The sequence below is a fragment of the Rhizophagus irregularis genome, chromosome 21, assembly GCF_026210795.1.
Source record: "Rhizophagus irregularis chromosome 21, complete sequence".
Taxonomy (NCBI): Eukaryota; Fungi; Glomeromycota; class Glomeromycetes; order Glomerales; family Glomeraceae; genus Rhizophagus; species Rhizophagus irregularis.
Window position 1 is genome coordinate 2,004,217 of NC_089449.1, and position 144,179 is coordinate 2,148,395.

At 28.4% G+C, this 144,179-nt stretch overlaps 25 protein-coding genes across 27 annotated transcripts; 9 read left to right on the forward strand and 16 right to left on the reverse strand.

Annotated features, from left to right (window-relative positions):
* Positions 1 to 8,886: 8,886 nt before the first annotated feature.
* OCT59_013882 (uncharacterized protein) lies at positions 8,887 to 9,385 on the reverse strand (the record flags this gene model as incomplete). Its single annotated transcript, XM_066141809.1, has 2 exons — positions 8,887 to 9,257; positions 9,310 to 9,385. 2 exons carry the CDS (start codon positions 9,383 to 9,385, stop codon positions 8,887 to 8,889), a joined length of 447 nt encoding a protein of 148 aa, XP_066001904.1.
* Positions 9,386 to 16,258: 6,873 nt separating this feature from the next.
* On the reverse strand, positions 16,259 to 17,070 carry OCT59_013883 (uncharacterized protein; the record flags this gene model as incomplete). The annotated part of the gene is made up of 3 exons (XM_066141811.1): positions 16,259 to 16,560; positions 16,722 to 16,830; positions 16,993 to 17,070. The coding sequence occupies 3 exons, from the start codon at positions 17,068 to 17,070 to the stop codon at positions 16,259 to 16,261; spliced, it is 489 nt and encodes a 162-aa protein (XP_066001905.1).
* A 311-nt stretch (positions 17,071 to 17,381) lies between these two features.
* On the forward strand, positions 17,382 to 18,765 carry OCT59_013884 (uncharacterized protein; the record flags this gene model as incomplete). Its single annotated transcript, XM_066141812.1, has 4 exons — positions 17,382 to 17,583; positions 17,675 to 17,845; positions 18,060 to 18,524; positions 18,590 to 18,765. The coding sequence occupies 4 exons, from the start codon at positions 17,382 to 17,384 to the stop codon at positions 18,763 to 18,765; spliced, it is 1,014 nt and encodes a 337-aa protein (XP_066001906.1).
* A 420-nt stretch (positions 18,766 to 19,185) lies between these two features.
* OCT59_013885 (uncharacterized protein) lies at positions 19,186 to 19,701 on the forward strand (the record flags this gene model as incomplete). Its single annotated transcript, XM_066141813.1, has 1 exon — positions 19,186 to 19,701. The coding sequence occupies one exon, from the start codon at positions 19,186 to 19,188 to the stop codon at positions 19,699 to 19,701; it is 516 nt and encodes a 171-aa protein (XP_066001907.1).
* An 83-nt stretch (positions 19,702 to 19,784) lies between these two features.
* Positions 19,785 to 22,567, forward strand: OCT59_013886 (uncharacterized protein; the record flags this gene model as incomplete). Its single annotated transcript, XM_066141814.1, has 2 exons — positions 19,785 to 22,165; positions 22,243 to 22,567. The coding sequence occupies 2 exons, from the start codon at positions 19,785 to 19,787 to the stop codon at positions 22,565 to 22,567; spliced, it is 2,706 nt and encodes a 901-aa protein (XP_066001908.1).
* A 9,485-nt stretch (positions 22,568 to 32,052) lies between these two features.
* OCT59_013887 (uncharacterized protein) lies at positions 32,053 to 32,658 on the reverse strand (the record flags this gene model as incomplete). The annotated part of the gene is made up of 1 exon (XM_025312069.2): positions 32,053 to 32,658. The coding sequence occupies one exon, from the start codon at positions 32,656 to 32,658 to the stop codon at positions 32,053 to 32,055; it is 606 nt and encodes a 201-aa protein (XP_025165514.2).
* Positions 32,659 to 44,713: 12,055 nt separating this feature from the next.
* OCT59_013888 (uncharacterized protein) lies at positions 44,714 to 46,505 on the forward strand. Its single transcript, XM_066146193.1, has 3 exons — positions 44,714 to 44,753; positions 44,836 to 45,918; positions 45,988 to 46,505. The coding sequence occupies exons 2-3, from the start codon at positions 45,204 to 45,206 to the stop codon at positions 46,308 to 46,310; spliced, it is 1,038 nt and encodes a 345-aa protein (XP_066001909.1). The 5' UTR covers positions 44,714 to 44,753; positions 44,836 to 45,203; the 3' UTR covers positions 46,311 to 46,505.
* A 3,843-nt stretch (positions 46,506 to 50,348) lies between these two features.
* On the reverse strand, positions 50,349 to 50,573 carry OCT59_013889 (uncharacterized protein; the record flags this gene model as incomplete). Its single annotated transcript, XM_066141815.1, has 1 exon — positions 50,349 to 50,573. The coding sequence occupies one exon, from the start codon at positions 50,571 to 50,573 to the stop codon at positions 50,349 to 50,351; it is 225 nt and encodes a 74-aa protein (XP_066001910.1).
* A 1,161-nt stretch (positions 50,574 to 51,734) lies between these two features.
* Positions 51,735 to 54,261, reverse strand: OCT59_013890 (uncharacterized protein; the record flags this gene model as incomplete). Of its 3 annotated transcripts, XM_066141818.1 has the most annotated exons (4): positions 51,870 to 53,100; positions 53,162 to 53,616; positions 53,680 to 53,759; positions 53,862 to 54,261. In XM_066141818.1, 4 exons carry the CDS (start codon positions 54,259 to 54,261, stop codon positions 51,870 to 51,872), a joined length of 2,166 nt encoding a protein of 721 aa, XP_066001913.1. The 3 variants fall into 3 exon arrangements, with proteins under 3 accessions (XP_066001912.1, XP_066001913.1, XP_066001911.1); XM_066141817.1 differs by lacking the exons at positions 53,162 to 53,616; positions 53,680 to 53,759; positions 53,862 to 54,261 and adding an exon at positions 51,735 to 51,805 and having other exon boundaries at positions 51,884 to 52,028; XM_066141816.1 differs by lacking the exons at positions 53,162 to 53,616; positions 53,680 to 53,759; positions 53,862 to 54,261 and having other exon boundaries at positions 51,870 to 52,115.
* Positions 54,262 to 57,333: 3,072 nt separating this feature from the next.
* Positions 57,334 to 59,175, reverse strand: OCT59_013891 (uncharacterized protein; the record flags this gene model as incomplete). The annotated part of the gene is made up of 6 exons (XM_066141819.1): positions 57,334 to 57,909; positions 57,992 to 58,168; positions 58,251 to 58,465; positions 58,542 to 58,626; positions 58,698 to 58,880; positions 58,957 to 59,175. The coding sequence occupies 6 exons, from the start codon at positions 59,173 to 59,175 to the stop codon at positions 57,334 to 57,336; spliced, it is 1,455 nt and encodes a 484-aa protein (XP_066001914.1).
* Positions 59,176 to 63,549: 4,374 nt separating this feature from the next.
* On the reverse strand, positions 63,550 to 65,647 carry OCT59_013892 (uncharacterized protein; the record flags this gene model as incomplete). Its single annotated transcript, XM_066141821.1, has 6 exons — positions 63,550 to 63,875; positions 63,956 to 64,197; positions 64,261 to 64,430; positions 64,504 to 64,784; positions 64,869 to 65,574; positions 65,645 to 65,647. The coding sequence occupies 6 exons, from the start codon at positions 65,645 to 65,647 to the stop codon at positions 63,550 to 63,552; spliced, it is 1,728 nt and encodes a 575-aa protein (XP_066001915.1).
* Positions 65,648 to 74,414: 8,767 nt separating this feature from the next.
* Positions 74,415 to 74,926, reverse strand: OCT59_013893 (uncharacterized protein; the record flags this gene model as incomplete). Its single annotated transcript, XM_066141822.1, has 3 exons — positions 74,415 to 74,602; positions 74,667 to 74,744; positions 74,797 to 74,926. 3 exons carry the CDS (start codon positions 74,924 to 74,926, stop codon positions 74,415 to 74,417), a joined length of 396 nt encoding a protein of 131 aa, XP_066001916.1.
* Positions 74,927 to 74,950: 24 nt separating this feature from the next.
* Positions 74,951 to 75,637, reverse strand: OCT59_013894 (uncharacterized protein; the record flags this gene model as incomplete). Its single annotated transcript, XM_066141823.1, has 2 exons — positions 74,951 to 75,108; positions 75,187 to 75,637. The coding sequence occupies 2 exons, from the start codon at positions 75,635 to 75,637 to the stop codon at positions 74,951 to 74,953; spliced, it is 609 nt and encodes a 202-aa protein (XP_066001917.1).
* A 47-nt stretch (positions 75,638 to 75,684) lies between these two features.
* On the reverse strand, positions 75,685 to 75,993 carry OCT59_013895 (uncharacterized protein; the record flags this gene model as incomplete). The annotated part of the gene is made up of 1 exon (XM_066141824.1): positions 75,685 to 75,993. The coding sequence occupies one exon, from the start codon at positions 75,991 to 75,993 to the stop codon at positions 75,685 to 75,687; it is 309 nt and encodes a 102-aa protein (XP_066001918.1).
* Positions 75,994 to 87,207: 11,214 nt separating this feature from the next.
* Positions 87,208 to 88,794, reverse strand: OCT59_013896 (uncharacterized protein; the record flags this gene model as incomplete). Its single annotated transcript, XM_066141825.1, has 5 exons — positions 87,208 to 87,580; positions 87,665 to 87,906; positions 87,972 to 88,288; positions 88,384 to 88,479; positions 88,566 to 88,794. 5 exons carry the CDS (start codon positions 88,792 to 88,794, stop codon positions 87,208 to 87,210), a joined length of 1,257 nt encoding a protein of 418 aa, XP_066001919.1.
* Positions 88,795 to 88,844: 50 nt separating this feature from the next.
* Positions 88,845 to 89,075, reverse strand: OCT59_013897 (uncharacterized protein; the record flags this gene model as incomplete). The annotated part of the gene is made up of 1 exon (XM_066141826.1): positions 88,845 to 89,075. One exon carries the CDS (start codon positions 89,073 to 89,075, stop codon positions 88,845 to 88,847), a length of 231 nt encoding a protein of 76 aa, XP_066001920.1.
* Positions 89,076 to 89,271: 196 nt separating this feature from the next.
* On the forward strand, positions 89,272 to 89,706 carry OCT59_013898 (uncharacterized protein; the record flags this gene model as incomplete). The annotated part of the gene is made up of 1 exon (XM_066141827.1): positions 89,272 to 89,706. One exon carries the CDS (start codon positions 89,272 to 89,274, stop codon positions 89,704 to 89,706), a length of 435 nt encoding a protein of 144 aa, XP_066001921.1.
* A 10,424-nt stretch (positions 89,707 to 100,130) lies between these two features.
* On the reverse strand, positions 100,131 to 100,574 carry OCT59_013899 (uncharacterized protein; the record flags this gene model as incomplete). Its single annotated transcript, XM_025329077.2, has 1 exon — positions 100,131 to 100,574. One exon carries the CDS (start codon positions 100,572 to 100,574, stop codon positions 100,131 to 100,133), a length of 444 nt encoding a protein of 147 aa, XP_025164165.2.
* A 2,361-nt stretch (positions 100,575 to 102,935) lies between these two features.
* On the reverse strand, positions 102,936 to 106,029 carry OCT59_013900 (uncharacterized protein; the record flags this gene model as incomplete). The annotated part of the gene is made up of 6 exons (XM_066141828.1): positions 102,936 to 103,559; positions 103,638 to 104,050; positions 104,108 to 104,470; positions 104,771 to 104,931; positions 105,319 to 105,409; positions 105,486 to 106,029. The coding sequence occupies 6 exons, from the start codon at positions 106,027 to 106,029 to the stop codon at positions 102,936 to 102,938; spliced, it is 2,196 nt and encodes a 731-aa protein (XP_066001922.1).
* Positions 106,030 to 106,225: 196 nt separating this feature from the next.
* Positions 106,226 to 108,053, forward strand: OCT59_013901 (uncharacterized protein; the record flags this gene model as incomplete). The annotated part of the gene is made up of 7 exons (XM_066141829.1): positions 106,226 to 106,496; positions 106,646 to 106,696; positions 106,783 to 106,878; positions 106,953 to 107,290; positions 107,356 to 107,597; positions 107,682 to 107,788; positions 107,857 to 108,053. 7 exons carry the CDS (start codon positions 106,226 to 106,228, stop codon positions 108,051 to 108,053), a joined length of 1,302 nt encoding a protein of 433 aa, XP_066001923.1.
* A 3,411-nt stretch (positions 108,054 to 111,464) lies between these two features.
* OCT59_013902 (uncharacterized protein) lies at positions 111,465 to 113,744 on the forward strand (the record flags this gene model as incomplete). Its single annotated transcript, XM_066141830.1, has 13 exons — positions 111,465 to 111,480; positions 111,605 to 111,622; positions 111,713 to 111,813; positions 111,886 to 112,034; positions 112,107 to 112,167; positions 112,240 to 112,347; positions 112,422 to 112,547; positions 112,617 to 112,698; positions 112,770 to 112,797; positions 112,869 to 113,007; positions 113,078 to 113,128; positions 113,200 to 113,413; positions 113,482 to 113,744. 13 exons carry the CDS (start codon positions 111,465 to 111,467, stop codon positions 113,631 to 113,633), a joined length of 1,245 nt encoding a protein of 414 aa, XP_066001924.1. The 3' UTR covers positions 113,634 to 113,744.
* OCT59_013903 (uncharacterized protein) lies at positions 113,628 to 114,587 on the reverse strand. Its single transcript, XM_025329008.2, has 3 exons — positions 114,458 to 114,587; positions 114,024 to 114,387; positions 113,628 to 113,960 (listed from the first exon to the last, which is right to left on the reverse strand). The coding sequence occupies exons 1-3, from the start codon at positions 114,486 to 114,488 to the stop codon at positions 113,774 to 113,776; spliced, it is 582 nt and encodes a 193-aa protein (XP_025164371.1). The 5' UTR covers positions 114,489 to 114,587; the 3' UTR covers positions 113,628 to 113,773.
* Positions 114,588 to 131,925: 17,338 nt separating this feature from the next.
* OCT59_013904 (uncharacterized protein) lies at positions 131,926 to 132,331 on the reverse strand (the record flags this gene model as incomplete). The annotated part of the gene is made up of 2 exons (XM_025328276.1): positions 131,926 to 132,173; positions 132,268 to 132,331. 2 exons carry the CDS (start codon positions 132,329 to 132,331, stop codon positions 131,926 to 131,928), a joined length of 312 nt encoding a protein of 103 aa, XP_025167345.1.
* Positions 132,332 to 137,684: 5,353 nt separating this feature from the next.
* On the forward strand, positions 137,685 to 138,377 carry OCT59_013905 (uncharacterized protein; the record flags this gene model as incomplete). Its single annotated transcript, XM_066141831.1, has 2 exons — positions 137,685 to 138,032; positions 138,111 to 138,377. 2 exons carry the CDS (start codon positions 137,685 to 137,687, stop codon positions 138,375 to 138,377), a joined length of 615 nt encoding a protein of 204 aa, XP_066001925.1.
* Positions 138,378 to 139,356: 979 nt separating this feature from the next.
* OCT59_013906 (uncharacterized protein) lies at positions 139,357 to 139,737 on the forward strand (the record flags this gene model as incomplete). The annotated part of the gene is made up of 1 exon (XM_066141832.1): positions 139,357 to 139,737. One exon carries the CDS (start codon positions 139,357 to 139,359, stop codon positions 139,735 to 139,737), a length of 381 nt encoding a protein of 126 aa, XP_066001926.1.
* Between the last annotated feature and the right edge of the window lie 4,442 nt (positions 139,738 to 144,179).

A 144,179-nucleotide genomic window follows, 5' to 3' on the forward strand; every position in this document is an offset into this window, starting at 1 on the left:
AAGTTTCTTAACTTACCTTTTTTATTTTTTCAGAAACGTTTAACGTTTCTTTTCTTTTTTTCTTGTAGACTTTAAGACTATTTGGGTGTAAAGTGTAAACTTCACTTGTTTGTTTAGATTAGTATATATTTAGTATAGATTTAAAAATGTATCATTTGTTATTGAATAACTGAATGCGATAAATAAAATAATCTAATTTAATTATGTAATCATGAATAAATACAATGATATTTAACTATAGATAATATAACAATTTAACCTGTAATGATAATTATTGATTTTTAACTATAGAGATAAATATGGATTTTTAATAGTATTGATGATTATTGTCAATTTAATCTGATTTATCCATATCGAAACTACTCGACGAGTGCGATTATTATCGATATATGTCATGTGATATTTTCATCGATATATATCCTCTGAAAAAATTTCCTGATGAACCTAACAAGTAGGTCTAAGAGTTAGGGAATAAAATATACCCTAAACCCACGCAGTTGGTATGGAAATAAAAGTTTACAAACAGAAGTTTCAGACTGTGCCTGACGACAAAATGGGTGAGATGCAATCAGGACTTTTTCCTCTAATCCAGCCCAGAATTATAGAGGCAACATTGTTATCGTACAAAGCATATCGACGAAAACGTCTCTCAAAGAAATTAATCAATAAAGAGTATACTTGGGCAATAGCCGATCTTCATCGTCACCCTATAAACTCCAAAAGGACAGGGATCAGCGCAGGCATTTTGACTTACATATTTCTTTAAAGATTAATTAAATTGAAAAATAAGATCCAAATTCAATATGACTGAATCGATCACCTCCGGTTATCAAACTTCCATTAGAAGTGATCGCTAGAATCAAAGATACCAATAATCACCTTTATCAGTAACGATCGAACTAAAGATGTTGGAGAAATAAAATCTGTCATTTATATAGAATTATTAGTTTGTATTACAATTTTATTACGATTTGGGTAAAATAAATATCTCCTTAAAATTTATTTTTTTTCAGGTATCCTGGTTATATGGAAAGATTCCTAATATGATAATAGTACAATACACCTTATACGCCATTTTGCAAATTCAGTGTAATAGTTTACAAAGAAAAAAGGGGGAACGTATTTATTTTTTTGCCATGATAAATTTAATTACAATAAGTGGATTTCAGAAAATCGCGGTAATTTGAATAATTTGTATATGTTTTTGATAATGGGTTTGAAGTTTAGGTATTTTCTGGCCGCACTCTTGTATTACTATGATCACTGAGAGTTGGCTTGCTTATATAATAATCTTATCATTCAATATTTCCTAAAAAAGTAAATAAACATCATCTATTTATAAGTATTCATGATTTGGAAAAACTTTGTATCAAGCACTCCATAGCAATTATCTTTTTTCGTACACTGTATTACATTTTTACAAAGTACAAAGCGTACAAAGCCAATACCAAATAGGTAGAAATCAGTAGCTGTTTTCTATACTACGATAATATTAAATAAACACACAAATTTTTTTAAAGATCATACAAATATCGGTGACCGATATATATTAGATAACGGATCGGTGACTAATAGTTTGGATATCGGACACTTGGTAATTTACATTTTTTTAACCATATTTGAAATTTGCGCATTATGTGACAAATCGGATACCCGATATGTTGTTAATATGTAAAAATGCCCGATATGTACCTAATTGGTCACCGATATATAGGTACCCGATATGTGTGAGATAGATCGTTTTTTGACCTGTGGAGGTTTGGTTTCAATTACATTCCACCAACTAATTGGTTCTTCAAACCATATCCAAATTTCAAATCAAATGGAGATTCCGTTTTTTTATATTGGTTTAACTGTGAACATAGTGCGCAAGATTCTTCAAGATCAAAGCCTAAATTTTTTCCAATAGATAAGGCTGCCTTTGCTAATCTTGTGTAAATACCACTTTTTAAAGGGATATCTAATAAAATATTTATAACATTAGATAATAATTAAGTTAAATTAATTATTAATTATAAAAAATTTTATTTACCTTGGAATTGTGGATGCAGATAAAAACAAAGAAGGTATTTATCATCGTCAAACTCCTCAAATCACTTATTCATCACAGTAAAGCAATGATTTCGAAAATCACGATGAAAGATTTTTTAAAGCTACTTCCAGTCGTGTAAGGCAGGTAACAATCTGATTCCAATGTTGCTACAAGATTCTAAAAAGAGAACAGCTTTTCGTAATGGATTTAACACAAAGGCTAAAATTTTAAGATCTGAAAAAAAATTACGCTTTTAAATAATTGATTTTATTCGATTATTTGTTAAAAGATCAGCATATTCATTTGCCATCTAAAAACAAATTAAATAATTAAAAATACGTTTTAGTTTTACAAACAAAATTAAAAGTCTTTATATTACCTTTTCAAGAACCAGTTTTAAAGTTAATACAGAATTTACTGATTCTCTTGAAGTAGTCCACCTGGTTATACAATACATTTTAAGACCACCACCTTTAATATCCAATTCTTCTATTAATTTTCGGAATTTGCTACCTATGTACGTATTATATAAAAAATTTATTTCATCAATAATGTCAGTAATTAATAATCATATAATAAAAATTATATATTTATCCGCCATATGACAATTGCGAAAAAAAGATTTTAGTATGTTTACTTTACAAAGTAACCAATCTGCGAATGTATGACAAACAATATCACATGCAATTAAATTAATGCAGTGTGATATGCATCGAACGTTTTCAATCCTTGGATATTTTTCGCTAATAATTGCCCTTGCTTTTTTGACATTAACTGCATTATCGGATACTATTGCAGAAATTCGATTAGGTCCTATTTTTTCAATAACATCTTTGATTTTTGCAGCCAAAAATTCTGCGGTATGTAAATTTGATGACAAATCCGAAAGTTGATACAAGTATTCTTTACGAGATGGTGTAAAAATAACAAAATTCCAGATAGATTGGTAACGTCCAGATGTCCAACCATCCAACGCTATATTTAAAAAATAATTGTAATAATAATTTCATTAAATAATACCAAATTGTGAAAAAGACAAAAGAGTGAAACAAAAAGTACTTACCAAGAGTCAAATTTTGCTGATTCATAATGTCTTCTTCTATTTTATTATTAATGACACATAATTCAGTTTCAAGCAAACGTTTAGATAAATATTCACGCGTTGGAGGATCATAACCGGCATTAAGTTCTTTTAAAAGGTCAAGGAAAAAGGGGTGCTCCACAATTTTATATGAAATTTCACAACAAACAAAAATTTTACAAGAGCATAATTAATTCGATTAGTTCTTGCTTCTGGAAGATTACTTGAATCATGAAAAGCTGTTATAGTGGTTTGACCAGTTGTAGACTTGTCAAGTTTTCTCTTTTTGTTAGAAATATTTTTACATGCCCCAACCTTTTGCATATATTTACGCAATACAAGTCTTGGTACATTTGAACAATGACTTGCAAGATATTCTTCTAATATAGGAACTTCTTCACATTTCCAAGTTTTTGAACAATATTTACATTCAGCCTCAAATTTTCCAGGCGAAACTTTACTTTTTCTAGAAAAATGTTGCCATATGACTCCTAAAGGTCGTCCACCTAAACATTTTTCTTTTTCAGACTGTTGAGCTTGTTGATTAACTGGAGTATTAACAGGTTCTATTGCTTCTATAGGACTAATAGGAGTTAAAGTGTCCATTTTGAACGTAGTTTAGTTTTATAAAAATTAAAATAAATGACGCGTAAAAATTTTTCTTTGCAAGAGTAGAGAACGAATTTATACATACTCCTCCTATTTTATACAAAACCAAAAATACACGAGGAGTTGTAATTGACAAATGACAGTAAAGGTATATGTTCATTATATAATAATTAAGTTTCAGTTTGAAATTAAAGAACTTCGCAATACCGAATATATGAAAAATTTTTTACTGCAAAATGATGATCTAAATCATCTGATCATATTTTATTGGTTGAAATGATTTTCTGCAGTTTTGACATTTTAACATTAGTTTTAACATTTCGCAAATACCAAAATATTTTCCAATAGTTTTAATGTTACTAATTAAAGTTTTGATGTTTTCCAAAATCACAAATGGGTTTTACCCAGTATAAGGTTGCTTGCCGAAATCAAGTAGTTTAGGCCAAGGCCGAAACTTTTTTAAAACCGAAAGTTTAGGCAATTAAAAGTAAATTTGCCGATATTATACAATGCCGAAACTTTTACCGAAAGGCCGAAATTTGGCCGAAATTATTGGCCAACATTAATACTATAATTCTGGCCGGAATAATGATCGACACGGAAATTTCCTTTTATGGATATTTGTGTAACCTTTGTGAAACCGATTTCTCCGATTTTACTGGGAAACAAAATTTCCTTTTTTTGGAAATTTGTGTAACGTCATGTGACACAATTTCATAATTTCGGCCGAATTTTAATTTTGGCCAAAATTAAGACCGAGTTTCGGCCTAATTTCAGCATTTTCGGCATTTGATTTGATTGGCCAAAACCTTTCAGAATTTCCTTTTTAGTTTCGGCAGGCAACCTTAACCCAGTATCCTTACTTCAGGTATTTGCCGCTCCTTTCTTTTTTGATCACGTGCTAAACGAGTCTCATTAGTCTCTTCAGCCACCTTATGCCGCTTTTTTTCCCGGTCACATTCTAGACGCGCCTTTCGTTTTTCATTGGACTCTTTAGCCACCTTACGCCGCTTTCTTTTCCAGTCACGTTCTAGATGCGCCTCACGTTCCTCATTGGATTCTTCAGTTACCTTACACCTTTTTCTTATGCGCGCGGTCACATGCCAAACATATCTCTTTCGTTTCAATTAGCACAAATCTTTAGTTCTCTTTATTATTCTTTTGAAATGATTTGAAAAATGTATTTTTCGTCTTAGCAAAAGAACAATGGCAGCCACTGGTCAGAATAGTCCATTTCGGCAAAATTTTAAATTGCCGAATGTTGGACGAAATTTAGTCTGACCTTAGCCAATCAGTACCAAAAAAATCGGCAACTAATTTTATAGGCGATTTGCACCGTAACGCCTGCCACTTGCAATTAGAAATTGGCAAAGTTTCGGAATTAGTTAAAAAAATCGGCTGTACATATCAATAAAATTCGAACCTGCCATGCAAATAAAATTCGTCATAAACAATCGACTATTCGTCTAAAAATCGATATTGATTTAAATTGCCGATTTGCAAAAATAAATAAAATCGACCATAATAATTTTGACGAAATTTAGCAAATTTAAGTTTTAAAACAGCGATTTTATTTCGATTGATTTACCAATTATTTTAATTAAATCGCAAAAATTTCCTACAAAAATAGTAAAAATTTCCTACGAAAATAATACGAAAATAATACTAAAATAATAAAAATTTCCTATGAAAATAATATGAAAATAATATTAAAATAATAAAATTTCTTACGAAAATAATACGAAAATAATACTAAAATAATAAAAATTTTCTACGAAAATAATATGAAAATAATACTAAAATAATAAAAATTTCCTACAAAAATAATATGAAAATAATACGAAAATAATAAAAATTTCCTACGAAAATAATATGAAAATAATACTAAAATAATAAAATTTCCTACGAAAATAATACGAAAATAATACTAAAATAATAAAAATTTCCTACGAAAATAATATGAAAATAATACTAAAATAATAAAAATTTCCTACGAAAATAATATGAAAATAATACGAAAATAATAAAAATTTCCTACGAAAATAATACGAAAATAATACTAAAATAATAAAATTTCCTACGAAAATAATACGAAAATGATAAAAAAATCCAATCCACAATTCCACAAAAAAACCCATAATTTTCAAAAAAAAAATCCAAAAAAAAACTGACAAATCAATTTAAAATTTGAAAAAAAGTTAGTATAACAAAAACTCAAAACAAAAATTAAAGTACAAATTTATACCATTTTTCTGTTTCATCTTCCGTTTCCGGCAATTTTTCCACTCCAATTGGTTCTGATTCTTCCATTCCCGTTGGTTCCGAATCTTCTATTACCTCTATTTCATCCATCTCCGCCGACACTTCCGCATCTTCCGCCATTATTAGATTATCCATCGTTTGAATCGGCGTCTCTGGCTCAGAAAAGTCGGTATCGGCCGGCGTATTCTGCTCCACATAGGTCCAATTTGGAGCACTTCGTGAATGATGAGAGATGATATTATATATCTCATCGTCATAATTTCGCGTTCGTATCAGTTGTGCAGATTGAAGAGAGAAAGCGTGTTGGTCCAAGATATTTCGTAATAAATCTATTAACTATTATTAGAAAAAAAATCAATCCTATTACAAAAAAAATAAAACAAATAAAAAATAAAAAATAAAAATACGACAAATAAGTTATCGAACCTCTTCAGATCTCCAAGACGGATTATAAACATTGATATGTCTTTTACCGTCTGGTTGCTCCTCATCCGATTCAGAATACTCTGGAGAGTGATATCGGTTGTCGCTTAAAACATTCAAAAGTTTTTTTCGATCATAATTCTCCAGTTTTTCGTCATTTTTGTCGAAAAGCGATTTTGCGCCTTTAACTCGTCGTGCTTTTTTCTATATTTAAAGTTTTGACGAATAATGAGATTTTTTTTTTTTGAAATAATAAAGAAATTATTTACTTCATTTAACCGATTGTTTCAATGTAGACAACGATTATCTTTGTCTAAAGTGCCGCGTTGTTTATATAACAAACGCACTCTGCGATGTTTATGTAAAGCGGCAAGCCAAGACTTGACTTGCCTGTATCGTGGAGTATACCTTGGCTTCATCGCTTCAATTAATCGAGGTATAATCTGTCAAAGAATTTTATCATTCGACTCATTGCTAAACTTTTCATCGTATATTAATTCTAGTTCAATCAGAAAAGTTTTTAGAATCGTCTTCATCTCGGCCTAAATTGAACAAAATATCGGTTTAGCGAGCGTTAAAAGCATACATTAAAAGAGGAATTTTGGACGAACCCTAGCCTCTTCTTCATCTACTTCCATTTCATCTTCAGAATCGCGCACAAGATTTTTTCCTTTCCTACGCTTTGTTGGTCATTGATCCTCTTCAAATTCGATATCTTGAAGGTCAGATGAATGTTGGTGACGCAAGCCATCATTTTCCTGACTAAGTATATTGTTATACGATTGTAATTGGCCAACATCTAGCCGTAGGTCACGCAACTCGCCATTTGCATTATCGAGTTGCCGATTTAATTCGTCGATTCTTCCCTGTAAGTAGGCATTTTCTTCTCATAGATCATACGTTTCTAAAAAAATGTTAAAGTCGACCAGAACTCTAAAATGAATACAAAAGTCAATTGTAGCTCACCATTTACATCTCTAGTCCAATTACTACTATAAGGTTCACGTATAATTGGCGTCGATTCTCTCCTATATGGTTCAGCGATGCGTACATTGCTCCTATACGGTTCGGCAGGACCCCGAACAATACATATAACACTGGGATCCAGTTTTGTATAAACTTATTATATAATTTTCCAATAAGTCATATGTTTGATTTTGTATAGCCTGTTAGTAATTTTTCGGTAAGTCAGATATGTATTTGTATAACAGTGATAATCTTTAAATCAAGTGAGATCTTTATTTTGTATAACGATACTTGTGTAAATAAATTATATATACGTATATAAAAAATTTTTCTTTAAAAAAATTTTAAAACTTTGTAAATTTACAAATTAGCACATATTAAATACTTTTGTCTCAGTTTTTATTACCTGTATTTTATGAAGATATAGGTATTTTATATAATTCATAATATATTTATTCCTAAATTTTTTCTTTTTACTTTCGTCAAACTTTGGAGTGTAATTTTACCACTTTAGCCAAATGAAATCGACTTTCTTTATTAAGAGAAAGTTGTTTAGCGATGCCAAAACTACTAGAATATAAATTTTCATAGTAATTGGAGTAATACTTATGGAGTACGCGCATATTTTCATAATTATATTAATTTTAAATTTGCTTTTTTCGTTTATTAATTTTGGAGCGTAATTACGGCATTTTAGTCAAATGAAATCGACTTCCATTATTAAGAGAAAATTGTTCGCGAAGGTCAGAACTACCTATACCTAAATTTTTATAGTAATCGGAGTAATTCTTATGGAATACGAGCAATTTTCGCACTCTCAATTTTTTTTCGATCACCCGATCAGTAACTTCAGAGCGTAATTTCGGCACCTTTATCAAATGAAATCGACTATCTTTATTAATTGAAAGTTGTTCAGCAGGGTCGAAACTACCTAGATTTAAATTTTCGTAATTATTAGTATAATACTTGTGGAAACATTTGTATTTTTCACAACAGTACTAATTTTTGAATAATGACAAGTAAGTTTTTTTAAAATTTTTCTTAAATTATGAATTTTTGAATTGATAAATCATTAGTGAAATAATAGTTACATAAAATTAATAAATAAAATAATTTTTGTTTTATATAAACTCAGATTTGAAATTGTATAATTTGTAGTAAAATTTGAACTTATATGATGATTTTGTATAAAGCTTTTAATAAAATTAAGTGTATAAAGTTATATTAAAATTTTTGACTTTAGATCTGAGTTATATATATAATGTTCGAGTCCTGGTTCGGCGGTGCGTACATTGCTCCTATACAGTTCGGTGGTGTGTGTAATGGGCGTTAATTCCCTATGTATATTGCTCCTATATGGTTCGGCTGTGCGTGTAATGGGCGTTAATTCCCTATGTACGGTTACATTACGAATCGGTAGTACCATCCTGCTTTGTTGCGAGTACAAGCTGGATGGTACCACTAAGCGAAATGGCCCATTATCTTCCGAAGCTTCTGGTATCGACGTTTGTTTTTAAGTTTTGGTAGAACTGGAACCAGAAGTTGCGGATTCTTGTATCGACGTTTGTTTTTGAGTTTTGGTAGTACCGGAACTGGAAGCTGCGGATTGTTGTTTCGACGCTTGTTTTTGAGTTTTGGTAGTACCGGAACCGGAAGCTGCGGATTCCTGTTTCGATGCTTGTTTTTGAGTTTTGGTAGAACTGGAACCGGAAGCTGCGGATTTCTGTATCAACGTTTGTTTTTGAGTTTTGGTAGAAACGGAACCGGAAGCTGCGGATTCCTGTATCGACGTTTGTTTTTGAGTTTTGGTAGTACCGGAACCGGAAGCTGCGGATTGTTGTTTCGACGCTTGTTTTTGAGTTTTGGTAGAATCGGAACTGGAAGCTGCGGATTGTTGTTTCGATATCGACGTTTGTTTGGGAGAATCAGAACTTACAAATTCCTGTGAAGAAGTTTGTTTGTGAGACTCTTGACGACTTTTTTCGACACTTTTTTTTTCCAGATCGTTTCATTCTTTATAGAGATTTTAATAAACAGAAGAATAGTAAAATTAGTAAATAAAGTAGAACTTTCTTTCAAAATGACGAAAAATATTGTTCGATTTATATAAAAGTTGATCAATATAAAAATGTATTGCAGATTTTATAAAAATTACGAGAATTGTTTATCGAAAAAATAAAATTATTTTTGCGAAAAAAATTTGATTGATGGAGCTTTATAAATTCAAAATAAGCTTTCCTGAAAAAAAGTTTATTTGATAAAAATAAAAACTGAAATTTGATTTATAAGTTAATTAATCGTTAAAAAAAGTCTAATCGAAATTAAACTTTTATTAAATCAATTACTAAAGGATCAATTTAACCGAAATATTCAAATTAATTAAAAAAATTTCTCATGATTGAAAATTTAATTAAATCGACTAAATCAAAATCTCGAAATTAAACTTTTATTAAATCAATTGCTAACGGATCAATTTAACCGAAATTTTCAAATTAAAAAAATTTCTTATGATTGAAAATTTAATTAAATCGACTAAATCAAAATCTCGAAATTAAACTTTTATTAAATCAATTGCTAACGGATCAATTTTAACCGAAATTTTCAAATTAAAAAAAAATTTCATAAAATTTTAATTTTCAAGAGAAAAATTGACTTCATTTGTCAAAATTTCGTTAAATTTTAAAGTACATATTAATTATAACCGATTCTTTATCAAATTTTATAAAACATGACGAGAAGAAGATCGATTAATCAAATTATGGGTTCGGAAAAAATAGCAAACTGACTATCTTCTAGAAGGTTTAGCAAAAAAAGAACCAAAGTCCCTTGTTATTGTGACAAATGTAATGGAAAACTGGTTGTAACCCGAACTAAAATGCTTCACGAAGCGGCGGAAAACACAACTGACTCGAATCTTAATAGTGGTTTGGCTTCATTGTTACTAATTAATCAAGAAGAGGATTCGACAATAACTTCGTTAGAAGAAAATCCGATAAATGAAGATATTTTGATATCTCCATTAAATGAAGAAATTTCGGTAATAACTCCTTTTGAAGAAGATTCGACAACAATTTCATTAAATGAAAAAGATAATTCGACAACTCCAGAATACAACGAAAACGAATATATTTTTTTACCTCGAAGCCGTACAAGAAGCTACGCAAATCGCCTACAAATTATGCTCGAACATTCAAAAACAGAAGATTTGAGCAATTCTGATTATGAACAACATACTGATACTTCTTCTTCTGATGGCAATGAGTCAGATGATGGAACTTTTGCCGATACTTTTGAAAATTATTCACCGCCAGATTTTAAGTCATATCAAGAGGAAGAAAAAACGACAATAGATGATAAATTTTCATGGATTTTATTGTGGATAATGACCTTTCGAAAAAAGTTCAATCTCCCTGAAACAGCGACCGAATCTCAACTAAAATTCATGAAAATAGTGTTAAAAGAAATCGGTGGAGATATTTACGATAGCTTTCCTGACTCTCTATATCTGGCAAGAATTCAACTTGGCCTGAAAGATCGTTTCCATAGTTTCGTGCTATGTCCGAAATGTCATAAATTATATAATAAGACAGACATGGACGAAATTCAAAAAAATGACAGTATCAGTATCATAAGATGCAGTCACGTCGAATTTCCAAATTCTGCGTCTCGAAGGACGAAATCGTGTCAAACGGTCTTGGCTGAGAGAGGTTAAAAAGCCAGAATTAATCCATCCATTTGTACCGATTCATCAACAATTGGAAGCTCTATATCGTCGGCCTCACTTTGAACTAAGCATTTCGACACGGTCAAATCGTCGACAATTCGATAACATACCGACCGATATATATGACGGTCAAATCTGGAAAACATTCAGAGAAACTGACGATGAAAATTCAGCCAAATTTTTCCGACCAGAAGTAGCCGATTCACATTTAGGACTAATGATAAACCTTGATTGGTTCCAGCCCTACGATGGTACATTTTATAGTATCGGGGTAATTTACGCGGCTATCTGTAATTTACCCCGTGACATTCGGTTCAAGCGCGAAAATTTGCTGGTTCTCGGTCTACTACCAGGACTGAATGAAGTAAGCTTGCACAAGATTAATCATTATATCGCTTTATTGTCAATGAATTGTAGTTACTATGGAAAGTAATAACTTTAAATCGAACATTTAAGTTGCCAAAACGGGAAAAATATTCGTGCAGCTTTAGTACTAATTTCGTGCGATATCCCTGCTGCTCAGAAAATATGCGGGCATATTTCAGCTTTGGTTTCTTGCCATCGGTGTATGAAACGAGCAAATTATGAAGACCACCAACATAATTTTGCAGGTATGGAGGATATGGAGAATTGGTTCATTACTCGCGATTCGACCGAACATCGTCGGAATGCTCTTGCATGGCGAAGTTGCAATTCCACCAATTCAAGAAAGAATTTCGTTAGTGAAAAAGGGGTTAGGTGGTCGGAGTTACTTCGATTGCCGTACTTTGACCCAATTCGTTTTATTATTGTAGATCCAACACTGGTCGAAATCATTTCTTTCAGCATTAATACCTTTCGTCAAAAGTTCGTCATCGTCATCACGTAATTCGTCACACATTCGGCTAATTACAAAATTCGGAAAAATTTCGGCATAAATCAACTGGTCGATTTTTGGTCGATTTTTGGTTGAGCTGTAACATAAAAAAAAACCATAAATCGACCAATACTTCTTTTTTATCGATTTTTATTAATAACAACGATCGACTTAAAACTTTTTTGACGATTTTTAACCGATTTTTTAATTAATTTTGATTAATATCAATAAATAATAATGACATATAAGTAAAATAAGAAAACACTGAAGTTAAAGATTCGTCAAATTTTATTGTAAATCAATTTATTCGTATTATTTATTATTAAATAACCAATTCCATAAAATTCGTTAAACAATTATTGTAAAGAAAAATTCTGTAGCTTTTAGTAAATTACCGAATGTGAAACTTGCGATTTAATGGATTTATCACTAAATATTCAGTTGCATTGCGGTTAGAAGAAATTTTATATTTAGCGGGCACAAATCGGCAAAGAATGTTGTGTACTGGAATAATACAATCCCTACTTTCAGGAAAAAAATCTGTTTTCCATAATTCAACATTGCATGTTTCCGTTTCTTCGGTATCATCAATACTAAAATGATACCGAATATTTGCTGTGTTTGCTGGTCGGTACCACCTAATAAAAGCCAAATAATGCTCAGTAGGTCCATTTGGCAAGTCAATTTCATGCTTGAAATAATACTGGACTTGTCCAGGATAACGATCGACTTCTCCATCAGTCGTTATGAATTTGGCTAATACATATGAACTTTTTATGTGTCGAAATGACAACGCGGAGCCAAACACCTCAGATCCAATACGACATCTCCCAAATTTATCCATTTTTACACGAATAGTTATCGCATCTTGCTCTATAGCATCAGATGGTTTTCGGAAATTATACATTTCATATGTAGCAATATAATAATCGATCATTAAATCGAGCATCAATTGTGATAATACTACATTTTCGGAAGTAGGTCTTAACATTTCACCAGGAAACGCTTCGCATCCAGTAACAGTAGATTCCTGGATATTTTTTGAATTTAGCCAAAACCTTTCCATTTCATCTGAAGCGAATTGGTCATTTTCTGATAGTGATCCAACGGTAGGATGATTTTCGAGTAATTCAAGACCTTTCATCTGAACGCTAGAAGTAATGATATCTCTGATTCGGTTATCATTCATTAATCGACGCATTAGTTCTGGTTCAATTTTTCTGTTACTGTTCGGTAATGATCCTAAGGGTTGTATTTAAAAGAAAATTTAAAACCAATAATAATAATAATAATAATAATAATAATAATAATAATAATAATAATAATAATAATAATAATAATAAAGGCCAGTGTATCTTACCGAGTATTCCATTCATGCGTTCGAATGAAAAACACCAGAACGCATACAATGGGCTGAAATCATGACAACATTCGGACAAATAAAGCGAGAGATGTAGATTCAGCGTAATTTTATTCCTGCCGTATTGTACCTCAATGAGCTTTATTATTTTAACAAGTCGTCTATGGGCTTCCTGCAACATGTCGGATTCTATAATCTGACTTACCAATATCGAACAAATTCTGACAAAATGAGTCAGAATTTTTCTATCTTTAGCTGAGAGATGGTCCCAAAGCGATACTGTGGCATAAATTGTGAAAAAATTTCACCACTGGTCAGCAGTGAAGTTAGAAAATCCTTCCCTGCAGTCGATTTTGCCAGGAATTCGACCCAAATCGACCGGAACTTGAAATCGATTCATTTGTTTTTGAACTTCATTGAGCATACTTGAAGTTAAGATTCCCTGATCGACCCAAATTCGCTTCACAATCCATTTTGCAATGCCTAAAAATAGATAGTGCATTGGATCAACGATAGTGAAACGAATTGGGTCGAAATAAGGCAAGCGAAGTAGTTCTGACCATCTTACTCCAGTCTGTTTAACGAATCTCTTTCTTGATGCGTCCGAATTACACCGTCGCCAGCCAAGTGCGTTTTGGAGATGTTCGTTTGAATCCCTGGCAACAAACCAATCCTCCATATCTCCCATTCCAGCAAAATTATGCTGATGATTTTCATAATTTGCCTTTTTCTGGCATCGGTGGCAAGAAACCAATGCAGAAACGTGCCCACAAATTTTTCTCGCAGCGGGTATATCGCACGATACCATTATCAACGCAGCACAAATTTTTTTTCCTAACTGATGCTCGTATGTTCGATTTAGAATAATCCCTTCCCAGAGTGATGTCAGCTCATTAACGATTGGTGCAGGTAATGATTAATTTTATGTAGACTCACTTCGTTCGGACCTGGTAGCATTCCAAGGAGCAGCAAGTTTTCTCGCTTAAATCGTATGTTATGCGGCAAATTACAGATAACTGCATAAATGGCTCCGGTACTATGATTAGTTCCATCGAATGGCTGAAACCAGTCAACATTCAACATGAGGCCAAGATGCAAGTCGGCAACCTTATTTCAGAAAAAATTTAACGAATCATCGTTGTTTGTATCTTTGAATTCTTTCCATATTCGTCCATCATAAATATCGGATAAAATATTATCCGAATTTGATCGATTTGCCCAATGTCAGAGGGATTTCTCAAATTCAGGTCAACAAAACATATCAGAAAGTTGTTGTCGAAATCCAGCAAATGGGTATATTGATTCGGCTTGAACTCTTGAAACATCGATTTGTCGTAATAAAGGTGTGTCGCAAGTGCGTGTACCTCGGTGAGACGAGTTTGGGAACTCGATATAGTGGCATTTCATAACCGATAAACTCTCGTTTTGACAAAAGTTTTCTACATCCTGTTTATTATAGAGTTTGTGGCATTTTGTACATGGAACAAATCTCTGAAATCAGTCTTTTAGGCCAAGTACTTTTTTCGCTAGGTAAAGAGAATCTGGAAAAGTTCTAAAATTTTCACCACCGATTTCGTTTAGAACTATTTTCATGAACTTTATTAAAGATTCGGTTGCCGTTTCTGGGATATTGTATGTTATACGGTAGTTCATTATCCACAATAAAATCCATGAAAATTTATCGTCGATCGGATTTTCTTCGGCATCCATGTTGGCTTGATACGGAGGAGGTGAATAATCTTCAAAAATTTCGTTGTAAGATTCATTATTTGATTCGCTACCCAAAGACATTTCAGTGTTTTGTTCGCTAGTATTATATACGTCCGATTCGATATTCAAACTTGTTGATTGAGGCATAGGATGGCTTGTATATCTTACACGCCTCCGAGGTAAAAAAGAATAATTAACATCTATGTCCCCGGGTATTTGTAACTAGAGCTCCGCACGGGTAAGGGTCAATTCGAGTGACCCGTCGGGTTGACTGAAATATTCAGGTCAGGTTGTCAAATTCGTGACCCGGTATCAGGTCGGGTTACAGGTTTGACCCGACCCGATTGACCTGTTAACCCGAATACTTTAGCTCAAAAAAAATGTTTCTACTCTGAAACGGCGTTTTTTCATGTTACCTTATGAAAAAAATGCCGTTTCGGCATTGTTTTTTATAAACAAATACGCCGAAATGGCGTTTTTCATTTTATTTTATGGAAAAATGCCGTTTCGGCATTTTTTTCACTTCTTTTATGAAAAAAATTGCCAAAATGGCGTTTTTTCATTTTATTTTATGGAAAAATGCCGTTTCGGCATTTTTTTTCACTTCTTTTATGAAAAAAAATCGCCAAAACGGCGTTTTTTCATATTATTTTATGGAAAAATGCCGTTTTGGCATTTTTTTTCACTTTTATAAAAAAATCGCCAAAGCGGCTTTTTTCATATTATTTTATGGAAAAATGCCGAAACGGCATTTTTTCCCACTTCTTTTATAAAAAAAATCGCCAAAACGGCATTTTTTCGCTATTATTTAATGGAAAAATCTTAAAAAAAGCCAAACGCATTTTTTCGGCTTTCTTATGAAAAAATCGCAAAGCGGCATTTTTTTCACTTCTTTTATGAAAACATCGCCAAAGCGGCATTTTTTCATTTATCTTATGGAAAAATGCCGTTTTGGCATTTTTTTTCACTTCTTTTATGAAAAAAATCGCCAAAACGGCGTTTTTTCATATTATTTTATAGAAAAATGACCTGAATACTTTCAGGTCAGACGGGTCAGGTCGGGTCAGAGCAGGTTACCCGACCCAACCCGACCTGATAAAAATTTTTCAGTTCGGGTCAGACAAATTACCCAACCCGACCCGACCCGTGTGGAGCTCTATTTGTAACCTTTGACTTTCGGTGTATCCCCCGAAATCCGACCCTGATGTCGAAGTCTGATGAACGTCAACATTTACTTAAGGTAATTCAATATTTTCGGTAATGTCTTGTTCACTAGTTTCTTGAATTATTGAAAGAGCTTCGTCCTCACTTGATTCGTCTTCATTCGAATCATTCGTTTCACCTCCTGTCTCGTGTAAAAGCTTTGTTCGTTCCAATACCAATTTTCCATTACAATTATTGCAATAACAAGGAACTTTCTTCCTTTTGCGAGGTTTTTGGAACGAACGTCTACGTTCATTTTTTTTTTGATTGCCAAGAATGCTTGAAACCGATCTCCTTCTTGTTATTTTCAATTGACGAGTTTTGAAGTTAATCGCTTCAATAAATCAAATAATCGTTTAAAACTTTACTACAATTTGTAAAAATTTAACGTCAATTCGATTAATTAATTAATTTAACTGCGGTCGTACTAAATCGAATATTTTGATATCAATTCGATAAATTAAATTGGTTAAAATTTGCAAAAATATATTGTACTTGATAAATCATTTTTAATTAATTGATTTAACTGCGATCGTACTAAATCGAATATTTTGATATCAATTCGATAAATTAAATCGACTAAAATTTGCAAAAGTATATTGTACTTGATAAATCATTTTTAATTAATTAATTAATTTAACTGCGGTCGTACTAAATTGAATATTTTGATATCAATTCGATAAATTAAATCGGTTAAAATTTGCAAAAGTATATTGTACTCGATAAATCATTTTTAATTAATTAATTGATTTAACTGCGGTCGTACTAAATCAAATATTTTGATATCAATTCGATAAATTAAATCGACTAAAATTTGCAAAGTATATTGTACTTGATAAATCATTTTTGTTGAAAAATTAAAATTGATGATCATTTCGGTTCGGAAGACACGATAAATAAACTTTTATTTATCAAATCAGCTTGTGAAAGTTTGTCAAAAGCTTAATAATAAACTTATAAATTCTATAAAAACTCGTCTGATCATTAACTCGTACGTTCTCTTTCTCTTTTCTTCTCATCTCATTGAAATTTAAGATAATTTTATTTCATTTTCATAATAACTGGTAATTTGTAACTTTCGACCATATGATATATAATTACTTTTGATTTGCAATTTCCTATTTTAACCGTAAGAAAATTTATTGATATATAGAAATGAGCCGAAACAAGAAAAAATCGTCAAATAAAAGAAAACTTCACAAAGCATCTAAGAAAGTGAACTGGGACCGAACTTCAACTACTCCTAATACCGGACAAACTTCAACTACTCCTAGTACCGGACAAACTTCAACTACTCCTAATACCGGACAAACTTCAACTACTCCTAATACCGGACAAACTTCTACCCCAAAAAAAAGTTGATATATTGATTGTTTTACGTTATTCCGTTCCGTTATTCAAAGGTGTATCATTTATACTTACTATACCAAAAAAATTAATTAATACAGAAACGAATCAATACGAAAAATCCGCAGCAAAAAATAAAACACCTGATGAAGAAATCGTCGAAGTGGATCGTGGAATGACTTCAACTACTCCTAATACCGGACAAACTTCTACCCCCAAAAAAAGTCGATATATTGATTGTTTTGCGTTATTCTGTTCCGTTATTCAAAGGTGTATCATATATACTTACTATATCAAAAAAAATTTATTAATACAGAAACGAATCAATACGAAAAATCCGCAGCAAAAAATAAACCATCCGATAAAGAAATCGTCGAAGTGGATCGTGGACAAACTTCAACTACTCCTAATACCGGACAAACTTCTACCCCCCAAAAAAAGTCGATATATTGATTGTTTTGCGTTATTCCGTTCCGTTATTCAAAGGTGTACTTACTATATCAAAAAAATTTATTAATACAGAAACGAATCAATACGAAAAATCCGCAGCAAATAGAGACGAACTGTCCGATGAAGTAGAAATCGTCGAAGTGGCTCGTGAAAAAACGTCAACTACTCCTGCTACTGGCCAAGTTTACCAAAAAAATTATCGAGATCCATTTGTCCTTGATATAAGTCAAGTTCTAATGGAATCTTGTCAAAAGTCAAAAACAAGTCAAGATCTGGAAGAATCCCATACCGATAAAGAAATGGCCAGTGCGCATTTTCCAAAAAGTTCTTTTGAACATACCAGAACTATTAAACCACGAAAATTGTCTTTATCTCAAATGCCGCACAGGGATTCCTTATCACGAGAGTTTTTACCATATGATTTTTCTTCGAGTTCCGTTGAACCATCAGAATCATTGGCGTATAGATACAATAATAGTGATTATGAAAAGTTGAAGAGAGGTAATGAACTGTGACACATTTTAATGTACTTAACGAATTTTTATCAAATATTTTACGTTATTTAGAACATAGTCGGCTCCATGACGAGCATGTTTATTTACAAGGCAGAATGTGCGAGGTCTATAGAGAGATAATCATGTATTTTTCAGAAAGATTTTCCGAATTTTTCGGAAAACTACATGATTTTTTGTTGGTTGATTTTCCCAGTGAGAATAGTGGCTTGAAGGTGGCTTATACATAGATGTTCATATGGAATATTATTTACTGCGTACAAAAATGTGACAATATTAACTAATGCATTAATATATATGCTTTCGTTTATGCCATAAACTTAAGGAACACGAATGTTTAATTACTGTAAAAGGATTTATCACTAAACTTTAAATGTTCTATTACTGTAAAAGGATTTATTACTAAATTTTAAATGTTCTATTACCATAAAAATATAACTCTTACTTCTTTTTATATAGATAGACACTTTATTTCTTCGCTTTTTCACCAATAAAAAAAAAACTTTTTTACTCGTTTTACCTAATAAAACAAAGAAACATCTTTTATCTTGTCTTTTTGTCACAGCAAAATATAAAAACATCTTTTTACATAATTTTTTCCACGTTTTCAACATACTTTTTACGTGTTTACAAAATTTTTATAAACAAAAATGAACTCAACTACAGCAAAAAACGTTTTGTACGATATTTTTGATTTTTTTTGTGGAAATAATATTACGCTTAATGATATCATTACATATGGTAATCAATTTGATCTTAATAACATTTTATTACCGACTAATTTTAGAACAATTTATGAAGAGTGGGATTACAATAGAAGAGATGATGAGGCAATGAAACTAATTCCTGAAAAATATGCAGATTATGTTTGTATTAGATCTACCGCAGATGGAAATTGCTTTTTTAATAGCGCCTCATTGATTGTCTATGGGCATGAAGAAAATCATATACAATTACGTTTAGCTGTAATGATTGAATTAATGGCTAATGCAGATTATTATTTGCAACAAAAAATTTTTGAACAAGATGTACTTTATCGAGATGAAGCGTTAAATACAAATATGGAAAAAGTTGATATGTTTAAAAAAACTCAGGAATACATTGCTGAATTAAAATTAATGTGCAAGCCACATTCTTGGTGTTCAATGGTTGCGTTTTTGGTTTAGCATCAGTATTGCATAGACCAGTAGAATCTCTTTTTCCAAATACTGGAAGTGAATTTATGAATCGGATTTATAATTGTGTTATAATGCCAAGACAAAATCCACATTACTATCCGCCATGTATTATTATGTGGAGTTCTCTTTCTGCAACAAGTTTTCAAAATAGCGGTAAATCTAATCATTTTGTACCGGTATTTAAGAAAAAATCATCATATTACGATTCAAATTTACCACAATTTTTGGAAAAAACTATTCCTAAAGATCTACTATCATCATCTTTTCAGGACAATTATATTAATTTAGCAGTTGATGAAGTAGAATCTAATAATAATAATAATATAATTACAGATGAAGTAGAATTTAATAATAATAATAATATAATTACAGATGAATTAGAATCTAATAATAATATAATTACAGAAAATGAAAATTATGACGAAGTTCAAAATAATATAATTGGATTATTTATGGGCGTTGACAATAAATATATTCCCAATATTGATAAATTAGATGGTTATTTAATTTATCCGGAGGCTAAGGATTTTCAATTTACAATATCACAAGAAAAAGCGTCATCTTTATTTATATATAATATTGAAAACTGTAATTATCATTGGAGGCCTTGGCAAATTAGTAATTATTATTTAGTTGAATTACTTAAAGGACAGTCTGAGTTTCCACCACAAATTTCAATTTCTGTTCTAAAAACATCTGAAACAAATAAAAATTTGATTAAATACTGCTATTGTGGAGGATGTGATAAAAAAAATCAAACATTATTCAGAATAATCATTAATAATATTGATTTAATTCAATCAAAAGAGTTTGTTAAAATTAATGTAATATATTCAACAAATAAAAGGCAATGTAGACATTTAGATGGAAAAATTTTTGGTCAATGTCGAGGATATGCTAGACAAGTATTATCGAGATCAGTAGAATTTAAATCCCCCCGACAGATGAGAAAAAAAATACTATCAAACGTTAAAAATGAAGTTCGTTATACTGGCAATCGTCAAGGTATACCATCAGCTCATTCAGCTCGAACAATTTATTCTGAAAAAGAAAAAAATGAATCGGGTTACAATTTATGTGAACGGTTACATGCAGCCATAGGAGATATAAATGGCAAAGAAAAGGATGATTATATTAAGATTAATGGAGCTGATTTAGTTAACAAACGTCGATTATGGGGTTTTATTCAAGAACCAATTCAAACACAACCTTTATCAGTCATGATATTTAATGAAGCAGGAATCACATATTATCATTATAATGTAAATAATAATCCTGGAATTTTTTTGGATTATACAGGTCAATTAGTAAAACCTGTACCTCAATATCTTACACCATTAAATAATTCGAACAACAAAAGAATTTTAAATGCTTTTTTCACGATGCCATCAAATGAAAATTCTTCAGATGCACCGCCAGTAGATGTATTTGAGTTAGTAACAAATGATTTATCTTCAAAGAACCTTCAAAGATATCTACACATATATAGACAAAAGGAATTAGAATTGTTTAATTCCAATTCAGTACCTTTTTTAATTAATACAGATTGTGCACGAAACTTACTAGTGGCTATATTAGAAGTGTATAATAATGAAAGTGTAGATCAATATATTACTAGAATCATGAATACTATAATAAATAAAGAAGAATTTGATAATTCGAAGGTGCTAATTGGTTGGTGCTTTGGTCATGCTATTAGAGCTATACGCCATCATGTTAGATCTAAAAAATTCATGATTGAATCAGGCTATGACCGAGAAATTATATCAAAATTTGCTATGCGAATTTGGAATGCCGTTAGAGTAAAAGAAAATATTCTGGATGCCGAAAAAGAAATTGAAAAATGGGAATGGGTTATGAATCAAAAATATTTGAAATTAATAAACAAAGATATAAAATTAGCTGGAAGAAAAATATTAACTGAAAATTTTGATGTAACTGTTATACCAGATTTATTAATACACATGGATTCAGATTGCTTTGATTTAAGTAGTAGTATAGGAGAGAATATTTATAATAATCCAATGTGTATTTCCAACCTATTAAATCAAGAACAAGAGAATTTGTGGACCTATAGATTGGATAATAATATTTTGTTAAAAATTTTATGCGATGAAAACAAAAATTTTAGGCTTTTAGTTCCGCAATTGGGCATCACGGTTGATGCACAGTTATCTCCATTTGATAGTATTAAAAATCCATTTTATAGTTTAAATTTAATAAACTATTTGGATAAAGTATGGTGGAAAACTATAGTTTTATGGAGTAATTTGGTGCCTGCAATAAAAAATAGAACAAGGAGAACTACCGCAACAGTAGAGGTTGAAAATCATATTGTTAAAAATTTAGATATAGGTAAAAAAAATTTACCAATTGATCAATATCTTTATGTGAGAACTCAAACACTAAAATCAACTCAAAATCTCATTGCGGAGACATTGATGCGAAATAGGTAATCACTTTATTTGGATTTGTTTATACCACGATAATTACAATCATACAATAATTAATATGTATTTTTTAATTTAGCAAAATTCATAAAACAAGTAATGATTTATACGAACAATGGCAGCCAAAAAAGAAAAAAGTATTTTCAAAAGAAGAAATCAATATTATTAATGATTTTAAAACTGTAATGGAATACCGAAAAGGTCTTGATGCTCCAAGCCAATCCAGAATAGCTCGTGAAATAAGGGAAATCTCAACTGTCCAAATTGGATTTAATCAATCAATGGTTTCTCGTATACTCAATAATGTTGATATTCCCAAATGTGATAAAACATTAACTGCAATTATTAAATGGATTAATTTAGAGCTGGAAAAACGAGAAAAAAATAGTAATAGTGATAAATAAAGACAAAGGGGCTTGTCAATGAAGGTAATAAGAATATAAAGGCAAGAACAAATATAAAAGTTTTGATAAATAAAATTTTTTGATCACCCGAGGATGTTCAGGTTGGCTGTGTTTTATTAAATTTAACAACGTACTAAATAATGGAAGGTACATGCATTAAATACAACAGCCGCTAAAACAACTAATATTACTAGCTATTAGAAGAATCCACGTTAAGACCCCAGATACCCCAGATAAATATAAATTTATTGTATGAAATATTGTATATGAAAATAACGGTAATTTCCCAAACATGCCACCAATATGTTTCTTTAACAAAAAATATTTACTATATTACTAAAAATACAAAATCTAAAATCTGTGTTTAAGGAAGAAATAGACAGCCAATATTTCTAAAGAATAAAGAAAAAAAATTGTCAATTTTAACGGAAGAAACTAAAGGAAAACCTCAGACATTCACAATAAACCTTTTTCTAAAAAAAAAATAGTAAAATAAAATATATTAATTTTCGTTAAAGAAAAGAGTACCATTATGAATCTACCTAAGAAAAGTAAGAAATCCTTTCAAAATCTACAATAGAACTGCGAAGTTGTTAGTGTTATTATTGACGCGGTACGGTGGTATTTTACATAAACTAGTAGCCACCTTCAAGCCACTATTCTCACTGGGAAAATCAACCAACAAAAAATCGTGTAGTTTTCCGAAAAATTCGGAAAATCTTTCTGAAAAATACATGATTATTATAGAGAGTTAAAAGAAATTAAAGGCGAATTAAATGAACTTCGGCAAGATTATATCAAATTACATTCCCATAATAAGTATATCAATCACGAAAATGAAGTTCTTCGAGCCGAGATTAATAATCTCAAATCACAAATATCGAGCCAAGATGATGCCGATGTCGAATCGTCGGAAAGTGAAAGTAACGACAACGATAATAGACCTGGCAAAAAAAGAAAAGTCGCGAGACGTAAAATTGATCAATCAGATGACGATTCTGAAACTGACGAAGAAAATGCTAGAGTTCGTTAGAGATTGACAGATTTTGCATTTTACACGATTTGAATATCCTTCTTACGAATCTTTTATAAATTATTATAGACTGAAATGAAGGTAATATTAAAAACGATGCCTCCCGAATTAACGTTAAGATACGACGAAAAATTTACAAACGAGACAAACGCGGACATTTTACGACAATTAATACCACGATTGATTGTTTCCATGAAGCCTCGATTTAGTCCTTCGTATAAGCAGATAAACGATTGGTTAGCTGCCTTACACAAGCATCGTAGAGCACGACTTTTATATGTTGAGCAAGGTGTAATTGATAAAGATAACAGAAGACTGCATAAAAACAACAGATTGAGCGAGGTAGAATCTGTCTTTTTACTGTCATTTCGAAATTGATACTAAACATTCGTTATATTTCAGAAAAAATCGCGTAGAGTCAAGGGTGCTATTTCCCTTTTTAAACGTAATAATGATCGAGTAAAGGATTATGATAAGACAGAGGTCCTAAACATTCTGAAAGATACTCGCTACCATTCACCTGAAGACTCAGAAACGGATAAAGAACAACCGGATGGTAAAAGAAAAATTATCGTTTATAACCTTAGTTGGCGTTCCGATGAGGTATAATAATCTTTTTTTTATCGTATTTTATTAAAAACATCAACTAATTTTATTTATTTTAATGACTTTATGACTTTACAGCTTATCAATTTTCTCCGAAACGTCTTGGATACTCACGTATTTTCTCTACAGACGGCGCAATTAACGAGAGGGAGAAACTATGATGACGAAAGCTATTGTATTACCTCACGACACCCTAAAAATGCTCCAGAATGGGCATACAAAACTCAAAATACGCCCGTCGATACGGATTTTTCTGGTCCTGATACTCCGGCTGAAAATCGTGAATTGCAGTCACAAACTGATGATAATACTCAAACCGAACATAATGATTGATTAATTTTATCATTTTATGATAGATTTATTGCGAAATATTAATTTCTTATTATTGACTGCTTTTTGGTAATAAATTTAATAAATTTTATTAAAATAAATATATAATTAATTGTTTTGATTTATTATTGAATAAAATCGGTTATTATTATTATGAATAAACTAAATCTGGCATTTCAAAAGAAATAAATTAGTAATCTTTCGTAAATGTGTTTCGAGATCGATTTGTGTACATTTTATAACTAAAAGTTTGACGAATAGTTTTGTTTCCGAATTTTGCTGATAATAACGAATTTTTGCCGATTTGTGATTGCCAAGTGGCAGGCGAACTGTGCAAATCGTCCATAATAATTTTGACGATTTTTTTGGCAACGATCGGCCAAAGTTAGATCAACTTTCGTCCAACATTCGTCAATTTGAAATCTGGACGAAATGGATTATTCTAACCAGTGCAATGCACTGCTTATTCTTAGGAATTGCGAGGTGGATAATGAAGAGGATTTGGATCGACAAGGGTGTTTTAACCCCGAACGATCTAAAGAAGATTCAAGAAAAAATAAATCAATTCAAAATACCAGCTGATTTGGGACGAATTCCCGGAAATATTGAGCGCGGAGAAGGGTTTTTAAACTATACAGCCGATCAGTGGCGAATTTTCTTTATGATCTATGCAACTACCTCATTGTGGGAACATTTACCGTTAAAAGATTGAAAAATCTTGACACATTTCGTTAGAGTTTGTTCTATTTTAGTAAGCCGAATTTTAGAAATTGAATTAATGAAAGAAGCTCATGAGAGGTTAATTAAAATAATTAAGCTTATTGAAGTACACTATGGAAGAGTAAAAATTACGCCTAATCTTCACCTTTCGCTCCATTTGTGTGATTGTTCAAATGATTTTGGTCCATTATATGCATTTTAGTGTTTTTCATTTAAGCGTATGAATGGAATACTCGGTAAGATATTCTTTTTTTTTACTTTTTTTACTTTATTCGGATGTTTACATTGTTAGTCTTATTTTTAATAATTTTTAAGGCTCGTTGCCAACAAGTAATAGACAAATTGAACTGGAAATAATGCGTCGGATAATGAATGATAATCGAATTGGAGATATCATTAGTTCTGACATTTAAACGAAAGGTTTAGAATTGCTTGAAGATCAACCCACAACTGGTTCAATATTGGATGCTAAAAACATACAGGAATCGACTATTACTGGATGCGAGCTGTTTTCTGGAGAAATGCTGAAGCCTAGTTCCGAAGCAATAATGACCGAATCAATGCTCGAACTGATGGTTGCTTTTTATAATGCTTCTTATATCGAAATGTACAACCAGCAGATGAAATTATCCAAGATTCTATAACAATTCGAGTAAAGATAAATCAATTTGGAAGATGCCGAATTGGTTCTGAAGTATTTGGCTTCGCAATGTCAGTTTGACATACAAAAAGCTTGTATGTCCTAGCCAAATTTATAACTAGTGATGGGGAAGTCGACAGTTATCCTGGACAAATTCAATACTTCTTCAAACATACAGTCGACTTGCCAAATGGACAAATGGAATATAATTTGGCATATATTCGTTGGTATCGACCAGCTAGTATGAGTGAAAGTCGATATTATTTTCATATTGATGATGAAGACGTCAAGTTGTGGAAATCTGAATTTTATGATGAAAGCTGCGATTGTATTATTCCTATACATAATATCCTTTGTCGATTTATACCATCAAAATATTGAATTTCTACTCGGAGTAATGCTATTGAATATTTGGCGATTAATCCAATTAATCGCAAACTCCAAATTCGTTAATAATTAAGTGTTTTTAGTAAAAATCGGCCGAATTATTATTATTTTTTTTAAAAAAAAAAAATTTCATAATTACTTGTCGAGAGACACGTTTATTAGACGAAATTTCATTTTTACAAAATTTTTACGAAATTTCCAAATAAAGATTCTTTTGTAGTATTTTTATTATAATTTCTTGACGAAAGACGAGTTGAAATTCATTTTTACAATTAAAATTTTTCGTTAATGATTATGCACTGAATATAAACAATGTAAACAAGTATAAATTCGAATTAAAAAAAAACATATTTTTTTGATTTTTTCCATTTGGCAAAAATGTGTCGATTTATATGACCAATCGGCAAAATTTTACTGAACGATCTCAAGTAATCATTTTTCGTATAACAATCAGTATAAGTCGATTTTTCACCAAAAGACTGAACGAGGTTTCGTTTAACAATCAGTATCAGTCGATTTGTGATTGATTTTACTGATTTTTACCATTGGTCAAAAAATGTGACGAATCACATGACCAATCGGCAAAATTTATGCCGAAAGCTCTTAACAGTCGAAAGTTTTGATTTCGATCAGTGAGCATTAGGTTTGACATTATTTCCTTACCATATTAAAATTAGACATTGCAAAAGTTTTAATAAAAGATTTAATAATTGAACAAATTTATCAATGGATTACAAGATTATAGATATTGCGAAATAATTATCAAATATGTATGCGAAAGTATTTGCAATTTGACGCGAGTGAAAAAAGTGATTTCCTGTCACGTGTAAGGTTGCTTGCTGAAACCTAGGGGTTTAGGCAAGATGGCGTTTCGCCGAAAAGCGAAATTCTGCCAAAACTATATTAAAGTTATATTAAAAAACTGGTGAAACTTTGGAGAAAGGCGAAACTGCCGAAACTTATTATAAATGTCGAAACTGTTAAAACTCTGCCAAAATTATAATAAATCTATAGTAAAATTTTGACGAAACTAATCGTAGGATTTTGAAGAGGTTTAGACAAGCAACCTTAGTCACGTGATTTGCAAATTGTACTTTGACGATCTGTCATTTTTTGATTAAAATTTATACTTGTAATAATTTTAACAATCTTAAATTATTTTTATACTATATAGACAATAAAACAAATAACAGTAATGATTAATTAATTATAAATTTTATTAATAATATATATTATATTTAAAAAACATTTCATGAGTGGTGACCAATTGATCATTTATACAATGTAAATTAGTTACTATTAAGCATATTAAGCGACGGACCCTCAACAGTTTCCGTTTTCCTAGTACTAATAGAGGAGCAAAATTTAGAAGTATCAACTGGAATTGAATTAAGTTCAGATAATCCAGACAAATTTTGAAATCGATAGAGAAGTTTCTGATACAATCAGTTAAGCTTCCAAGCATATTACCAACACGATTGATACTATTTTTAATTTTTCAAATATTGAGAATGAGAATATTAATGATCAAAATTATCAACAACAAATTATTTCAACTTTAAATAATACTACAAGAATCTTTCAACAACTTACTCCACATGGTATGGTATTATATTAGCTTTTAACAATATATTATTATTAAGTATTAATATAATTAATAATTTTGAAAAGATTTTTCTATTAATAGATATCTTTTTCCAATAGGAGAACTGGATTATTCAACTATGATTGCATTACAAAAATGTCATGAAGTATATAATTCAAGGCCAGTTGAAAGACAAAATCATACACATGCAATCAGTCACGAACAAACAAACACTATTAATCCAAATAAGGCTAGTCATATAATTTCACATTTTACAAATAATAATAATCCTGAAATGCGATTTATAAAACAACGTGAAAAGCGATGAAAAGAAAATTGGAAAACAATGACAGCTAATCTTGCAAATTTACAACAAAATGAATTATCAAAACGGAAATGCATTAATAAAGTTGCAAGTAAAAGTAAGTATAATAAATTTTAAACATAATATATTAAATTTATATAATTTATTAATAATTTATTATTTAATGCAGTTATGTGTATTGAGTCAGCAAATATTACTCAAGATTTTCCATTGCAGCAAAATGATTATGTAATTGTACTATATGGAACAAAAATTTGTATTGGCAAGGTAATAGCAATGTATTATGAAGGTTATGGTAACCATTGTTATAATATATATATATATATAGCCAAAATGCAGTCCCTCAAATTGAAGATTTATCCTATATTTCATTGCAAATTTATTTACCAATTTATCTCAATATTTTTGCAAGTCAAACTGTGAAAGGTTATATACTATTTATTCATCTGAAACAAGCAAAAAAAAAATTTTTTTTTTCGAAAAACAGCCATCTTTAGATATTCAGTTTGTTAGTTACTATAATAATAATTCCTATTGTCATTTAGAAGTTCAATTATTTTTGTGGACATGTATTATAATTTATATTTCCTTGTTTATATAATGTATAAAAATATTTTTTAAAATAAATATTTGTTACAATTGTTCTCATAATATTATATATCATATTAAATCAAATGGGTTAATAATTGGTGATAGTTCGTTAATATTAACAGGAGTAGCATGAAATATTTTTAATTATTTTAATCGTGATACTGTTAAAAATAGTATTATTAATATGATATAATAAAGTAATGATTATAAACAGTGTTTATTTTTCACTGTGCGACATGTGCGTAATGCAAATGATCAGAATTTTGTGCACACCTTTTTTAGAAAGGATGTGCAGTATGTGCACAAAAAATTTTGAAATATCCTTATATGATTGGGTGCATATATGTTATAGTGCCTATTATAGTAGTATAGCCATACCACTTTGCCGCACAATAAGACTCAATAAATTGTGCACCATCTAAGGTTGCTTGTCTAAACCTCTTCAAAATCCTACGATTAGTTTCGTCAAAATTTTACTATAGATTTATTATAGTTTCGGCAGAGTTTCGGCAGTTTCGGCATTTATAATAAGTTTCGGCAGTTTCGCCTTTCTCCAAAGTTTCGCCAGTTTTTTAATATAACTTTAATATAGTTTCGGCAGAATTTCGCTTTTCGGCAAAACGCCATCTTGCCTAAACCCCTAGGTTTCGGCAAGCAACCTTAGCACCATCCGCACAGTAACTTTTATCGAAAAATTAACACTAATCATAAATAAGAAATTAAAATTTTTTTTTAATAAGTCACAAAATAAATTGCTTAGTAGCATGAAAAAATTTAAAGTCATAATAAGAGTTTGCTTAGCAACATTGAAAATAGTTTGCTTATTGATCTTAATAAATTTTAAAAATTTCATCTGACCTATATATATATTGTTCAGGGTCTTGGTAGGACCTGGAAAACTTCTAATAGGGGTTACCGCCAAACATGATTCGAGGCTATAATTAATTTTCAAAAAGGTCACTGCCAAATTAATTAGTAAAAGTCACGTGTTGGTTCGCAACAATAAGAATTTTTTTGTGAAAATCTTTCCTTTCTTGGTCCTATTACTAGTGCTCCTAACAGATCGGTTCAGACCGGATTTAGCTTAAATCTGATCTGATCTGATTTTTATTTTAATAGATCTGATCTGATCCGAATCTGATCAGATCTGGTTCAATTTGATCCGAATCTGGTTCAGATCCATTTGAATCCGATTTGAATCTGATCTGAATCTGGTTCGGATCTGGTCCTTGTACTAAAAAAAGGAAAGGGAACGTTAATTACTTTCCTTAAAGTAAAAAAAAATAAAAATAAAAATAAAAAAACGAACTTACCATAGTTCGTTCTTTTAAATCCTGGTCGTTCAGCTTCGTCTCGCGTCCAGGTTTCCTAAAAATAAAAGAAAGGGAACGTTAATTACGTTCCCTTAAGTAAAAATAAAAAAAAAACCTAAAAAAAGAAACGAACTTACCAAAGTTCGTTCTTTTTTTTTAAATCCTGGTCGTTAACGTCTTAACGACTTCGTTCGTCCGGTTTCCTAAAAAAAAAGAAAGGGAACGTTAATTACGTTCCCTTAAGTAAAAATAAAAAAAAACTTAAAAAAAGAAAACGAACTTACCATAGTTCGTTCTTTTAAATCCTGGTCGTTAATGGCTTCGTCCACGTCCAGGTTTCCTAAAAAAAAAGAAAGGGAACGTTAATTACGTTCCCTTAAGTAAATTAAAAAAAAAAACTTAAAAAAAGAAACGAACTTACCATAGTTCGTTCTTTTTTTAAATTCTGGTCGTTAATGGCTTCGTCCACGTCCAGGTTTCCTAAAAAAAAAGAAAGGGAACGTTAATTACATTCCCTTAAGTAAATTAAAAAAAAAAACTTAAAAAAGAAACGAACTTACCATAGTTCGTTCTTTTTTTAAATCCTGGTCGTTAACGACTTCGTCCACGTCCAGGTTTCCTAAAAAAAGAAAGGGAACGTTAATTACGTTCCCCTTAAGTAAAAAATAAAAAAAAAACTTAAAAAAAGAAACGAACTTACCATACTTCGTTCTTTTTTAAATCCCATAAATCCGCACGGCTTCATTCCACGTCCAAAATAGGTTTCCTAAAAAAAAGAAAGGAAACGTTAATTACGTTCCCTTAAGTAAAAATAAAAAAAAAACTTAAAAAAAGAAACGAACTTACCATAGTTCGTTCTTTTAAATCCAAATCTGACCCGAATCGCTTCGTCCACGTCCAGGTTTCCTAAAAAAGAAAGGGAACGTTAATTACGTTAAGTAAAAATAAAAAAAAAAACTTAAAAAAAGAAATGAACTTACCATAGTTCGTTCTTTTTTTAAATCCTGGTCGTTAATGGCTTCGTTCACGTCCAGGTTTCCTAAAAAAAGAAAGGGAACGTTAATTACGTTCCTTAAGTAAAAATAAAAAAAAAACTTAAAAAAAGAACGAACTCACCATAGGTTCGTTCTTTTTTTTTAAATCCTGGTCGTTAGGCTTCGTTCGTCCAGGCTTCCTAATAAAAAAGAAGGGAACCGTTAATTAAGTTCCCTCAAGTAAAAATAACAAAAAAAAAGAAACGAACTTATCTAGTTCGTTCTTTTAAATCTTGGTCGTCCGGCGTCCGTTCGTCCAGGAAAGGGTTTTTAAAAAAAAAATCTGATCCGAAATCTGTTCAGATCGGATCAGATTTTCTCGTGTTTGATCTGATCTGATCTGAATCTGATCGGATCAGATTTTTTTTAAATCCGATCTGATCTACGGATCAAAATTTTGAAAACCGAACCGATCTGGCTCGGATTAAATCTGCGGATCCCAGATCAGATCGGATTTTTTTCGGAGCACTACCTATTACTATATTTGAAATAGAAACATGTGAGTAAACAGCAAAACAACCAATCATATTATGGTTCACACTCCTATTTTTTTTTGATTTTTTGGCAGTAACCTTTATATATAGTTTTCCAGGTCCTGTCCTGGTGTTAGGTTTTGTAAATTACATTTTGGAGTTGTAATATAAGTAATTTATTTAAAAATTTAAAAATAGTAAAAAATAATACCGTTGCTAAACTTAACCGTGGTTAATTACGATCACCATCCTGGTTATTTCACCACCTTTTATGGTTATATAACCATATATATATATATAATTAAAATACCACTTTACAGTATGTCACGTGATATATTAGAGTTACGAATTGTAAGGAAACTGTATATATTAATACGTTTATTAATAAATTTTATTTCTTTAATTATAATAACATTATTACAATAAAATCTCTACACTATAATAAAATCTATACATTATTATTACAATTCTTTTGATAATAATCTAATTGCCCACATTTTCTACATTTTTGCTGTCCACAATGAAGATTTACTTCAGCTGCAGCCGCACTTGTTTCTGCATTTTGTTCATCAGTTTGATTTATATTCGTAAGTTCTTTAAAAGGCCTTTTATTTCTAGAAATTTCCACTGCACTTTTCAGTCTTTTAGGTGGACGTCCACGAACTTTATATACAATTGAATTTGGAATATAATTGGGATCATTTTGATATATTCCATTAGTTTGTTGAATATTAAGATGAATATGAAAAGACATAAACCTATTACACAGCCCAATTAATTCATCAACAGAATCAGTTTTAATTACTAAATTTAATGCTTTTGTTACACACTCATATCCCTCAATAAATTGCTGTTTTTGTTTTGATAATTTTTTTACCAGTTCTGTATCAATGAGTTGTCCTCTTAATGTACTTAAAATCTGACATTTTGGTATTATTGGATTATTAATATAAGATTCTTTCTGGACGATACTAATTGATTTTGTTATTGAAGTATCTATTGTTGAATCAAAAACTTTATCATCATTAAACCATCTACGATTAATTAAAGCCATTGCAAATTGTGCATTACTTGTATATCTCATTAAACAAAAAAAATGTCGACAAGGTATTCTGAAGTTAATAATTGTGAAGCATGTGTATAAAAAAGATCCATCATTTAAGATCAAAATATGATGATTCCAATTTGAAACCATAGGTCTAATAATCCACAAAGATGTAATATATTGCTGTTCTACATATTCCAATAATGTTTTCAAGTTAATTTGCAGTTTTTTATACATTTCTTCAAGATATCCTTTGGTTGTATTATCAATTTCGCCCTGTAACTAAATATTTGATTACAAATTAGTGAATAATATAATTAATAAATAAAAGCAAATAAAAAGTTATCAAAGTTACTTACATTAATATATTCTTCAAGGTTGCCATCAAATTGTTGAGCTGTATATAAGAAACTTTCAGAAATCTGAATACAAACCTTATTATGCATATTAGGCAACAAATAATTCTGAATTTCTTCATCAATTGATTTGTATATTGTATTATAAATTGTTGGTAATGAAACATTTGGTTGTTTTTACAATTGCTGATTAATTAAAACATTGTTTGCTTCCAAATTACATTGGCCTATTAAAATATTAAATAATTGATAAAGTCCAGTACTTCAATTTGTATCAGATGTAATAATAGAATTTATTGCTTCTACTCGTAAAGTACTTTGAATACCAGCAGTAAACATTTTACGATTATAACAAAGTGCCCATGCAGTTCGATTTTGATCTAATACTTGATTTAGATATGGAACTGCTAATGGATAATTATTTTTCAATTTTTCCCAATAGAAATTAAACTTTTCAACATTTAAACTGTTTCATGCTTGATAAAAATCTTTATGAAATTGAGTAAAATTTGATCCAAGAACACTTTTTAATTTCTTTTGAATATTTTGATCAATATGATAAATATAGATAAAATGTACTGTTGTATCAAAAACACTCTTAATAGCTTAAAACATAGCGGGATCTCCATCAATATATATTGAATATGGCATAATATTCCTAGTAGTAATTATAATATTTTCATAAATCCATTTAAATGTTGCTCAGTTTCATCATCAACTAAAACGCATACGCAACCAATCTGGTATGATTATTACAGTCAATACAAACAATAATATTTAAGGTCAAATCATAGCAATTTTTTTTGTATGTTGAATCATTAATTACAACATCATGATATCGTAACCAGAGTTGTTTTTGTGTTGAAGACATCCAAAATATTGAAGTAAGTCTTCCATCTGTTTCATCAAAACAAGCTTGATAATACCATTCTGGGTTTTTAATTTGATATTCTCTCAATAAATTAAGCAAATTTGTTGCATCATATTGTAATATAGTAGGTGTTAAAGGTTTGCATTCTTGAATAGAATTATAAAGTGTCTTAGGATAGAGTTTCGAACAGGTTGACCAAATTCAGGTAGCCTGACAGGTTGACCTGAATTTATCAAATCAGGTTTAGCAATTGCAATTCAGCATCAGTTCAGGTTGTAACATCAATATAACCTGAATGACCTGTTGACCTGAAACTATGATTTTACATAATATAAGTGATGGTATTACAATTCACTTTTTATATTGATTTTATATAATAAAAGTGAGTTGCAATATTAGGATTCACTTTTTTATATTGATTTTATACAATAAAAGTGAGTTGCGATATTAGGATTCACTTTTTTATATTGATTTTATATAATAAAAGTGAGTTGCGAAATTGGGATTCACTTTTTTATATTGATTATATATATAAAAAGTGAATTGTGATATCGGAATTCACTTTTTTATATTGATTTTATATAAAAAAAGTTAGTTGCGGTATTGCGATTCACCTTTTTGTACGATTTTAATATAAAAAAGTGAATCGCAATATTTTCAAAAAAAATGTTTTGCACCATTTTTTTTTTTGATATATTAATAAAAATCCTGAAAATTTTCAGGTTTTAGTTCAGGTCAGGTCAAACAGATAACCTGATATAACCTGACCTGACCTGACCTATTTAGAACTCTATCTTAGAATGTATATACTGTTGTTGTAAACGGTCGAATATCAAGCATAAAAAGATGATAAAATTCAATCACCAAATGTAATTGCCAAATATTAAGAACGAACAAATTAATTATGAATTGGCGTGGATGGATAAATAATTAGCCGAAAGGGATAAACATTTAGGAAGAGTAATGATCTACATAATGTAATATTTGTTGAATGATTGACAAAGAACCAATAGGATAAATAGAGTCGATCAATTGGGGCTTAGCAATTTTTAACAATAAGAACGATAAGAAAGAATAATTATAAGCCACAAAAGATAGATTATAAGCAAAACACATAAAGCGAATTAAAAGAACATATAAAATAATGTCAGAAAGATTAAAGAACACAAAATAATATAAAAGATAATATAAAAAGATAGTATAAAGATGGAACGTAAAAGATAATATATTAAAAAGAACATATATAAAAAGATAGCATATTAAAAGATAGCGTATTTAAAATATAGATAGTATATTAGAAAGATAGTTCAAAGATAATATGTAAAAAGAACATAAAAGATAGTATATAGATAGAATAGAAAGTAGCGTAAAATTTGTATAAATAGAGAACGGAATTCAAAGTAATTCCACAGTTCTCATCCACAGAACTCAATAAAAATATAAGTTTCATTTAATTATTTGTTAATGAAGTTTAATGTTAATTAAAGGTAATAGGTTCGCCCTAAACTTTAATTAATGTTCGCTTAATTAATTTTAATTAAACAAGTGAAAATTTTAAGATGAATTAAATATATGTTTTTGAAAAGTAATAATTCGTAGCGAGAGCTATCGAAGTTTGAAATTAAAGGTAAAAGTGGATATAATTTGGGGAAAATTTAGAGAAGTAAATTTTATTTTATATTGTTTGATGTTTTATATTACTAACGCTATTTATGTTATGAACCAAGAATGTTGTTGTATGTTGTTCGTTGATTATATTGTTTGTTAATTATGTTGTTGATTAATTGCTCGTTCGTTTATTCGTTCGTTCGACCATGAGAATGCCCGTTCGATGTGGCAACTCTGTAAATTGATGACAGAGGGAATTGGGGGATCTCATTAGGACCCCGAACATTATATATATAACTCAGATCTAAAGTCAAAAATTTTAATATAACTTTATACACTTAATTTTATTAAAAGCTTTATACAAAATCATCATATAAGTTCAAATTTTACTACAAATTATACAATTTCAAATCTGAGTTTATATAAAACAAAAATTATTTTATTTATTAATTTTATGTAACTATTATTTCACTAATGATTTATCAATTCAAAAATTCATAATTTAAGAAAAATTTTAAAAAAACTTACTTGTCATTATTCAAAAATTAGTACTGTTGTGAAAAATACAAATGTTTCCACAAGTATTATACTAATAATTACGAAAATTTAAATCTAGGTAGTTTCGACCCTGCTGAACAACTTTCAATTAATAAAGATAGTCGATTTCATTTGATAAAGGTGCCGAAATTACGCTCTGAAGTTACTGATCGGGTGATCGAAAAAAAATTGAGAGTGCGAAAATTGCTCGTATTCCATAAGAATTACTCCGATTACTATAAAAATTTAGGTATAGGTAGTTCTGACCTTCGCGAACAATTTTCTCTTAATAATGGAAGTCGATTTCATTTGACTAAAATGCCGTAATTACGCTCCAAAATTAATAAACGAAAAAAGCAAATTTAAAATTAATATAATTATAAAAATATGCGCGTACTCCATAAGTATTACTCCAATTACTATGAAAATTTATATTCTAGTAGTTTTGGCATCGCTAAACAACTTTCTCTTAATAAAGAAAGTCGATTTCATTTGGCTAAAGTGGTAAAATACACTCCAAAGTTTGACGAAAGTAAAAAGAAAAAATTTAGGAATAAATATATTATGAATTATATAAAATACCTATATCTTCATAAAATACAGGTAATAAAAACTGAGACAAAAGTATTTAATATGTGCTAATTTGTAAATTTACAAAGTTTTAAAATTTTTTTAAAGAAAAATTTTTTATATACGTATATATAATTTATTTACACAAGTATCGTTATACAAAATAAAGATTTCACTTGATTTAAAGATTATCACTGTTATACAAATACATATCTGACTTACCGAAAAATTACTAACAGGCTATACAAAATCAAACATATGACTTATTGGAAAATTATATAATAAGTTTATACAAAATTGGATCCCAGTGTTATATGTATTGTTCGGGGTCCTATCTCATTGTGGATACTTTGCTTGCAGCAAATTTTGAATAATTTTAGCACCAATTGAAGGTCCATCATATGTTATATAAAATTTTATATCAGCCTTTATTTTTTCAGAAAAACGTCAGTATTTTGGTGAAGTTTTGTGTATTAATGGATTCAATGGATGATTGTGATCATCATTATACGAAGTTAAATGAATTGCAGGAGATGTTTTAGGCCAATTCAAACTAGCTTTCCAGGGATATCCAATTGAATTTGAAGTACGTTAATGCTGCTTTGATAAATCAGTTGCCTTATTTGGTCTATAATTACCTGAAAAAGTACATGAATAAGTTCTTCTAACAAGGCGTTGTGAACCATCCTCTAAAGTAATATAATCTCCTCTGCATTTTCTTATAGCAAAACTTTTTGATAGTACATATTCATCAAAAAATCTATTAACTTCCTCCCATGAGTCAAATTCTTTACCAATACTCAACACTTGTTTTTCATTTTCATTTTCTGATCCACTTTCGTAATCTTCATAATTGTTATCACCAGAACTATTATAAAGGAAGCTTAAAAAAATATATATGTGTAAATTAGAGTTCTGAATGGTCAGGTCAGGTCAGGTTAATTGATAAACCTGACCTGAAATTTTTTTTCAGGTCAGGTCAGGTCAGGTTATATCAGGTTGTCTGCTTGACCTGACCTGACCTGAAACCTGAAAAATTTCAGGACTATTTTTATTAAAGTATTGAAAAAAAAACGGTATAAACCTTTTTTTTTTTAATATAATATTATGAAAAAAAACATTTTTGCAACGTTTTTTATTAAAATATTGAAACAAAATGTTTTTTTTAATATAACATTATGAAAAAACATTTTCGCAACATTTTTTCTTGAAATATTGCGATTCAACATTTTTATATTAAAATTATATAAAAAAGTGAATCCCAATACTGCAATTCACTTTTTTTATATAGAATTAATATAAAAAAAGTGAGTTGTGATATCGCAACTCACTTTTATTATATAAAATCAATATAAAAAAGTGAATCGCAATACTGCAACTCACTTTTATTATATAGTAGAATCAATAGTTTCTTAGGTCAAAGGTAATATCTGTACAGGTGCAGGTTACTGAATTTGGCTGACCTGTTCAGAGTTTCTAGTGTAAATAAAGTTTCATCCCTATAAAAAGTATTATATTTAAAATATATTTAAAATATATTTAAAATATACTTAATTTAAAAATTGCAAAATACTTAAAATATATTTTTAATATATCTAAAATATACTTAAAATTATCTTAAAACATATGTTTAATATATTTAATTTTTGCCCATATACTTAAAATATATTTAAATTATATTTAAATTAAAATTTAAGTATATTATAAGACTATTATAAGTATATTTTTTATGTATTTAAAATATACTTAAAATATATTATAAAATATATTATAAGTATATTTTAAGTATGTAAAAAATATATCTATAATATACTTAAATTTTGATTTAAGTATAATTTAAGTATATTTTAAGTATTTTGGCAAAAATTAAATATATTAGAAATATATTTTAAGATAATTTTAAATACATTTTAAGTATATTATAAGTATTTTGCAATTTTAAATTAAATATATTTTAAGTATAATTTAAATATATTTTAAAAAGTTTTTAATTATATTTTAAATATAAATACTTTTTATAGGGTATTAGTATATAATTGATAGCTATTTTCTAACCCTAACCCTAATCCTAACCCTAACCTCAACATTAACTTCTTATCCTAACCTTAACTAACCCTAAGTTTTAGTATTTTAGATACTTTAGGTCTCTGGGATCTTATTTTACTTCACTAACTAATCTTTTTTCTTTTTTTACTTTCTTTTAGTCAGGTTTTCACCTTCTATTCTCTCTTATTAGTTGGATTTTTTACTTTCTCTTGGTTGGGTTTTAGCTTATATACAATCAAAAAATAAATAATTTAATTCTTTTTTTTTTATATTATTTAATTATTTTAATAAAATAAATTAGCTATTTATTTTTTGGTAATAACTATGATTAACCACTGGTTATTATAACCATCAGTTTAATAAAATTTTAAATTTTAAATTTTTAAAATTAAATTTTATAAAATTTTGAGATTTACGTAATTTGTCATGTGATGATTATGTGTCATATTTAGATTATTTTTATACTACTGATTGATTTATCAGCTTTTAAATCTTTTTCTTACGCCTTTCTTATACTCTTTCTCTTTCATTTTATTTGTTTCATTTACATCTTCTATTTCATTTACAAATTTATTCTATTACTTGTTTATTTTTATCATTGATTCATATATTTCATTTACTCTTATAAAATTGCATGAAAAAGAACATATGATACACCTTTTTCACTCATTTTATTTATTTTTATTTTTAATATCACTACTATCCTTTAATATCGTAATTTTAACATGGCTGAATTTGATCAGGAATCTAATATAAATATGCTTCTTATTTGCTAGAGTTTTTTTTTTAGTTTTGGTTAATTAGAGTTAGGATAAGTTAGGGTTAGGTTAGGGTTAAGTTAGGGTTAGGATTAGGATTAGGGTTAAGGTTACTGTAAAATGCTGAACTAGAAACTTGAAAAATCTAAAAAATAAAAAAATGGTTAACTGAAAAATAAAATATAGTGAAAAAATATATATATAAAAAAAGAGAAGTTAATCAACAAAAAGAAACACTACAAAAAAATATTAGAACTTTACTTGTGATAATTACAGTACAAAACAATTAATAATTTTAAATTACAGATCACATCTCTAACTTCAAAGATTCTAGTTTATTCAATTATGACGTTCAAAAATAAAAGAAATATTAGAAAATGTTTTTAAAAAATTAATTAAAAAATAAGTTCCTTCCAGCTTTCCCTTCTACATTATCTCGAAGTCCAGTTCGTCTAGAGCTGGCACCCTAAAAACAAAGAAAAAAATGTTTAAAATATTCAAAGATAAATAATTGAAGTCATCCTTTTTTAAGGGTAGAGGGATCGACATGGCTGATTATATGACTAAAAAAAAAATCATTTTTTTTTTACTTCACTATAAAGAAACTCCCTCAATATTCTATGTAAAACTGTTTAAAAGTACTCTTTAGAAAGCTAGAGTTTCTGTTTTTCAAATAAACTTTAGCAAAGTATAGTACAAATAAGGTTTATGACAAAATATTACACTATGAAGTTGTTATTAAGTTGTGAATCTCCTATGGTAAGTTGCAAATCACAGCATAGCAGGCTTTCTGATTTTCAAATAATCACATGATGATTGGCAAATGTGATTTTTATTTAAATAACAAATAAAATTTAAGTAAATCATCAAGTTTTCAAGTAATTTTAAATGATATAACAGTTGTAACACTAACGTAATTGTTTGTTATATAGATATGTATTTTATTGGCTGGATATCAAATGTATCGGCATATGATAATTATACTAATTTATTTTAATTGTGCCACAAAAAATTTAATAGCGAAGGACGATAAAAAAAATCAATTCTTCAGGTTATGTTTAAACGTATTACAAAGGAATCTGGCTATTGAAGATGGAATCCAGAAGTTATAAACACTTGAAAACTTCTTATAAAACAAAAATAAGCATAAGACATTTTCTTTCGAATTGTAATAAGCTGAAGAAACAAAGAAATATGAGATCTATTTACAACAATGGAAACAGACATATTCAAAGGTTTGTTTTTACTTAAGCTTTTTAATCTACTATATGTTGTTATCCTGTCAACGTTTAAAGCCAACTGAAAAACTTTAACGCTTTAACAGGTTAACTGGAGTTTAACTTAATAGGAGAGTCTTAAGTTGATCACAAATAATCACGTGAAATAACGTTGGATGTTCAGTTAAAGAAAATAGGTTTTTATTAAAATAATGTAAGATTTTAGATACGACGAAAAATATAGATAATCTCTTGGTTGCGAAATTAACTATCTTGAATTATACTACTGGGAATAATACTCTTTTCGTATAACTCAAAAACTATAATACAATTCTTAACTAACTAACTGACCTCACTCTACTTGGTAAAATCCTATCCCTATTTATAATAAAATAAAAATCAAGAATATTTGATAAAATAAATAAATCAAATATAATAAATAAATAAAATAAATAAAATAAAATAAATAAATAAGATAAAATAAATATATCAAATAAATAAAATATAACAAATAAATAAAATTAATAAAATAAATAAATCAAATATATCAAATTTATCAGATTTATCAGATTTATCAAATAAATCAAGAAAATCAAGAAAATCAAAAAATCAAGAGATCTACGAAATGATCTACAAAATTGATCTACATAAAATTACTGCACCACATTTCTATTTTAACAATGTTTATTAAAATTTATGATGGAAGAACCCTTTTGAAGAAGCTCTTTTCTTTATATATTTAACAACTTCTTAAAAAACAAATTTTTTGGGTTTTATAATAAATTATTTACATAATTTTTCTTTGTTAGAAACTGATCTATCTATTATTTTATTTTCTTTGAATAGTGAATGACTCTTTTTCATTTCTTTAAATAAAATACAAAATCTTAAAAATAACTTATTGATAAGAAATTTTATGATATAATATTAGTAATATGGTATTATTTTCTTAGTGTATATATTGGCTAAACAAATAATTTTACATTTTAAAAGATTAAATCACACTTTAATTTTGGAATCAAAGATCTTTCCAATAGATTCACTATATATAGAAATGTTGACAATCAAATTTATAATTAGGAATAAATGTATTGAACGCATTTATTCAAATCACAATGATTCAACCAAAGTAATTTTTAATTTGTTGGATAGGTCTTGGTCTATTCTTTAAAGTGAATAAAAACGTCCGCCTAGTTTATATGTAAGTTAAATTATTTGCATTTTTTTTATAAGAATTATGTTCGATTTTAATTTTACACAGATGATATATATTAAAGTTCTTTATTTTACATCCATATTCAGTAAAATTTTGAATACAAGTATATCAAGTTGCTATTTATTAATTTGGAAAGTTTGAGTTATAATTATTATGTAGAATTTTGAATTCACCAAACATTTATATCAAAAAAATGTATTGATCACATTAAATTAATAAGTTGTTACATATAAAAGTTAGCCAATAATAATCTGATTTTAATAAAAATTGGTATAATTAAAATTTAATATAGGACATATATATTGATAGAATTTAAGGATATATTAATATGCCGAATTTTTCAAAAAATTAAACAATGTTTCATATCGGAATTGTATATCACGTGATAAAATCGAAAAAATTCGTGTGATAAAATCGAAAGCCTGCTATGCTGCGAATCACCTAGAGAACATATCTTCAAATCAACTTTAAACTTATGAAACTTTACAAGCTAATAGTATAATAAAAAAGAATATTTTATATCAAAAAATCATTGTGCATTACTTATTCAAATAAAATTTTTTATTAATACCATTTTATTTTTTTATTATTGGTCATATTTGCTTTTAAAAGTCCAAATACACTCAAAAAGACTAATAGCAAATGATTAAATATTTTAATAAATAAAATGAAGTGCGTGTGTATACTCTTTTTAAATGTGTATTTAACAAAATTCATATGGTAGTTTGTGAGAAATCATAAATTTTTCGTCTGCTTTTGCTCGTTTCGTGGTCACGTGATGATCTACATTTTTTAGTCTACTATTGTATATATGTTGTGGCGTAAATACACTCTACCCTTAAATTACCTCAAAAATCTGGTTCATTCAATTCTGACGCTAAAATAAAGAAACATTAGGAAATGTTTTTAAGTAAGTTAATAAAAAATAAGATCTCCTTCCACATTACCTCAAAGTCTGGTTCATACAGATCTGGCATCCTAAAATCAAAAAAAGAAACATTAGAAAATGTTTCTAAAAAAATAATAAAAAAATATGGCCTCCACCTTCCCACATTACTTCAAAATCCAGTTCTGATGTCTATAAAGTAAAAAACAATTATTAATAAAAAGTTCTTATAGAAAGTTAAATAAAAACAATATCCTTCATTCACATTACTTCAATATTACCTCAAAGACTGAAAATTCAGCTCATTCAAGTCTGTTAGTCTGTTCTGGAAAGAAAGAAAAAGCATTAGGAAGTGTTTCTAAAAATAAATAATTAAAAAAAAGACCTCTCCCTTTCTGTATTACCTCAAAATCCAGTTCGTTCAAGTCTAGCACCCATAAAATAGAAAAACAAATATTAGTGAACGTCTTTTAAAAAAAAGTTAAATAAAATTCGTTCCACATTTATACCTCAAAAACAAATTTAGTCCATCCTAAAAAAAAGAAGAAACATTAGGAAAAGTTTCTAAAGAAAAATAACTAACAAAAAGAAACACTCTTTCAGTTCACATACCTTAAAGTTCATTCTTCAATTACCTCAAAGTCCAGCCTTTAACACAACATTAATAAAAAATTTAACATTTCACAGGATGATCTATCCGTTTAATCTGTTCATCAGATTCACCGAATATCTGATCCATCTGTTCAATCCATTCATCGGATTCACCGGATATCTGATGAACCATCTGGTCAATTCCTAATCCGCATTTTTTACGGATGGCTCCAGATTGATAGGATTCGGATCATGCCTCTATCCAATGAGTCTTCATCAAATATTCAGACTTAATATTATAGTTACATCTGCCCCATCCATTATAATATACTTTTCTTAGTTCTACTTTGGTAATTTTTACCAATTTTCAGATTTGAAGCAGATAGCCATTTGACTTTTATGAACACTAGGTCTACAATCATCTCTTAACTCATGGTCAACATAGTATGACTTGGATACTTCTTGCCTAAATGATGTATAACCATATTTGAAGTATTGAAAGGTCTTAAAAAAAATTTGCAAAACGCCAAAAAGGTTAAATAAAAAAAAGAAATTGCCAGACAATGAGGAGGGATGTGTATTCCAGATAAATATACTAATAATTATTTACCTATGCTATGGAAATGTACTAAAGAACATAGATGGACTGCATCATTTGATAGCATAAAAAATAAAAGGTTATGGTGTCCATATTGCCTAAGAATACTCTCAATATTGCTAAGATGGTTGCAATTAATAAAGGTGGAGACTGTATTTCAAATAAATATATTAATGGTTCACCTCATTTGAGATGGAAATGTGCAAGAGATTATGAATGAAATGCAACACTTGAAAATGTAAAAAATTGATATTCATGGTGCCCCATATGTGTTGGACGTAAAATCGTAACTAACTACTCAGAAAAATTGCTGGCCGGATTTCTTAAAAACACCTAAATACTCTCGAGAGTTACTTGATATATTCATCCAGAATATGGTTTTGCAATCGAAGTGCAAGGAGAACAGCATGAAAATTATATAGAATTCTTTCATAGAGTAGGACCCGAATAATTTTATCAAGCACGGGATCAACTCAAGAAAGAATTATGCGCCTTAAGGGTTTGTTTGGTATTACGAAGACCCATATACAGTCATTCCAAATCATCTATATAATTTTATTCCTGGAATTACATAAAAAATATTTCTCAGATACACATCACACATAAATGTATGTACAAAGCGAAGTTACCATATGGATAATCGTCTGCGCAAACGAAATATAAATACTGGCGGCCAAAAAAAATTTACTATAAGCGGTACGCAAAAAAGGTAATACCTTTCCACCAGGAAATATATATATAAGGAATGATTTTCATGATTTTTTTTTGCTGATTGTTAAACTGACCTTTTTGGGGCACAGTGTCATAATTGTACTGATTCGGAATTTGAATCAAGAAGTTAATTATTAATGTATATATAATGATTATTTTTCATAAAAGGACAATAGTTTTCTTCTTGCTTTTCTAATAGTCTTCTATTATGACTCAAACAGCAGGTCAAATACTAGGTCGCGCCGTTCCAGATTGCCAATGGATCCCGCGAAATTCTAATTCAACTTCAACAATAGCTGCTTATCAACGGTTTCCAGAAATAGTGAGAGAATGGACCGGATTCAATCGAAATGTCAGACTTACTACTGCTGGTAGACAATTTCCCCCTCCGGGAGGACAATTTGATACATACCCAGCTTTAAATATCCCTCTCAGTCTTGAAGGAGATGTAAAAGATCGTTTTTATTTGAATGTTTTAGTGCCTGTCCAAGCATTATTACCACCAGGAGCATGTTTTGGAGTTACATCCCCCGGATTTTTGGGCTCTTCTGATCATGTTCTAAGCACTAATAATTTCACAGTGGCCAAGATGCCTGTGGAATATAAAACGCGTCACAATCTTAACTTAATTGGTTATCATTTCTGGCAAATTTATCGACTTGCCGACCGGCGCCTAATCACGGATTTACGTTTTAAATTCAAGAAAAGGATCCTATCGCAGATATTTGGTCAAATGGCCTGTAATGGCCTCCATTATGGCATTTTATCAAATTATAGCGATACGTACTTTCTTAAACGAGAAGAAACATCTCCAACCACCCTGTATGTTACTCGTGTTGTTCAACCCACTGATACTGATCCAACTTTACGCGAATGCGTTTACTATATTAGCCAACTTGCCATTAATGATAATGTCGGCAATAGATTAAGACGTGTAGTGACTGCTGATATTTCATCTGATGATGATGATGATGATTCTGACTCTAGTTACCATGATCAAGATGATAATGACGACCCTTACTACCCTGATGACTCTGAATCCTCTGATGATGATGATGATTATTATTATGTTTCTTCAGGAAGAAAGAGGAAGAGAGCATCAGAGAGCAGTAGTAAATCAGTTGCAATTGGAATTACTACTGTAGGCGAGTACATAGGCGGCGGGTCCTTCGGAAAAGTTTTTTCTGGGCATTATAATAATCAAGTTGTAGCATGGAAGACTTGTGACGCATATAAGCAACAAGAGGAGATGAAAACGCTAAATCATGAAGCTCGTATATATTCTATTTTGAAAGAATGTCAAGGTACAATTTTTTTTCATTCATAATATTTTTAGATATTTATTAACTTGTCTATTGCTATATTAATATTAGGTCGTGATGTTCCACGTTTATTCTATAAAGGTTACATTTATGACAGATATCTTTTTGCATTAGCGTTACAGTTAATTGAGGACTCCCGTCATATTGATCCAGCAAGACTCACAAAAAAGGAGAAAGAGTTAATAGTCAATCAACTTAGATCAATACATAATCTTGGCGTCTTACACAACGATATTTCCCCAAGAAATATACTATATGAGCCAAAAAGTCGCCGTTACTTTTTTATTGATTTTGGCCTAAGTGAGATTGTGGATAATAAATCACCAAAATTGCACAAGGAAGAAGCAAGATTAAAAAAAATTTTACAACTTTAAACATCTGAATGTATAGAGAAAATTTGAATCAACTATTGGTGATTGTTCACTTCATTTCGTTGGCATTACAATTATCATTATCACGCTAGGTGAAGCATAAATAAATTTATTGCAAGCTACAATGTATATAAAATGTAAATCATGAAATAAATAATATATTTTGCGCATACTGCATTATCACGCTAGATGAAGCATAAATAAATTTATTGCAAGCTACAATGTATGTATAAATGTAAATCATGAAATAAACAATATATTTTGCGCAACTTATTTCTTCCAATGCATATTAAAATACTAGGAAACGGGAACCGTTGGAGCGTCCGAAGTATCATTGGTCGAATGATGAGGTATCGGGTTATAAATTATAATGATGTCCGATATGGCATGATAGGTATATTGGTATCCGTTATTATTTATAAAACTATATCGGAAAATTTTAAGAAAATAACTACATTTCACCGGAAATAAATTTCCTCCCTTCACGTGATACTGATTTCATGTGATTTGTATGATTTGTAATCATATAAAAACCTTTGCCTTACGTGTTACAATAAACTTATTTCCTTGTTACTCGTTGTACGACTCCTCATTATATAAAAACCTTGCCTTACGTGTTACAATAAACTTTTTTGTAAACTTTCCTTGTTACTCGTTATACAACTCCTCATTATAGAGATGACCGAAAAAATTTCTAATTTTTCTTTAAATGAAACTTTGACAAATGTTGAATTGTTACACGACAAACAACATCAAAATTTTCTAATTATCGATTCTTCATCTGAAGATGATATTGAAAATCCAACTTCAAACCTGACTTTAGGACAAACTTTTCAAACTTGGGATGAAGCTGAGAAATTTTTAAATGATTACGCGTTGGAAAAAGGTTTCAGTATTCGGCGGAAAAGAACTGAAAATGATGATAATAAAATCCTACGAAAAATTAGTTGGGAATGTTGTTGTGCAGGTAACTATCAACCAAAAAAGATATTGAATCCAAATGATCAAAGAAATTGCCAGTCTAAAGCTACAGGATGTAAGTGGAGAGTTAATGGAAATCTTCCAAAAAACTCTTTAAGAATTTCGTTCACTACTGTTGTTGATGAACACAATCATCAAATGATACCTTCTCCTTCAACCAATATTGCTAAATATCGTAAGCTTGGTGAAGATATGATTCAATTTATAGATTTTTGTGTACAAAATGGAACAACTGGCGCACAAACTATCGTTCGGCTCTTAAGAGGAAAGTTTCCTGGAAGAAAAATCCACCAGAAAAATTTATATAATGCCATCCAAGCTTCAAAAAAGAAATTAGCATCAAGAATTGAATTTGATGCTTCGGATTTAATGAAATTTTTATATTCACAACAAACAGATGACTCACGTTGGTTTATAGAAACTAAATTTGATGGAATTGAATGATGATTGTGTGGATTATTATGGATGACACCGGATCAACAATTTTTATGGACGCGTTATCATGATGTTCTATTTTTTGACACTACGTCTCGAACTAACAAATATAATATGATGGCTTGTTTTTTGCAGTTATTGACAATTGTAATCGTACACGACTTGTTGCAACTGCATTACTTGAAGATGAAACAGAAGAAAGTTTCATTTGGGCATTAAGTATGATTAAAAAAGGTACTAATGATCTTATACCGAAAGTTGTATTTACTGATTCTGACCCAGCAATGGCCAATGCAATAAGTTTAGAATTTCCAGATACTATCCATTGTTTATGTATATTTCATATTGACCTTAATTTGAAGAAAAATCTTCGGAATAAGTTGAAATCAGATGAATTTAAAGCATTTCGAGAAGAATTTTTTCATTGTAGGAATACATTGATTTCAACACTTTTTGAAAATCGTTGGGAGCATTTGAAATTAAAATATCCATCAGCTGGTAATTATATAAGAAAACAATTGGATCCTTTAAAATACAAATGGGCTGTATGTTATACAAATAATCAATTTACAGCTGGTGCAAATAGCACTCAACGAGTTGAAAGTTTGAATCACAAAATTCATGATTGTGTTCGTTCTCTTTTAACATTAGTAAAAGAGATCCAATATGTACTTGACAAGGAATCAGAATACGCAAGGGTAGAAGAATACAAAGACCAAATACCTATAGTTGGTCTTGCAACTATTCCTAAAGCATATTTTAAATCCATTGAAAAAGTTGTTTCGGAATTTCTTATGCCTGCAATGGTATTTTTAGTTTGTAAGCAAATGCAAGAGTGTTTTTATTATGATAGTTTTAAGATGGATGTTGCAATTATTGATTCTATAATACAGGTAATTATTATTTCTTTAGAGAATTGTTTGTTTATTCATATTTCATATTAATTAACACATTTGCCTTTTTAATAGGAACAAACAAATACTGATTATAATGAAGGAATGAGGGAAGACAACTATGAAGTTGTTAAAGTACACCTCACTGATATCATTTCTAAAATTGGTTTGGATCAAATTTTAGAAATTTGGCGATTGATTATATCTTGTGGAACCAAAACTCATTATGTTATTTTGTTAGTGGATGGATCACATCGTTGTACGTTAATCTTCTTATAACACATGGATATCCATGTCGCCATTTTTACAAGATTTTACGATGTTCAACTCAAGCTAAATGGCATATAGGTCTTATAGAGAAGAGACCCGTTCCTAAAGAAATAAGAATTAGGTAAGTAAAGAAAAAAAACAATAAAATTAAAAAAAGAAAACGAAAAAAAATATACTAACTTTCCGTGTCTTTCGCATTTTCAGTAGTCACCAAAATCGCCGTTCCAAGAGAAGAGACTCGTTCCTAAAGAAATAAGAATTAGGTAAGTAAAGAAAAAAACAATAAAATTAAAAAAAGAAAACGAAAAAAAACATACTAACTTTCCGTGTCTTTCGCATTTTCAGTAGTCACCAAAATCGCCGTTCCAAGAGAAGAGACCCGTTCCTAAAGAAATAAGAATAAGGTGAAAAAAATAAAAAAAATAAAAATAAAAAAAACAAAAAATACACTAACCTTCCGCACTTCTTGCATTCCTATAAGTCTACTGAAAGACTGACCTGACTGCTCAGTCATTGTTTCTTTAAAATAGTTAAAAATAGTTGATCATATATTAAATTTAATGAACGACACGCCCCATTGTTGAAAAAAAAACGAACGAATTCGTTTCTAAAAGAAATAAAAAAAAGATCAGATAACTGATAATCATTCAGTTGAGTCGATCTTTTCCCGATACGAATCAATTGTTTTTTAGAAATATCAATGACCTATTAAAATTTCAAAATTTCTAATCTTAACCGGGGGGAAAATTCCTCCCTAGTCATGTGATTAGCACATATATAACTCTACTGATATAGTCTGATAGTGGCTTTTACCTGAATAAGAAAGTAGAATACAATAATAAAGTTAGTAAAGACATTTGAAAAAAAAATTTACACGTCTCTAAGCCTAACCTTAAGCCTAACCATAATCCCTAACCATAATCCCTAATCCTAACCCTAATCCCAATCCTAATCTAACCCTAACCTAACCCTAACCCTAACCCTAACTCTAACCCTAACTCTAACCCTAACTAATCCTAACAATCCTAACCTCCGGTAATCTAATTACAATCTTAATCATGGAAGTTTATATTCTACAAATGTAAATTAGCCTTTGAAATGTTATTGGCATAGTTTTAGACACTTTCAATATGAAAAAACTGATACAATCAAAATGCAAAGCAAATATTTTCATTTTATTAATACAGTCAACATACAATTTGTAATGCATACAATAGATAGCAATTTACATGATCTAATTAATGAATAAATAGCATTTCATCCCATTTGCTAATGTACAATCAACAATACATATATTTGAAATAATTTACACATTCTGACTAATGAACTTACACGTTGCCCTATTATGCCCTTTTTCTTCACAATTTTGACAAGTCTTTCACTTGTCTTTTTCATTATTATTACTTCCACTTGCATTGTTATTTGACATTTGATTATTATCATCTAATGGTTGTAAATGTCGTCATTTTCTAGCATGCTGGTCTTGAATCTCAACACAACTCTTTGCTCTTCCAGCTGGCCTTCCTTTTTTTGTAATAATTATAGGATTTTTAATGTTAAAATTGATTTCTTCCATATTCTGACCTGATTCTAGAATTGCTTGTTTATCTGATATAAATCCATGGCAAATACCTATAAATTCATCATAAGAATTAGTGGCAATTGCAGTGTCAAGTGCTTTTCGCATTAAACCATGTGCTTTGCCATATTTTCGTTATGTACAGTTAATTTCTCTTAAATTTTGATTGTAGAATTCAGCACTACGAATTTGTTTAATATAATCAAACTTATACACTGAGTATTGATCATTATTCTGTTCTTGATTTGAATTTATACATAGAGTTATAGGTGATTGCTGCCAAATATCATTATTTCCATCAATTATATCATCCTTATACCAACATGATGCAACAAGTAATTAGCTTTTTGAAATCACTAATTTTATTTGATGAGTTTAGGTGATATGCACTATACAAAAATACATTTAATACATCAAAATGTTTTTATTATATTTTTGCTATTATTTTGTAATTATATTGTATCTAGGTCTATAAAAATAACTCAAAATAATATCACAATAATTTTTTAATATTTTTGTTATTATTTTATATATTATTATAATATAATTAAATCTCAAAAATAGGACCCCGAACAATATATATAAAGGTAGGTTTTGAGTTTGCTTAACCAACATATAAAAATTTTTCCTATGTGAGATTTATTATTGCTTATTTGATAACATAATTTTTAAATAGTCAGATATAATTATGCATAGCAGAGTATTAAATTATTAATAGTCGGATATATATTTCATATAGTATATTTAATTTTTAATATATATATATAATATAATATATATTTACATTTTCATATTAAAAAAATCTAATAAAATATGTAAACAAAGTTATAAACATGTTTGTATAAAAAAAATTTACTATTTTTAATACAAAGAATAAGTTAATTGTATACATAATACAGGGAACATTTTTAGACGTGATCGTGTAACGTGTTTTTGATAAAACCTAGGGGATAGATAAATAAACGGGGGCTAACTCAAATGTTACACAGGCCCGATCAAAGTATTGAAAAAACTGAAGCCTAAAATCTCTGTTACACAAACAAAGCATAGATATTAAATTGCATGAAAATTTTAATTTTTTCGACGTATATGCATAGAAAAGTAGCTGATCCTACAAGTTAAGGTCTCCCGTTTGTCCTTTATTTGAGGAATGTTTTTTTATTGAAATTGAACCACTGTAGCTTTTCTTAGACCACTTTTCTTTTTATTGAATAACTACGTTTCATTTAAAATTATTAAATCTTTTTTATTTAATTTTTAATAAGTACTTTATTTAAAAATTTGCCCTTTTGGTATGGCTTCCTTAGAGAAAGGAGTTTCTTTTTTAAGGTGATCCAAAACTAAGGGTATTAAATTCTTTTTTTTTTTATCAGTTTTTACATTATTTCCAAACGCCCAAAGTAACTATTGTAACTCACTCACTAAAAATATCTTTGTGAACTCTTCTTCAGCGCCATTTAACCGTGCCCAAACTTGAAGCTGCTTTAACCCAAGTACAGGATCTTTCGGAATGCTGGTTTTCTTTAACGTATGTTTATTTTTGATTTGGTTATTATTACGCATAGATTTAAGATTTTCTCGAAGACTTGAAGTACCTTTTTCAGGAATAAGATCATTAAATCTTCGCCAAGATTTTTGTCTACTCTTCATATAGGTAGAAACAATACGTTCATAAAGACAATTTTTAACATCATCTTTTAACTCCAATTTTTGACATGTAGACGTATTAAGAAGTATGTTAAAAGATTCTAATAATGGTATATTGCATAGTAAACTATTATGTATGTATTGAAGGATGTTTGGACCAAACTCTTTGTGTTTTTCAAATAATTGAAAGATCAATGATTCCATCTTATACATAAATTGTAGGAATTCTTGGCCTGGAATTATATTTGTTGTTTGAGATTGAACATCTTGCTTATAAACAACTTGTTCCGAATTTAAAGACATAAGGTAAGCATAGATGGTTTCAAATTTAGGATGTGATTTTGTTGCATTATCACTTTTAGTTAGCTTATAAACGATCCATCCAACAATATAGGAGAATTTTGACACTTCTGCAGGTTCCAGGACAATAATTTTTTCGGGTATCAGATATTGATTAGCTGTAAGATGAGTTTTTTCTGTTTTTTTACTAAATGTAAATTTGATTACTTTTTGTAAAAGCATGTATGCAACAAGCCTTTGAGTTGAAGAACCATTCAAATTAGCCGTTACAAGAAAATCTTGATACCAACTTCCTGAACATTGAAAGTTATTGAGGCTAATTTCAAGGTGAGAATTCCAGCTAGCTAACCATTGAACTCCTATCTTTTTTGGAACAGCATTATGGGCCATTTTTCTAACTATATTTTGCCATTTTTGCAATAATTCATCAATAGAATCCTCATAAAAAATGGCTTCTATAAGATTATAACGTTCATTTTGGAGGTGAAAAATTCTAGAGTTTTCCTGTTCAACATTTTTATCATGGGATCCTAATGGAATATTGATTTTTCCCATTATCAAATCATCTACAAGAAGGCTTTCAAAGACATCATGAGAAATAGGTGATAATTGTTCTAAACGGGAATTGTACTTTTGATGTATATAATTATTTTTTTTATTATTATCTTGATTTTCTTTTCGATAATCTCTAATTAAAAAATATTTTAAACAAGATTTTAATATTTTAATATTAATTTTAAACCACTTACCTTCTAGTTAAAGTAGTAATACCAGTTTCAGTACCATCAGCCTTTCCATAATTAATACTTTTCACTTCAGATGAAACTAATGCTACTACTTGACATTTGTTTAGAGCATAACCATAAGACTTAAGCGTATGTGTAGATGAATCTCCACCAATTTCGCGAATAACACCAAAAAGTCCTTCAAGTACATCTTGTGAAATGCGCCTTGGCTGGACCATTGAATTTGGATATTTTTTTAAGATATATTCAAGCATTTCAAGAAAGCCGTTAATTGATAAAATCAAATTAAATTGACATTGTAGTGAAATCCACTCCTTAGACTCTGTTTTTTGTTTATTACCACATATAAACCAATCACGAATTTCTTTTAAAGTATCAATACGTGGGTCCTTTAAAGACTTAAAGTTGATTTTACTATGCATTATTTGCCAATATTTTCGTGAGTATCTAATAAAATGCTTTGAAAAAAAATATTAATTTTCATTCTAAAATTAATGCTTTAAATTTTACAATTTGCTTACTCTAGTTCCTTTTAAAATATCTTTAAGCTCTTTAATAGATCTCAATGCATCTTCGACTTCTTTTGACAATGTATGTTCTGCTAAATCAACACGCATTTTACTTCATGATGTAAGCCATATGTGGCGTTTTGTAAGCTTTGTAGCTTTTGCTGTTGCATGCTTATTCGTATGTTCATATACACCTTTTATATGTTTCCAACTAATTTCTTTTTTATTAAATATAATTTCTCTAGCATTTTTTTCGCCTATATGACTTTTTGATAAATTATTTCTAAGCTTTTTAAAGACATGAGTTGGATCGCTAATAAAAAACCAGTCTTCGCCAGTAATTGGATTTATTGCTTTATGACTTACTGAAAGTTTTTGGCTATCATAAACAGGTCGTAAAAATTCACTAATATGATAATCAAAAACTTGCCATCCTTCTTTAGCAAGTATTCCTTCTGTAATTCCAGAAATTTCTACAGTAAATATTGATGTAATTGGATCAAAATGGGTAATTTTTCCTAAATGCCATTGTTTATCTTTTGGACTTTTAAATTCACACAGATCATTAACTCTCCATTTCAATTTAGATGGCATTGATGGGTGAATAAAAGATCATTCAATTGTAACCTTTTCAGAATTATTAGAATTTAGCCGATGCACAGTAAATTTTATTTTTTCAAGATTACTATCTATAATCTTTGCAGTATGAAAATAATTTCTGATTTTATTAAAATTAACTTCAACAATATCACCTGAAGACCATTTTGATGCATACCAATCAAAACTTTTTATGTGTTGTCTGTTTTCTCCCGCTCCATCACATATTGAACCAATTGTATATACAGTCAACTCTCTTTATAGTCACACATTTGGGACAGTCCATATTTGGTGATTATAAAGAGATGTGACTATATAAAAAATTTCTTATATTAGTATATCATAATTCTGGCCAAAAATTAACATAATTTTGGCCAAAATTATACCTAAAACTTTATTGTATCGTAACTCCTCCAATATTAATCATAGAAAGATGATCTTACCGCCATTCGATTCGTCCTGATGAGACGGTTCTAATGGTATAAAATACATCGAAATCCAATCACTAGATTAATTTCCAAAATTAAAAAAATATTAATGGTTTTTGTGTAATAACTCTGCCAATATTGATCCTAGAGAGACGATCTTACTACCATTCGATTCGTCTTGATGCGACGAATCTAATGGTATAAAATACATCGAAATCCAATCACTAGATCAATTTCCGAAATTAAAAAATATTAAATAGTTTTTAAGTAGTAACTCTGTCAATATTGATCATAGAGAGATGAGCTTACCACCATTCGATTCGTCTTGATGAGGCGATTCCAACGAGCTATTAATCGTCTTTTTACAATCACTAGGTACCGAGATATTTAGCAAAATGTTAAATGGCGCAGTAAACGTAAATCAAGGAATATAATAATGCCAATGCTTAACATTTTGTTGAATAACTCATCAGCCAGTGATCGTAAAAGGATAAAACTAGGGTTGGTCACCCTATCTTGGTGGTTAGTCACTGAGACCCTCATTAAGCCTGAGTATGGTGAGGTTGCAGGTTCGATTCCCATGACCACGGAAATAAAAAAGAATTTTACTGCGGACGCTACAACCAATAGCGTGAAGGTACAGGGATTAGTGTAGTTGGACTGCATCATGGTGAACTAGTGTGTACGGTTAGGCCGCACATTTCAACTAAGGGTCATGGTGTCCTTCTAACGTTCCCTATGAGGCCATTGGCATGTGCGCAGTCCTGTCCTTGGCGTCACTACTATACTGGGACTTCCTGTCCGGGTGGTCACTCTACGATACCACTTGGGGTCAGTAATGGCTAGATGGTCGTCCTAGATGGTAAAGCTGAGGGTGCAATGTCTTAGTGGTAGTTTGACCTTCTGTTAGGTCTTAGACCAACCAAGGTGTTCGTGCGCAGAACAGGTAGCTTGGTTATGGGGTTCGATTCCCCTCTCTTTGGGTCCATGGTTGGTGATCCCTGGTGGTTGATACCCACCATAAGGGGTGATCCTGGACAGATGCCTGCTACTTCCTGTCCGAGTGGTCACTACAAAGTATACCACTTGGGGTAAACAACTGTACTATCGGTGCTGGGTAATCGCGGGCTGTAGTGGCGCTTTGAGGTGAGGCTTAGTACTAAAATGGTGGTATGGAAGGGTACTGGATGGTTGATGTTACCTGTCGAAAGTCCTCCATGAAAGTAGGTGCTCTCTAAAGGTCGTAAAATAAATTGAGTACCAGTATCATACAATGGATTAAGGATGAGTAGGCGGCGTGTACTGCTTCAGATCAGCCTAAAATGGCCCGATGGGGGATGTCTTCTAAGTGGTGCTGTTCCCGAGGAATTAAGTACTCGGTATTATGGTGCCCATGAAGATGATAGGACCAGACGTTAGAGTTAGTCTCATAAGAGGCAATGGGTGGTCTGGCCGTAAACACTAGCAAAGTAAAAGGATAAAACTAGGGTTGATCACCCTATCTCAGTGGTTAGTCACGAGACCTCATTAAGCCTCGAGACGGTGAGGTCCGCAGGTTCAATTCCGCCGATCACGGAAATTAAACGAATTTTACTCGCGACGCTACAACCAATAGCGTGAAGGTACAGGGATTAGTGTAGTTGGACTGCATCATGGTGAATTAGTGTGTACAGTTAGGCTGCACATTTCAATAGGGCGGTCACAAGCCTCTAACGTTCCCTAGCGAGCCATTGGCATGTCGCGCAGTCCTGTCCTTAAGGTCACTACTATACCTGGGGGGACTTCCTGTCCGGGTGGTCACTCTACGATACCACTTGGGGTCAGTAATGGCTAGATGGTCGTCCTAGATGGTAAAGCTGAGGGTGCGATGTCTTAGTGGTAGTTTGACTTCTGTTAGGTCCTAGACCAAGCAAGGTGTTCGTGCGAACGTAGCAGGTGCGTGGTTATAGGGTTCGATTCCCTACTCTTTGGGTTCTGGTTGGTATTCCCTGAGTGGTTGATACCCACCGCAAGGGTGATCCTGGACAGATGCCTGCTACTTCCTGTCGAGTGGTCACTACAAAGTATACCGGCAGGGGTAAACAACTGTACTATTGGTGCTGGGTAATCGCGGGCTGTAGTGGCCTTTGAGTGAGACTTAGTACCTAAAATGGTGGTATGGAAGGGTACTGGATGGTTGATGTTACCTGTCGAAAGTCCTCCATGAAAGTACATCAGGAAGTTTTAAAAATGATGTACATTTCAAAGTACATCAATCTTTTAATAAACATCAAAAAAATGTATGTATATCGGACCATTCGTCAGTACATCCAATGAATATTTAAGCAATAAACATCAAAAAATTAGTAATATACATTACGAATAATTATTAAGTAAACATCAGATTTATTATATTTTGCATTATACATTTTTATACATTAAAAATTATGCTACATATCTATTTGTACGCTTAAATTTATTATTGAATTTGTGTAATGTCCTTTTAGTTCCACTATACAGCCATTCTTTTAAATTGTGAAATACTTACTCTATCAGTATAGACCTCATATTCATATCTTTTTTATACTGATGAATAATATATTAGTGCATATTCAATAAGTATTTAATAAATAACATGACTAAAATTACCAACATACGTTAATTATATATCTACATCCTCAGCATTTTCATCCTCAGCATTTTCATCATCGGCATTTTCATCATCGACATTTTCATCATCGGCATTTTCATCATCGGCATTCCTATCTTTGGCAATTTCATCATTTTCAACATTTTCATTCTCGGCTTCCTCATCGTCTAATTCATTGGATTTCTGTTGTAATTCCATATCCTCATTAGCTTTGGCTTTTTCAGCCATACATTTAATTATTGATTCACCAGAGAGTACTGTAGTCTGAATGTTAGGATCAAACATTAAATCTACAATAGCTATAATAAACAAACAGTTATTACTAGTACGTTCATTAGATTTCAGAACTTCTTTAGTGATACAGCTAATATAAGTATCACAAGGATCATTGCCACTTTCATCTACGCCGTTCCAAAGATTTTCATACGCCCATCTTGCATTTTTAGAAGTTTTCCAGGCTAATACTTCTGAAGGTGATGCCTTATGACCTGGATAATCCCCGATAAATACTTTGCCAAATACATTCATCGTTGCATTTTTAATTTTTCGAACATAATTGGCGCGTTTAATACGAAATTCATAACGAGCCTGTAATAATAAAATTTTTATATTGTAGTTTTTTGATGTAAATAATCTATAATTATAATCAAGTATGATAGAAACAAGTTACCGGTGATTGCAATACTTCGGTCCAATACCTGAACCATCCATCTTTAGTCTTTTCTATTTTTTCAACTTCATCTGGATGTTCATTAACTAAAGCTGTATAAATTGCTTCCCGCATACTTTCATCTGTAGGATTTTTGTCAGTTTGGAAAAGATCATTGCACGATTTAACCAAGGTATTCTAAATTGTAAAAAAGTAGGATAATAGTTACTAGAGAAAAGAATTTGAAAATAATAAACCAGTTATGAACATATTTACTTACACTGTACCAAAACACTTTTTTTTTTCCCGGATCTTTGTTGTCATTATAATCAACTTTCTCTTCAGAAGTATTTTTCCATTCTTTTATGAATTCATTAATAGCAAGTTCCGTGCGAATTGCGGCTTCCTTGGCCGCTATTGCTTCTTCGTACGCACTCTTAGAATACTGCAACGCCTTACATAACAAATTAACATCTTTTTCATTTAGCCGGGGCACTGTATAAAATTAATAATACTATAGTTACCGAAAATAATATTAAAAATTATGAAAAATTGTTTTGTTAATACTTACATTTTGTTATATTATTAATATCCACACTGCTCTTTCTTTTGGAATGATGCTCTTGTTCTTCATCATTAATTAAAACAAAAACATTCTAAATAAAAATATACGATGAAATGTCGGTAAATTATAAATTAGTATAATTATAGTTAAATTAACATTCACCTTAAAGCCAGAAGTTGAAGTCGATAACGTCCTATTAATGGATTCAGATGATGTTCTACCGCTGAGTCCGCTAGATTCGGATCTTGACGCTTTACGATTTATATTGCTAGTGTTATTCAAAACTGAACCATTGTTATTATCATCTTTATTATTATTTGATGGTAAAACTGGTTGTTTTTGCACCTATAATAAATGTTAATTATTAGCGAAATGAATAATTGTTTTTTCTTATTTATGAAATAACAACATTATTATTTACCTTTCGAGAAGCAGATCGAAGATTTCTATTAGGTGCGAAAGCTGTTAAAGGATCAATATTATTAGATGGTGCATTGTTTGGAGAAATATTATTAGATGGTGTATTGTTTGGAAGAATATTTTTAGACGGTGCATTGTTTGGAGAATTTTTTTTAGATGGTGCATTGTTTGGAGAATTTTTTTTAGATGGTGGAATCTTTTTGTTTTTACGAGATGACATGGTTTTTGTTAAAAATTGTTAAAAAAAAATAAAAAAAAAAAGGAGTATCATATCGACTATTTAATATTTAAAATATAATGATAAATCAATTAATTGATCAAAAAGTCTATTACTAATCACACAATTGATATACATATATATATTTATATATACGTAGACAATAATTCAACAAGTTAAAATAACGTAAAAATTCTTGAGATAAAGACAAAATATACCGTAAAATTAATCATGTCAACAACTAAGAAAGGATATAAAAAAAATATATTCCAATGTAAATACTGTCCACGATCATTTAGTAGACGTGGAGCTTATCGAAATCACCTTCAGTCACATCGAGACCAGATGTACCTAGACGAAAATAATTTAACACGTGAAGAAAGTACTAATATAAGTGAGCCAGTTGTCGCCAGAAATAACAAACAAGGACCCGCTCTCTCACCTATCTTAATTAACGACATTATTACTCCGTGTGAAGAACAAATTTCAGACATAAATGTTCATGATGCTTGGAAGGTAAAGTATATATATATTTTTTTAAGAAATTTATCGTTATAATCGTTATATAGTTGCACAAATCTTATAACACGTTTCTGTATTACAGGATGATGAGCTGCTAATTTTTGACGAAAATATAAGTGAGAAAGAAATTCAAAGTGACATTGAAAGTAATGATGAAATAGATAATATTTTTGTTGAAACTGAAGACCAATATTACCAAAATTATACATTATTATTTCCAACGGTTGTAAGTTCGTCTATTTTAACGGTTCTAGATGTTAGAACAGCTCAAAAAGTTCAAGAAACAAATAATGCAATACCATCATTTCCGAATTCAGCATATGAAGCTTTTGTACATTTGCTTACCAAACATAACCTTTCTGATTCTGTTGCGAATGATATTATTAGTTTATTCAATAATTTTCATATGGATTCAACGGCTATTCTACCTTCAAATGCCAAAGCTGCACGAAAATTATTAGATTCTATGCAAATTCCTCATATTTTATATAAAAAAACGGTTATCATGGAATATAACCAAAAACAATATATACTTTATCATCGAACAATTTATGATACCATCAAAGAGTTGTTAAGTAATGAAGATATATTTAAACATTGTGTGTTTGATTTTATGCCGAAGTACCTGACAAATATTAATGGTGAAAATGAAAGATGTTACGGAGAACAATATAATAGCGAATGGTGGGGTCGGGCTCAGTCATCAATTAGCGAAAATTCCAAAGTACTTTATATCATCCTCTATTCAGACGCTACAACATGTGATGTTCTCGGTAAGACATCAGAGCTAAGGTTGCTTGCCGAAACCTAGGGGTTTAGGCAAGATGGCGTTTCGCCGAAAAGCGAAATTCTGCCGAAACTATATTAAAGTTATATTAAAAAACTGGCAAAACTTTGGAGAAAGGCGAAACTGCCAAAACTTATTATAAATGCCGAAACTGCCGAAACTCTGCCAAAACTATAATAAATTTATAGTAAAATTTTGACGAAACTAATCGTAGGATTTTGAAGAGGTTTAGACAAGCAACCTTAATCAGAGCATCCCATATATCTGACCTTAGGCAACATTCCTAATTGGCGTCGAAGTAAACCAGATGCAAAAGCTTTATTAGCATATTTACCTAGGATAAAAGAAACAAATGAATTTAAGAAACGGAAGGACTGTTCTATGGTGAAGCATTATCTTTTTCAGCGTTCACTAGAAGTTCTCATTGAACCGATCAGATCAGGAAGTTTTGATTTACGTACTGACAATGGTATCATATGGTGTTATCCATTTTTATCTGAATTACTCGGAGATATGCCAGAGCATCACTCTTTAACATTAACTTATAGCTCCCCTAACTGCAATATGCCATGTTATACATGTATAACATTAAGAGACGAGTTTAATAACCCATTAATTGATCACTCAACAATTCAATTACGCACTCCAATAATGATGCAAAATGTATTAAATAATGGTGATGCTACAAAATATTCACTCCATAACATGAAAAATATTTTTTGGACATTACCGTAAGTATTATCATTCAAATTTAATTGTGGGATATTATTATATAATTATCTTTAATATATATACATATCAGGCGAAACATTAATATATATCGAACGTATGCCTGATAGAATGCATCACCTGGATCTGGGCTTATATAAATATCAAGTTGAATATACACGAGATTTATTGGCAGAATGGTGTGGCTCAGATGGCGTAATAGAATTTGATGATAGATTAGCAAAAATCCCACGTTTTTCAGGACTTAAATTATTTAAATATAGGCTTGGTAATATTAAAAGATTTACGGCCGAAGAATTTCGATCAATGATGCGACAACTTGTATTTGTTGTTGATGGTATTATTATTAAACTTCACAAGTCTAATTATACAACACATCAAGCTGATAATATGGACAAACAGTTGGTTAATTTATATGTCAATTGGAACCAAATGTATATCTTTTCACGTAAAGATGAATTTACAGAATCAGACCTAGAAATTTTTAAGGTACAGTATATAATAATAAAACTTATATATATTTGATGGTATTAATATATTAACCTATTTATATTCTATAGACACTTATAATTAATTGGGCAAAAGGGTTCATAAAATTATTATCACCATATTCACCATCACAAATGCAGTTACCGAAACTACATAATTGGATGTATCGCGTCATTGATGCAATTAAAGAGCATGGCGCTATTAATGGTTTTGTGACTGAAACGTATGAATCACTTCATAAAAAATGGGTCAAAAATCCATACAGAATAAGTAATCGACGTGATGCAACATTACAAATGCTAAATACGGTAAGTTATCACCTAAATTAATAATTAATTTACTATAATATTATGATACTGATGATTAATAATTTTAGGTACGAAGACAGAATATAATCAATTACTTGTTTCAATTTTCAAAGCCAGTTGGATCTAATGTTAAACAAAATACATCTGTGATGAATGGAAAAATTTTCACTTTTGAATTATCATCATTTGATAAATTTGTTTCATCATATCGAAATACAACTACTTTAGCACCAGAAGCATTGGAGGCATTTAATCAATTTTTACCAACTTTAGATAAATTCTTTGATCTAATCAATTTGGCGGAATTTATTACAACCCATTTAATCATATCTGTTAAATGGTATGGATCTGCGGTGATATCTAGTGGGGATACGGTTCGTGCAAATTCTAATTGGTATGGTCAGCCTATTTTTGATAATGTTTCGATTAATATGGATAGTAATGAAATCGAAGATTACACTACATATGATGGATTGTGTTTTGGAAAAGTAAGTTTTTACAAAAATTATAAATTTATTATAATTACAAAACCTAATTAAGTTTTATAGGTATTAATATTATGTTCGGTCAAGATTTCTTCATTTAATGAAGCATTTTATTTAGCACTAGTAAGGTGGTATGATTATAAATACAAAAATAGGCTGAACTTGTATGATTGTCCATGGATAAAACTTACTTCTCAATATGAATTTATACCAGTAGATTCAGTTGTAGAACCTATTCATATAATACCACGATTTGAAAAAAACAATGAATATTTGGTCAATACTTTTATGTTTTAATTTCTAGGAAATGACATTAAAAATTATGTAAAACCAATGTACAAGCGTGAAAAATTATATTCAATGTATATATAATAAACATTGCAACATATATAAAATTTAACAATGTTAAAATGTAAATTATTAAATAATGAATTGATAGTGACGCATCGTTAATGAATATTACCGAAATAATAGTGAACATCTGGATGTGATATACATTATGATGCACAACAGTCATTTGACTTCCTGATGTAGGTGCTCTCTAAAGGTCGTAAAATAAATTGAGTACCAGTATCATGCAATGGATTAAGGATGAGTAGGCGGCGTGTACCTAGCTTCAGATCAGCCTAAAATGGCCCAATGGGGGATGTCTTCTAAGTGGTGCTGTTCCTGAGGAATTAAGTACTCGGTATTATGGTACCCAGAAGATGATAGGGGACACAAGCAGAGATTAGTAAATAATAAGAGGCAATGGGTGGTCTGGCCGTAAACACTAGCAAAGTAAAAGGATAAAACTACCACCATTCGATTCGTCTCAGTGAGACGATTCTAACAAGCTATGGTACATCTTTGTACGATTATTAGATGCCAAGTTATTTAATATATTCTTTATATAACTGTGATTATAAACGGTTCTTTTTTATATAAGATTTTTGAGGATAGGTGTGATAGTGACTATAGATAGATTGTGACTATATAGGATAGATTTTAATAATAAAGTGTTTTGAACATTCAACTGGTGTGACTATATAGTAGAATGTGACTATAACGGGAGTGACTATAGAGGGAGTTGACTGTATACCACACATTCTAATTTTGCTGCAAGATCAAAAATTAAAGTATTTAAGTTGTGTGCCGTTATATTATTAATGCCATAATAGGCTATAGGAAAGGAAAAATTATGTGTTATTGAATGCCAAACAAATTGATGAATCTGAGTTGCAAGTCCATATTTTTGATCAAATGAATTTGGTGAATAATTTTTTTCTGTTGAAAATTCAACTTCATTTTGACATTGTATAGCAAATTCTTTATATTCTTGCATTTCATTTTCAAAGTCCAAATAACCAACGTAACAATTTTTACGTTGATCCCAAAGAAGACCTATATTATTAAAGTTGTAAAATTTAAGATCTATTTAAATATGATAGATTTTTATATATATTTAGGAATAAATGACTTACCTTTTTGAATTTTAAAAGAGTCATGTGAAAAAAACCCTACCTGTCCATATCCCCAAATATTGTTTGCTGTTAAATTTGCTAATATCTGACTAACAATTTTGTTTTGCCATCCCGAACATTGTTCATTTTCGTTTATATAACTTTTAAGTGTAGATATTGATGGTAAACGCATAATTGTTTTCATTGCACTATAAGCCGCATGTCCAGATTTGCTATAAACTGATATGGCCCAACGTAAAAACCTGTAAAACAATAAAATTAAGTTATTATTTTGTAGATTTTAATTAGTTTTATTTAATTCTTACATTGGATGATATCTTGTTCCATTTGATTTTCCTGTTTGAATACGAATAAGTTCCTCAAAAATAGGATGAAAATGTGAAATATCTGTATTTTTGCTAGTAATATTTTTAGTAACATCATGAACAACGCTTGCCATCTCATCTGATATTTTTACTTCTTCCTTTTCTACTCTCTTTTCCAAATATTTTTTTATATTAGAAATTTTCATACTTTGCACTTTAATAACTTTTTCTTTGTTCTTTGACTTTTTCTATAAGAAGATTTTTGGATGCATGTATAACTTTTATAGAATTTTTACCAGTTAAAATTCTTCGGTGAATTTGTTGCATTGTCTTTTTCAATTTTTCACAATTCTCACATATATTTTTATTCTTACTTTTCACTATAAACATACAATCTACATGCCGATATGCTTCATCGGGCTGACCTTGTTTTTCTAAAAAAGCGAAAGGAGTATGTTCTTTACTAGAGTTTTGTGCATTATTAACTAGTTGAGTTCCTCGTACATATGTTACATCTTCCAAACCTTTAATTTTAAAGATATTTGTTAAATAATACAAGTAAGAATATACATAAAACAAAAAAAAATAATAATTTAGTTTTAAATTACCAGTGGTACTTTGTCCATAACAAATATTAAGAGAAAAAACATATTGAATAAGATCTTTTATATCATTGAGAGTCCTTTTCCCTGCCTTAACTGGAAAGGGAAGATGCGTTCCTTGCAATACATGATTAAGAATATATACTTCATATTCAAGTAAAATACCTTTTGCTATAAATAATATTTTTTTTTCTAGTGATTTGCCTTCTTTTTTAAAAAAATAAAGTTCAAGACCCCCATTAATCTTCTGTGCTGTAATTTCAGCAAACTTTCCTCCCAGCAAAATATTTTCTTGAATTAACATGAAAATATCTTCAAGACTCATAAGCATAGATGATTTCCAATATAAAGGATAATCTGACTCGCGTAAAATTGATGCAATTGATGGACTGGTAGGATTGGATTCCAAAAAAATAGTTGTAAGAGACGATTTTTTTCCTTTGAATAATTTTTGATTTTTTAATCCAATCATCCACTTAAAAAAAGTCTCATATTTGCGATCATTTTTTACACTATATACATAGGCTTTTTTTTCTTTCGCATCAAACATTAATATGCCTTCAAAATATCTATCTAACGTTGGAAAAAAATAAACTGATTTTCCTTTAAGATCAGGTCGGATATGCATAAGTTTTTGCAGTGCCTCAGTTTTTTTTGACCTTTTTGTTAGTAAAGAATTACCAATATCTTTAAAAAAGGTTTTCTCTTCATCCTAATAGTAAAAAAAAATATCAGAAATAAATTCTTTTAGTTAAAAATAACTATTTCTTTTTGCAATTTACCATTTTCCTTAATTGTTTGTATAATTAAAAGATATATATAGTAGCTGATCCTATTTTTTTAAACAACTAAGAGCAGAAACGAAATAAAATTTATACCAGAGATAGGTACGTGTTATATCTATTTCGCGTGATTTTTTTGTTCATGATTATTTAAAGCATTTTTTTTTTTATATTAAATATAGTAACGATTTACGAAGACTTCTAATAATTTCATATAATTTTATATAAGGCTTCAGTTTTGTCAGTAATGATCAGCCTATGTAACATTTGAGTTGGCTCCCCGTTTATTTATCTATCCCCTAGATAAAACAAATACGCATCCGCATAACATTAAAATCAAAAATCATATACGTGTCCGTGTAACAGTTAAAAATATATATTTAAAATGAGAGCAACGGGTGGGTGAGAAGGAAAAAATAAGTGTTTTTCTGTTTTTTTTATAATTTTACACTATAATTTTTGAATAAAAGTTATTTCATTTTTACTTAGAAAATTTTTTAAAAATATTTTTTTTGACAAATTTTACAGTAAATTTTAAAAATAAAAATTCCGCGTATTGGTGGCGTTACAAAAAACATGAATAAATCCATAAATATCTATTCAATCATGATAAAAATATATGTGTAAGTAGATTCGAACCTGCTAAACAACTTTACTTAAGAAGGTGTTGGATGTTTCCTTTGACTAAAGTGCCTAAATTACGCTCTGAAGTCACAGAACAGATATACGAAATATTAATAAGAAACATTTATAAGTTGTAATATTACAAAAAAATAATAATAGCTTTATCCATACATTATTTCAAAAATTTTTGTTTTTTTAGTTTTTTTTATATACATATTTTATAAAAAAAATTATATATAAATATATATATGTCATAAAATAAGTTGCTTAGCAGTGTAAAAAATTTATGGGTTAGATAAAAGTTTGCTTAGCAAACATGAAAAATATTTGCTTATTGACCTTAGTAAATTTTAAATTTTTTATCTGACCTATATATATATTGTTCGGGGTCCTTCAAAAATACCTTAAATATATCTTGATATATTTTAAAAATTTTACAAAATAATTGCACAATTGTTTTAAAAGCCATTGTATCTAGGTTTATAAAAATATTTCAAAAAATTGGCCATTTTTAGTAAAGTATGAATTTGGCTAAAATTAACCTTGTAAACTACAGTCAAACCTTTATATAACGATATATTGGGATATATATAAAATTTTTAGAAAATATCATTATATCAAAGTTATACCGATATTTATATATCATCACATATAGTGGAAAAATAAAATTTTATCAGTATATCAAGTTTTTAATAATATATTGATATATCAAATATTGGTATATCAAGGTTAGATTGTATTATAAACTAACGATACTGCGCTATAATAAGAGGACCCCGGATATCTAATATAAAGGTCATAATGGACTTTTGGCCAAAAACACCCCTTTTTGCTAAAACTCAAAAAATCGTTTTTTGTAAATATCTCAGCATCCAGTAATTCAATTTTAATGAACTTTTTTTATTTTGTAGCCCTCATTTAGCTCTACAATTTAAAAAAAAGTTCATCAAAATTGACCATGATGCGCATATTTATAAAAACGATTTTGACTCGAAATAAAAATGGGCCAATCTGCCGAAAGTGTGACTTATGACCTGTTTTGGAGATATCCGGGGTCCTATAATAAGTAGATTTGATTTTTATTCAATATTCAATTTAAAATCGATTCTTATCGATTTAATTTTGATATTCTGATTTCTAGATAGGATATTGGATAGAATATTGCAATAAATATAATAAATACAATTATACATGAAACTAAAATTTGTTAATTTTGACCTCTGAAATGGTTGAAATGGTCGAAATAATTTCGACTTGAGCCCCTCCAAAAGTTGAAATGGTCAAAATTACGTTATAGTTATATGATTTTATAGTACTTTACAGAAACTTAATTGCTGATCCGCATGTGATTGATAGAATTTATATAATAAAATGCGGTGCAACTTTTATATATAAGCCATGTCGATCATGTTTTTATATCAAATAAAATTCAACCATATTGTTATACAATTGCGTAATTTAACACCTGCAATATACGTTTAAGATCTTAGAAAAAAAAATTTTTTTATAAAAAGTTTTTTTTCTTTGCAGTTTATAAAGTTTTATATGTAGGAAATGGAAATTTCATAGTATTTACTACTATTTTACTTCTATGGTATAAACTTTTTAACTTTTCTTTGACGCTTATAAAACTTTTTTTGATTATTATTTCTGTCAACTATTACATTTTTAATAACACTACGCACTTTTATATCTCTTTTTCTTTCACAAATATGTCCAGTTTGTAAAAAATATGAATATAATGAAATATATGAATAATAAAAGGACTTTTATTAAGTTTTAGCATAATTTCAAAATAGGAGTAATTATCTTGAATTTTTTTCTTAAAAAATAATAAACAAGTCATATAAATATGGACATAATAATGAAGTTCTGATATAATAGCGTCAGTTGCAACAAGTTTTTTGGGAGTTATGTATATATTTGACATTGTTGTTTCTTGGGAAAACAGAGATTTCAAACGGCATTTTTTTTATTAATTAACATAATGCCACATTTTACTATGTAAATTCTATCGATCACATGCAGATCGGCAATTAATATTTTTAATTAATATAGAATCGATATCATTAAGTTTATCTTAACGATATCATTTCGATATCATTTCGATATTATTTCAATATAGATTTAATATCGATACGATATTAAAATAAAGTATTATCATTTTGATATTATTTTAATATTAAATCGATATCGAAATAATATCAAAATAATAATTAAAATGATATCGAAATGACATTTTTAAATTAAATTTAAAGATGTTGTTTCGATGTCATTTTTATTATTATTTTGATCATATGGGCCGATTTTTGAAATCTAATTTTTTTATACAAAAATAATTTTATTAAAGCAAATATAAATTATCATTTATATAAAAATAATAAATTTATACTAAATAATGCAAAAAAAAACTAATTAATTATATAATTTTTAATTTTTTTTTAATATAAGATATCATTAAAATTTGAAAGATCAAATATAACTCTCATGACAAAATCATTAATAATTCTTTGTAGAAATAAGCTATACAAATAAATTTACATTCATTTGAAAGAGAAAATTGAGATCTATCTAATGAATCTGAAATCAAGTGAATTGAATCACTAGTTATTCAGTAGTCACGTTCAGTATATTTATTGAATTTTATCTAAATTTGATCATTAATTACTTTACATGTAGTGATTCAATTTGAATGATCTTTGCTCCCTAAGGTGATGCCAACCTTTATCTTTAAAATAAATTTAAAATAATTCGTTTAATATATGTAGATGTTTAGGAATCATCAATTATATTATTAATATAAAATTTTATAAATTTGATAAAATCTGATATAAAAAAATTTATTAAATACCTGTAGATGCAAGCTACACAAATGAAATTATATTCATTTGAAAGAGAAAATTGAGGTCTATCTAATAAGCCTAAAATCGAATGAATTGAATCACTGGATTGTGAATAATTACGTCTAATATATTTATTTTTAATTTTTAAATTCGATTTGACTTTGATCATTAATTACGCCTTATCCAGTGATCCAATTTTCCTGATCTTTGATTCTTACAATAGAGCAAATTCTCAGCTTTCAAATGAATGTAAAATGATGACGTTAGCATATCTCCAGAAATAATAATGCACGATTTTGTCACCTGCATAAAGTCTGATCTGAAAATTTTATTTCTTACCAAAAAATGCTTTCATAAGAGAATCCCAAATTCTTTTACTTTATTTAAAAGATTTTATTTGCCATTTAAGGATTTTAGTAGAATAAATCTAATAAAATAATTTTAAAAGATAAAAAACAAATATATAATTAGTTATTTTGAAAAAAAAGAATATCTTATTATTCATTTTACAACTATTTTACATCATAATTATTTTTTATTTGCATGTATTTTTTACAAAAAAAAAACAATAAATTAAAGCTAAAAATTATGAAAAAATATGTCTTATCTATGTATATAAAATATTAAGTTTTTTCTTTTACCTACCACTTAAAAATAACTGCTATATTTGCTTATAAACTTTTTTGTCATATTTAATAAAAGTGAATAGAAAAATGATGGAAAAGTGATGGGCAGTAATGGGGAAAAAGAAGTGGTTATTACCATTATTTTTGAATATTGATTAAAAAAATTTTTTTATTTTTTATTAAATCAGAGTTACGTATGTAAATATGTAACACATATTTAATTTAGATTTGTGTAATGTTAATCTTACTAAAATATTAAATTTTTATAAAAATCTTAATTTAGACTAATCCAAAAATTGGCACATATGCCAGGCCAAAGAATAAGGGTGCATTGTCAAAGTTGAAAATATATTTGTATTTTTTTTTTTAAAGCCGTCATTCTCATGAACTTTTTCATTGTATCCCTAAGTTCAATGATTTTGGTAATGATGAAACTGCAGTTGTTTATAAGGGTTTCCCGCCAAACTTCTGAGGTAAATTTATGTCTGGTGTTTTCGAATATACTTATCCTTTTTGCAATAGAGTCATAGCAAGTCTTCTTAAAGCGTACCTGTGACACCCCATCCAACTTGGGCAGTGTCGCTGAATCTAAAGCAAGGTACCCGGTTAATCCTCAACTTTGGGTTGATGAGTTATGATTCTGGAGTATTAAAGCATAATGTTTTGACTTACATCACCAATTTAACTCATAATTCTAATTTATTGAATTAGTTTATTATAGATTTATTGATATTTTTTTTTATCTGTTATATAATATTTAAACTAATGTATACTTTATCTTATACTTGTAGCCGAAACCTCTCAAGGGTATGGCCGAATCCGAAAGTCTGAAACTCTAGTCCGAAACTAATACCGAAATCCGAAACTCTGGCCAAAACTTTATATAGGCCGAAATTAATTTTTAAATTTTATACTATAGGCCGAAACCTAAGAATGCATTTATTTATTTATTTTATTATACTTATTACTAATTATGATTACATTAATGATATTATTGTTATAATATAAGCTAAAAATTACTAAAAAATAAACTAAAAATTATAAAAAATTACTAAAGATTAAAATTTGCTATATATAAAATTGATAAAATATTAAAATTAAAATAAAATCAATAAAATTTAACTCCCATTATCATCATTCATTTCTTTAGCTATCAATGCCTCAATATCATAATCTTCACGTTCTGGATCCAATACAACAGTTTGTCTCCTATGACTAACTATTACTTCATCTTCCTCAGATTCATTTCGTTCCATATTAAAAATATGTGAATCAATATCTATATCTAAAGCAACATTTAGATTATACGTTTTAGACATGTCAATAATTGTATCAATTATATTTTCCTCATACAAAAAATCATAATCTCCTTCACCAACTAACTCATCACTAATTTCTGTTAAAGTACTATCTATCATTTTTTCACGTAATGAACATTCAGAAGTATCAACTGCATAATAAGGCAATTCACGCTTTGCATTTGTAATATAATAAGTATGCAATTTACACATACCTTCTACCCAATCTACAGCTAATTTTGTACGTCTTTGACTATAAAACTATCCTAAAACTGAAAAGGAACGCTCACAAGAAGCACTGTGTGGAGATACAGCAAAAAGCCGAAGTGCTAAAGCTTGTAATTCCCATTCTTCCTTAGTATTTTGAGCAGTTTCCCACCAAATGATTGGTGTATCTGATTTATAATTATAATGTTGATTAAATGGTGCTTTATTTTTCATGTATTTTCGCATTTGAGAAAGTAGTTTTCCACATGATTCTTGATCATGTCCCATATTCTTCCAAATCTGTGCTGCTTTGACAGTAATATTATGGATCTTACTTGGATTTATACCATTACCTAAAAAAAAATAAAATAAGAATAAATTTATGATAAATGATTCTAATTATTAATAAATTTTTAAAATAAATAAATCACAACTTACCATGATAACGAGGATGCAAAAAAAATGCCAAAAGAAAAAGATCATCAGAAAATTCGTCATACCGTTCATTAAATTTAATCACACAATGATTTTTAAATTCTATATTTTGGTTTGGCATACGATAAACTGCACTTGCTAATGACAATAAATGAATATAGCAATCAGCAAGTGATGATGTTCTTGATTCTAAACATCCTACTGTAACCTTAAGTGGATGAAGAATGGATGTAATAATTCGACAATTTTCATAAAAATTTCGGTCACAAAGAATATCTTTGACCCGATTTTTGATATCATTTCCATGTTCTGAAAGAACCTAAATAAATTAAATAAAAAATAATAAATTAAATAATTAATAAATATTACATAATAATTTATTAAATAATGTAATATACATATGAACACTTACCCTCGCAAAGCAAACTCAAGTCTTACAATAGAATTAATGCAGTTCCACATAGTGGACCAACGCGTTTTTGTATGACTTTTTAATCCTCCTCCTTTAATTTGTAAAATTTTAGTTGCATCCTTCAAAAATTGACATGGAGCGTGAGACATTGTAAAATACTGATGAATCACACCAACTTTCCGAATTGTATCTGCAACAAATGTGTGTTTGCATACATCTTTCGTAATTATGTTAATACAATGAGCTATACATCGAATATTAAGAATATGAGGGTATTTTTCACAAAGAATCCTTCGAGCAACACGCGCATCTGGCGCATTATCTGAAACTACCGCAGCCACTTTTTCAGGATCAATATCATCTACAATTTTAATGATTTCATTGCCAAGAAATGCGCCAGTATGATGGGAGACATCAGAATAATTCTTTGAACACCATAAATATTCTTTACGCTCCTCAGTAATTAAACAATAATCATAAATTGATTGCCCAGTGGAATTGGTCCACCCATCAAAAGCAATGGTAAGATTATTTTCTTCTTCAATTATTCTATTAACTTTGAGTGTAATTCTGGATACTTCCTGAATAATAAGGGTTTCTGTTAGGACCCAACGGCTTGGAAGATTATAAGTAGTACGTAAAATCTTAATAAATTCGATAAAGAAGGGGTGTTCAATAAGAGAAAATGGCAAATTACAACATACAAACATTTTTGCCAATGCTTTATTAATTTGATCTTCTTTGACTAGTGGAGTAGGAAAATTTTCATAATGATCATCTATACAAGTCTGTGATCTAGTATCACTTGATTTTCGTTTCTTACTAGATTTAGTGGTTGATGTTGTAGTACTATCATCCTCTGAATCTTCATTACTTGTTAACATCATTAAGACATTGATTTTTGTTTCAGAATCAATCTTGTTACAATCATAAGCAAGATGTCTTTTAAGTTTCGCCACTTTAGCTGTGGTCCAATGAAATTCACAAAATGAACAAGTTGCCGAGTAGTATCCTTTAGAATTAGGTACAGGGTCTCCTTTTATAATCCATTCCCATATTTTACTAATAGGTCGTCCACCTATTTTCTTTGAAGAATTGGATGACATTTTATATTTCTATTTTCTAACATTTAAGATTTTAGGGGAATAGAATATAAAATATAAAATAACTACGGTAAATTGTGAAATGTGAAATTGTGAATTGTAAAGTGGAAAATGTAAAGAACGTGTATAGAGAAAAGTGAACGTGATGTAAAAAAAAGAGATTAGATTAGATCAGTTGATCTGATCGACTGATCTGATTTCCATTTTAGGGTTTCGGCCTAATAAAAGGTTTCGGCCAAGGTTTCGGATTTCGGCCAGGGTTTCGGTTTCGGAAAATAGTTTTGTAAACCGAAACTGGCCGAAACCTAAAGCCAAAACCTTGGCCGAAACTAAGGGGGTTTCGGCTACAAGTATACTTTATCTGTAATTAAAATTGTTATTGTAATAAATAACCGGTAACTTAAATCTATTGAAATTAACTTTTAAATTAGATTACAAATTATTAAAATATTATAAAATTGAATTTAACGATATTTGATTGATTTGATATTTTTATAGATAATATCATTTTGATATTATTTTGATACTGAATTAATATTAAAATAATATTATATTGATATTGCATTTATTAAAAAAAAATCATTATTGTTATAACAATATCAAAATAATATCGTTTCGTTATTTGTCAATATCGATTAGATAATTATAAAGTGATATCTTTACGATATCATATTGATATTGAATTAATGTTAGAACGATATCATATTAATATCGTATTTACTTTCTATTTTTCATTGTTGTTATAACAATATCGAAATGATATCGATTTGATGTTTCGTCAATATTGTTATGATGTCGATTAGATAATTATAAAGTGATATCTTTACGATATCATATTGATATTGAATTAATGTTAGAACAATATCATATTAATATCGTATTTACTTTCTATTTTTCATTATTGTTATAACAATATCGAAATGATATCAATTTGATGTTTCGTCAATATTGTTATGATGTCGATTAGATATTTATTATATAAATATTGGCAAAAGCCTCCACTCCATTTTCATCTCAAAGTATATACTTATATATGATATCATATTGATATTGAATTAATGTTAGAACAATATCATATTAATATCGTATTTACTTTCTATTTTTCATTATCGTGCTCCGCTGTATGATGTTGATGATTTGTAATTTAATTATTTTTTATGCGTAAGTTTAATAATTACAATAAACTATATTTAAGCTATAAACAATACATGTGTTATAATTATTAATTATGGCTATTAGGATTATTATTGAAAATAATAACAGAATTGATAAAAACTTTATCAGCTGTTAATTTCGAAACTAATTCTTCCAAATTTTGACTTTTATTTTCTTGAATTTCATTTAAATCTTTTAATGGCCTTCTTGTAACTTTAATATTACTGTTTGCCGAATTAATAACTTCACGATTATCTAGAAAAAGTTCAATTTTGTTAAATTGATTATCAAAAAATAGAATAAAATTTTAGAATATTACCATTAAGCAATGATTTTGCAACAACGAAATTGTCTGTTGATAAAGTTGATTGTTCCATTGATTCTTCTATAGAAGAAACTAAATTAGAATGCAGGTCATTTATTAATGATTAAAAATTTCAAATTTTTACCTAATTGAATATTATTTTTATTAAAACCAAATGCTTCAACAAGGTTAAAAGCATTATTTTGTTGAATTTCAGTTTCTGGACGCTCATATCTAGCAAGCCCTTGCTCAGACTTATGTCGTGTACTTGCCATACATTCAGAATTTGAAAATCCTCGTCACTTTAATATTTGTACTGCCGTTTTCCAACCTGAATGGTTACTAATTTTGCGATCATCCACGTTAATTCTGGTTAAGGTAACAATTTTTTTCATAAAGGATTTAATTTCTTTTTCAGACACATGTTGCTTATGATACCATTGTCCATTAAATTCAACTGTATAATATGAAATAAAAAATAATAAAAATTTTGACATTAGATTTGTCAAAAAAAAAAAAAAATTTTAATATTTACCTTCACTAATATTGCATGGCTTTAAATAAAAATGTGGATCAGCTTGGGTTGGACGTTTGGTAAAATAATTTTCATACATTTCAATGATACTAGGTACTATTTCGGGAATGTATAACTTATCACCTTGAGATTCAATATTATTGGCACCGCGTTGATTAGTTTTTGATTTGTAAATGATAACATCAAATCCACCATATTTGTCTTTTCTTCGTATAAAATTTTGAAAATGTTCTCCTCCCCTTAACCCTAAAAAAATAGCATTAAAAAAAAAGATCCTATATAATAAACTGGCAGGATTATTGCCAGACATTGCTGGATGATCAAGAATCTGAAGAAGATCATCTTCAGTAAATCCATCAGCACCGTTACGCTCCCCACGACCTTGACTCACAAGACTCTTAACTTTACCATTCAAAATCTGCCATAATTTGTAATATTGATCTTTATCCATAATGTTGATAGGTTTTGAAAGGACAGACTTATTATTCAAATGTCTATTTATTGCAAACATGCAACTATTAACTGAAGAAACATGATATTCAGAACCATCTTTTTTCTCATTGCATGAACAAATCTACAAAGCTGATCCTCTAATTCTTCTTTTGTATCAACTTCCTCAATCAATCCTTGATAATTAATATCTGTTCTAAATTTTTCCAAAGCTCGTATCCAATTTGAAGTTGAATAATCAGTATTTTTACATCGGCTACTATCAATAAGATTGCGAAGCTCATCATCAGTAGGCTTTTTATAAGTAAAGTTCACCTTTAATTTCTTACAAGGTCGTTTATCTTTGTTATTTTGCATCTTTAAAATATTAATAAAAAGGTTTTGTGTAAAAAAGAGAGTCAGAAATGAAGAGAAATGAAATTGGATAAAGAAAAAAAATGATAAAAGCTTAATTTATGAGTTTAATTCGAGTTTAATAAAAGTTTAAATAAAACATCATAATGTCACATGATAATATCATTATTGTGCTTGCGTTGATAAATATACAATTATTAACCAATGCTGCATTCTGATTGGACAGATTTGGCCACTACGTGGCCAAATCCTTACCAATCATCTGCTAGCATTGGTTAATAATTGTAATATTAATCGCTACAAGCTAAGGATGGTCATCGGTCCTACCGGTCCTACTCGGTCCTGGACCGGTCGGTCCCAGGACTTGTAGGACCGGACCGCGGTCTTGCATTTTTTTGTGGCGCAGTAGGACCAGTCCCGAGGACCGACCAGTCTTCATATCGGTCTTCATATAATAAATGATTTTTATATTGAATAAATCTATTAATCTGATGAAGGTCTTTATAAAATAATATAAAGGCCGACCAATTCTAAACCAATAAACAATGACAATCACTTCTTCCCACTTGTAGAGTTGCCTGTCAAAACACCAACTCAAAAAAGCGTTTAAGCAGAATATCTCATCATCCAGTGATCATAAAACGATGAAACCACTACTATTCGAATTGTCTTAACGAGACGCATCGAACAGTGGCTAAATCATATTTCCAGGATCGATAGATAGCCGGCAATTATTAAATTTGTTAACAAATAGTTTTGCCGATGTCATTTTTTTTCTATCGATTATAAAATAATGATTTTGATACCATTCGACGTGTCTCATTGAGACGATTCGAATGGTGGTAGTTTCATATTTTTATAATCACTGGATGGCGAGATATCACGATTATTATCACCAATACAATAATAGTAAGTGCATGACGCATGTGATGATCATTTGTAAAAAAAAAATTTGTATATTTAAAAACATTCCCATATTTATAAAACAAGGCTATTCCTAATAAAGTTAAGGAAAAAAATTTTTTTATTTGTAAAAAAAAAAGAAAAAAGACTGATCGGTCTTAAAAAGACTGCGGTTCTTAAAAAGACCGACGGTCTTATTATATGTGATACAGGACCGAAAGACCGCGGTTCTACACTAAGACGGACTGGTCCGTCTTTTTATGGTGTAGGACCGTAGGACCGTGGTCTTTTAGGACCGATGACCATCTTTACTACAAGCACTATAATTTATAATTATTGTTATAACAATATCGAAATGATATCAATTTGATGTTTCGTCAATATCGTTATGATGTCGATTAGATAATTATAAAGTGATATCTTTATGATATCTATCATATTGATATTGAATTAATGTTAGAACGATATCATATTAATATTCCCATTTTTCAAAAAATTTATTGTTGTTATAACAATATCGAAATGATATCGATCTGATATTTTTTTAAAACAAATATCTTTACGACATCATGTCGATATATTGAATTAATATTGAAATGATATCATTGCGATATCATAATGATATTATTTGCAAATCAATATCATTACGATATATATTTAACATCATTACTATATCAATTCGGTATTGTTCAAAAATTTAAGGTTTCTGTAAAGTACTAGTATTTTGTTGATAGATAGACTATCTTGAAATCAAACTAACATAACAGTTGTAGTGATATTTGATTCAGTTGCAGACACCAGTTGCTTGGTTGGTAAATATTAGTCAGCTACTCAGCTTAGTAATACCTGTGGACTGCCAAGTTATATATGGTTCTGAAATATGAACTTTTTCTCAAGTCAAATAAGATAAGAAGTTTTTTTTATAAATATTTCTCTTATCATGAAAAATTTAGTAATTTTATTACAAAAATATTTTTTTTTTTAATATTTTTAATTATATATATATTAACTTTATAGTTTTACATATATTAATATAGTAATTATTAAATATATTACCTAAATAAAATTAATTATAAACTATCAAATAATTGATTTTATTTAATAATTTAGACAATTTAATATTTATTTATTACTTAATTTTATAATATATTTAATTTATTAAAAAATGTAAAATCAACAAAAGTTTTTTTGATAAATTATGTTATACTTGAAAAATTAGTACAAATTTATAGTTAAAATTTTATTTTGATTAGTTTTAATTTGATGTTAATACATGTAATTAAACAGGATCCCGCTTACTTATAATAAAGGTCACCGTAGAAAATTAGCCCTTTACTAATAGTTTTTACCTTACTTTTTTCTTAAATTCTATTGGTTAATTAGCTAAAAAGGAAAAAAATCATAACAATGTAACATAAAATTTCCTTTTATAGTAGGATCTGCAAAAAATTTTATATATGATTTTTACCTTAGGCCTGGGGGTGACCTATCTTATAAGTAAGCAAGATCCTAATTAAACATAGTATGTAAGTTACTGTATATATATCATATTTCCATTTTATTTTAAGATGTTTTAAATTCATTAGTTTTATTATATTGAAAATTTTAAATTAGTAAAGTCTTCTAAAATAAAATAGAAGAATTTTAGTAGAAATGCTTATTGGAAAAAATAATATAATATAATTTTATTAGAACTTATAATTTCTTAGTATATTAATCAAATAATTTTACATTTATTTAAAAATTACTAATATACTTTAATTATTAGGATCAAAATTTATACAAATTGAATAAAAAATTAATGATTAAAATTAAGAATTGATTTTAAATTAAAATGAATGTATTTGAGATATATTTATTTATTATATAGTGAATTAATTAATGCAATTTTTAATAATTTATCAAATAGGCCTTATTTTTCTTTTTTAAACAAATGTAAAATTATTTATCTAGTTTACATGTATATTGAGTTATTTACAATTCTATTTTAAGAATTATATTTGATTTGATTTTATTGATAACAATGATACATTAAAGTTCATTAATTTACCTTTGATTTTGATAAAATTTTAAATATAAGTATATCAATTTAATATTTATTAATTTGAATAAGTTAATTTGAAATATAATCATTATATATAATTTTAAATCCTTCAAATCAGCATGAAAAATCTATTGTAATTTAGCCAGTTTTTCCAGTAAATTTTTAATAAATCTGGTAAAATTTTACGATTCTGGCCAGATTTCTGGTATATTTTAAAAATAAATTAAGTTTACCGAAGATATTTTTTAATTCTAATCATATATTCCAGTTGAAAAAATAAATTTCCAGAATTGTTATGCTTTGTCGGTAAAATTCTGAAATTTTTGCAAACTTTTTTTTACGCTGCTTCAAATACTTATATGTTATTATATATGAAAATTATTAATAATAATTAAATTTTAATAAAATATATCTAATAAACAATTATAAATGAATTTATTGGCAAATTTTAAAAATATATTAATAGGTAATTTTTTAAAAATCAAAATAACAGTATTTTATATTATATGATAAAATCAAAATATAATTGGCAAAATTTATGTAATAAAATAAAAAACCTGCTATGCTTCTATAATTACTATCATATCTATTCTTAAAATTTTATATTAAAAAAACTGTTTATAGTTACAGTTATGTAAAGAATATATTAAATTACTTGACATCTAATAATTGTAAAAGATATATTATAACTTGTTAAAATCATCTTATTAAGATAAATTGAATATTGCTTAATGCATTATTTAAAAAATAGTTATTTACCATTATTTAAATTAAAAGATAGATTTTGCATTAATTTTTTACTTATTAAAAATATAAATAGATATATCTTTCAATATTGAACTTTGTAAAAAAAAAGGATTAATTGTAAATTAAGAAGCATTAATTAAATGTTTATAAAGAAAAAATTAATTTTTTAAAAAACCTAAATAAGAATATATCTACTTTTCATTATTAATAAATATTCATTATTAATTTCTTTTTTTGCAAATTATTTTACTTTTTTTTAAAATCTTTTAGTTTTTCATAACAATATAAATATTTATTGTTGTAAAAAAAATATAAATTACTAAATTAAGACATAGTTAAAAAATTTTTTGTAATATTGCAATTAAAATTTATATTACATTACTACTAAATATACTATTTGAACAAAAGTAGCAAGAATTTATATTTTATTAATTACTTGAAAATATACATAATAATAAGAAAAAATGTATTTGTATTTCAGAATAAACCGTTACATATCTTATTTGTAACATCCTTTTTTTATTTTTTTTTAATAATAAATTTAATATGTGTTTCACAAATAAAATTTTTATATGCAAAATTTAATTTGGAAAACTTTTACTTAATATATTTAAGACAGTTTCATAGACAAAATTTTAAGTTAGAAGCAGTTTCTTGAAATTTTTTAAAAAATTCTTTTGTCTTAGTTACACGACTGATCTTTTGTTTTTGTTTACATTACGCCTGATCTTAAATTTTAATTGGATAAAATTGGGGGTTGTTACAAATAAGACGCGTAACAGGCTGTTACAATTAGATTTATCCTAATAATAATATCTAAAATTTTAATATGTGTTAACATAGACAATACAGAATATATATTCAAAATTTTATTGTTCTAGTATTTATATAACTATATTAATGAAAAAAAACCCAGAAAGAAATTTTAACAATTATCTATATATTAAATAATAAAAATAAACAAATAGTTTGATACTATCAGTAGGACCCTGGAAAATCCCACAGGTCAAAAAGTGAAAAATCAGGCACCAATCAGTCACCAATCAGGTACTTGATTGGTAACTGATTGGTGACTGATTGATGCCTGATTTTTCACTTTTTGACCTGTGTCCTTATATAGGTAAGGTCCCAAAAATATTTTTTTACTAATAGCTCTAAGCAAAGGTTTTTACTATGATCGCTAAGCATTGTTGATATCTAACCTCAAAAATCATACGAAAATAAGCAATTTAATATTCTAACCTAATAAAATTTTCCATTTTTCTATTTTCGAATTTTTATAATTAATTAGCTTTATCTTTAAGAATCAATAAATTTTATTAATCAAATTTAAAATAAAAATAAAACATATTACATTAATAATTTTATAAGATTTTCTTGATAATATCTTTTCTTCCGAAATATTCAAAATAATATTTTTTTTTATTACCCAATAATTTTAAGATATTTCCTTCAATTAAAATGCCAGACGGTAAAATATGATAAAAATATTAAACGCTAAATGATACGTTAAAATATAACAACCCTCTTGAACTATATCACTAAAAAGATCAAGATGAATAGAGATGTAAACATGCAATAAAATATATGAAACATCATCTAATGTTATTATTGGTTCATTGGCAAAACAATGATTTGAATAAGCTTTATAATAAATAGCCATAATCTGACCAATACACATTTGATTTTCATATTTAACAAATACATAGTTTCCTTTAATTAATGGTACATCTCTTGAAACATTAGCATTCTCTATATCTGGAACTATAGAATTATTAATATTAAATCCTTCTGAAATCAATAACAAATTAATATAACTTAATAACTTACTTTCGATTAAAGATTGCTAGAACCTTTTTTTATTTGACTTCTGTTTGTTTCTTAACTTTTCTAATTCCTCAATATGCAACTGAGCAAGAGTTAATGAAATACTATTCTATTTTCCTTCCATCGTTTTTCTCTTTGAATTACAAAACGTTAATTAGAATCTTCATTTTTTGAAAAGAAAGAGACCAAATTACTGGCTTTATTTGGCATAATAGAATTTAATGAATTTAAACCTGAAGATATTGATTTTTTTATTTTTTGTTTTAAAGGTTTTGAACAATAAGCTTCATGATGAAACCTTTGAAGAATTAAACTTTCAAAGTTCAGATTATCATCCAAAAGAAATTGGTATTCATTATCAACTACAAAAAATTATAATTAATAATTATATATAATATAATAAATAAAATAAAACTTACCACTATCTCCACCATTGATAATTGACAAGTTATTTGGTTTTTCATTAATTCTTTTAAGTTGGAACCGTCCTTCATTAAACATTAGATTAGAATAATCACTATCAAGTATTTTTGCAGAACTATGTTTCATAATTACAAATACTTCGTTTAACGCAGCTGGAATATCTGATTCGTCACCTTTAGATGTTTCACTTTCTATTTCACATTCATATCTACAATTAATGCTTAGTGATGCTTCATTATGATATCTATCATTAAAAGTAATTACTACTTTGGCTCATTAATTACAATAGGCAATTCTACTGGTTGAAGCATTTGAAGAAATTCTGCTAATTCACGAGTAAATTGATAAGAATTATTTAAGGTTTGTAGAATTTGATTATCATCAGGTCATAGGCGAAGCATTTCTAAAGGATTATCATCAATAGAATTAGAGTTACATTCGAATTGATAACCTATAAACAAAATAAATAATAATGTAAATAAATCAAATAAATAATAATGTAAATAAACAAAATAATATAAAATTGTAAATTATTTAAAAAAACTGAAATGACCTTCTCTTACAGATTTTTCTTTATTAAAATTCAACTTTTCATTTCTTAAAGCCTTAGTGTGTTGTGAGATTTTTGGAACCATTTGAATTAATTCTGCAAAGTCAAAATCTGAATTAATTTGACGTGCAATACCAAATAAATATTCTACTGGCTCAGAACCATGAAGCTAAGGTAATAGTGGAATTAAAGGATAAAAGTCTCGATGTGCTTTAACTAAAAAAACCATTGATTCACATAAAGAATTAAGAATTGTAAAAGTCTGGTCGGCTAAAAAGTTATTGCGAATAAAAATAAAATCTGAATATTTTTTTGCTAAATGTTCAATGTGAAACCGCCAAAGTCTTAAAATGAAAAATCCAGTCATTAATATACGAATTCGTTCTAAAGGTGCCAAATTTCTATTGAGATAACTATCAACAATTTCGCCTTATTTGAATAAAAGAATAACGTATTAATATAATTTTCTAAGTTATTATATATATTATATTATTTGAATACATACCCATAATAAATAAATAAACAAAAAAACCTTTATCTTTGAGTTTTAACTGATAATTATGTGATACTAATTGTTTTAAATTAGCAGAACAAAATGTCCAGTAAGCTGCACCATTATATCATTTTTATACATCACAGAATCATGGCAATTAACTTGTTTAAAAAGCTGATCGTAACGAACTGATGAATTTCCAAAGGTCAAAAGTCTTGTATCTGACATTATTGCATTTCTTGTAGTTTTTTTTGCATGCTTTAGATCTTGAACTGAGATTATAAGACCAATTAATTCAAAAATAGAGCAACTGAAATTTATATGCAATGTAAAATTATAAATAGAAAGTCTTTCAGTGTTTGAAGAATTTAATATATTTTGCTAAGCTCGAAATTCTACTATTGTGCCATCTGAACCTAATGAAAGAATATGGAGTCCTAATTGAGGAGCAATTTCTTGAAGTAATTTTTTATGTAGCTGTGTAATATCATTTGCACTATCAGATCCTTTATTTGGAATTAACGCTACAATTACTGGAGGAAATTTTGGTAATAAAATCTAAAATAATTAAAAAAAATTCTTTAAATTTTATGATAATATTTTATATAAAAAATAAAAAATTTCTAATCTATTACCTGTAATATGTATACATGAACATCTTTAGCAATAGCATTTTCTTCCTTAATTTTATTAATAGTACTTGGAATATCACTATATACATTTATAATAGTTTCTTCTTTTGACAAAGTTGAACCAATAATGCAACCAAGTATAGGTAAATATCGTAGCCTTTCTTTCAATTTTGTATTGTCGGTCATTGCTGCTATAGGACCATCATAACCAATAGTATCAAATATCAATTAGCTGCTTAAATCGTGCTATATTTTCAAAGCACAATTCAGGATTAGTTAAATGATTTTTATTATTATTACGTAAATATCTAATATAATAAATAAAAAGTAAATAATAATATTAGTTTAATAATATTAATGTATTTGTATTAATAGACATTTAATTAACGAATTGATCGAATACTTCTTCCTTCTAAATTTTGTCTAAATAAATCCAATATTCTAAAACTAATTCCCTCTAAAATAACTAGAAAACTAGTAAATTCTTCTGAATATTTAATATTTTGCTTGCCCATATGTTTTGATTTTTTTTTTGCAACATCACACATTACTTCGTATAATCCCATAAATACTGGTTGTTCTTTAAACGCCTCTTTTAACGCTAAATCAGCTATAGTTATTCAAGAGTTTGCCGTATTATTCTTCCTGTTATTATTGAGTAAATTCCAAACAGTACGAAGGTTTACATTTTGCAAATATTTTTTTAATGCATTATCTTCCCAGTAGTACACAGGTCGAAATGCTAAAAATCGGCAAAAAAAATGGCGCGAAAAGCAGTGGCTATTTTTGGCTATTTTTGGCTATTCTTAGCTATTCTTGGCTGTTTTTGGCTATTTGCGAATTAACCTATACTATTTGTAAATAGTTTATATAAATTTGCGAATAGTTTATGCAATTCTAGCCATTTTTTTTGCCTGTTTTTGGTCATTCGACGTGTGAGTGTTTTGGTGTGAATTTAATACTACTTGGTAAAGGAATTTTTTTTCTAATTTTATTAGAAAGGTTTTTACTAAGATGAAGTGAGTTACAATTATTACAAATATCACTTCTTTCTGCAAATCCTGTACAGGTTTTGGCACATACACAATTTCCTAATACAAAATAATGTAAGTTCATTATTTATTTTTAAACCATTAAAAATTAAAATTAATAATTTACCTGATCGATCAATTTGCCAGACACTTTCTGCAAATAAAGCACAATTTAATTTTCTTTTCCGAGAGTAGTTAAGTTTTTTCTGACTAAATTTACTAAAAATTAAATTTGGAAATAGATCTTGTGCTATTGTCTCAATACGACGTGTTTCTCCAAATTGAGCTGGAATACGTTGAATATACATTGATATTTGTTCAGATTGAAGTCCATGACAAATTAACCGTTTATAAGATTTTGTTATATTTGATATATCTTTATTAATATTAATTAATAAAGGAACATTATCATTTTCTTTGTCTTCTATTTCATCTATTTGTAACAAATCATCTTCATCCATATTATCATAAATATCAGAATCCCAGTTTTCATCATCTTCTCCACTATCTTCATTTGTTTTTTCAATTGGGTTTGATTTGCATCCAGAATTAGCAACGTGTCAATTAAGATAATCTTCAGTATATCATCGGTTTAGCTTAATTATTTTACTATATATGCAAATTACCTTTTTTGCATTTATTATATAGGCACAATTAAGGTTGCTTGTCTAAACCTCTTCAAAATCCTACGATTAGTTTTGTCAAAATTTTACTATAGATTTATTATAGTTTCGGCAGAGTTTCAGCAGTTTCGGCATTTATAATAAGTTTCAGCAGTTTCGCCTTTCTCCAAAGTTTCGCCAGTTTTTTAATATAACTTTAATATAGTTTCGGCAGAATTTCGCTTTTTGGCAAAACGCCATCTTGCCTAAACCCCTAGGTTTCGACAAGCAACCTTAGGCACAATACTCATATTTTGATAATCTTTCTTTACTATATTTATGAAAAGTCATCTTTATCGATTGTAAATCAAATTCTTTGTAGATGAAAGAGATTATCTTACATAAAAATTTTACATATCATAAAATAATATAAGATCACGTGATTATATAATTAGTAATCAAAATCATGATAAAATTAAGCAACTGAAACCCCTTAGTATTCCAAAAAATACTAAAAATATGCAGATCAATTATCTTACATTTGGGTAAAATTTTGCTGAAGTATTGATAAATTCTTACATTATATAATTCTTCTATGTTGGCTAAGCACTTTGGTACCTTACATATATAAGGATTTTCTGGGATCCTTATCAGTTTATTTGAAATTATATATAATAATGATACCAAAAATTTTAATATGTGATAGTACAAAATCTTAATTAATAGAAAAAACCCATTTCTCATATATAGGGAATTTAACATATATTATTAAAAAATAAGTATATTTAATAAAATATAAAGTAGACATTTTTAATTATAAATTATAAAAATTAATAGTTTAATTTATATTAATTATTGGAGAAAAATTTGGCTGGACCAAATAATAATACTATAATGGACATAATTATATAGAGACTTATACAATTCTACGTTTATGTTGAATATACAAAACAATAACAATAATAATAATATTAATCTAATTAATATAGAAAACTTCTTACACAATCAACAAATACGGTACGAAAAACAACAACAAATAGACCTAGACGCGTTATACCTCACTATTAAAATAATATTAGCTAATAGTATATGTCAATGCCCTTATTCAAATAAATTATTTTAGCTTATAAACTTACCCATATTTTGTTAAAAAATTTTGGTAGTTTTTATTTATTACAAATTATATTATGTCTATTTCTCAAAAAGGAATCATAGGAAAACTTGCTAAAAAAAATATAAATCCTATAGAAAAGTTCCTGATGATATACTATTTAATCAAATTACTTTAAATAATTATAATGAATAATAAATTATATATAAAAAATTAAAAAAATTATGCATAATTCTAATTAACATTAGATATTGCATTAGCTAATCAAATTTATTTTAAGTCATGTGATTTTGTATTATGTCAGCAAAAAAAATTGAATTTGCTTAATGTATTTATCTTTTTAAGAGCTATTTAATTTAAAATTTTATAAAATTCTGACCATTAGATCATAAGATATAAGGAGTACCTACTTAGCTAAAAATGAATATTTTTCTGAAATGCTATTGTAATGATTTTTCAATATTTTTATAATACTTATATAATTGTAATATTATTTTGTAATGAATATCAGTATTTTTAATCATTTTGTAATCTATATTATAAAGGATTAGGAAAAATATTTTAAAACCATTAAGATAAAATGAATTTGCAATGTATTTTGTAATATATTTCATAATGATCTAAAATGAATTATAAAAATATTACAATTTAAAAATTATTTAATGATTTTACAATGCATTTTGTAACGTATTTTATTATATATTAAAAGAATTATAAAAATATTACAAATTATTTTATATAAAAAGCATTTTGAAATTATATTTACAATAATTATATAATTATTATTATATTTGCATTAAATTCATTACAAATTATATGAATAAATCAATAGAATAACTATTTTTTTTCGGAATTTACCAATTCATATAACTATTAATATTTAAATCACTTGCTAGTGTTGTCCCATCTTCGGAAATAATTTGTACACTTGCAGTGATACAATCAAGATTATGCAAATCTGTTAATATTGCACTTCGCCATCCAGTTCGTTTATTTCTTCTGGCACTGAAATAAATAGTACGATCAATATCTTTTTGTACAAAGTAACAGACTATAATTAAAACTACTTCTGATAAGTAGTTTTTTAATGCAATCCATGATATTTGATTTTCAAACAAATGATTTCTTTTGACTTGTTTTAATTGTGGTTCAAAGACTTTGATAATATCATCTTTACTTATAAAGTTTTGAAGATGAGAGGAGTTCAGAAGGTTATTCTGGGTCACACTATATGATATAAATAATAAACTACAATTAATTTCTATTACTAATTATAATAAACATTGATCACAAAACAGTTAAATATCTTACGTGTAATGGTCCAGAAAATCAAATGCTATTTCAGTACATTCGTCATACAATTTTACTCTCCAAGTGGCAAACCATCTGCAACCTTTTTTTTTAACATCACCAGCATCTATTTTAGTAATACCAAGATGTTTAGCACATTCTCTGGCTAGTGCTAAAATTAATTCTGGTGTTAGTTTTCGTATACGAAAAAAGAGAACTTTTGACTCATTAATAAATAGAGTCGCAAGTTGTGTAAGTTGGGCCTATAAAAAAAAATTTTGATTATTATTAATTGAAGTTTTCTCATTAATAATTTAAAATCACTTACATTATTATTATTTAAATTTATATTCGTTTGATCATGTAAAGTATTATTATTTAGAGAAGATTGTAATACAGTAGATCCTGTAGTTGAACATATACTTGAAGATAATGCTTGCAAAAAAGCATTAAATATTGGCATTAAATTATTTGTTGAATCTTGATTACTAAGAGAGATTGCTGGTTGGACGGTTGTAGTAGTATCCATTTCATTATTAGCTTCAATTTCATGAATATTTGTTTGGTTATGACTTGTTAATAAAGATTTTTTAGCAGGTGATAGTATTGCCGATGTAAATGATGGTACAGCTGTCATTGATGTGGCTGATGATACAGTTGAAGATGTTGTTATAGGAATTTTATAATAAGTAATTGTTTAACTTTTTTTATCTTAAAATTTCTTTAATTTTTTAACTTACTTTTTTCATCTAATTTCATACGTTTATTTGATAAATAAAAAGGACTATCACTTAAAATATTTACATTATTTATTAATTCATCTAGAGTTTTCTTTTCTGTAAATCAAAATTTTAATTAGTTACTTACCATATTAGTTTTACCATTATATTATTTACATATAATATATTTATACTTAACATACCTGTTCTCTTTGTTACACTTGATATAAAAATTTCAGGTCTGTCAGGTATCATATCTTGGCGAAAATTTGTATCTGTTGCATTCAATTCATTATCAGTATCTTCATGGCCATCATTTTCAAATTTATTTTCGTGATCATCACGATCATCATAATCAAGTTGTGTAAGTGGTGTAAGCTCTCTTGTAGGATGTATATTAAGTACACTACTTTCAGTAAAAGAATTTTTCATTACTGGTACAAGTGGAGGAGTATTTGTGGTATTTTTATTTATTTGACAACTCAATAGTAAAGTATTTTTATTATTCGACAACTCGTAGTAAGTATATTATCATCAGGAGTTATAGATTCGCTAGATATATTACTATTAGTATTAGTAATAGAAGAATTTTTTGTTTGACATTTTTTAATAGGCATATTGGAAGTTAAAGAAGCATTGTCAGCATTTTTAGTATTTCTAGTTATAGGTCGTCTTCCAGTAAAACCTTTTTTAATTCCTTTACCACGAGGCATATTTGGTTTTAAAAAAAGAATTTTTTTTAAGAAAAAGTCAATTATTAGTTTAATTTGATGAAGTTAAATACCAATCAATAAATCAATTGTTACACTAATATAGAATTTTATAGTGTATTTAATCATTAGATCTATAAAATTCTCATCTTTTTTTTATCAAAATTCAAGATTAACGTTAAAATTTAGTTATAGAATAATGTTTTTAAAAAAAATTAGAGCTGATAAAAAACAACATAAAAAATCCAACTTTTGTTTGCGTAAATCTAGAGATACTCATTCAAATAATAATTCATCTATATCTAATCATACTATCATTTTAGATAAACAACAAAATATTTGTGAAAATAATACTTCATCACAATCAAATACGAATAATTTTTATTATAAAATTAATGAAAGTATTAATAATAATCATGATACTAGCAAAAATAATAAAGATTCTTATCACAATTTTAATGACTTTAACGAAGATCTTATTGATGATGATTTTACAGAAATTTATGATACTGGCGAAGAATTTAACAATATTGATGAAAATGTAAATGGAAATAGTGATATTTATAGAGAATTTAATTATATTGACGAAGATTTTACAGAAAATTGTGATACAAATGGGGAATTTAATGGATGAGAATATGATAATAATAAAAAACAAAATTGTTATTCTGGAGATGCAGGACCATATTTTCCAAATTTTACTATATTTTTATTATTTTTATGGGTTATAAAACATCAAATAGGTATATGTTTTTATCTATAAAATTACAGTACTACTTTTAATATTTTTATACTAATCATATATATTTTTAAAATTAGGTTTTGAAGCATATAAGGATTTTGCAAATATTGTTAAATATCCCAAATTTAATGCAAATGATGTTCCATTTTCACTCGCAACTGTTAAAAAGTATCGAAATGGGTTACCTCTCCTTCCATTTAAAGGATATACTATTTCTCTTAACAATCATAATACACCATCTACCTCTAAACCTACTACTCAAGCTTTTATTTTTCCCTTAAAAAATATTCTTTGCCGTATATTATCAAATCCACAGCTGCATGAACATATGTACTTTGGTCCATGGAGTTCTCTGGCACAAATCTCCATTGTTTGGTACTGAACACATTAAATTAAATGAAACAATTTATAATCTTGGTGATTTCATCAAATACTACAATGTACATACAATCAATCAATTATGTTATGGTCGAATTATATCAATCTTACATATTAATGATTCTCATGATATTTGTATTAGAATTGAAAATATTATTGAATATAATTCATTGCCTTTTCAACTCAAATCACAGCAAAGAAGAAATGCTTCTTATGATGGATGTCTATGGATGACTGATTATACAATAATTATTAATCCTATAAATACTTTACTAAAAATTATAGTTTTTTTGATATGTATTTGAAATCATTTTGCTATAATTTTGATATTTATTTTATATTTATTACATGGGTTTTGTTTTTTATCGCACCCGCGATATGTCGCAAGGGCATGCGCCTCCTAATTTTATTGGCGAAAAATTTTTTTGTGGCGCGTCAAATTTCAATTGTAACACGATCTTAAAAAATTTTTTTTTAAAAAATTCTTCGATCTGTTTTGGTTTCTTTGTCCCTACCCTTTAATAAAAACAAACCTTTACATTTCTTTTTTAATTACGTTTTCATTAAAAACATTGTTTATCATGTTTATATTCGATGGTTGGTTTCTTTTTTCTTCTTTTTTGTCTTGTTTTGAAAACTACACTAAAGGTTTTTTTTTCTTTTTTCAGGTCCTTTGCGTTGTGGATTTTGACGTTAATATCATTTGAAAAGAGACTTTTCGTTCTTTAAAGACTCGGTAGGTGAAGTTTAATACACCGTGTTTAATAACCTTAAAAACACTATTAACGATTTTTTTTTTACTTTAGATTCTTTCACTTTAGATTCTTTTCACAACGGAAGTTTAATGTCAATTTCGTTACTCTTCCTTCTTCTCATTTGGAAAAAATATTGGTAAGTGTCGGTTATATAGACTATGAACTAATTTAAACGGCCTCTTCAAAGTTTTTGTATATGTATTAACCTCTTGTAAACAATATTAACCAATTTTTTTCTTTTTTTAGGTTCTTTAATTTGATTTCCTTTCTAAAGAAAACCTCTTACTTTCCACTTTGGCGAAGTCTCGGTAGGTGTTATTCAGGTTGTTGGTGTACGCGAAGCTTTTAGAAACAACACTAACAAGTGTTTTTTCTTTTTTTTAGGTTTTTTTTCGTTGTAAAAGCTAAGATTTACCGCCAATTGTGTTTTTTTTCATTTCGGTAGGTGTTATATAGGTTAATGGTGCATGTAATAACCTGTTATAAATGATATTAATGAGTTTTTTTCTTTTTTTAGGTTCTTTCACGTTGTTAAAGCCAAACTTTAAAGCTGATCTCATTTTTAAGGTACCTTTGTTACCTTTCACTTCGGTAGGTGTTATATGGGCTAATGGTGTATGTAATAACCTATTATAAATGATAATATTAATGAGTTTTTTTTTCTTTTTTAGGTTTTTTTCACGTTGTTAAAGCCAAACTTTAAAACTGATCCCATTTCTAAGGTACCTTTGTTACCTTTCACTTCGGTAGGTGTTATATGGGCTAATGGTGTATGTAATAACCTATTATAAATGATAATATTAATGAGTTTTTTTCTTTTTTTAGGGGTTTTCACGTTGTTAAAGCCAAACTTTAAAGCTGATACCGTCGGACGAAACATACCAGGTAATAAAGGACTAGTAGAAATTGTTTGGCGGAAAAATTCTAACGCTCTACCAGGATAAATGGTATAAATCCTTTTTTCTCCATTTTTTTGGTACGCTGTTATTACACTTCGGTAGGTGTTATATGGGCTAATGGTGTATGAAACAGCCTTTGGAAATGATTAAAGTATATAAATTAGGAACCAGGATGCTTAACAATTTTTTTAATAAAGTAATTAATTACATACACATAAAATTCTTATATAGAAAAGGTCTAATAATTAATGATTAATCCTTACTTTTCTTACTTTCTTGATGGTATTGTCTTTTTATTTTGATAGAGAGTTGGTAAATATTATATTAAAAGACTTCTTTTATTGCAGAAGCTTAATTTTAATTTTAAATCTTGTTAAAAAAAGACTTTTCATTTTCGGTAAAGTGTTGATAGGACTAATAGTATATGTTATTACTTTTATAAATGTCATTAACTTGGTTTTAGTTCTGAATAAACGAAAATATTAGTGTGCGGACAATGCTTAATTTTATTGGCTAGTAAATATATGAATTGTGATTGTAACACAAAAGTTACTATTTGTTTACCTAATTTTTTTGTACGTCCCTTTATTTTTTTTTGCTTTTTACACACCTTATACCTTTGTTTACTACAATGCAACAAGAAAACTCTGAACCAGTTTTGTATCAAGGAAAGGCTTTCACCACTTGGAAGCAAGCATTTGAAACTATTGAAAGTCGGGCAAAGCAGCAAGGGGTTTAATATCATATATAGTCGTGTTGAGAAAAAATCTGATGGAACTTTTCGTAGACGTACTGCACAATGTGAACATCATGGTAATTATGTTACAAAATCCAATAAAGAGACAACAACAAAACGTCTAGGCTGTGCTTGGCATATTAATTTATCAGAACCTACCTCTAAAAATCCTTTTAAATATGTTTATATTACAACACTTCATGATATCCATTCACATAATCTTAATCCTAATATCATTCAATTTGGAGATAACAAATACATACCTCCTGAAATTATGAAGGAGATTGAATTTCTTACTATTAAATGCAGAATGGGAGCTGCTACACAAAGACAATATCTTGAAGCAAAGTTCCCAGGACAAATAATTTATGATAATGATTTGTATAAAGCAATTCAACATTTTCGTCACAAAATAAAGATGATAGTAATGATGCAGCTAAATTGTATACGAAATTACTTGAATTATCACAAAATAATCCAATGTGGAAGGTTGCGATCAAATTTGATAATAATAATACTCTTACACATTTATTCTGGATGACGCCATCTCAGTTAGAATTATGGTATCGGTATTCAGATATTGTGGTACAAGATGTAACTTGTAAAACCAATAGGTATGAGATGGCTTTAAGTTTATTTATTATTCTTGATGAAAATCGGAATGTAAGACTTGTTGCACAAGCATTATTAATTGATGAAACAAAAGAATCACATGAATGGTCATTTGAACAACTCAATTTAGCAACAAATAATGTGTATCCACAAGTAATAATGACAGATGCAGATCCAGCTGTACATGCTGCGATTAGGTCTACATTTCCTACCACATACCCGATGCATTGCACTTTTCATATTAGCCAAAATTTGATTAAAAAGGTTCAAAAACTAATTGGAAATAAATTTCAAGAGTTTTTTACAAAATTTCATGCTGTACGTAATACACTAAACACACTTTCCTTTGAATCAGAATGGAGAAAATTAATTACTCAATATCCTGAAATACAGCAATATTTGATAAATACTCTTTATAATACTAAAGAATCATGGGCTCATCCTTGGACATGTCACCAATTTACTGCAGGACTCCATGCATCTTCTCCTGTAGAAAGCATTAATGCATGGATTAAAAGTTATATTTTTAACTCTAATATTTCTTTATGTGAACTTGGGGATGTAATAGAGAGAAGACAAATGGCAGAAAACAAAAAATATCAACTTGTGTTATGGAAAGCTGCTATTCCCTGTATGCCTACTCAGATTTCCACTGCTGCGTTCATGTTTACTTCTATTAACCAAAAACTTGAAGAATATTTGCCTCCTGCCATATTAGAACTTCAAAGAGATGAAATTCGTCAGTGTGTTTTTTATAATGCTGTACAAGTTACCCAAGAAGTAATTGATGAATTTGATAAAGTATATATTACAATAATAATTGTATACTTATTATATTTGTATTTTACTTGATTTAACATTGCTATTACATGTGTTTGCAGTATGATCTCTTATTAGGTCAATATTTGGAAGATGTATCTGATGCTCGTCAAATAACTGCAGCATGTATGATTTCCAACATTAATAAAGATCAAATTTCATCTATGTGGGCTGTAAATGTTGAAAACAAACTTGTTGAGAAACATTTTATTATCTTATTAATAAATGGATCTCATTATTGCTCTTGTCTATCTCTTATTAATCGAGGAATTATTTGCAGGCATTATTTTCAAATAATGCTTCGTAGTCCTGCAGCAAGATTCCATTTAAGACTTATTCCTTCACGATGGTATTATAGAGATAAAGATCCTAGTAAAGAGCAATTTTTAGTTGCTAGCAAATTTGAAAATGAGATTACACCTCTTATTCCTCAACATAATGTTCCATTTTTAACTGCAATTTGCAAAACATCACAAGAATTTATTACTCGGCATGAACAACTTACAGACATACAATTATATGGTAAAATTGCTGGCTTATCACATAAAGCTACTATGAAAGCTGTTAGTAAAAGGGATATACGTATAATACATATTTTGGAGAATTACTTAAAAGATGTTGATGAAGAACAAGATGAAGAACAAAATGAAAATATCGAATTAGAAGATACAAAAGATGATGAATCTGATAAGGAAAATTTTCCTTTTATTCTCAATAATCCTAATAAACAAACCAGGTCTAAAGGACACCCGAAGGGTATAAAACGAATTAAAGCAAGCCATGAAAAAGAAAAGGCTACGACTTCAGTAAATAGTAAACAATATAAATGTGGAAATTGTGGTGATATGGGTCATAATAAGCGAAATTGTAATATTTTAAGATAGTTATCAAATGCTAAAGTATCTTTAAATTTGACAATAAAGTTTATTAAGCCTCCTAATTAAATCTTCACTAATACTTCCCAAAGATATACATACACCACTAATCTATTTATTATCTCCGAAATAGAAGACATCAGAGTTTCCATATGCATTTTTCATGTTCACTAGTCGTACTTGTTACACTTGCTGTATCATCATTGTCGGGTGAATTACATCCGTATGAATCTAAAAAGAAAAAAAACCATTAATTCATTTTAAAGACTACTATATATTAAATACTTGCATTAGTACCCATATAACACCTACCGAAGTGAAAGGTAACAAAAGTACCTTAGAAATGGGATCAGTTTTAAAGTTTGGCTTTAACAACGTGAAAAAAACCTAAAAAAGAAAAAAAAACTCATTAATATTATCATTTATAATAGGTTATTACATACACCATTAGCCCATATAACACCTACCGAAGTGAAAGGTAACAAAGGTACCTTAAAAATGAGATCAGCTTTAAAGTTTGGCTTTAACAACGTGAAAGAACCTAAAAAAAGAAAAAAACTCATTAATATCATTTATAACAGGTTATTACATGCACCATTAACCTATATAACACCTACCGAAATGAAAAAAAATACAATTGGCGGTAAATCTTAGCTTTTACAACGAAAAAAAACCTAAAAAAAAGAAAAAACACTTGTTAGTGTTGTTTCTAAAAGCTTCGCGTACACCAACAACCTGAATAACACCTACCGAGACTTCGCTAAAGTGGAAAGTAAGAAGGTGCTTCTTTAGAAAGGAAATCAAATTAAAGAACCTAAAAAAAAGAAAAAAATTGGTTAATATTGTTTACAAGAGGTTAATACATATGCAAAAACTTTGAAGAGGCCGTTTAAATTAGTTCATAGTCTATATAACCGACACTTACCAATATTTTTTCCAAATGAGAAGAAGGAAAAGTAACGAAATTGACATTAAACTTCTGTTGTGAAAAGAATCTAAAGTAAAAGAATCTAAAGTAAAAAAAAAAATCGTTAATAGTGTTTTTAAGGTTATTAAACACGGTGTATTAAACTTCACCTACCGAGTCTTTAAAGAACGAAAAGTCTCTTTTCAAATGATATTAACGTCAAAATCCACAACGCAAAGGACCTGAAAAAAGAAAAAAAAACCTTTAGTGTAGTTTTCAAAACAAGACAAAAAAGAAGAAAAAAGAAACCAACCATCAAATATAAACATGATAAACAATGTTTTTAATGAAAACGTAATTAGAAAAGAAATGTAAAGGTTTGTTTTTATTAAAGGGTAGGGACAAAGAAACCAAAACAGATCGAAGAATTTTTTTAAAAAAAATTTTTTAAGATCGTGTTACAATTGAAATTTGACGCGCCACAAAAAAATTTTTCGCCAATAAAATTAGGAGGCGCATGCCCTTGCGACATATCGCGGGTGCGATAAAAAACAAAACCCTTATTACATTATAATTTTGAAACTATCACAAATGATGTTATCTATAATTGTAATTTCATATCAAATCATTTTATAATACTTTTAAAATTGTTTTGTAATTGTATTCAATTAAATATGCAATTAATTTATAATTGATGTTAAATATATGTTGTAACTATTTTATAATATATTTATAATCATTTACAAATACATCAAAGATATTATGAATGCTTTATAAAAATATATTTAAAATGTATTTTAATTCAGTATATAATTACTTTATAATTAGTTATTAATATATTTGTAGCTTATTTATTAAACATTTGTAATTGCTTTTTTATATAATATATATGTAACAACAATTAATTCTAAATATATATATAACTTATTCTCTATTCACGATCAGTCAAGTTGACCACTTCAATCATAAAATTAGTATCGTCACGTTCATCTTATTTGTCTTTCCTGTAGCCAATGAAATTTATCAACAATCATGGTCTGTGTGATGTAAGAGAATACGATCCATTCAATAATCTTGAAGATTCCAACCTTTCATGGGATCAGCTAACGCCAGTATTTCAATTTCTTGTTACATTGAAGATCATATCCATTGTTCTTATGGTAATCCCAAGATTAGCGTCCAAATAACTCACAAGTCTTCATTTTTCATCTTCAACACTCAATTTCTTCTCTTATCATTAAATATTCCTAGAATTGTTAAATAAAATGAAAAGTTGGTGCTTAATTTTAGTATTTTGTGCTTTAAATCACATGATATGCAGATTCTGATCTGTTTAACCAAAAAAGTCAAAGGTTGGTTTCTATAAAAAAATGGAGCATTAGTAATATTTACTACTGTTCCTAATTTTAAAAAAGACCCCGATCCTTTTTTAATTACCTTTCAAGGCATTTCATTGGTTCTGAAGCGTCTTGAAAATTCCTACAATAAGAAAAATAAATGGAATATTAGTAATGTTTACTAATGTTCCTAATTTAAAAAAAGTAACTTTAAGTACCTTCCATCAGTTCCAAAGTGTCTGAAAGGTTTCTGCAATTTAAGAGAAGTTCCTGGCGGTTGAACCTTTCTTCAAAATTTAATTTTATACTAGCATCTTTTCAAAACTTTGTTATCAGAAAAAAAAAAAATTTTTTTTTACGTAAAATTACGTGACTTCGATTAATCTTCATTCCTATCCCTATCTATCTCCTATTTTCTTCTTTTCTTCTTTTCTTCACCTTCACCTTCGCTTTCTCAGATTCACTTCTTGATGGTGACTCTACCAATACTTGTTTTTCTCCTACTTCTACTTTATCGGTCCTCCAATTTTCTTCTTTCAACTTTTTTTTGAAATCATCGTTAAGGGTGGTTATATTTCTGGAATATTTTATTTTGTTTCGCCATACTGATGACTTTTGGCTCAAAAAAAAGAAATTATTTTCTTTAAGCACCCAATCTTTTAAGGACCTGACTATATCATACTCCGCTCATATTACACTCACCACTTCCACGTTAATTTTTTCCATTCCATCATGTTGGAGTTCTGATCAAAAATCCCTTTTATTTCTTCCATTTAACCTTTCCTTAACATTGGCAGGCGCATTTGTTAACGATGCTTGATATGAAATATACTTTATCTTTTCGTTTGTTTAATAATTTTTTATAATCTCAACAACTTTGTTCAGCGCTACATTATCTCATTTTAAAGGTTTGCTAGCTAACTCTTCCAAATTACCTATTCCTATACCATCATCATCGTCTCCATCACTGTCACTATCTACGTTCTCCTTTTCTTGTAATCACCTAGACCTTGATTCATTTCTGCAATAATCATTTCTGTGGGTAATAAATTTTGTTTATTCCTTGTCACCATATTTGATAGTCCCATGTAAATCCTTTCTGGAGGCGTTTGTGGCATAAGAATATCATTTACCTTACTGTGCAAAGAGTTTGCAGCTCTCTTGTCCTCTATTCTCTTCTTATCCTTATTACGTTTCCCATCTCTATATACTGTCTTGAAATTCCTTACCATCCATACTTTCTCCAAATCATTTTTCTGCATGAAAGCCTGCACCGTATTTTCCATTGTTTTTGAATCACTAAAGTATCCGATCACTTTTCAATTTTGCGTGATCCTGATGAATTTAATGAAAGCTGCAGTATATTCTGTCTGGGGTTTTTTCAAAAATTCATATTCACTTGTTCTCTTTAATTCCAAGAGATCCTGCTTCAACCCCTCCGGCCAAGGTAGAAGTACTGGAATTTCTTCTTAGAAAATGGATTATTTGGAAATTCTTTATTAAGGTCTTTACCTAAATATGTTATAAGCTAGAACAAGCAGAAGAACAACAAGGCCATACAGATAAAATTAAACAAAGGGCCAAGAAATAATGATTAGAGAACAAACCCTTTATAGAAGACTCCAATACACTCCATCTTTTCGTTAGTTAGATCCCTGACCAATTGCCATTTATCTCATTCTTATCGTGCTTTCAATCCCGTTCTGGCATCAAACCATCTAATAAAATTTTTAAAAATTTTTGCTAAATACAAATTCTGAAGGTGCCATTGCTTAGGAAGCGAGCCATTTTCTAAAAAAAATTTAAAAAAGAACGTTAGTCAACGTTCTTAACAAAATAAAACAACAAAATAAAACTAAAAAATATAAAGAATGTTAGTAAACATTTTTTAACGAAATAAATAATAAAAATTTTTTTCTGGCTTTACCTTACGTCCATTTTATCTTAAAAGATCCAAGGATCCATTTTCTAAAAAAATAAAAATGTAAAGAACGTAAATAAACATTTTTAATGAAATAAATAAAAAAATTTTTTTTCAGTTTTACCTTGCGTCCATTAGTTCTGAAAAGCCATTTTCTAAAAAATAAAATATAAAGAAAAGAACGTTAGTAAATGTTCTTAACAAAATAAATAAAAAAAAATATTTCTTTTCTAGCTTTACCTTGTAATCCATTTCGCAAACAAACTTTTACAAATTTTTTAGTGTTGAAGTTTTTAGTATATTTCAAGTGAAAACAGTTTAAAAATCACTACAAGGCAAAGAAATTCTTAAACAAGAGTGGAAGTTTTTTTTTTCATAAAACATAAATCACCAAAATTTGTGCAATAAATAATAAATATTTAGAAGAATTTATAAGAAAGTTTAATAATAAAAATAATAAAGAGATATAGATCTGGAAGAAAGAAAAATTCATTCGATGTTTACTTCAAGATCAAATATTTATGCTTATGTAGCTTCTGTGTCTATTATGCCGATCACATGTTAGTAGGTAATTTATAGTATCGATTAGACTTTTAAGGTTAGTTGATCGTATACAGTATACTATTGTATCGTAATACATATATTCTTATCTTAATTAAAATATAATTATAATACTGTATATCTAAAATTATTATATACGCAGCAGAATTGGTTGTCTATTCTTTGCACTTAATATATCTTGCAGTTTTTCAAATAAAAACTTTTTTGTTAAAATTATTGAAAGAAACTGCTAATTCCCAAATCTATATAAGTAAATATACACATGACAACTATCGTTAATGATTTTCTCAAAAGACATACCTAAAGAACAAATTTAAACTAGAGTATAGTAAATGCTAAAACTTTTTGTCTTTGAATTTTGGCAGTCTGAATCAAGTTATTATATTAAATTTATAATGAAATTAAAAATAATAAAACTTTTTTATTTAAAATGACAAATAACTGTAATAAAATAAAAGAAAGTTTAAAAATTATAATGCAACTTAAATTTAATTGCTGATCAAATATTTAAATATATTATATAGCAGTATAATAAAAGATATTATGCAAATAATATACATTGGTTTTATCATGATTTCCATTTTCACAACCTGTTTTTCGACACTGATGTATAAAATGGTTATTAGGTTGGTGATCTATCCATTTAATTGCATAAATTCGACGCCAAGTTTGATCTGATAATTGCTGAAATCTATATCGGGGACAACCTAATTTTGAATCATTAATACCCAGTGAAATAAACCAGTTTAACAATAAAAAAGGAATTTGTAACTGATCTTTTGTGTGGAGAAAAATTGCCCGAATTTGTGCATAAGAAGTTATTGTTTTAAGTTCAGTTTCTCTATCATCTGATATATCTTCTAAAATATTTATAACATCACCAACACGAAGCCTTATATTGGATTGATTATTACCATCAACTATAGTATAACTAATACTTTTATACAGTCGCACCTCCATAAGTGCACCCTCTATAAGTGCACTCCCTCTCTATATGCACGCCATGGCTTGGTCCCAAGCTAGGGACTTAGTGCTAAGTGCACACCCTCCATGTTCTACACGTGCAAGTGATTCCGAATCCCGGGTATATTGGAACACCCTCCGTAAGTGCATTCACGTGACAACGACATAATATTGACCAATCGTTTAGTCCCGATTAATTTTAAAATTTGTCAATATTATTATTTCCGAAGAAAATCAATTTTATTAAATTATTTTATACACCACATAAATTATTTTTGTTATGTGCGATTCTGAGAGATGAATCTATGATTACAAGCGTGTGAACATTTATTTATTTTTGCTTGATCAATTATCCCAAATTAGTATAGCCAGGGAAGATTTTTTTAAGGAGGCCATATTAACGAGGAAATATCGCATGTTAATATATAAACAAACCCCATAGAATAAAAAAGTAGATTGTCATGTATCTAAATTAAGAAAAAAAGATGATGATTTCATTATTATTTAATAACAATGAAATCATCCATACACCCCTAATCCCTAAAAATGTCTCTTAAAAGAACAACTCTTACTGAAATCCAAAAGCGAGAAATTTGCACTTACGCTTGCGATAATAAAAGGACTCGCGCTCAGTATGTTGATTGGATTGAAGAAAAGTGGCATGTTAGAGTTAACGAGAGCACAATTACTCGTATCCTACAGACGACAGAAAGAAGACTTGGTTCAGAAACTATCAGTCCAAATACCAAGCGACATAAACCAGTCACCTATCCAGAACTTGAGCTAGCGCTCAAGGAATTTGTTTTAGACTACCAGCATCGAACGGTTCTGTCTGATGCACTACTTATCGAAAAAGCCAAAATGATTGCTGATGGATTAGATATTCCCCGAGATGCGTTACAATTTTCCTCGGGATGGCTCCATAAATTCAAAGATCGCAATGGAATTCGTCAACGAAAGCTTGAAGGAGAAGCTTCATCTGCTGATGAAGCTGCTATTGCTAACGCTTTACCCTTACTAAGAGAACGTTGTTCTAACTACCCTCTTGAGAGAATATACAATATGGACAAAACGGGATTATTTTACAGGTGCTGTGAAGAAAAAAAATATCGCACTTATCTTGCACAAGTGTAGTATTGATATTTTTTTAGGTTAGAACCCGATCGAACACTCGCAACCAAACGTCTTGCCGGGCGTAAAGTGAACAAGGAACGTATTTCGATCGCGTTGTGTGCAAATGCTGACGGCTCTCACAAATTAAAGCCTTTAATCATCGGAAAATTTGAGAAACCGCGCTGTTTTAAAAATATAAAAATTCAATCCATGCCTATGACATACCGTAATAATGCCAAAGCCTGGATGATCACGTCGCTATTCCAAGAGTGGATTCGGGAATTTGATCATCAAGTTGGTCTAAAACATCAAGGCCAGCGCGTGTTACTTCTCCTTGACAACTGTTCCAGCCACAAATTAGATGGCCTTACCTTACAATACACTAATGTTCATTTTTTGCCTCTAAACACGACTTCAAAAATTCAGCCGATGGATGCCGGAGTAATCATGTCTTTCAAAAGACACTATCATCGTTCTCATGTACGGTAAGGTATATTTATTAGATTTATTAAATTTGCACATATTATAGCAAATCTAACTGATTATTTTTAATAGTTTGTTGTTGCGATATGTAGAGGCAGGTAATCGTGCAGAAGATTTACGCATGGATATCTTGCAGGCAATTCGTTTTATCATCCAAGCCTGGGGTGAGATTAATCCTGAAGTAGTTCGTAACTGTTGGTGGCACACAAAAATTCTTCCTGACGATGTAAATGTAGATTTGAGAAATGTTTCAGAAGATATCCGCCAAAATGAAAACTTAGTGCTTGATGAACTCGCGGATGCACTTCGAGACCTTAATCTCCCCTATCCAATGCAGGCAGAAGAGTTTCTTAACCTACCTGAAGAGAATATTGTTTACAAAGTTCCCGAAGATGATAAAATTATTGAAGAACTCGTATATCTCTTCAAGAATACTGACAAGGAGAATACAGATCTAGAAGAAATAGACGATAGTGATGAAATTCCCGTTATTAGTACTAGCACTGCAATTGCTAGCTTAGAAACTGTGCGTATGTTTCTGCTTCAACAGGAAAATGCGGAAGAATATGTAAAGTTAGTGGGAAAAATTGAAAAGTTTTTTAGGGTCAAAAAAACAAATTCATTGCGTCAGACTGATATTAACGCATACTTTCATTAAAATGTAATTTTATTTCGAAAAATATAAAATAAAATTGAATTTAAATAAAAATTCTTTCGGATTGCTAATTGTGTAACAATATCGATTTTTTTATTGGCTGTTCTTTAAGTGCACACCCTCCCTAAATGCACTTGCATGGCCGGGTCCCAGGTGCGTGCACTTATGGAGGTGCGACTGTAATATTTTACTTTTCGTGATGTAAGATGTTCAGTACAATCAAGCTCTTTATTATATGAACGACCAAGTTCAGCAAACAAGTTGTCATCAAGATTTTTCTCAAGGTTATTAGTTTGCAAATCGTGTTTAGTATATAGTCCTTGAACTTTTATATTAATGTAATTTTCGTCCATACATGTTATTTGCAAAGATGTATTATCATCATCTTGTTCTAAATCAAACTTAGATGGCAAAATGTACCATGAACTAAGAAGTGCACGTACACATTGGTCTTTTGATAACATGTTGAAATTTAATTGTCTTTCTGTATCATATCTTTTATCAACACCACCATCCAACAAAAATCTTAGAGTTTGTAGACAATTATCACGTTGTACAAAATCCATCTCTATATTTTTCTTATTAGAATGAGGAATCATTGCCTTGAATAGTCTATGCATCATTTCTTTTGTAGGAACTGCAACATTTACCAGAGTTGCAAAATTTCGTGCATGCATAGTAAAATGACATAATATATGGAAGTTTGGTAATTGAGTAATTCTAGGAAAAAACTGTGAATTTATTTATAAAAAATAATAAGTAATTGACAAATTTTTACAAATTCTCTTATAAATCAATTAGATACAGACCTTTCCAACTTTTTCAGACCAATGTATTATATTTTGTTGTAAATCATTGTAATTATCTTCAGAAAACTCTTTGCAAAATATTAATGATGCCATTTTAGAAAAAGATGCCCATAAACTAAGAAATTGATCTATTATTTGACGTTTTGTAAATTTGCTTTCTTCAATTAAAAATTCAACAATTGTTCTATTTAGCATTGAAGTGGATATTAATGATCTATTAATAAGAAATGGCATGATCATACTTAAACGAAGATAATCAGAAAAAAAATATGAGTTTAAATGAGAAATAGGATTGTGTTGACGAGACCAAACTGATGGATATTCAAAATTACGCCATACATTTAAAAATTCATTCTCTCCTATTGAATTTAATATTCCAAATGTTGATTGCAACATTTCTTTTGCAAGTCCACCTATACAATGAAATGCATCATGTGGACATTATTGAATATGTCTATCACGTGAAATACTATCAAAACTAGAAGGTTTCTCACGAATTCCATATTGAGTAGAAAGTATTTCACGTTCAGCTTGAGTTTTAGCATTACTTATATCTTCAAAATAAGATGTAGTTATGTGATAGTAACGCGCATATTTAACAATATCAAAAGTAATATCATGCAAATTATTATGATGGATCATACAATTTCGGCATCCATAATGTGCATTATGATTCTTGATTCCTGATTGTTCATTACCTTCAGGTAAATCACTTGTTATGACACCCAATCCACCAGTAACCCAAACAGTTTGGTTACTAATTTCCAATTCATAACCATGTTCAAGATCTTGGATATCATTAATTAGTGGCTGTAACACCTCATCACATGAAGCTGAAAAAGGAATAAAGCCAATAAGAAAATGATTTTTTAGTTTTTGACGTAAAATCTGTGGCATATTTCCGATCTGCAAATAAATACCACCAATACCATGGTATGCATTACGAAATGGACCAAACTTATCAATGTAGATATCTAAAAAAAATTTGTAAATTGGTAAATTAGATGGAGTATTTTGTGTAGTTATATATTCAACTGGATGATGATGTCGTAAATCAATTGGTCTTGTGCTCCACTGCCCATTGATACAATATACAATTTCATTTATAAAATATTGAAAATTGCTGAGTTCACCAATATCTGTTAACCAAATATCTACTTTTGACACAATATTTATAGGATTAATAATTATTGTATAATCAGTCATCCATAGACATCCATCATAAGAAGCATTTCTTCTTTGCTGTGATTTGAGTTGAAAAGGCAATGAATTATATTCAATAATATTTTCAATTCTAATACAAATATCATGAGAATCATTAATATGTAAGATTGATATAATTCGACCATAACATAATTGATTGATTGTATGTATATTGTAGTATTTGATGAAATCACCAAGATTATAAATTGTTTCATTTAATTTAATGTGTTCAGTACCAAACAATGGAGATTTGTACCAGAGAACTCCATGCCATATTTCCTGTTTGTTTTCACAATATATACCTGGACCAAAGTACATATGTTCATGCAGCTGTGGATTTGATAATATACGGCAAAGAATATTTTTTAAGGGAAAAATAAAAGCTTGAGTAGTAGGTTTAGAGGTAGATGGTGTATTATGATTGTTAAGAGAAATAGTATATCCTTTAAATGGAAGGAGAGGTAACCCATTTCGATACTTTTTAACAGTTGCGAGTGAAAATGGAACATCATTTGCATTAAATTTGGGATATTTAACAATATTTGCAAAATCCTTATATGCTTCAAAACCTAATTTTAAAAATATATATGATTAGTATAAAAATATAAAAAGTAGTACTGTAATTTTATAGATAAAAACATATACCTATTTGATGTTTTATAACCCATAAAAATAATAAAAATATAGTAAAATTTGGAAAATATGGTCCTGCATCTCCAGAATAACAATTTTGTTTTTTATTATTATCATATTCTCGTCTATTAAATTCCCCATTTGTATCACAATTTTCTGTAAAATCTTCGTCAATATAATTAAATTCTCCATAAATATCACTATTTCCATTTACATTTTCATCAATATTGTTAAATTCTTCGCCAGTATCATAAATTTCTGTAAAATCATCATCAATAAGATCTTCGTTAAAGTCATTAAAATTGTGATAAGAATCTTTATTATTTTTGCTAGTATCATGATTATTATTAATACTTTCATTAATTTTATAATAAAAATTATTCGTATTTGATTGTGATGAAGTATTATTTTCACAAATATTTTGTTGTTTATCTAAAATGATAGTATGATTAGATATAGATGAATTATTATTTGAATGAGTATCTCTAGATTTACGCAAACAAAAGTTGGATTTTTTATGTTGTTTTTTATCAGCTCTAATTTTTTTTAAAAACATTATTCTATAACTAAATTTTAACGTTAATCTTGAATTTTGATAAAAAAAAGATGAGAATTTTATAGATCTAATGATTAAATACACTATAAAATTCTATATTAGTGTAACAATTGATTTATTGATTGGTATTTAACTTCATCAAATTAAACTAATAATTGACTTTTTCTTAAAAAAAATTCTTTTTTTAAAACCAAATATGCCTCGTGGTAAAGGAATTAAAAAAGGTTTTACTGGAAGACGACCTATAACTAGAAATACTAAAAATGCTGACAATGCTTCTTTAACTTCCAATATGCCTATTAAAAAACGTCAAACAAAAAATTCTTCTATTACTAATACTAATAGTAATATATCTAGCGAATCTATAACTCCTGATGATAATATACTTACTACGAGTTGTCAAATAAATAAAAATACCACAAATACTCCTCCACTTGCACCAGTAATGAAAAATTCTTTTACTGAAAGTAGTGTACTTAATATACATCCTATGAAAGGCTACACGCTACACAGCTTGATTATGATGATCGTGATGATCACGAAAATAAATTTAAAAATGATGGCCATGAAGATACTGATAATGAATTGAATGCAACAGATACAAATTTTCGCTAAGATATGATACCTGACAGACCTGAAATTTTTATATCAAGTGTAACGAGAACAGGTATGTTAAGTATAAATATATTATATGTAAATAATGTAATGGTAAAACTAATATGGTAAGTAACTAATTAAAATTTTGATTTACAGAAAAGAAAACTCTAGATGAATTAATAAATAATGTAAATATTTTAAGTGATGGTCCTTTTTATTTATCAAATAAACGTATGAAATTAGATGAAAAAAGTAAGTTAAAAAATTAAAGAAATTTTAAGATAAAAAAAGTTAAACAATTACTTATTATAAAATTCCTATAACAGCATCTTCAACTGTATCATCAGCCACATCAATGACAGCTGTACCATCATTTACATCGGCAATACCATCACCTGCTAAAAAATCTTTATTAACAAGTCATAACCAAACAAATATTCATGAAATTGAAGCTAATAATGAAATGGATACTACTACAACCGTCCAACCAGCAATCTCTCTTAGTAATCAAGATTCAACAAATAATTTAATGCCAATATTTAATGCTTTTTTGCAAGCATTATCTTCAAGTATATGTTCAACTACAGGATCTACTGTATTACAATCTTCTCTAAATAATAATACTTTACATGATCAAATGAATATAAATTTAAATAATAATAATGTAAGTGATTTTAAATTATTAATGAGAAAACTTCAATTAATAATAATCAAAATTTTTTTTTATAGGTTTCCCAACTTACACAACTTGCGACTCATTTATTAATGACAAAAGTTCTCTTTTTTCGTATACGAAAACCAACACCAGAATTAATTTTAGCACTAGCCAGAGAATGTGCTAAACATCTTGGTATTACTAAAATAGATGCTGGCGATGTTAAAAAAAAAGGTTGCAGATGGTTTGCCACTTGGAGAGTAAAATTGTATGACGAATGTACTGAAATAGCATTTGATTTTCTGGACCGTTACACGTAAGATATTTAACTGTTTTGTGATCAATGTTTATTATAATTAGTAATAGAAATTAATTGTAGTTTATTATTTATATCATATAGTGTGACCCAGAATAACCTTCCGAACTCCTCTCATCTTCAAAACTTTATAAGTAAAGATGATATTATCAAAGTCTTTGAACCACAATTAAAACAAGTCGAAAGAAATCGTTTGTTTGAAAATCAAAACATCATGGATTGCATTAAAAAACTACTTATCAAGTAGTTTTAATTATAGTCTGTTACTTTGTACAAAAAGATATTGATCGTACTATTTATTTCAGTGCCAGAAGAAATAAACGAACTGGATGGCGAAGTGCAATATTAACAGATTTGCATAATCTTGATCGTATCACTGCAAGTGTACAGATTATTTCCGAAGATGGGACAACACTAGCAAGTGATTTAAATATTAATAGTTATATGAATTGGTAAATTCCGAAAAAAAATAGTTATTCTATTGATTTATTCATATAATTTGTAATGAATTTAATGCAAATATAATAATAATTATATAATTATTGTAAATATAATTTCAAAATGCTTTTTATATAAAATAATTTGTAATATTTTTATAATTCTTTTAATATATAATAAAATACGTTACAAAATGCATTGTAAAATCATTAAATAATTTTTAAATTGTAATATTTTTATAATTCATTTTAGATCATTATGAAATATATTACAAAATACATTGCAAATTCATTTTATCTTAATGGTTTTAAAATATTTTTCCTAATCCTTTATAATATAGATTACAAAATGATTAAAAATACTGATATTCATTACAAAATAATATTACAATTATATAAGTATTATAAAAATATTGAAAAATCATTACAATAGCATTTCAGAAAAATATTCATTTTTAGCTAAGTATTCTTTGATCTTTTTCTTATTTTTTGTTCCTAATATCTTTCTTTTGCTATTTTTTTCATTCTTAATACCTTTATTATTTTTGTTTTTGACACTTTTCTTTAACTATTCTTTATTCCTAATGCTTCTTTTATTTTTCTTATTTTTCATTTCTAACATCTCTTTTTGCTATTTATTCATTTCTAATTTTTCTTTTTTATTTTTCATTTTCTAATGCTTTCTTTTTATTGTTTTTTATTCCTGATACTCTATTTTTACTATTTTTTGTTCTGATACTTCCCTTTTTATTATTTTTCATTCCTGGTTTCTTTATTTCTAATGCTTTCTTTTCTTATTTATTCTTGACATCTCCCTTTTATTGTTTAATGCTTCTTTTTGTTATTTTATTTAAAACACTTTTCTTTTACTATAGTTTCTTTTTATTGTTATTTATTATTCTTACTTTTATCATTACATTATCCTTTTTAGATTTAAGAAAATAATTCCTAGAAATAAAAATGTTAGATTAATTATAATTTATCAAAAATATCTTCAAAGTTTACTTACCTGGAAATAAAAAATTTTTAAGAAAAGTAAATATAAATAAATAATTAAGTATAATAATAAATAATTTTTTTTAAATAAGAAGTGTGAATTGTACAATTTTGAATATAAAATTTAAGTTAATTAAATAATTAGTATTATTTGTACTGTATAAATCTGATTATAAAATTTTTATACAGTACTAATTATATAAATTTTTTAATTTTATCAGTTATATGAATAAACTATACATTATGAATTTTTTTAATTTATCATACAGTACAATATAGTGCTTTATATAGTACTGTACTGTACTATATGAGAAATTTTTAAAAAAATTATATAGTACAGTTTATTTCTATACTGATATTTACATATTAAAATTTCAAGTATTATTAATATATATATTTTTGAGTAATCATATGGGCTGATTTGTTTACTCTGCATTAAAAAGAATTATTGATTGATTTTCACAATTTTTGTTACTCAAAATTGTTTTGTAATACTAAAAAATCATCTGATTGATGATCACTTGACTAAATAATAAGTTGAACAAAAATTTACATTTGTAAAACTTAAATTATTAAATGTAAAAGAGCTGTAAAAAAATCCATTTCACTAATAAAAAACCCATTTCTCATATATATGGAATTTTTAACATATATTATTAAAAAGTAAGTATATTTTAATAAATATAAAGTAAAATAAAAATGTATATACTAGCCTTAGTAGCTATAAATGTTTATAAAAGTATAATAAAAATATTATATAAAAGATAGTATCATAATAAATATTTTCAAACAATAAAAATAATTATTTTATGTCAGAGTTTGTATTACCATCTTTAAACGCAAATATATTAAGATTCACTAATCCGTTTTCTATAATTTTAGGCTTGTTGGAAAGCCCTTATTCTGGACTTTATAGGCGAAAAAAGAGCTCACCGATTGAATCATTAAATCCGGAGATATTTACGTTTAAAGTTGAGGTACAAATTTTTTAACATGCTTAAATGCAAATATCTTGGGATCCACTGATCTATTTTGTATAAATTTAGGCTCCTTGGAAAGCCCTTAATCTGGTCTATATGAACGAAAAAAGAGCTTGCCGATTGGATCACTGGATCTGGAGATATTTACGTTTTAAGTTGAGATATAAATTTTTAACATATATAGTAAGTGCTAAGAATTATATTAATTTAAAAGAAATATTTACCAAATTATAGTATAATAACATTAAATAAAAATTTTTTAATACTCATTCCCAATTTACTGTATATTATATAGTATTTTGTATAATAAAAATGTAATAAAATTAATATTTTAATTAAAGGTAGACAAATCAGCCCATATGTTAATAAAATATGATTAGTATAAATCATTTCATAAGTGTTGATTTTTAAAATTTTTTCAAATAATTATTTTAACATTTTTTCTTGATAAATTGATTAGATTGTTCATATTACAAAGTAGCTTTATAATGAATCATTATGAATGATTGTGATTATATAATTTATATAAATAATAATTAATTAAACTTTTATTAAAGTTTTACTTTTCTTATGAATATTGTAACTATTAGTAATTTACAAAAATGTAAAAAATGTTAAAAAAATTTACTTCTAGAAGCTTTTATTAATGAAAATACTTAGCAATTTAAAATTTGTAATATAATTATATCTATAATACATGATAATCATATAATTTATACAGAATTTTTTAATATGCTCTTGAAGTAGTTTTGTAAATAATGTGTACAATACAATAGAGTTTACAGGAATTAAATTTTAATAATCTTGAAAATATTAATAAAATTATTATAATTTGAATATTTAGCTAAAATTATTATTTATAATTCTAGCTGATAGGATTATATAATTTTATTGCTTATAATCATATCTTTATTATAGTAACCAAATATAATTTATTTTAAATATATAACTATATATAAAGAGGGTTAACTGTATATAAATAGTTTTTCTAATTTATATGATGTAATAAGTCAATTGTATTTAGTTTAAAAAAAAAAATATAATAAAATAAAATATGAAAAAAGTAAAATTTTCATTACAAAAATTTCAACAAATTATTATTTAAAATTTATTTAATAAAAATTATTTTATTTTATTTACTTTAATACTAATAAAAAACAAAGAATAGGACTTTTTTTGAAAAGTACTATATATAATAGAAAAAAGCATAAAACTATTTTATTTAATTTAATATAGAGAATTATAATTTAAAAAGATGTTATAATTCTGACAAATTTTATAATTCTAGTTTGAATTATATGAAAAAAGGATGATATTAGATAAAACATTAATAAAGAATAATTTGGAAATTTAGATATTATACATAATAATAGATCACTAAATCATTATATTATATAAAGGTGAATATTTGGCACCTAAATTCAGGCGGGTATTATTTAACCAAAACAGGAAATATGATTAGACTGCGGTGTAACAATCCGGACATAATATAAAAATTACGGGATTTTTTTTTTTGGCTTTCGCAATTACCAAAACTGTCGAACATTTCGTGGTGAATTTCGATCGCGTTATTTGGTTTTCGAAGAACACTAAGTACTATATACACAAAAAAGTATGTGCAAAACAATTATTTGGTGTATTTGCCCTTAAAATGATTAAAATATCACGTCAGTTTTCTTACATTTTATCATCCCTTGTGAAGAAATGAAAATTACGTTTACAACAGAATCGGCCGAAGTCCATGAATTGGAAGTCGACTCACAAATGGAATTAGAAAATATTAAAGCTTTAATTGAGACAATGGTTTGAGAATTTTTAATATTCTTCAGAATGCCGAAATTTTTAGCACGGTTTTGATTTGTCAAATTATTATAGACAGGGATAGCGCCTGCTGATCAAATTTTATTTCATCACGAACAAGAATTGACGGATCCAAAGAAAACTCTAGAGCAATATGGTGTTATTCAAGATGACATATTGTTTCTTAAGAAAAGTCCTTCCAGTAGTCAACCATCGTCTACAGCGTAAAGTTTTTTTTTTTTTATATTCCTTTCTCCATTTATACTTCGACAATGATAGTTATCATACAATATTAGTGCAGAACATATAAGTCAATTCGTTTTGAGTCGGCCCGATTTGATGCAACAATTACTTCAAGTAAGTTACTTAAAGGATTTTTGTCAATTATTGAATGAACTAAATACATAAATTAGCTTATTGATTTACAAGCTTCAGCCGGAACTTGCTGATGCTGCATTGAATGATCCGTCAAGATTTACTGCACTAATTCGACAGATGGAACAGCGTCAAGGGGAGCTTCAAAGGATGCAACAAATCGTAGGCTTTTTGTTTAATGTAAAGAGATTCTATTTCCGTTGAGACCATTAATTTTCTTTTTTGACAATAAACAGAATATGCTTAATGCCGATCCGTATGATATTGAGGCACAAAGAAGGATAGAAGAGGAAATAAGAATGCAAAATGTTTTGGCTAACATGGAAACTGCATTGGAATATAGTCCGGAATCTTTTGGCAGAGTTCGTTTAATAGTATTAAAGAATTTATTTCATAATTAAAATATATGGCTTATATACATTTGTGATTAGGTAACAATGTTATATATTAACGTTGAAGTTAATGGAAATCCGGTGAAGGCTTTTGTCGATTCTGGTGCTCAAGCTACTATCAGTAGGTTAAATGCGATGTTCTTTTTTTTTGTATTATTAATTTAACGAATTAATTATTTCTCATAAATTAAGTGAGTCCTCAGTGTGCCGAAAATTGCGGGTATGTGATCATTCAATTCGTTGAATTTAAAAAAATATGCATTTTTTAATGTTAATGTGGGTATATATTAGAATTATGCGACTTGTAGATAAACGATTTGCAGGGGTTGCTAAAGGTGTGGGAACTGCGAAAATTATAGGCCGTGTTCACACCGCACAAATTCGTGTCGGGACAGATTTGTTTTTGGCTTGTTCGTTTACGATTATGGAAGTACGTAAATAAACTAATATAGTGAAATTAAAAGTATTCTTAAATTGAATTCCCGAAAATATATTGTTAGGGACGTGGAGTCGATTTATTATTCGGTCTAGATATGCTTAAGCGTCATCAGGTTGGTTTAGGGTTATTTACAAAGATTCAAAGACATATTTATCATCAAACTAAAAAATAGTAATTATTTAGGCATGTATTGATTTGCGAAAGAATGCGTTAATTATTAATGATAAAGAAATTCGGTTTTTAGCAGAACATGAATTACCAGAAAGTGCAAGAATGGATGAGATGGGTGAAAATCTTGATGATATAGCAAGTAGCTCTAGCGCGTCAAATACGAAATCTCCATCAATTTCTTCTAGCATCATCGCTAATCCGCCTTCCTCAAATTCTTCTTCCCCGGGTAATTATCATTGATTTTTGTTGACATTTTAATCACATACTAATTTTTATTATTATTTATTTTAATAGTATCTCAACAACATTCACAATATCCAGAAGAACATATTCAAAATTTGATTTCAATGGGTGGAATTACAAGAGATCAGGCTATTAAATTATTAGACATAGCAAGTGGTAATGTTGATGCCGCTGCTAGCATATTATTTGATAGCAAGAATTGATAATATTATTCCGTAGTAGTATTTGAAAGTTATTACGGATTTTATATTTTATTTTTCATATTTATTATTATAATTATTAAATGTTAACTAAATTTTTACATTTTCGTTTGTTATAATATGAGGTAATTATTAAATAAGAATTAAGAAATCTCATTAATTTTTTTTTCTTCAGCAGCAACCAAGTCTTTCCAATAATCTTGACCTGCGGGTGCTCTTGGTTTTCTTTTATCAGTCACAGAAATACTAGCAGCAGCGGCGATGAGTACAATTGTTAAAGCCTGAGCATACATACGTGCTTGTACAACTTTTTGAGAAAGGGATAAATATCTAAAATTAAAGAGAGAGTTAAATATCATGAAGAAATTAATTATAACACATTACTATGCTTACTTGTTGTTATAAGTATAAGCTAAACTACCAGCAATACTTAAAGCCCAAGCAGAAGTTGCAATACTATATCTATTTTCAGATATGACATCTTTAGTTTTTTGTAAAGAAGTTTTTTCTTGTAAAGAAATTTGTTTTTCAGGTTCATAGTAGCCATATTTTTTTCTTTCGTATTCTAAACCAGCTCGTTCAGCTAAAGTAATACTTGCAGCTGAAGTACCAGAAGAGACTAAAAAAGCTTTAATGGGTAAAGTTAACTTTCTAAAATTCGGAGAATAACGTTGAGCTATTAAAGATAAACCCAACGTTACTCCAAGACCAATTCCTGCTCCTTTAATACCACCTTTAATTGTTGCATTATAATGTTCTAAATTAAGTCATAAAGTTAGATAAAGAGTATATATAAACAAAAGTAAATTCGAAGAATTTATTTGAACCTTGTTTTTCTTGTTCTGTAAGTATTTTCATGTTGAATTGTAAAGAATATTTGATCCAGATTCGAAGTGAAAGGTGCGTATATATACATTAAGATCACGCCATTTCCTCCATTCCATTATTTCGATATATTCCGAAGTCTAAGCTGTAAGCAGAAAATTTATTGAAAAATGAGATGCTTGATAGACCGAAATTTATCCGCTGTATCATTAAATTATCGACCGACATTGCGTCATACATGTATGCACTTCGGTATTTACCAGATTGAAAACAACACCAGTGATAATTATTATTGATACGTGTAATTATAAATTAATTTTTATAGTTATAAACTTTATTAATAAATGTTTAAAAACTTTAAATGTAAATACAATAAAAAAAAGCATTATGTTAAATTTATAAATTTATTTTTGGTATATCAAATTAATCATTACATATAGATCATCAGTAAATCATAATGCGGGCCAAAATCTAATTCTTGCCATCATTATGCAAACTTTAGTGTATAAACTGACCAGAATTAATATTAATGCTATTACACGCAAGTGTATAACTTCTAAACTCAAGCCAAGGCTAATGATTTTTTGCAGCACTATAAGATAAATTTTGTGTGTGATAAAAATAAATTGTGTTTTGTGGTGAAAAGAAAATTTTTACTGATTATATGTAATTTTCTCAATAAAATATGTGAATTTATGTAAACAAAAAAAAAAATTATCTGAATTTTGACTAAATTTAATAAATTTTATACAATTTTGTGATAATCAAAAAATCACAAATTTTGTATTTTATATGATTAAAGAATCCAAAAAATTAAAGCTCAGAATTTATAAAGAATAAAAAAAAAATATTAATATATTTCTTAAAATTTTTTTATAAAAATTTAAGAAAAGCTAATACTGTAAATAATAAAAAAAAGAAACATTAAAATGTTTCTTAAAATTAACTTTAAAAAGAACCTACCTACTTCTATTAAGATAAGTTAATATATAAAATTTGTTAAAAATCTATTATAAAAGGAAATTTTATATTATTATAATTTTTTCCTTTTTAACTAATTAACTAATAGAATTTAAATAAATCCTAAGATAAAGTTTTATATAAAGTTGAATTTTTTATAGTAATATTAGTAGTAGGTAAAGTTTTCTTTAGAATCTATTTGAAAGGAATTTAAAAAGCCTAATCTTACAAAATTAAAAAAAATCAATGCCAATATTTTAAAATTACTGATTTTTTATTAAAATAAATTTCAAAATTACTATAAATAATAATATATGAAATATTAAAATAAAAAAAAGTTTTGATAACTTACCGTAAAGTCCCGATTATAAACACTTCCTGAATATAAGCACTCCCAGATTTTTATATTACCCGAAAGTAAGCACCCTTGACCAACACTATGATAATTTTGGCCAATACTACAATATACTAAATATATAAATTTATCCAAATATAAGCACCCCTATAACAAAAAAATGTTGCTTATATTCGAAACTTTACGGTATTTTAAAATTTACTTAAGTTTCAACTTTTAAAGCTTTGCATCAATATCAGAGTTTTATTTAACATCTCAAATATCCAAATCTTTGAAACCAATTTCTTACAAAAAAATAAAAAAAAAACTTCTTTTAGAAATTAATTTTCTTTTAAAAATTATTTTAAAACTCATCTGAAAATTCAGATAATAAAGTTAATAGGTATTGTTTTACAAAAAAAAAGTTAATAGAAATGTAAATTAATTATTTGAGAAAATTTTTTTTTCACAATATATAAATTGTTTAAATTAATTATATTTATTTTTATTTATTTTTTTTTTTTTATACTTTATTATAGATGTGATCATGTCCTATTATAATCACGCTTACTTACATATATAAACTTACAAAATATAAGATAAACAAATACATATAAGAATTAAGCAGGATCCCGAACAATACATATAACACTGGGATCCAGTTTTGTATAAACTTATTATATAATTTTCCAATAAGTCATATGTTTGATTTTGTATAGCCTGTTAGTAATTTTTCGGTAAGTCAGATATGTATTTGTATAACAGTGATAATCTTTAAATCAAGTGAGATCTTTATTTTGTATAACGATACTTGTGTAAATAAATTATATATACGTATATAAAAAATTTTTCTTTAAAAAAATTTTAAAACTTTGTAAATTTACAAATTAACACATATTAAATACATTTGTCTCAGTTTTTATTACCTGTATTTTATGAAGATATAGGTATTTTATATAATTCATAATATATTTATTCCTAAATTTTTTCTTTTTACTTTCGTCAAACTTTGGAGTGTAATTTTACCACTTTAGCCAAATGAAATCGACTTTCTTTATTAAGAGAAAGTTGTTTAGCGATGCCAAAACTACTAGAATATAAATTTTCATAGTAATTGGAGTAATACTTATGGAGTACGCGCATATTTTTATAATTATATTAATTTTAAATTTGCTTTTTTCGTTTATTAATTTTGGAGCGTAATTACGGCATTTTAGTCAAATGAAATTGACTTCCATTATTAAGAGAAAATTGTTCGCGAAGGTCAGAACTACCTATACCTAAATTTTTATAGTAATCGGAGTAATTCATATGGAATACGAGCAATTTTCGCACTCTCAATTTTTTTTCGATCACCCGATCAGTAACTTCAGAGCGTAATTTCGGCACCTTTATCAAATGAAATCGACTATCTTTATTAATTGAAAGTTGTTCAGCAGGGTCGAAACTACCTAGATTTAAATTTTCGTAATTATTAGTATAATACTTGTGGAAACATTTGTATTTTTCACAACAGTACTAATTTTTGAATAATGACAAGTAAGTTTTTTTTAAAATTTTTCTTAAATTATGAATTTTTGAATTGATAAATCATTAGTGAAATAATAGTTACATAAAATTAATAAATAAAATAATTTTTGTTTTATATAAACTCAGATTTGAAATTGTATAATTTGTAGTAAAATTTGAACTTATATGATGATTTTGTATAAAGCTTTTAATAAAATTAAGTGTATAAAGTTATATTAAAATTTTTGACTTTAGATCTGAGTTATATATATAATGTTCGGGGTCCTAATTAAGCATTATGAAACAAGACTACTTTTCATAAAGAACATTATTAATTAGTTTCTTTTCTCAAAGTTTCTATCAAAGTAATCAAATAAATCCTATTCCCACTCCACCTCCTTCACCAACTACTTCCTCCACTTTATATGAATGTACGGAGTCGACCTGTCACTTAAACGATCACATCATTGTTAAAAACCATGATGCGACCTTAAATTCAAAGGTGACTGTCATGATCTACCTAAAAATTTGTCCAATGACCACCTCGATGGAATGCCAAATCATTCCATTTATTCCAATTACTTTCTAACATATTACAGCCAACATATTTAATACCTACTTCAGTGCGTTTACTATGTGACTTAGCTTTTTTATCTTTACCGCTAATACCGCACCGTTTTTCTTCCTTTACTACACATTATAAATAACATGCATGTATGATTTTTTCTTTATTAAAAAAGCTGTATGTACATACTATCGGATACAGAATGATGAAATAAACGAAAACAATTTTCTAAATAATTCGTTAAAATTAGAGCTCCGAACGAGTCGAGTCGAGTCGAGTTATATGTAAACTCGATTCAACTCGAGTTAAATCGAGTTGAGTCGAGTCGAGTTAAAATTATAAAAATATAAACTCGACTCGATTCGAGTCAAGTTGGCCCGTCAAACCGAATCGAGTCAAGTCAAATTAAATCACATGATTTTATTCGGCTATGCTGATCATTTCCTTTTTTTGGCAATAGCCATTCCACAAATTCCATTTTTGTAATTTTCAAAAATTTTTCGTCTCAGATTTTGTGTAACATAATTTCCAAAAAAGGAAATTCCTTAAATTTGGCCGGAATTATGTTTAATTCGGCTTAACTCGACTCGACTCGATTTTATTAAATTATTAACTCGACTTGAATCGATTCAATTTGATTGTAATTTCAAGCAGCTTGGCTGAAGGCTAGAAACCGACAGCTATGATCCTTCACAGCTCTATTTCGGAAATATTAGACCAAATTACTGAAGAAGTCTATATATTTTTCTTTCAAATAAAATTTGCCATATGTAAATATAATCAAATATAAAATGATGTGAAACTAAAAATAAATTCAATAGACAAAACTGACTATATGTTTTTCTTTCTAACCAAATAGTCTTATGTAAATATTATCAGATAAGGAATGATAAATTAGTTATATTTATATTAGATAAGTTAATTAATTATTAACAAATAATTTAAATTTAATAATAAAATAATAAAAATGTAAAAAAAAATATTTAAATATAGATACTATAAATCTAATTATAATAATTTGTTATATATCTTATTTATAATAACTCCAATTTTATCTAATTAAAATTTAAGATTAAATATAATGTAAATAAGAATAAAAGATTGGTTATATAACTAAGATAAAAGAATTTTTTTAAAAAATTTCAATAATTTAAAATTTTATTTATGAAATTATTTTAAATAGGACTCTGGACATTACATATACAACTTAGAAAGTAACTTTTTAGCAAATTGGTCTAAATTTCAAAAAAAAATCACATTTTTTGTGATTATTTTGGCATCCAGTAGGCAGTAGTCTAATTTATGCAAACTTTTTTTTTTGTTTTATAGCTCTCATTGAGCCCTACAAAATAAAAAAAATCTGCATGAATTGGATCACTGGATGCTGAGATAATCACAAAAAACTAAAAATAAAAAAAGAGCAAATTGGGTCTTTTTTGAGCAAAAAGTCAGTATAAGAGATGTCTGGGATTCTTTTTAAGTATATTAAGTAAAAGTTTTTTTAAAAAAAACAAAAAAAGAATAAAATATGTAACAAATTATTACAAATATATTTATTTCTAAATATATACTTATATTTTATTTAATTATAAAGTCTCTTCTATATTTTCTGATTTTAATCTTTTTCACAGATTATAATGTAGTTCAGATTCTAAATTGTCTGCATCTTAAATTGGAATTTTATTGATTATTATATTCTCTATCTTACCAATATTATTATTATTATTTTGGAATGTAGATTTTTCATGTGAAGTAAATGTATCTATCATTGTAATAGATGTATTCTATAACTGAATATTATATTTTGGCATAACTGTTGTTCTTGATGTAATAGGTGTGTTTTATAATTGAACATCATGTTCTGGCATAACTGCTATTCTTGATAGTTATTGTAAGAATTTTAAACATATTCACTTGATCAAGAAGTTGTTGTTCTTCTATGATGTTTGGCATTAATATGCTATTTCAAATTGCTGAAAATTAAAAAATATCTCTTGCAAATTTGACATTTATATCTGACCATTTTTCTTTAGAAATCAATGTGAATTTTAGAAATTAACGTTTCACATGAGAAATATTTATGAAGATTTACTTTTGGTATATATTTTTTTTTTTATTGATTATCAAGCAAATATAAATTTTACTGATAATTGATTATTTTTGTTTACTGAAAGATAATTAATTTATTTACTAATTAATAATTAATTTTTTTAATTTACTGATATTTTAATTCAAGAGTAACTGATTTTTTTACCAATTCATTAATAATTAATTTTTTTAATTTACTGACCCTTAAGTATATTTTAATTTAGGAGTAACTGATTTTTTTAAAAAATTCTGGCAATGAAACATTTAACCTTACATAAATTTTTCATTTATAATGTAAGAATTTTTTTCATTTTTTTCGGTTGGCTGAATTGTCACATATTTTTACATTTAATCTTAACATTTTTGTTCAATTTTTTGAATTAATTGTTGTTTGAATTTTTTTTCACAATATTTTTCCTATACAAATTTTACAAAATTAGAAATTTAAATGATTATGACATCTAAAAGATCAAAAAATACAAAAAACTCAAAAAAGCACTTGACATTCCTATTATAAAATCACATAATTTTATAAATTTACCAAAATTTTATCTGTATTCTAATTCCATAATTTTGGCTCTATAGCAATCTTCCTGATATGTGTAGTTCATTTTAACTCTATATTTACTTTGTGTAATGATATTAGTGTATAAAAATGCATAATTTTCTTATATAGTATATTTATTATACAAAGCGAACATAGGCTTAAATCGAAGCTATACATGTCAGAAAGATCGCTACGAAGCCAGAATTATGGAATTAGAATACAGTTATAATTTTTAATTTTGGTTATGTGATATTATAACAGCCAATCAGAATGTCATCGGTCTGGTAGTGTGTCTCGTTACACTCCACCCACCTCAGCCTAACGGCCTCGCAGTACTTACATCCCTTTCCGTGAGTAAGGTTGCTTGCCAAAACCTGTTTGGCCTAATGCCGAAAGGTGAAACCTCTTATATAGTGCTGAAACGCTGAAACGCCGAAACTGCGAAACCTGTCAAAATTGCGAAACTGCCGAAACATGCCGAAACCTCTATAATAGGTTTCTCCGTAATTTCGGCATAGTTGATCATAAGATTTGCATATAGTTATGCCAAGTTACACCAATTAATAATATAATTTAGATGATCAAATAATCTACAGATAAAAGATTAAACTTTAATATTTTACCGTCGTCTTAGTTCTTTTAAGCTTTATCTAGTGTTAGAATTTTCATTTCTAACTCCCATATTAATATTATGATATTACACGTTTTTACAGTTTTTTTTTAAGGGGCTTATATTCATTAAAGAAAAATGCGTAACATGCATTTAATAAACCTAATTCCGTTATCTCCTTTAACACTGAACTAAAGTTTCTTTTACTTTCTTCCGTTTTCTTAATAATAAAATTAATAATAAACTGTTTTAAATAACTGATCACATAGAAGATTCACCCATTAAAAAGAAAAATAGAGGAGGTCGGCCACCTAATAGAATTTGGGAAAATATTAATAAAGGAGAAGCTGTTGGTTCTGGCAAATTTGCCGCCTCCTGCAAGTACTGTAAGAATACATGGTCACGCATTGAAGTTTCAAAGCTCAAAGAGCATCTTTCAAACCATTGTCCAAATGCGCCAGCAGCAGTTATTATAAGGTATATGACTAAAGTAATGGAACGGCAAGATAAGTTCAAGTCATCCAAAAAAAGAAAATACTCTGAAGGTCAAAGTAACATGGATGATTACCATGATTCAACAGAGCTTAACGAACAAAGATGTACACGAATTAATCGTGCATTAGTTAAATTTTTTATTGCGTGCAGAATTGCGTTTAGAGTAGTAGAACATTCCTTTTTCAAATCGATTTTATAAAAGAGCTTAATGCCGGGTACAATACACCAACAAGGAAGTATTAGTAAATCAACTACTTGAACGTGAATTAGCTCAAGTGAACTTCAAAGTTAATTCTGAGCTTGAAAAGGAAACGAATTTAACGTTAGGTTTGTTAAATTAAATAGGCTATCATACGTCATTTTTATTTAATTTTACTTACTATATAATATTAATTTATAATTTAGCCTTTGATGGTTGGACGTCTGGTACATATCGTTCAATTTGGAACTTCATTGTAATGACTCCGTCACGTAAAGAATATCTTTATCAACTTTCTGATTTGTCTGAAAATTCGCACACTGCAGAATATCTAGTTACGGTAATTGAAAAGGTTATAGAAGGTATTGGAGAAGATCGAATATGTGCTGTAGTTTCTGATAATGCGGCCAATGTTCGTAATGCACGAAAAATTATACATGAGAATCATCCAAAGATTGAGAATGTGTGATGTGTTGCACATTCTATTAATTTAATTGCATGCGATATCGTCAAGGAGAAGTTTGGGAAACGTTTATTAAAACGTGTTAATATTTTGACAACCTTTTTTAGAAGTTCTCATCAGGCTAATGCAAAACTTGCTCAAATAATTAAAGAAAAAGGAATTAGTGGAATAGGATTAAAATTATATTGCAAGACACGCTGGACTACTGCTAGTGAATCCGTAAATTCAGTAATAAATTTGGAATCAGCACTAGAAGAAATGGCTAGCGATCACGATAAAGTGCTAACAAATGATAAAATAAAACCGATTATTTAATCGAGAAATTTTTTTCAAATTTACGAGTTCTTGGATTTGTTCTGGATCCTCTAAGAAAAGCGGTACTTTCATTAGAATCGAGAAGAGCTACACTTGCAGATTGTTTCCTGAGCTTGGCAAGACTTGCAGCTACATTAAAAAAGTTACCCAAATCATTAAATCCTGCATTCCGAAGTCATTGTATCAAAGTAATAAATGAAAGATTTGATGAGTTCGATGATGATAAGTATATTATTTGTTTTTTTATGGATCCCAGATTTAGAAACGCGCCACTTAAAAAATGCACCCTCATGAGAATTATCAAATGTGCAGCTTCAATCGGGAAAAATTTAGGTTTCGACCGTTAGTTATGAAGCTGAAACTTTATGTGATCAAATACAGAAATATATTAGTGAGCAAAAGCCATTTGACCTAGATATCGGTTTTGCTAAAGATAATCCCGTGAATTGGTGGAAATATATTACATCAGGAAATTTGTTTAGGCGTAATTTAGTGTAATATTTCGAAGGTGGTGTAAAATTTTGAAATATTACACTAAAAACGTAATATTACAAAAGTTTACGCTCTTAAATTTGAATAATTATAGTAATTTAAGAATATCTCCCTATCTACTGATCCAATCAAAACGATCTATAGCTCATTGGAATCAGCTCATCAAGACGGATCGAATGGTAGTAAAATCGCATTTCTACAGTTGATAGAACGCTCTATAGTATGCAGCAAAGTTTTAAATTAATAGAAAGTCATCTATCAAACATAAAGATACGATTTTACTACCATTCGATTCGTCTTGATGAGCTGATTCCAATGAGCTATAGATCGTTTTGATTGGATCAGTAGATAGCGAGATATTCTTAAATTACTATAATTATTCAAATTTAAGAGCGTAAACTTTTGTAATATTACGTTTTTAGTGTAATATTTCAAAATTTTACACCACCTTCGAAATATTACACTAAATTACGCCTAAAAAAATTTCCTGATGTAATACCGAACCAGAACCAGATGTCCTGCCAAGAATTGCAAGTTATCTATTTGCAATATGTCCTAACTCAGCAACTTGCGAACGTGGATTTTCGACTTTAGGATGGCTATTTCATAAACGTCGCTTAAATCTTAATGTGGATAAACTAGAATCCATGTGCAAATTAATTTTGTATTGGAAATCCAATTCAAAAACTGAACTTAAATTTTATGAAATTGATCAAAAAAAGAATACTCGTCTTAATGATGATGAGATCAATATACGTATTGCAGAAGCTTTTGCAGAAGATGACGATGAGGAATATAATGAGGAGCAAGCTTCTACTCAGAGATTAACTACAAGCGGCGAAACAATACCCGAAGACAATTGCCGTGTAGTAATCGAAAGTCTATGGATTGATTAATTTATTAATTTATCGCATGATTCAATTACTAGTGAAATCGGCGATATTCCAAGAGATATATTGGATGATTCAGATGAAAATAATGCGGAAGATGATGAAGTTGATGATAGTGGTAATAACAAGAGACTCGGAGAAGGTGACTATGATTATGATATAGATGATGTATTAGGTAAGGTTGCTTGCCGAAACCTGTTTGGCCTAATGCCGAAAGGTGAAACCTCTTATATAGTGCCGAAACGCCGAAACGCCGAAACTGCGAAACCTGTCAAAATTGCGAAACTGCCGAAACATGCCGAAACCTCTATAATAGGTTTCTCCGTAGTTTCGGCATAGTTGATCATAAGATTTGCATATAGTTACGCCAAGTTACACCAATTAATAATATAATTTAGATGATCAAATAATCTACAGATAAAAGATTAAACTTCAATATTTTACCGTCGTCTTAGTTCTTTTAAGCTTTTATCTAGTGTTAGAATTTTCATTTCTAACTCCCATATTAATATTATGATATTACACGTTTTTACAGTTTTTTTTTAAGGGGCTTATATTCATTAAAGGAAAATGCGTAACATGCATTTAATAAACCCAATTACGTCATCTCCTTTAACACTGAACTAAAGTTTCTTTTACTTTCTTCCGTTTTCTTAATAATAATATTAATAATAAACTGTTTCAAATGACTGATCACATAGAAGATTCACCCATTAAAATGAAAAATAGAGGAGGTCGGCCACCTAATAGCATTTGGGAAGATATTAATAAAGGAGAAGCTGTTGGTTCTGGCAAATTTGCCGCCTCCTGCAAGTACTGTAAGAATACATGGTCACATGGTGAAGTTTCAAAGCTCGAAGAGCATCTTTCAAACCATTGTCCAGATGCGCCAGCAGCAGTTGTTAGAAGGTATATGACTAAAGTAATGGAACGGCAAGATAAGTCCAAGTCATCCAAAAAAAAAAATACTCTGAAGGTCAAAGTAACATGGATGATTACCATGATTCAACAGAGCTTAACGAACAAAGATGTACACGAATTAATCGTGCATTAGTTAAATTTTTTATTGCGTGCGGAATTGCGTTTAGAGTAGTGGAACATCCCTTTTTCATCAATTTTATAAAAGAGCTTAATGCCGGGTACAATACACCAACAAGGGAAGTATTAGTAAATCAACTACTTGAACGTGAATTAGCTCAAGTGAACTTCAAAGTTAATTCTGAGCTTGAAAAGGAAACGAATTTAACGTTAGGTTTGTTAAATTAAATAGGCTATCATACGTCATTTTTATTTAATCTTACTTACTATATAATATTAATTTATAATTTAGCCTTTGATGGTTGGACGTCTGGTACACATCGTTCAATTTGGAACTTCATTGTAATGACTCCGTCGCGTAAAGAATATCTTTATCAACTTTCTGATTTGTCTGAAAATTCGCGCACTGCAGAATATCTAGTTACGGTAATTGAAAAGGTTATAGAAGGTATTGGAGAAGATCGAATATGTGCTGTAGTTTCCGATAATGCGGCCAATGTTCGTAATGCACGAAAAATTATACATGAGAATCATCCAAAGATTGAGAATGTGCGATGCATTGCACATTCTATCAATTTAATTGCATGCGACATCGTCAAGGAGAAGTTTGGGGAACGTTTATTAAAACGTGTTAATATTTTCGACAACCTTTTTTAGAAGTTCTCATCAGGCTAATGCAAAACTTGCTCAAATAATTAAAGAAAAAGGAATTAGTGGAGGAGGATTAAAATTATATTGCAAGACACGCTGGACTACTGCTAGTGAATCCGTAAATTCAGTAATAAATTTGGAATCAGCACTAGAAGAAATGGCCAGCGATCACGATAAAGTGCTAACAAATGATAAAATAAAACCGATTATTCAATCGAGAAATTTTTTTTCAAATTTACGAGTTCTTGGGTTTGTTCTGGATCCTTTAAGAAAAGTGGTACTTTCATTAGAATCGAGAAGAGCTACACTTGCAGATTGTTTCCTGAGCTTGGCAAGACTTGCAGCTACATTAAAAAAATTACCCAAATCATTAAATCCTGCATTCCGAAGTCATTGTATCAAAGTAATAAATGAAAGATTTGATGAATTCGATGATGATAAGTATATTACTTGTTTTTTTATGGATCCCAGATTTAGAAACGCGCCACTTAAAAAATGCGCCCTCATGAGAATTATCAAATGTGCAGCTTCAATCGGGAAAAATTTAGGTTTCGACCGTTACGAATAAAGTTGCTTGCCGAAACCTAAGGGGTTTAGGCAAGATGGCGTTTCGCCAAAAAGCGAAATTCTGCTGAAACTATATTAAAGTTATATTAAAAAACTGGCGAAACTTTGGAGAAAGGCGAAACTGCCGAAACTTATTATAAATGCCGAAACTGCCGAAACTCTGCCGAAACTATAATAAATCTATAGTAAAATTTTAACAAAACTAATCGTAGGATTTTGAGGAGGTTTAGACAAGCAACCTTAGTTACGAAGCTGAAACTTTATGTGATCAAATACAGAAATATATTAATAAGCAAGAGCCATTTGACCTAGATATCGGTTTTGCTAAAGATAATCCCGTGAATTGGTGGAAATATATTAATACCGAACCAGAACCAGATGTCCTGCCAAGAATTGCAAGTTATCTATTTGCAATATGTCCTAACTCAGCAACTTGCGAACGTGGATTTTTGACTTTAGGATGGCTATTTCATAAACGTCGCTTAAATCTTAATGTGGATAAACTAGAATCCATGTGCAAATTAATTTTGTATTGGAAATCCAATTCAAAAACTGAACTTGGATTTTATGGAATTGATCAAAAAAAGAATACTGCCGTCTTAGCGATACGAGATCAATATACGTATTGCGTAAGTTTTGCAGAAGATGACGATGATAATATAATGAGGAGCAAGCTTCTACTCGAGATTAACTACAAGCGGCGAAACAATACCCGAAGACAATTGCCGTGTAGTAATCGAAAGTCTATGGATTGATCAATTTGTTAATTTATCGCATGATTCAATTACTAGTGAAATCGGCGATATTCCAAGAGATATATTGGATGATTCAGATGAAAATAATGCGGAAGATGATGAAGTTGATGATAGTGGTAATAACAAGAGAATAGGAGAAGGTGACTATGATTATGATATAGATGATGTATTAAGTATGGATGACGGTGATAATAATGACGATAATTATGATGATAATGAGGAATAATAATAATGAGAAATAATTACAATAGTTAATCCAATGAGAATTAATTCTAATATCATGTGATTTAAATAATGATACTATTTAGGAAATAAATGATGTAATTATGCAGGGCAAAATATTCGCGATCAAAGTCCAGTTAACATATAATTATGCAGGCAATGCAGGCAATTGTAATTTTATATTATATTTTAAAACATTGCAATTTAATTAAGGAATAAGGATAAGCATATTATATTTTAAAAATAGTGCAATTTAATTAAGGAATAAGGATAAGCATATTATATTTTAAAAATAGTGCAATTTAATTAATGAATAAGGATAAACATATTATATTAGAATCAATAAGTTTTAAGGACTTCGTTAATTAAATTTATTACATTAGATCAATAAATTTTAAGAACTGCGTTACAAAAAAAATTTAGAACTGCGTTAATTAAATTTATTACATTAGAATCAAAACTGCGTTTATTTTGCTTACAAATACTTTAATTATGTAGAATGTTATTATGTTCATCAGTTCATGTTTTAAACATTATAACGAATTTTAAAATTATTATAAATATTATGAAATTTGAATTTTTTTTTCGCAATTCAAAACCAAATTGTATTTTAATTTTCAAATTGTATTTAATTTTCAAATTTCAAGTTACGAAAAAATCATAAAAATAAAAAATGGCAGCATTAGTACCTTTTGTCCCACCGCCACCACCAGTATTCCAATGGACGATTAACGCAGCTAGGCAATTAATCGCGGAGCGGAGAAACTTACATCAGCAATTTGAAAGAATTGCAAACCCGTCGTCAATGTAAATGCATGGACAATAATAGCAAATAGGGTGTTCGTTGTAACGGGATTTGCAGCGACACCCAGGCAATGCCAAACAAAATGGAATGCCTCAAACGAGGTTATGAAAACCTCAGAGGATAATAAATAATAATGATGACGACATTCCTATTATAAGCCCAAATAGTTTCGATAGAGCGTGTTTTGATGATATGAACGATGAATTCTGGTTACAAACCGGTAATTATTAATAATTATTATTTTAAATTAATTTTATTTAGGCAATTCATTCAATTCATTAATATTTTTATTGGATTTTAGATCTGTTTAGACGAGAGTATCGACGGCAGCATGCTGCGCGTGATCGACGTTGATATGAATATAGATTGCGAAGGGAAAGAAGAAGGTCGCGATCTAGGTCTCGATCGAAGTAGATCGAAGTAGAGATAGAAGACGAGATAGAAGTAGAGATAGAAGACGAGATAGAAGTAGAGATAGAAGACGGGACAGAAGTAGAGATAGAAGAAGAGGTAGAAGCAGGTCCCCACATAGAAGATAAAGATATTATTAAATTTTAATTTTTATTATATTTTTAATCGTGTATTTTATTAGTTTAATATTAAATATTATAAAATAAATATTTATATACAAAAAATCATATTGTCTTTAATCTTTATTCTTATAAATTGTTTAAATGCCGAAACTCTAATTAAATCATATAGAAAGTATTGCCGAAACGCCGAAACAGTTTCGGCAAGTTAGGGCAGTGACATTTATTACGTAATATTTTAGGGGGTGGGAGGGTATTTAAAGGTCATATAACATATAAGTGTAACGTAAGATTTTTCATATTACATGGGGGTGGGGGAGTATGGGCTTATAGTAAAGGGATATTACGTAATAAATGTCACTGCCCTTACGGCAGTTTCGCGATTTTGATAGGTTTCGCAGTTTCGGCATTTCTTGATGATTTCGCGAAACTAGTTTCGGCAGTTTCGCGTACGCCATTCTGCCGAAACCCTCTAGTTTCGGCAAGCAACCTTAGTATTAGGTATGGATGATGGTGATAATAATGACGATAATTATGATGATAATGAAGAATAATAATAATGAGAAATAATTACAATAGTTAATCCAATGAGAATTAATTCTAATATCATGTGATTTAAATAATGATACTATTTAGGAAATAAATGATGTAATTATGCAGGGCAAAATATTTGTGATCAAAGTCCAGTTAACATATAATTATGCAGGCAATGCAGGCAATTGTAATTTTATATTATATTTTAAAACATTGCAATTTAATTAAGGAATAAGGATAAGCATATTATATTTTAAAAATAGTGCAATTTAATTAAGGAATAAGGATAAGCATATCTATATATTAAAAAACACTGCAATCACGTGGGCATTATGTTTAGATTAACCATATAAATAAGTCATTTGAATTGTGTAACTCTACTCATATTCGTCGTCAATGTTACACAAGACCAAAAAAGGAAATTTTATTTCTGGCGGAAAACTGAAATTTTGGGTTACACAGGATTCCATAAAAGGAAATTGTTGGTTACGCAAATTTCCAAAAAAGGAAATTCTTTGCAGATCTTTTAATTCTGGCCGGAATTACATATTAACTGTTGTCGTAGACAACAAGTGAACACTAGTTATATTTTAAAAATAGTGCAATTTAATTAAGGAATAAGGATAAGCAGATTATATTAGAATCAATAAGTTTTAAGGACTTTGTTAATTAAATTTATTACATTAGATCAATAAATTTTAAGAACTGCGTTACAAAAAAAATTTAGAACTGCGTTAATTAAATTTATTACATTAGAATCAAAACTGCGTTTATTTTGTTACAAATACTTTAATTATGTAGAATGTTATTATGTTCATCAGTTCATGTTTTAAACATTATAACGAATTTTAAAATTATTATAAATATTATAAAATTTGAATTGTTTTTTCGCAATTCAAAATCAAATTGTATTTTAATTTTCAAATTGTATTTAATTTTCAAGTTACGAAAAAATCATAAAAATAAAAAATGGCAGCATTAGTACCTTTTGTCTCACCGCCACCACCAATGGATGATTAACGCAGCTAGGCAATTAATCGTGGAATGAAGAAACTTACATCAGCAATTTGAAAGAATTGCAAACCGTCATCACGTAAATGTACTGGACAATAATACAAAGGTGCGTTGTTCGTGCAATGGAATTTGCAGCGACACCCAGGCAATGCCAAACAAAATGGAATGCCCTCAAACAAGGTTATGAAAACCTCAGTAGGATAATAAATAATAATGATGACGACATTCCTATTATAAGCCCAAATAGTTTCGATAGAGCGTGTTTTGCTGATATGAACGATGAATTCTGGTTACAAACCGGTAATTATTATTAATTATTATTTTAAATTAATTTTATTTAGGCAATTCATTCAATTCATTAATATTTTTATTGGATTTTAAATCTGTTTAGACGAGAGTATCGACAGCAGCATGCTGCGCATGATCGACGTCGATATGAATATAGATTGCGAAGGGAAAGAAGAAGGTCGCGATGCGATGCCATCGAAGTAGATCAAGAAGTAGAGATAGAAGACGAGATAGAAGTAGAGATAGAATACGGGACAGAAGTAGAGATAGAAGAAGAGGTAGAAGCAGGTCCCCACATAGAAGATAAAGATATTATTAAATTTTAATTTTTATTATATTTTTAATCGTATATTTTATTAGTTTAATATTAAATATTATAAAATAAATATTTACATACAAAAAATCATATTGTCTTTATTCTTATAAATTGTTTAAATGCCAAAAATCTAATTAAATCATATAAAAAGTATTGCCGAAACGCCGAAATAGTTTCGGCAAGTTACGGCAGTTTCACGATTTTGATAGGTTTCGCAGTTTCGGCATTTCTTGATAATTTCGCAAAACTAGTTTCGGCAGTTTCGCATATGCCATTCTGCCGAAACCCTCTAGTTTTGGCAAGCAACCTTATCTGTGAGGTAGGGAATCCCCTATATCTGTCACCATCTGTCATTAACATCTGTCATATAATAATATACTAAAAAAGGATAAAATAAGGGAAAAGAGAGGAAAATATGATAGAATCAGAGGGTATGACAGATATGACGGATATGACAGATGTTTCAGAAAAATTGGGAGAGGATAATCCTAGAAAAAAGGTTTGATTTTACCCCCCAGATCTGTCATTCTGTCATAAATCTGTCATATGATTAGTTAGGATTCAGTCTAATCATCTGTCGGAAGCAGTGAGATAGCAAACTGAGTTAACAAATAGGTTAATAGCCCCTAGAAGGTCTGTAGAACCACAGGAGTGTAACCGGGTAAGAGCACGGATCTTTGGAAAAAATATATTCGGCAATTGAAGATTAGGTAACTATAAATTAGATCCCAATTCGACAGAACGAAAAAATGACATATACCGTAGAAAAGTTAGCAGGAATCTTTTATTGGCATGCACGGAGTCTTATGTTATATCAATAGAGATATTTCTTTTGGAAGCAATGCAGAAAGCAAAGCCATTCAGTATCCCTAAGATTGTGGATATCTTCATTGTGGTCCTGTCTGATTGATAAATTTGGCAAATATCTATCACTTAACCGCACTTGGTATACTTGGTGTAGAGATGAATTATGGAAATGGCGTAAAGAAGCTGAACAAGTATATGGCAGAGTGGTAGATAAGTACAGGGAAGCTGATGATCCTGCAGAGTCATATTTTTTGTCCAGATTTTTACAAGAATTGATGACTATGTAATCATATCATCACTCATTAGGTATCCTTACATGTTTCAACAAGGATTGATGACCATGTAACTTCATCATCAGGCATTCATGAATTCTTAACATAAACTAATAAATTTTATTCCATCAAATCCGTTCTATCTATTACTTTTTCAAAATTCTGTCTAATCACTAGTTTGAACCAATAAGATAGCAAATTGAATTAATCCTTTTCATCAGATTTTCCCAAAGAAATTCTTAATTTTACTGGTTTTGGACTATGTAAAAATACAGAAAGCTTGCGAAATGAGTATTCATCTCTTAATATATTATTAGCAAAAAGCCATTGTAGTATATTATTTCCTTCTATAAATTCTTTATCATCAAGTGGACATGATCTTAACATTAATAAAAGTTGATTCGTATATAATTTAGCCATTTCTTTATCCTCTTCAGTCTGTTCTAAATCTGCTATTGTAGGATCATATGTAAATTGTGAAGTTTTAGAACTAGCAGTTGAAAGTGGAATACTACTTTACAGAAACCTTGAATTTTTAAACAATACCGAATTGATATAATAATGATGTTAAATAAATATCGTGGCGATATCGATTTGCAAATGATATCATTATGATATCGCAATGATATCATTTCAATATTAATTCAATATATCGAAATGATATCGTAAAGATATTTGTTTGAAAAAATATCAGATCGATATCATTTCGATATTGTTATAACAACAATGAATTTTTTGAAAAATGGAAAGTAAATACGATATTAATATGATATCGTTCCAACATTAATTTAATATCAATATGATATTATAAAGATATCACTTTATAATTATCTAATCGACATCATAACGATATTGACGAAACATCAAATCGATATCATATCAATATTTCGATATTGTTATAACAATAATGAAAAATAGAAAGTAAATACGATATTAATATGATATCATTCTAACATTAATTCATATATCAATATGATATCGTAAAAATATCACTTTATAATTATCTAATCGATATTGATAAATAACGAAACGATATCATTTTGATATTGTTATAACAATAATGATTTTTTTTTAATAAATGCAATATCAATATAATATTATTTTAATATTAATTCAGTATCAAAATAATATCAAAATGATATTATCTATAAAAATATCAAATCAATCAAATATCGTTAAATTCAATTTTATAATATTTTAATAATTTGTAATCTAATTTAAAAGTTAATTTCAATAGATTTAAGTTACCGGTTATTTATTACAATAACAATTTTAATTACAGATAAAGTATACATTAGTTTAAATATTACTATATACTAACAGATAAAAAAAATATCAATAAATCTATAATAAATTAATTCAATAAATTAGAATTATGAGTTAAATTGGTAATGTAAGTCAAAACATTATGCCTTAATACTCCAGAATCATAACTCATCAACCCAAAGTTGAGGATTAACCGGGTACCTTGCTTTAGATTCAGGCGACACTGCCCAAGTTGGATGGGGTGTCACAGGTACGCTTTAAGAAGACTCGCTACGACTCTATTGCAAAAAGGATAAGTATATTCGAAAATACCAGACATAAATTCACCTCAGAAGTTTGGCGAAACCCCTATAAACAACTGCAGTTTCATCATTACCAAAATCATTGAACTTAGGGATACAATGAAAAAGTTCATGAGAATGACGGCTTTAAAAAAAAAATACAAATATATTCTCAACTTTGACAATGTACCCTTATTCTTTGGCCTGGAATTCTCATATGACTAAATTATTGTTGTTTATAATTTGATCCATTAAATCCACTATAAATTGCCAGGCAAAGCGAACTTTTATTAGACAACCATAGCTTCATCAACAAACATTGCAATGTGTTTGGACGAATGACATCCTGTTTAATAAATTTTAAATGGGCAAACGTGGACCTAAAACCCATTAGAAGATAGGCTGCAAGAAGTGCAAAGCAACCTACCTAACCCACGAGTAGGTCTAAGGGTTAGGGAATAAATTAACGCCCAAACACACACAAGTTGGTATGGAGTTAAAGTCTTACAAACTAAAAATTATTTTTGCTACTTAATTCTCCAATAATCAATGTTATAAAAAAGTTACTTACGACTTAAGCCTACTTAATTATATATAAAACGACACTTCGAACAGACAGAGCTCATGATATATGAGAATATCCCATCATGCCTATTTTAACCCTTGATTAAAGGATTTTCGTTGCGTTATCAAACTGATTATATAAGTTTTACGCCTATATAACATAAGCTTATGCCCATATAATCAATTAAACAAGTCCGCCTTTTCTTATAACACACTATACACGACAGCAAACGGTATAGGAGGAAGACTCTACTTTTCAGAAAGAAAGTTTTTTTTTTTTCAAAAAAAAAAACGTACAAATAAATAGCGGTTAAATAAAATGGTGGTTGAATTGACTTTTTAGGAATTAATAGGCCTTATAGCCTTATAATATACGCGATCATTTAATATACGCGATCATTTAATCAGACAATTTATTAAATTTGGTATTACACGAACTTGATCAACCTGATAATTGTTTAGTCTCTTTATAGGTGGATATTTCTTAAATTATCACCTGAACTTTTCAATTTTTTGCAGAATCGAAGATGGAAACCGGAAAAGTATTCTGATTCAGAATTTTTTTTTAAGAAATGTGTTTGTTATTTTGTAAATTACCAGTCAGAATTGGCTTAAACTTTAAAGTTCTTACTTTACGCAAATGTTACGCAAATGTATTCTTTTTGATCTGTATAAGAACGTCAAATATATAGAGATATTTAGGCCGTATATACTAAAGAAGAAACGTCATATAATAACCATTCCATTTTTAACAAAACAACAATTACTTTTTAAACTTGAAAATGTTATATCTTAGACAAACATTTTATAGTTTTATACATCCATTTTATTTTATATTATTATCACTCGACATTATGGTATAATGTTTATAATAATGATGTTTCATATTATCATTTGCTTGTAAAATTTACTAAATTTATTCAATGTAATATCGTTATAAAATGCATAATTTTATAAAAAAATTAGAGCGTTTGCTAAGATTTATAACTATGTATAATTTAATATTATTATTAATAACTATGATTAAAGGATATAAAGTATCAGTACAGTATAAATAAAATAACTTACCGATAAAGAATTAACGATCTTATTTCCGCTCCTAGAAGGGATCGTTAATTTTTTGGTCATATTATCTAATTCTTTAACGGCGGACAAATTTTTTCTGTTCCACGAAACCTTAAAGGTTTCTCTTACGAAATCAACCAAGGTATTGAATCCTCCATTTCTTGTTAATTCTGAAATATTAACAGCTACAAGCTGTCGGCTTAAAATCTTTTGGACAAATTCTTCATCAACGTAATCTATAAGTTCCTTTTGAAATAAACTTCCAGTAGATGCTCTATAATTAAATTAATAATTAATACAAACAGCATTATTTGGTTAGCTACGAAACAATTAAATAAATACCTGTTTTTTCTTATTTCTTTAAATTCTTCTACAGAAGTTAAAATAATTTGGTTAAACTTATTTCTGAAATCGATAAAAAATTTTCGGGGTTTTTCAAGGTAGCTTTTAGCTTCGTTCGAATGTATTTTTATTTTGAAAATTTTTGTTATCAACTCATCAAAAACTTTACCACGCGGACTTATTTCTTGCACGTAAAAAAAGATACTTGACACTTTCGTCCCATAGACGAATTTTATCCTAAAATATTAAAAATACATTATTTAAAAGATTTAGACATAATAAAATCATGCTAATTTAATACTTACGTCCGTAATTTTACTGGATGATGAGATAGCAACATTCGTATTGTTCATTTCTAGTGCCAATCTTAAAATTTCCGGATGGTCGACGAGCCAAGCAACTATTTTTAAATTTGACTTTGATTGAAATACTTCGGGTTTTTTATGATCTTCCGTCTTACTCTCATCATCATCATCATTATCATCATCATCATCATCATCATCATCATCATTACTTCTTTTTTCATTTACTACTATAACTTCTTTATCAGCAGATTCAGCAGCTTCTTTATTACTATTTTTACTTTTTTTCATCAACTGATTGGCTTTCTCAATGTCAATATCTCTTCTTTTTTTCATAATTTGTTTTCTTTTCGATCCTATTATACATATTTTTGGTATTTATTAATTATTCTTCTTACATATAACTATAGTATAAGCAAAACTTACTATAAATTTACAAAAGAGTTATATCTACATACCTCCTTCAACTTCCATTTCTTGATTATCATCAGACGATTTATTAGGTAATTTACATTTAGTCGTCATAATATAAAAAAAAAATATGAGCGAAAAAAAAAGTGGAACAACCTTTTTGTTTAAAAGTAGGTGATATTTATCGAGAAAATATGAATGAATAAAAAATGTAGAGCAACTTTCTTGCTCAAAAAAGTAGATAATTTTGAGATTTTAGCTATTGTAATTATGATTGTAGTATTTAATTGGAAAATATACATGATCTTAATATCATTGTGTATCGTGTAGAATGCAGGATCAGTTAAAAATATCAGGAGATGGGAAAACTAAAAATTATGATTTCTAGAAGATCGAAAATTAAATTTAATTAATATAAATAAATTATTACAATATCGAATTTCAATCAGTGAAATTTTTTTTTTACATAAAAGATTACCTCAAATCGATTTTACGGTTTCAAATTTATTATATTTTTCAGGCTATACGTGGAATGAGAAGAAAAATAATGGAAAGGTGAGAAGAAAATGATCGGTAGAAGAAAAGGAGTGAGAAGAAATTAATGGAATATTACGTTTTGAATTTCCATTTTTATGTGTGATACGATGACATGCAAGAAAAAAAAATTTATAAGATCCTGTCTTTCTTGACGGAAAAATAACTGAGCCAATGAACCATGTGATGATCCTATCTAACTAAGCCATATCTATTTAGTGTAAGCCTCTGGATTGATTACATAAAAAATAGATGGGATCTACAGTAGTCGACTTACAACGATATTTGAAAAATACCGATATATTGATTGAAATTGTGAAATTACTGATAGGAAAGAGTTTTAATACATATTGGTGTAATCAAATATCAGTATATAAAGTATCAACTATTCAAATAATACAAGTCATGTGCAACTAATCATTTGTTTAATTGTTCGATAATATTCCTAAAACGGAGTAAATTAAGATCGAATTAAATTCCTTACGGTGTAAATTAAGGTTAGCTTAAAATTCAGTATAATTGTAATATATCATCGCAGTGTAATATGAAATATAATCAAGGAAGGACATGCGTGATTTAAAATATTATATTTTATAATTATAAAGTATAAAGATAACATTTTAACTCATTTTTTATTAATAGAATTTGTTTATTTATTTTTATTTATATATATTAATTAATGCAGTATTACTATAATTATATTTTTAAAATAAATTGATAAATCAAAAAATTGAGTGTATTCAATGTTAAATAAATTAATTAAAGATGATTGCATTAGAACTAAAAAATTTAGGCAAGATCGTAAAAATAAACTCAAAGAAATCAAAAAAAAATATGTGTGTATTCAATGTTAAATAAATTAATTAAAGATGATTGCATTAGAACTAGACAAGATCGTAAAAATAAACTCAAAGAAATCAAAAAAAAATTATGTGTGTATTCATTGTTAAATAAATTAATTAAGGATGATTGCATTAGAACTAAAAAATTTAGACAAGATCGTAAAAATAAACTCAAAGAAATCAAAAAAAAATTATGTGTGTATTTAATGTTAAATAAATTAATTAAGGATGATTGCATTAGAACTAAAAAATTTAGACAAGATCGTAAAAATAAACTCAAAGAAATCATAATAAATTTATTATAAATATAGAGCCTTTTCTTGACATTTTTCCCATCAAACTAATAATATTTAATAATGGCAGCATTAAACTTAAACGCAAATCTTCCAGTATACATTCAATGGCCCGACGACGCCGCTTTGACCTTAATTCGGCGTCGTCAGGCCTATCAGCCCTTATTCACCACAACGAGGTTACATGACCAAAACCAATTATGGCGTGAAATTGCTCGTGATATACGAAAGCAACCACATATTCGGCTAACTAGAAAACAATGTAGAGAGAAATGGAATGTGCTAAAGTCGGGGTACGAGAATTTAGAGAGATTAATAAACAGAAATCCTGAAGGATATCCCACTCGTTCCCCAACTTTGCATGACGAGAGATTCCACCAGAACTCTCTGACGAGTTTTGGAGAGTGGAGCGTAAGTATTTATTATTTAACTGATTTTTTCATTAATTCATTGCATTTATATTAATACTTGCTTTGTTTTAAGCATTAGTCTGGGCCGCCCGGAGAAATAGGATGGATCGTAGGACATACGAGTATAGAGAGCACAGGCGCTCTCGCTCCCGATCTCCCTACTACCACCGAGAGCGCAGGCGCTCTCGTTCTCGATTTCCTCACCACCGAGAGTGCAGGTGCTCTCGTTCTCGATCTTCCTACCACCGAGAGCGCAGGTGCTCTCATTCTCGATCTCCCTACCACCGAGAGCGCAGGCGCTCTCACCGACGTCATTGATTTTTTATTTTTTATTTTATTATTTTAATATATTTTATTTTATTTTATTATTATGTTTTATTTTATTTTAATATTATGTTTTATTTTATTTTATTATTATATGTTTTATTTTATGAAAAAATGTATTTGTAACAGCCTGTTACATATCTTATTTGTAACATCCTTTTTTTATTTTTTTTTAATAATAAATTTAATATGTGTTTCACAAATAAAATTTTTATATGCAAAATTTAATTTAAAAAACTTTTACTTAATGTATTTAAGACAGTTTCATAGACAAAATTTTAAGTTATAAGCAGTTTCTTGAAATTTTTTAAAAAATTCTTTTGTCTTAGTTACACGACTGATCTTTTGTTTTTGTTTACATTACGCCTGATCTTAAATTTTAATTGGATAAAATTGGGGGTTGTTACAAATAAGACGCGTAACAGGCTGTTACAATTAGATTTATCCTTATTTTATTATATGTTTTATTTTATTTAATTATTATTATGTTTATATTATTATATGTTTTATTTTATTTTATTATTATGTTTTATATTATTATATATTTTATTTTATTTTCATTCAATAAATGACTATTTTCGATAATATTATTTGTCATACCAATTGTCATTAACCATATACAGCCGGTATAATTGACCCTAAATTTTGTGTAGCCAAATCGGCAGTAATTTAACCAAATTGATTACTTAATTGCATTTTTTTTTTTTGCCGACACACTAATAGTATTTAATAAATTTAGTTCTAGTAATTGAATTTATAAAATTCTAATTAAATTTGAATTATTTTAAATTGTTATAAAGATGAGAAGACGATATAGTCACAACAAGCTAATAGAGCCAATTCGAATTCGAAATCGGTTTTCTTACAGCAAACCTAATGAGACAACAGATTCGACGAGAGAATGGCAATTCGTTCGCCTGTACGTTCACCTGATAACGATAATGATGACATGGACTTTCAGTATGATCATAAAGATGATTTAAGTTTTCAAGACATTAATGATGACGATAATGCATATGGATCAATTAATCCTCAAGCACAATGATGAGATGATATTTTCGCAAGATAATGTCAATTCATCTGATACTGAAGAGGAAGAAGAAAGTGATAACGAATACAATTATGAAGAGGAGGAAGAGGAGGAAGATAATAATGAAAACAATGACGAAGAGGAGGAGGATGAAGGTAATAATGATGATAATAATAATCAAGTGGAAGAGGAACGTAATAACGATGAAGAGGAACGTAATTACGATGAAGAGGAACGTAATAACGAAGAGGAAGAAATACATCAAATTGTTGAAGCGTTAGATGAAGACAAGATACCGTTCTGCAATGGTCAATTTGCACTGTACTTTGATAATTATACAACTACGGCATAATTTTGCTGGCTTCAGAAACATAATGTTTCTATGAAAGCATATGAAGATCTTGTCGATATCATTCACAATTCTCAATTTGAACCTACCCATGTGGTAAAAAATATCCGAAGATTCCAATCATGGAGAAAACGTCTTCCTCTCCTACCAATAATAACAAAGTCTATTAAAATTTCACCAAAAAAAACTCCATCAACCTCACGAGGATCAAAACTTTCATATCAACTCTCAATTAGTGAAATTATATGACGTGTTCTTAATAATCCGATGCTAATGAAGCATATGTATTTTGGACCCGGCATTAATTCTGAAGAAAAATCAGAATTTTGGCATGGAAATTTATGGGGGGAATACTTTTTGACAACACGAAATATTAATATCAGAAGGTTATAAATTAATACACTTTGATACAATTATAATTTATTATCATTGATAATATTTATTAAAGTTATTTATTTTTAATAAATAGTATTGTACCGATCTGGTGATTTTGTTTACTATCAGTGATGATAATGGTCAAAAAAAACTTGGAAGATTAAGATCAATTTTAAAAAATCATGATGGATATTATCAGTTACGAATTCAAAAAATTTTGGAATATAGTGATTTATCCAGAAATTTAAAAGGGTTACCAAGACAACGTCGTTCTATTACCGGTGAAGTATGGTTACGAAGACGAACGATTTTTAATTATAATGACTTCTCAAATTTTAGAAAAAGTAACTATATTGATGATGTTTAACATCAAAATATTCCTGATGGTTCATTGCGGATTAGTGAAATAATTTATAAATGTAATGACCGTTGGCACGTTCGTAATGTAAAGCTTTCATACCTACATCCATCTGATTACATTTCTATTAGAAATCCACCATCATCATCTATGCTAATCTATAAGCTGTTTTTAGATCTTTATTATGATGATTTTGGTACATTTAGAAATGTATACCATTCTCTAGGTGGTGTTTATGTACAGTTTGGAAATATGCCAGCACATCAAAGAAAGCTAATAAAGAACCATTTTGTTATTGGGTTTATCCCATTTGGAGGAAAATTTGACAAATTTATGATACCATTCATTTCAGAAATGAAGGAATTAGAGAAAGGAAAGGTGATGACTGTCCAAGAACAAGATGCATGGATAATTGCTGGTTTAGGCGTTGTTACGGCAGATTTACCTCAAGGTAACGATATGACAGGAGTACTTAAGGTATTTTTTCAACTTAGTTAATAATATAATAATATAATTTTATAACAACTATTAAAATTTTTTAAAAAATAAATTTAGACATAATGCAAATAAGGGTTGTCGTACTTGTAAAACTACTAAAGAATCATTGAGTGCTCACAATCATGGATATCGTAACAATATTACGTTATCATCATATTACAGACGAAGAAATCTTAAAAATTTCTCGCGACTATAATGTCAAAAAGAGATCAACTTTCGTACGAATACGATTTACGATCATTACCTAGTATTTTAGATAAATTAAAAAGGGAAAGACATTTACAGACGCCGCAGGATGTTTATCATGCGACTGCAGGAAAAGATTATATACTAAAATTAACTTGCGAATTATTTTCACGAGAGGGAAGATAATTTTATCGAAATTTGGAAAAATTTTGAAATCCCAAAAGATGATGCAAGCTTACCAAAATCCGATTACTCACTACAATAGTTTTATGATGTCGGATTTACTTAGATTAGCTATGATTATGCCATTTTTGTTAAACCAGTTTTTAAAAGAATCAAGTATCAAACGTAATGAAACAGCCATGATTTAACAAAGAATTGATGCATTTCGAGTTAGTTCAGTTCCAAAATTATTATATCTTGTTGGATACATGTTGCAAAAACTATGAAAGCGGTTTTTAACAAGAAATTTACATCAGATAGCTATGAGGAATTGCAACAATGTCTTGAAGAAGAGTTTTCAATCCTTCCAAAGATATAGTTACAAATTTGATATTGAAATGTGGAATAATTTCAAATAATTAACAATATTTTACTTTTTATAGGTTTTTGTAAATTTTGTTAATTTACCAAACATACACGTTAATATGCATCTTTTGATGCATGCTAAAACCTTTGGAACACTTATTAATACCCAAGTTGGTATAAAAGAAATGGTCCATCGTATTTTTATGGTGATGGTACAAAACTAATTGCAAAAACATAGATTTAGATTTATTAAAGCGTTACAATACTTTATTTGCAATTCGACATTTAGCAGATGGTGGTATTGATCCAAGATTTAATAGATCTTGTACTGGATTTACAAATTCAAATTTTGGACAATTATTTTTAAATTGGTATGTTACAGAAGATAAATATTCAACTGAAGCAACTGAACAAGTTCAAGATGATGATGATGATACAAAAAGTAAGTATTTTATTGCATATAATTAAAGATGTGATATGTAATTATTTTTAGAAGGTTGTAAGGTTGCAACTATTACAACATACATACAACACTTTTGTTGTAATTGCAATACAATATTATAATTATTATATAGTAATACTATTAAAATTGTAATTATTATATAGTGTTGTAATTATTTTTAATTATACAAATATGTATTATAATATATTAATTATTTCTTTTTATGATGATATTTATTCTATAAAAACTTATTTTTGTAATTTTTATTTTTCAAAAAGAAAATTTTTGAATAATCATAAGTGTTGTAATATTACAACACTTTAACTTTAAAAGTAGTAATAGATTGCAACCCTTACTATTACAACATAAGGTAGTAATTATCAATTACATACTACATCTTTACATATAATAGTACATGTTTGATATTTATATTTACTAATCTTTTAATTTAGTTATATCTCCAGTAAACTTTATTTCCAATATTTCATTAAAAAAAAGAATGCCAAAAGCAGGAACGTGATAAACTTCTTTTAACTTTACATAATTTTAAAACTGAATTGTTTTTATCTTATGTGGATATGAAGTTTGAGGCGGCACTTATAAACTCTTCAATTAGTTGGTAAAAATTTGCATCATATATGATTGAAGAAGAAAATGGTATCCTTTCGGTAGTTCACATCTCGATGATTTTATCACAATTTATGAAGAAGATCGCCCATTTGAAGAATCTTATGCAATAATCGAAAAGGTTATCTTTACAATAAAAGGGTTAACAATAACAAATATTATGCATTTATTGTTGTAGATTGGTTGAAGATACGAAGGTTGAACATTCGGTATTAAAATGTCCCACTTTACTGCTCAAGGAATAATGATAAATGGAGACGTATTTTTCCAATTACTGTAATAGATAATGTTCAAAAAGTACATTTTATTCAATAATTGTAATTCAGAAAGGTGCCAACTACCAAATCATGATACTACAAATAGAATTTGGATAAAAAATAATTTTTATTTTACAGCCATATAATTATATTAATTATATAAATATAATAAAATAATTATTTTAATTTGTATCGTATAAAATTTTAACCAATAAAATCATATGCATGATGTAATAATAAATTAAAATTAACCAATTAAAATCACTTTAATTACATGCATGTGATATCATGCATGTGATATCTAAAAATAGCTAAAATTCGCATTTATTAATGAGATTTTTTTTGTTTATTTTTAAAAATACGCTTTTCTCTTGTCTTTTATATTAATACTTTACGGTATTTTAGTTCGTCTCTTCTTTTTTCTTTTTAAAGTATACTTTAATTATCTTTTTATAATATTAACAATACTTTGGGACACTTTAGTTTATATATTCAACATAGTAAGACAGCCACATACGAAAAGCAAGAATAAAAGCAAGAATAAAGAAAAGAAAATGTACGCCACTCACATACGAAAGAAAAGAATAAAAGAAAGGAAAAATGTACCCACCTACCCACATACAAAAGAAAAAAAAAGCCGTTTTTTAAATAAATAGTGGAGCTGTTAAGCAAGGTATGAAAATAGGATATACGCGTATTTTTCATATTTTTTTTACAATATGTTGTGGTTTGAGTATTTTTTTGTTAGACTGTGGTATAAATGTGAATATATTTTTCAACGGTCATGTATCTATTGCTTGTTAAATGTATTTGCAATTTCTTTGTTAGACTGTGGTATTACAATATGAAGTGTGAATATATTTTTCAACGGCCATGTATCTATTGCTTGTTAAATATATTTGCAATTTCTTTTGTAATATTTGCTTTAGCCTGGAAGAAAATGTTGTAAAATAGGGCTGGATATTTATGGCATTTTCCGCCTTCCAATTACTTTGTCCGGGGGTAGCCTGACAATTTGTCGTTGTCCGTCAGTCGTAGCAACCAGCATTTTTTTACAATATTATGATTTTAAGAAACAAAACACTTTCAAAAAAATTTAAAAAAAAGAACTAACTTAAAAATATTATCATTTTTATTATTCTTTACAAAATCCCGGAATTACCTGCTCTAACTA

Bases quoted from the DNA above. Each gene is read 5' to 3' on its own strand.
- OCT59_013888 (XM_066146193.1), top strand. From the start codon at position 45,204: ATGCCTGTGGAATATAAAACGCGTCACAATCTTAACTTAATTGGTTAT. The intron at 45,919-45,987 runs GTACAATTTTTT...TATTAATATTAG, and splicing joins TATTTTGAAAGAATGTCAAG to GTCGTGATGTTCCACGTTTA.
- OCT59_013903 (XM_025329008.2), bottom strand. From the start codon at position 114,488: ATGAAAATACTTACAGAACAAGAAAAACAAG. The intron at 114,388-114,457 runs GTTCAAATAAAT...GACTTAATTTAG, and splicing joins TACAGAACAAGAAAAACAAG to AACATTATAATGCAACAATT. The intron at 113,961-114,023 runs GTAAGCATAGTA...CTTTAATTTTAG, and splicing joins GCTTATACTTATAACAACAA to ATATTTATCCCTTTCTCAAA.